This window comes from Dama dama, chromosome 9, assembly GCF_033118175.1.
Source record: "Dama dama isolate Ldn47 chromosome 9, ASM3311817v1, whole genome shotgun sequence".
Classification (NCBI taxonomy): domain Eukaryota; kingdom Metazoa; phylum Chordata; class Mammalia; order Artiodactyla; family Cervidae; genus Dama; species Dama dama.
The window spans coordinates 15,058,383-15,180,278 of NC_083689.1; the positions used below are offsets into that span (position 1 = coordinate 15,058,383).

At 52.8% G+C, this 121,896-nt stretch overlaps 2 protein-coding genes, 3 long non-coding RNA genes and 2 other non-coding genes across 13 annotated transcripts in view; 5 read left to right on the forward strand and 2 right to left on the reverse strand.

Moving 5' to 3' along the window:
* The window catches only part of LOC133061220 (uncharacterized), an 11,616-nt gene extending 3,448 nt beyond the window's left edge, over positions 1-8,168 (forward strand). The window contains exon 3 of the long non-coding RNA XR_009693966.1: positions 6,840-8,168. This is a non-coding gene — a long non-coding RNA (uncharacterized LOC133061220). The remainder of the gene's footprint in view (positions 1-6,839) is intronic.
* Positions 8,169-19,244: 11,076 nt separating this feature from the next.
* LOC133061840 (uncharacterized) lies at positions 19,245-22,332 on the forward strand. 3 transcript variants are annotated; one of them, XR_009694051.1, is made up of 3 exons: positions 19,245-19,534; positions 20,261-20,502; positions 21,031-22,332. It is a non-coding gene; the product is annotated as an uncharacterized LOC133061840 (long non-coding RNA). The 3 variants fall into 3 exon arrangements; XR_009694050.1 differs by lacking the exon at positions 19,245-19,534 and adding an exon at positions 19,854-19,951 and having other exon boundaries at positions 20,407-20,502; XR_009694049.1 differs by lacking the exon at positions 19,245-19,534 and adding an exon at positions 19,863-19,951.
* A 19,521-nt stretch (positions 22,333-41,853) lies between these two features.
* Positions 41,854-95,211, forward strand: ADGRL1 (adhesion G protein-coupled receptor L1). 3 transcript variants are annotated; one of them, XM_061150101.1, is made up of 23 exons: positions 41,854-41,865; positions 45,985-46,118; positions 63,441-63,605; positions 68,033-68,246; positions 73,208-73,317; positions 80,610-81,410; positions 82,432-82,746; positions 83,478-83,581; positions 83,847-84,032; positions 84,352-84,390; positions 84,541-84,724; positions 84,893-85,015; positions 85,518-85,732; positions 86,032-86,202; positions 86,625-86,834; positions 86,955-87,175; positions 87,416-87,482; positions 87,971-88,062; positions 88,695-88,863; positions 90,128-90,497; positions 90,578-90,706; positions 90,866-90,883; positions 91,331-95,211. In XM_061150101.1, exons 3-23 carry the CDS (start codon positions 63,536-63,538, stop codon positions 92,071-92,073), a joined length of 4,551 nt encoding a protein of 1,516 aa, XP_061006084.1. In that variant the 5' UTR covers positions 41,854-41,865; positions 45,985-46,118; positions 63,441-63,535; the 3' UTR covers positions 92,074-95,211. The 3 variants fall into 3 exon arrangements, with proteins under 3 accessions (XP_061006084.1, XP_061006085.1, XP_061006086.1); XM_061150102.1 differs by lacking the exon at positions 41,854-41,865 and having other exon boundaries at positions 45,964-46,118; positions 90,128-90,256; positions 90,401-90,497; XM_061150103.1 differs by lacking the exons at positions 41,854-41,865; positions 90,866-90,883 and having other exon boundaries at positions 45,964-46,118; positions 90,128-90,256; positions 90,401-90,497.
* Positions 88,295-108,905, reverse strand: LOC133061843 (uncharacterized). 3 transcript variants are annotated; one of them, XR_009694053.1, is made up of 5 exons: positions 108,624-108,905; positions 107,588-108,274; positions 96,487-96,574; positions 88,743-88,920; positions 88,295-88,431 (listed from the first exon to the last, which is right to left on the reverse strand). It is a non-coding gene; the product is annotated as an uncharacterized LOC133061843 (long non-coding RNA). The 3 variants fall into 3 exon arrangements; XR_009694054.1 differs by lacking the exons at positions 88,295-88,431; positions 88,743-88,920 and adding an exon at positions 96,071-96,342; XR_009694052.1 differs by lacking the exons at positions 88,295-88,431; positions 88,743-88,920 and having other exon boundaries at positions 96,070-96,574.
* Positions 97,467-97,570, reverse strand: LOC133062978 (U6 spliceosomal RNA). Its single transcript, XR_009694297.1, has one exon. It is a non-coding gene; the product is annotated as a U6 spliceosomal RNA (small nuclear RNA).
* Positions 108,906-109,046: 141 nt separating the features above from the next.
* Positions 109,047-120,986, forward strand: ASF1B (anti-silencing function 1B histone chaperone). The gene is made up of 4 exons (XM_061150105.1): positions 109,047-109,484; positions 116,289-116,404; positions 118,715-118,891; positions 119,791-120,986. The coding sequence occupies exons 1-4, from the start codon at positions 109,376-109,378 to the stop codon at positions 119,995-119,997; spliced, it is 609 nt and encodes a 202-aa protein (XP_061006088.1). The 5' UTR covers positions 109,047-109,375; the 3' UTR covers positions 119,998-120,986.
* On the forward strand, positions 119,093-119,165 carry TRNAG-UCC (transfer RNA glycine (anticodon UCC)). Its single transcript has one exon. It is a non-coding gene; the product is annotated as a tRNA-Gly (tRNA).
* Positions 120,987-121,896: the final 910 nt, after the last annotated feature.

The window sequence follows — 121,896 nt, forward strand, 5'->3', positions numbered from 1 at the left end:
ACCTTGAGATACAGCCAAAGATGTTTACTCATTGTTTGCCTTGTCTCTTGTCTGTCTCCCCCCTCCCCAGTCAGAGGATTGGGGGTCAGGTCACCAGGGGAAGTACTGGTCCATGGCCCAGGGGTTGAGGAACACTGCTTTAACATACGAATGGTGGAGGAAGCACATTCAGTCTGTAACACAGGATTACAGAGCTCCTGAGTGCTGGAGCTGAGATTCAAGCCCAAGCTCCTACCCACTGATCCTTATAGAGGATGGAGAAGCAGAAAGCTTACAGAGGGGAAGAGAGAACAGATCAGAGAGCCAAGAGAATGCCCTGATTTCTACCCAGGAAGCCTGGAATTGGGGAAACCCGAGCCCACTTGGGGCCAAGAACACCCTAAGGTTTTGCAGCGTGAGTTGTTGCTTTAAGCCCTAAATTGGACCTGGTCATTCTTTTGCACAAAACCCTCCATTGGTTTCTCATTACTCTTAGAAAAAATTATGGGCTCCTCCCCATGACCAATAAGCCCCTGTCACATCCCTGCTCTCATCTCTTGCCACTATCCTCCCTGACTTCACTCCAGCCCCCTTGATGTTTCGCAAACACACCCAGTGAGTGCGAGCCTCAGGGCCTTTGCACATGCTTTTGCTGGCATTTGCAGGGCTTGCTCTCTCTTCATTCAGGTTTCAGCTTGAGGCACAGACTGTTGCCTAATATTCCTTTTTCCTTGTTTTTCTGGTAAGAAATTATTTTTCATTGTGATAAAATACCCATAGGCAAATTTTAGTACATGACGTATATTCACAATGTTGTATACAACCATCACTATTGTCTAGTTCCAGAACTTTTTCATCACTCTCAATGGAAACTCCACACTCATTGTTCAGTCACTCCCCATCCCCCCTCCACTTTCCTGTCTTTTTTTTTTTAATTATTATTTATTTATTTGGCTGCACTACATCTTGATTGTGAGATCTTTAGCTGCAGCACGCAAACTCTTAGCTGCAGCCTGTGGGGTCTAGTTCCCTGACCAGGGATCAAACCCAACCCCTGCACTGGAAGCGTGGTTTCTCAGGCGCTGGACCACCAGGAAAGTCCCTGCACTGGGTCTGTGTTGCTGCCCTCAGGCTTTCTCTGGTTGCAGTGAGCAGGGGCTACTCTTCGTTGCGGTGCACGGATTTCTCATTGAGGTGGCTTCTCTTGTTGCAGAGCGTGGGCTTTAGGCCCTTGGGCTTCAGTAGCTGTGATGCTCGGGCATGTGGACTCTTCCCAGACCAGGGATTGAACCTGTGTCCCCTGCATTGGCAGGTGGGTTCTTAGCCACTGGACCATCAAGGAAGACCCTGTCTTTGTATAATAGAACAATCCCAATTTTTAAGCTAGGTGCACAGCCATCCAAGAAAAAGATGACATTTCCCAGCCTTCCTTGAAGCCATGGCAATGTGACTTCATTCTGACCAATGGCATGTGAGCACCTGGCAATGAGTGCACCTTCTGGGCCGTGCCCTTGAAGGGGAGCAGTGGAGCCTCCTCCTGACCTTTCCCTGTCCCATTGGCTGGAGGGTGGATGTGATGAGGGATCATCTTGTCCCACTTTAGAGGTAGTAGAATAGAAAACAGAAAGAGCCTGGGCGGCTCCCACAATGTTACCAACTCTTCCAGTCCTGGACCATTTATACCTAGGTTAATAAGTGAATGCTCAATAGACCTATCTCTTTGAGCCACTGTAATGTTGGGTTTCTAACGGCCAAAATATATTTTTTTAATATATTTTATTTATTTGACTGCACCCAGTCTTAGTTTTGGCACATGGAATCTTCAATCTTTGTTGCAGCATGGGGGATCTTTTAACTGTGGCATGTGGAGTCTAGTTCCCTGACCAGGGATCAAACCCAGGCCCCCTGCATTGGGAGTAGGGGATGGTCTTAGCCACCAGACCATCAAGGAAGTATCCAAAATGATATTGTAACTAATACAGAATTTGGTAATAGAATCTAAACTATGTGGAATTTCCTTGGCAAGTGGGCAACTGGTGATGATTGAGATATGAGAGGTGGGGAAATGCATGGCCTTTGTTATGCACGGACAAAACATTTAGGAAACCTAATGCTATAGACAGAATATAGGAAGCCTACTGCTATAGCCCCTCCAATTGAGAGGTTGAAACCAAATCACCAGTGTGATGGTATTAGGAATTGGGGGCTTTGGGGAGGTGATTAAGTCATGAGGGTGGAGCCCTCATGAATGGGATTAGTGCCCTTATGAAGAAGACCCCGGAGAGCTCCTGGCCTCTTCCACCAAGTGAGGACATGGGGAGAAAACAGCCATCTATGAAGCAGGCCTTCACCAGACACCAAGTCTGCCGGGACCTTGATCTTGAACTTTCAACTGGGGTAAATAAATGTCTGTTGTTTATAAGCCACCCAGTCTGTAGGATTCTGTCATAGTTGCCCAAACAGACTAAGGCACCTGCCATCTCTGCTATCCTTGAAGACAGCCTATAGCTCTAGGGAGAGTGGTTGTCTTTCTGATACAAACCATGCACCAGTTATGACTATTATGTGAGTCAGAAATAAACTTGTGTGTCCTTTAAGCCATGATAATGTTGCCCTCAGGCTTCCCTGGTTGCTCAGCAGTAAAGAATTCACCTGCCAATGCAGGAGACATTGGTTTGATCTCTGGATTGAGAAGATCCCCTGGAGAAGAAAATGGCAACCCACTCTAGCATTCTTGCCTGGGAAACCCCATGGACAGAGGAGACTGCCAGACTACAGTCCATGGGGTCGCAAAGAGTCAGATTGGACTTAGCGACTAAACAACAACAACATTGCCCTGGCTCTCCTTGTCCATTCAGCTCCTGAGTTCGGATGGCAAGAGTCTGGATGGACAGTTCAGATAGTGATAGAGATTTGCATTTTGCAAATAGTAGACTTTTGGGCCGTGAAGGGTACCTGTGTTTGGGGGCCTTGTTGTTACAGCAGCCTAACATTTGCCTTAACTAATACTTACTCACAAAATGGATTGTTTCCTTTATTGAGTATTACAAGGATTCAATGAGGGAATACACATACAGCACCTAGCGTGTGCCAGGCACATAGTAGGTGCTCAGTAAATGGTCATGGATTTCCCCCCACCATCATCACCTCTGTTTTAGGGAAAGAGAAGTTCCTTCTCAAACTTCTGGGGAAGATGCTTTGGTATCTCTTGTTTTGAGACAAGAAGATTAGTCCCCAGACTGGCTTCCTCTCCAGCCAGAGCTCCCATCTGGCAGACCCCCTCCCCACAGCTTATTCACTCTCCTATCTCTTCTTCTGATAATGCTTTTTCCTCCCTGTACTCCTTCTTGCCTGATTATTTCCTTTCACCCTGCCCTTATTCCTTCCTTGAATTCCCCTCCACCAATGCTGTAAGCTCACAGCCAGCAGCCAGCTGCACAGATCAGGGCCAGTTTCTCACAAAACTTTTTATGAACCTCCCCTGACTACTAAGTGGTTAAAAATATCCACTCCGCCCAGGCAATTTTGCTAAGCTGGTGTCAGGGGGAGAAAGGGAGACGCGGGAGAGCTCACAAATGAAGCAAATTGCTGAAAATCGGATTTTTACTGTCTTATCTAGGAGCCACATGAGAGGAGAGGAGATTGCAATTTCTGCCGGAACTTTCTCACATCCCCGTGTCTGAGGCGAGAAAGTGGCAGAGAGGAGGGGAGAGGCAAGGGAGAGAAGAGAGAACAGAAGGAAAGATAGAGGCTAGGGATTTCCCTGGCAGCCCAGTGGTTAATACTCTGCGCTCCCACTGTAGGGGATATGGGCTTGATCCCTAGTCAGAGAACTAAGATCCCACATGTTGTGTAGAGCAGTGGAGGGAAAAAAAATATTTAGAGGCTCAAGAGGGAGAAAGCCAGAAGGTTTGGATGCCACAACCCCAGCCTGGGGCACCTACTCTGGCTATATCTCTCTCAATGGCTCAGCAGGTAGGGAATCCACCTGCAATGCAGGAGACACAGGAGACACAGGAGACACAGGAGGCTGAATCCCTGGGTCAGGAAGATCCCTGGAGAAGAAAATGGCTTCCCACGTCCTTCTTGCCTGGAAAATTCTTAAGTATTTTCAGTAAAAAAAAAAAAAAAAAAAAAAATCAGTATTTTTTCAGTAAAAAAAATTCAATATTCTTGCCTGGAAAATTCCATGGATAGAGGAGCCTGGTGGGCTACAGTCTGTGGGGTCACAGGAGTCGGACACAAGTGAGCACACACACACAGATCTCTCTCAAAGCCCATTTGGTCGCAGCATCCAGTTTTTTTAAACTTTATTATGATTATTATGGCTGCCTGGCATGTGGGATCTCAGTTCCTCGATCAGGGATCAGACCTGTCCCCCTGCATTGGAAGTACAAAGTATTAACCACTGGACCACGGGAAGTCCAGCATCCAGTTTTAACTGCTCATCAAGTTGGTGTAATAGGTAGGAACCACGCACCCACTTTAATGATGAGAAAACTGAGGCTCAGAGAAGGAAGCCTTTGCTCAATCATAGAGCTGACTCACTCGATGAGAGTGAGAGTCTAGAACAGGGGTGGGGAAATTTTTTCTGTAAAGGATCAGCGAGTAAATATTTTCAGCTTTGGAGGCTACACGATCTCTATAGCAGTGACTCAACTCTGCCCTTTTATGGTGCCATAGACAACAAGTAAAGGAATGGGCATCTCTGTGTGTCAATAAAGCTTTATTTACAAAGCCAAGTGGGGAGCTTCCCTGGAAATTCAGTGGTTAGGACACCATGCTTCCACTGTGAGAAACACAGGTTCAATTCCTTGTCAGGGAGCTAAAATCCCACGTGCCACTGGATGTGGCCAAAAAAAATAAAAAAACAAAACCACTGGATTTGGCCTGGGGCCTTAACTTGCAAACCTCTGGTCAAGTGCTGTACTGTCCAAGATGGTAGTCTCTAGCCACCTAGGGCTATTTATACTTAAATTCATTTGAAGTAAACAAAATTAAACATTCAATCCCTCAGTCATGCTAACCATGATTCACATGCTCAATGGCTGGACTTCCCTTGTGGCTCAGTGGTAAAGAACCTGCCTGCCAATGCAGGAGACGCAGGAGGTGCGGTTTCGATCCCTGGGTCGCGAAGATTCCCTGGAGGAGGAAATGGCAACCCACTCCAGTATGCTTGCCTGGGAAACCCCATGGACAGAGGAGCCTGGCGGGCTACAGTCCATGGGATCACGAAAGAGTCGGAGACGACTGAATATACACACAATGGGCTTTTTACTTTGCTTCCTCACCTCCCCACCACATCTCTATTCTATAAAATAGACATGACTGAGCATGCTTGCACGTTTTCTATTAATAGTAGTTAAAGAAATGATATTCGAGTCTGTGGAAAGGCCTTTATACTTTTATTTATTCAAACAACAAACATTTTGCCCACAGCTCTCTGAGTGCCAGACCCTGCTGTTGGTGCTGGGGACACAGAGGAGATGGAGACAGGCCCATTCTGGGTTCCTTCATTGCTTTTTTGTCTCTCTGAATCACCTTCCACCCACATATCTGTGTGGCATCCTCTGATGCTTCGTTCAGGTTTTCTCTCTTGCCACCTCCTCCAGGAAGGCTTTCCTGACCACAGAAGCTCAAAAGAGAGCCTCTTTTTCATGCTCTTTACTCTGCCTGATTTCTCTTCACGGCTCTCCCTGACGCTGTGTTATATATCCACTTATCTGCTTATTTGTTTTCACCTTCTCCACCAGAACTGAAAATCCGTTAAAGCAGGAGTTTAGTTCTGCTTTCTCTTTGACAGGAATGGTGGTTGTGAGTCCAGGTTTTGGAACTGACTGCCTGAGTTTGCGTACTCCCTCCCTTCTTGCAGGCTGTATGAGGTTCAGCCAGATGCTTGGGCTCTGTCCATCTCCGTTTTCTCACCTGTAAAATGGAGATAATAATAGTATGTTGAATGGTGGCCCCCAAAAGATACACCCATGTGCTAATGCCTAGACTCTATGAAGTGATCATATTTTGAAAAAGGATCTTTGCAGAGAATTCCATGGTGGTCCAGTAGCTAGGACTCGGTGCTTCCACTGCAGGGTGCATGGGATCGATCCCTGCGGGGAACTAAGATCCAACATGCTTCATGGCACAGCCAAAAATAAGAAAAGAAAAGGGATCTCTGCAGATGTATTAAGTTAAGGATTCGAGATGAAGTCATTATCTTGGATTATCTGGGCAGGCTCTAAATCCAATGACAAATATTCTTATACAAGAAGAGACAGGCTCCTCTGTCCTCCACTATCTCCCAGAGTTTGCTCAAATTCATGTCCATTGAGTTGGTGATGCTAAACATCTCATCTCTAAACATCTCATTCTCTGTTGCCTCCTTCTCCTCCTGTCTTCAATCTTTCCCAGCATCAGGGTCTTTTCCAATGGGTTGTCTCTTCACATCAGGCGGCCAAAATATTGGAGCTTCAGCTTCAGGAACAGCCATTCCAGTGAATATTCAGGGTTGTTTTCCTTGAGGGTTGACTGGTTTGATCTCCTAGCAGTCCAAGCGACTCTCAAGAGTCTTCTCCAGCACCACAATTCAAAAGCGTCTGTTCTTCAGCACTCAGCCTACTTTATGGTCCAGCTCTCACATCCATGCATGACTACTGGAAGAACCATAGCTTTGATTATACGGATCTTTGTCGACAAAGTGATAGCTCTGCTTTTTCATATGCTGTCTAGGATTGTCATAGCTTTTCTTCCAAAGAGCAAGCGTCTTTTAATTTCATGACTGCAGTTACTGTCAGTAGTGTTTTTGGAACCCAAGAAAATGAATTCTGTCACTGTTTCCACTTTTTCCCCTTCTATTTGCCATGAAGTGATGGGACCGGATGCCATGATCTTAGTTTTTTGAATGTCGAGTTTCAAGCCAACTTTTTCAACTCCCAGACTGAACATCAAAGCGGGTATTTGCAGGATGATGCCCAGAAGAAACCTCACAACTGTCATTTGCAAGCCCTGAGTTGCTGCTTGCCATGGACCAGAGCAGGAATGGCTCCTGTTTCTCTCCTGTCTCACCAATCTTGCAGGAATGCCTCTTAATTGTACACTGCATTCTATAGCCCTGCTGACAGTGGAGTTTTAGATGTGTAGTTCCCAGAGGTGCAGAGTTGCTAGCAGACACCCCAGTTCAGTTCAGTTCAGTTCAGTTGCTCAGTCGTGTCTGACTCTTTGCAACCCCATGAATCGCAGCATGCCAGGCCTCCCTGTCCATCACCAACTCCTGGAGTTTACTCAAACTCATGTCCATCGAGTCGGTGATGCCATCCAGCCATCTCATCCTCTGTCGTCCCCTTCTCCTCCTGCCCCCAATCTCTCCCAGCATCAGGGTCTTTTCCAATGAGTCAACTCTTCGTATGAGGTGGCCAAAGGATTGGAGTTTCAGCTTCAGCATCAGTCCTTCCAGTGAACACCCAGGACTGATCTCCTTTAGGATGGACTGGTTGGATCTCCTTGCAGTCCAAGGGACTCTCAAGAGTCTTCTCCAACACCACAGTTCAAAAGCATCAATTTTTCGGCGCTCAGCTTTCTTTACAGTCTAACTCTCAGCACACCTCAAAAGGGTGAAACATGGAGGTGGTGATGAGAATGATTCAGAGCAAGAAGTTGGAAGTGATCCTGAGCCATGGTGGGGATCGGACCCCACTCCAGATGTCCAAGACAGCCTCCTTACTCCATGAGGTTTTCCCTCCCCAGGTGTCCCTTAAATTGGGGTCTTCCCTACAAAAGCAACAAACACTGGACAACAAAGTACAGCCCTGGGGATGAAGGAGACGTTTAAAAGTAAAGAATGGAGCCATATTCATTGGTCAAAAGAAATGAGCTACCAGAGCACATGGAGGAAACTTAAATGTATTGATGAGTGAAAGAAGCCAGTCTAAAAAGGCTGCAGACTCTGATTCCAACTATATGACATTATGGAAAAGGCAAAACTATAAAGGCAGTCCAAAGAAACTTGTTGCCAGGAGTTCTGGTGGAGTTGGGAGGAATGAGTAGGTGGAGCACAGGAGGGTTTTCAGGGCAGTGAAACTATTCTGCATGAAGCTTTCATGGTGGATCTGTGACATCTTGCATGAAATGTGTAACCCCAAGAGTGAACCCTAATGTAAACTGTGGACTTTAGTTAGTAATCAATATTGGTTCATCAATTGCAACAAGTGTACCACAGCAATGCAAGATGTTAATAATAGAAATTGGCAGGAGAGATATGTAAACTGTCTGCACTATTCGTCCAGTTGTCCTACAAATGTAAAACTGCTCTAAAAAATAAAATCTCCTAATTACAAAAAAAAAGTAGAGTGACTTCTTGGGGCTGAATCATGCTCCACTGTGCAGGTGTTCTCTGATGATCAGAAGGAGCTGATTGCTTGAGCTGCCATGAGTGTACTAGATAGTGAGCTTCCAACCCACTAGCAGTCATGAACTACTCACCTTGAGCAGAACTGAGGACTAGCCTGGCCTGCTTCTCTTATCCACCTCAGAAGTCTGTCTCCAGGATCTGGGCTCCCTTGGCAAGAACTATCTTGGTCTCTCCTATATTAGCAAGCAAACTGGACCTTAGTTTCACTATCTATAAGTGGAGATATAATATGTAGTAGTCAGGACAGCCTAGGTTATGCTACATAACAAACAAGCCCAGATTGCTGAGCTATAAGGGGCTGTGTTTACAGGTTCCAGACACACTGTTTGCCAGCAGTCAAGAAAATGTGATTTTCAAAAAAGGATCAGTTATATACAGCAGGCCCAGGTTCACAGCAGATAAGGGGGACAGGGCAGATGTTTTCAAGTTTCCACTGTGGAAACCGAAAACCCAGAGATGCAGACACTTTCATAACATGGCTGCCTGCCCCCTGCCTGGGGCCTAACAAGGAGACTGAACAGTTTCAAACTCAGCCTCTCCCAGCATCCACTCTCCCAGTCCTAGAGCAAGCCCCATTCTGTTTTTCTCTGCCCCACATTCCTTCAGAGCTGGACGTTAATAAACTCATCACTGATGAGCAGGGAACACATCTGCTGAGGTTTTAATTACAGCAGAAAATTGGCCCAATTGGTATTTAATGTAGAGTAAGTATTGAGTTAACTGGTCAGGGCAGGAGTTGCTAAGGTTTGCATGGAGGTGTCCTGAGCCCTGCCTGGCTAGGTATCCCTGGGAATCTCTGAGGGCAGGTGGGGGCATGGTTCTGCTTCTCTGGGGGCTTCAGGAGGACTCCGCAGGTCTTGGGAGAGAAAGGGAAGCAGGCTGGATGAAGAGGTGAAAGGACATTTCTAAAACCTCAGCTCAGAGCTCTGCTCTCTGGCCTTGGAAATTTTCTCCCCATAATACTTGATCACCAGCTCATACAGGTAGCAGGAGGAAGGGTTGGGGCCCCCACAGTGAGGGTGTAGGAGGTGGGGAATGAAGTGGAAGTCTGCTAGGGCTGGAAGAATTGGGCTCCCAGAAGGTCAAGTTTACGCCAAGTGAATTAAACTTTCTGAGTGAGGACTGGGGAGGGGAAAGTTCCCTGTCCTTTTACACAGCCTCCTGTGTCTCCCCCAGAGGATGTGATAGAGGCAGTGCTCATGAGAGTGAGAAATGAAAATCCCCAAACAATCAGAGGATAGGAGGAAACAACTCCACCCAGAATCCACTGTGGTTTATGAACTTTCCATACATTCCTGGTCCCCAGGATGACTGCATCTCATCCAGAGAGACAGTTTAGAAATCAGAGCAGAGGTCCTGGAGGCAGGTTGCCAAGACGCTGTCAGACTTACCAGCTGCATGACTGAGGGCAAGTGACTTAAACTTTGCCTCAGTTTTCTTACCTGTAAAATGGGGGTGTAATTTCAACCCATTAGGCAAGACTAGGCTTGGCTGCAGAAACAAAAAAAACCAATGTCTCAGTGGCTGAAAATCACAGTTTATTTCTCACTCATGTTTCACGTCTGTTTTGGATCATTGAGGGGAGGCTTTGCACATCATAGTCATTAGTGGAGCATTCACATTCTGGAACATTCTGGAACATTTCTGGCTGTCACACCAGAAGGAAATAAGAGCTTTGAAAGTTCCTGCACTGGCAGTTAGATGCTGGAGCTTAGGAATAATGTGTCAGTTCTACTCGCAGCTCATTGGTTAGAACTAGTCACATGACCTCACCCACAAGATGGGCAGGAAGCACCATTCTTGGCCAGCAGCACTGGTTGTTGTGAGTCCATAATGAGTGTGAAGCGCCTGGCCCGTAGTGAGCACCCTGTGCGTGTCCCCAGTTTTGTGTTTCAGCAGGAAAAGTGATTCCATTCAGATGCCTGTTGTCCTTCTGACACTGGTTGAGCAGGATCAAGATGGACTAGTGGCCGGAAGCCTGGAAGGTACGCTCCAGGTGTGTCCCAGGGATGTCCAATCTCTGAGGTCCAGGTCAGGGCATACTTGTGCCTGGTCCTGAGCCTGGACAAGACCACAGAGTTCCATCATGTATTCTGGGGTGGGAAAGGTGAGCTGGAGCCTGCCCTGGGCCAACAGGCACCCCCCAACCCTACAGAGATGCACCCCACCCCCACACCATCCATGCTACCTGGGCAAGGGCAAGTGCTCCTGTCAGGTCCAGCCTGCAGCCCTGAACCTCCCGGAGATAGGAGTCTGCCATACCCCCGCACTCTCCCTCATGTATCTGCCGACTGACATCCTTTTCTCTTGATTCACTTGGAACTGAGTCCTTTCACTCAGTTCTCAACCCAAAGAGAGCAAGTGACAGATCACAGGTGATGAAACAAGCTCTCAGAGGCAAAGTCACCCAGTGTCTGCCCCCAGAAAGGGATGGAGGCAGAATTCAAGCCCAGGCTGCTCTATCTACAGAGCTTGTAAAAATGTCACCAGAGACTTCCCTAGTGGTCCGTGGTTAAGAATCCACATGCCAACGTAGGGGACGCGAGTACAATCCCTGGTCCGGGAAGATTCCACGTCCCGAGGAGCAACTAAGCCCTTGAGCCCCAATTACGGGAGCCCACGCGCCCTAGAGCCCAAGCTCTCTAACAAGCCACAGCAATGAGAAAGCCGAGCGCTACAGCTAGAGAGTAGCCCCCACTCACCCTAACTAGAGAAAGTCTGTGTAAGGAAGACCCAGCGCAGCCAAACAATAACATTAATTAATTAACATTCTAAAAATGTCACCAGCCTGCCTCTCTGAGGCTAACCCTGTGTCCCCCACTAGCCCCCCACGTGTCCCACCAGCCTCTCACAGACTTCCCCCTCAACCCAGCCCCTGAAAGCAGCAATCCTGCAACAGGTACTGGTTTTCCCATCATCCAACCGGAGCTCCCTTTCAAAGTGGAAACTGAGGCCTCCTAAGCATCCAGGTAGCCCCCAAAAGGTCAACATCACCCAAGGTCCCAAGCAGCCTGGGCCAGGAGGCTTCCTCCGGCAGCTTTGGCTTCAAGGAGGCACCAGAGTGATGCAGCTTGCCAACTCTGAAATCCTCATCCAGCTCCTGTGGGGACAGTGGGAGGCCTTGGCCAGCCTGACCAGGAAGGGCCCTTCACCTGGGCTTTGTAGCCACATCGGTGGATTCCCAGATGGGGAGAGAAACGGGCAGTGTCTTGGCATGCTGGCAGGCAGAGAGGAAGAAATGCCTGCCTGCCCTTCCCAGGGGGATTCATATATATATATATATATATATATATATATATATATATGTACATACACACACACACACACCACACTGCCCCTCCTCTGTTACAGGGGGACGAGAAGGCCCCCTGCCCCCACCTCAAAGCTTCCCAGGCTTCATTCCTGCAAGCTAAACCCTGCCTGGGGCCTCCCAGCCCAGAAAGGGCAGGAAAGGAGAGTTAAGGAGGATTTAGAGACCCGCCCACCTGCTGAGAGATTAGATGAGATCAATATACTGAGAGCTGGGCCAAGATCCCCTGGAGGGGCTCGTTAAGACCCGTGACCCTGAGAGGTAATTAACAGGCTTGCAGGGGTTGGGCCAGAGTATCACCCCACCCCCAGCCAAGTACTCAAGCAGCCTGGAAAGAGAGGGCTGGAGTCCCAGCTCCCTCCTCACTCCTCACTAGCCCTCTGGTTCCAAATCTGGGTCTTCTATCCAGGTATGCTCCTGGGGTAGTCTGGAGGGAATCACTGGAATAGTCACTATTGTTTATTGGGTGCTTGCTGTGTGCCGCTACCTGTCGAAAGCTTTAGTTAGCTTCTCAGTTCTGACCACAATCTGGGAGCAGTCGCTAACACAATTTCTACTTCTCAGACGGGGCACAGAAAAGTGAAGGAGCTTGTACAAGGTCACATCACCAGTAAATGATGAAGACTTCCCTGGTCAGAGGATGAGATGGTTGGATGGCATCACCGACTCGATGGACACGAGTTTGAGTAAGCTCCGGGAGTTGGTGACGGACAGGCAAGCCTGGCGTGCTGCAGCCCATGGGGTCGCAAAGAGTCGGACACGACTGAGCAACTGAACTGAACTCCCTGGTGGTCCGGTGATTAAGAATCCATCTGTCACTGCAGGGGACACGGGTTCTATCCTTGGTCCGGGAAGACCCCATGCTCCGCAGGGCAACTACGCCGGCGCGCCACAATTTCTGAGCCCCGGCTCGAGCCCTTGAGCCACAACTCCTGAGCCTGTGAGCTGCAGCTACTGAAGTCCATGCGCCTAGAGCTGTGCTCCACAACAAGGGAAACTGCCGCAACGAGAAGCCAGAGCACCATAACAGAGAGTGGCCCCCACTTGAGGCAACTAGAGAAAGCCCACAAAGCAGCAAACACCTAGTGCAACCAAAAATAAAAATAATTAATTTAAAAAAAAAAAGTAAATGATGAATCTGGGATTCAAATCCAGGCCCTTGGGAACCAAAGCTTGGGCCCCCCACCCTTGTGAACTACAGTTTCTTTTACTTTCTCCCTATCCCCTGACCTGCTCAGACTGCTAGACAAGATAACACCAGTAACACCACCATATTGTCCCCAGTCATTTCTATGGCACCTGTAACCACTTAGAAGTCAACTGAGCATCCAGATGAAAGGGAAAAGTAACTAGGCACGTACTACCAGCCAAAGCACATAACCCAGAAGGTCTATAAGCTCCAGCAAGATGGGGATCCCATTAATCTTATCTTGAGAAGCATAAGGACCAGCATGGGGTGAGTGGTCAGTATCTTTGTGTGGAGTTGAATTGGACTCATAGTTGTGGCCCTGACTTATAGCCTATTTACTCATAGTTTAGACACAATAATAACTACCATAATAGTTGGTTATGTTAAATGAGCAAAGGGAACTAATCGAGGTGGACAAACCAACAGTGATGAAGGCAAGAGATGGGCGGAAATCTTGCCTGTGCCTGGATTCCTTCTTTTGTAAAATGGGTTATCATAAGGGTTACTGAAAGGTGTATCTTTCAAGTGTCTAGCATGATGCTTGTCACTTAAATATTAACTTGAATTTTTGAGGAGGCCAGTGTGAAAACTATAAATACAGACACAAAATCTCAAAAAGCATGGCAGCCTAGGAACAACCTCGTGAGGTTTGAGGACGGCTATTGAACAAGATCAGAACTTGTTTCCACCAGCAGAAAGGAGGACTAAGATCCTGTTATTGACTGAAAGCCTAATAGGGATTTGAAAAACTACCTATAACATTGATATAAGTAACAAGAGCTGACATCGATCAGCTCCGGGGCATTTGTACCTCCCTGCAATTGAATGAAACGGGTACTATAATAATGCCATTTATACAGAAGGAAATGGAAGCTCAGAAAAGTGAAGAAACTTCCCCAAAGTTACCCAGCATATAGTGAGTGGTCCGGCTGGGACAAGTCCCAGCTCTGTCTGACCCAAAATCCTGCCCTGAGAGATTAGAAGGATAAACACCTAAAGATCAACAGTGATTTCCTCAAGGCCAGAAGTACGGGCAGAATTTATTGTCTTCTGGTATACACTGAGTGTGTTTCCTGCCTATTATTAGAAAAAAGCCAAATATTTTAAAATTCTCCCTAAATATAGGTAAGAGGAAAGTTCAAGAGGAAGAAGCCTCTTTGGTTAGGGTCCCCATGGGAAGGACAGGAAAGCCTGGCATGCTACAGTCCATGGGGTCGAAAAGAGTGGGACATGACTTAGCGACTGAACAACTGCACGGAAAGCAGACTCTGAAATTTAGGGATGTGACTTGAGGTCTGTTATAAAGATTGGGGAAAGGCCCTCCCTGGCGGTCCAGTGGTTAGGGCTCCAAGCTTCCACTGCAGGGGGCACGGGTTCAATCGCTGCTTGGGAAACTAAGATCCTGTAGGCCTCATGGTGTAGCTGAAAAAAAAAGGTAAGAAAGCTGTAGGAAAATTTCCTTCATGCAACCTGTGAGGTTGGGGAACCATTATCACCCCTGGGAGCAGTGGTTTCTGGTCAGGGGAGTGACCAGTTTGCAGGACAGGCTTAGAACTGTCCCCTCGCTTCTCCCATCCACCATCACCTACTGGGTACCTCCTGAATCCACTGGAAGCCAGAGGACCAGGGAGGCTTTGATCCACTTCAGCATCCCAAGCTGGATGGAGGGGAATCAAAGTGCGTCTGTTTTTTTTTTTTTAATTTGGCTGTGCCGGGTCTTAGTTGCAGCACATGGCATCTTTAGTTGAGGCATGCAGGATCTTTTAGCTGTGTCATATGAATTAGTTGAGCCACGTGGGATATAGTTCCCTGGCCAGGGATCGAACCCAGGCCCTCTGCATTGTGAACCTGGAGTCTTAGCCACTGGACCACCAGGGGAGTCCTGAAAGTGGGTCTTGATGGCCACATGGGAACTAATTTATCCTACCTCATATCCCCTCTGGAATGTAAAAGAGGAAGGGACAGGATCAGGAAGCCATCCAGACACACGTCCTGAAGCAGCTGTGACTCTTAACATACAGAAAGTGAGAAGGAGGCGGAGGGCAAGCGGCCCTTCTCTGAACCCTCAGTGGGGGGCCATGGGTCCATTTTAGGGCTGTCAGCTTGGGTGGTTCAAGGGTCCAGGATTACTGAGGGACTGGGGAATGCACTCATTTCCAAGAGTGCTCAAACCTTAGTTCCCTAATCCATGAAATGGGTATAATCATGGCTCTGCCACAAAGTCACTGTGAGAGTTACCTACATCATTACACATAAAAGGACCGGGAACATAAAAACAGTAATAGACACATTGAGTGACTGTTGTGTGCTACAAGTTGTTTAATCGCTTTTCCCGTGTTAATCCACTTAAGTCTCACAATAACACTATAAAGTAGGATTTAGAGATTCAGTTTTGTGAAAGTGGAAATAGGAAGGTTAAAGAATGAGCTGAGGCCCCACAGTGAGGCTGCTGGACCCTTGACCTTCTTTTACCAAACACAGTGCTATTTCTACCCACCACCCCATAACTCCCATGGAAAAGAACAAATAAACAAACAGAAGAATGTCAGAACTGGAGAAAGACTATATTTTCTTGAGCTTTTCTTGGAGCTGGTGGCAGGTGGGGGTGGGTGGCTAGTATAACCCAGGGAGCATGTGTACCCGTCCCTCTCCTTAAAAAAAAAAAAAAATGTGTTTATTTATTGGGCTGCACTGGGTCTTAGTTGCAGCACTTGGGACCTTTGATCTTCATTGCAACATGCGGGATATTTGGTTGAGTCACATGGGACCTAGCTCCCTGACCAGGAATCAAACCCAGGCTCCTTGCATTGGGAGCTTGGAATCTTAGCCCTTGGACCAACAGGGAAGTCCCCTCCATCTCCCTTCTTGACCACTGAGTTCCACTCAGACCTTTCTCTCCAAATCAGGGAGGGGTTTGGGGCAAAACTGGTAGGGGGAAGCATCTTTTTCAAGATCAGAGGAAGGGGGCTTCCCCTCTCCTGATTCTCATTTCACTTTTATGGGGGAAAAGTGCCCCCCCACCCCAATGCAATGAGATGAAGCAATGGTTCCTGGGGGCCTTGTGGCCCCATTGCCATAGCAACCAGAATCACTAGCAGTTTCTGGTACAGCAACATTGCTTGGACCCACAGCTTGGGCTGGAGAAGTTGAGGGGTAGAAAACAAACTTTAAGAGCTTTCTTTTGCTCTGAGACTGGACCACTTACTCTCCAGGGCCAGTGGAAACTAGAAGTCCAAGTCCCAGGATGTGGCGGGGAGAGGCATGCCCACCCTTGGACCTCCCTCCTGAATCTGGGGCAGCTGCTTAAAATTTCCAACTTTTGTAGTGTCAGGATTCACTCAGCATATAGGTCACTTATAGCTCTAGGGGACTTTTTCTTTTGTTTCCCTCTTTTCCTTTTCTTCCCTTTGAATGAGGTATAATTTGCATAAGGTAAAGTGATCAGATTTTGTTTCAGCTTGATTAATTTTTGTGTGTATATACCACCCAGGTCAAGAGAGGTCAGGTCCACTCTTCCAGAAAGTTCCCTCACGCCCTTTCCTGGAAGTCAGTATTCCCCAATCTGACTCTATCATCACAGGTTAGTTTTACTTGTGCTTGAACTCCATGTAAGTGGAACCATAGCGTATGTCCTCTTCCATGTCTTGCGTCTTTCATGTTATGTTCAACCTCTGGTGTTATTAGCCTGTTCTGTTGTTGTTGTGTAGTCTTTTGTTGTAAGGATTACTCTGTTTACTTGCTCTACTGTTGATGAATATTTGAATTGTTTGCAATAATTGGTTACTGTGAATAAAGCTGCTATGAACGTTCTTGTATGTGTCTTTTGGGAAACACAAGTTCACATGTCTGTTGGGTAAATACCCAGGAGTAGAACTGCTGGGTGGCAAGGCAGGTATGTTATGTGTAGTTTTAGGAGATAGTGCTAGTTTTGCAAAGTGGTTAGAGCGTTTCACATTCCCACCAAGAATGCATCAAGGTTCCAGCTTCTCCACATTCTGTCAACAACACTTAGCATTAGCAGTTTTTCATTTTTAGCCATTCTGGTGAGTGTGATATTTCATTATGGTTTTATTTACATTTCTGTGATGACCAATGACACTAAGCATTTCCCCCAAAAGCTCTTTGGCCATTTTAATAACTGTCATTTCAACTTTTCCATCAGTTTGGTTTTCTTGATTTGTAGGTACTCTTTATATATTCTGAATATGAGTCCTTGGTCAGATATCAGTTCAGTTCAGTTCAGTCTCTCAGCGTCCGACTCTTTGTGACCCCATGGACTGCAGCACACCAGGCTTCCCTGTCCAACACCAACTCCCAGAGCTTGCTCAAACTCATGTCCATCAAGTCGGTGATGCCATGCAACTATCTCATCCTCTGTCATCACCTCCTCTTCCTGCAAATTTCTTCCTTCTGGGAGAACATGTCCTACTCCGAATTTTCTCCCCAGGTTTTGGGCTGGGAGTGACCACAAGAACAAGATTATCCTTTCCCAGTTCCATCATCCTGAAGAAAGCAGGTGCCCTGGTTTACTGGATACCTGTGATATGTCAAGGACTTTACATCAGTGAAGTGAAAAGTGAAAGTGTTCGTTGCTCCGTTGTGTCCCACTCTTTGGGACCCCATGGACTGTAACCCGCCAGGCTCCCCTGTTTGTGGAATTCTCCAGGCAAGAACACTAGAGTAGGTTGCTATTTCCTTCCTCAGGGGATCTTCCTTACCCAGGAATAGAACCTGGGTCCCCTGCATTGCAGGCAGATTCTTTACCATCTGAGCCACCAGGGAAGTCCAAAATCAACAGGCCCCACTGGGACAAGAACCCAGGATTTCCTGTTTACATCAGTCATACCCTTAAATAGTCACAACATTCTTATTTATTTAACTCACTTATTCAATACATATCCAAAAATCAAACAGGCGTCAGAAATTGTTGGAAACAATGAGAATAAGAGTCAGGGTCTAAAAAGAGACTGGGGCAAGTGGTGAGGCATACCGTACACATGAACATACAAAAGCAAGGCCGTATCAGAGGTGGAGGGTGCTGGAAAAGTCGGGGGTGGAGAGCAACTGGGGGTGGTGGGGAAGATTCCATGGAGGTGAGATGGAGCTGGTGGTTGAGGATGAAAGTGGAACCAGCCATGTAAAATCTAGGGGGAACAGTGCTTCCAGAGGTGGGGGGACAGCTAGCACAAAGGCTCAGCGCAGCTGAAGTGGAGTAAGAAATGGGAGAGGGATCCAAAAGAGGTTGAGTGAAGGATTTGGATTGAATCTAAGCGCTGTGGGGATGGACTGCAGCGTCCTGAATATTCAGTCCTGACAGGAGAGAGGGTTGAAGCAGGGAGTTCAAGGCAGAGGCAACTGTGATAAGCCAAGTAATCCTGACAGGGACAGGACAAGGGTGTGTGCCACAGAAATGGGAAGAAGTAAGTGAATTCAGGTTCTATTTGAAGATGGTTATTATGGACAGAGGAGCCTGGCAGGCTACGGTCCATAGGGTCGCAAAGAGTCAGACACTACTGAAGCGAGTCAGCACGTATGCATATTATCATCTACAACTTGGAGGGAACAGAACCTCAGAGAGGTCAAGTGACTTGCCCAAGGTCACAAAGCTCAGAAATGGGGAACATGGAAGAAAATTCAAGCCTGACTTGTCAATTATATGAAAGATGTCAGGTTGTGGGTGGAGGGACCTCAGGAGACCCAGAGGTGGGGATCCAGGGTGCTGGTGGGGTCGAGGAGGGGGCCTCGGGGAGGGGGCCTCAGACCCAGAAAATCTACCTGTCCTTAAGTTGGACCCTACTTGTTCCTGGACTGCAGGGCTGGTAAGCGGCAAGCTGCAAATTGAACGGAGACCCAGTGACCAGACGTATCAGAGGTGATTCAAACTAGTCTGGACCCGGTACACCCAGTGTAGCCCATTCAGAGCTGACAGGGGCCACGGGTCCTCAGAGACCCTGCAAGTCCCGCCTGATCCTTGTGGGGAGGGGGAGGTTGGGCGCTGCGGCTGCCAGCCCATTAGCACCAACGTCATTATCCTAGATTTATGTGTATAATTCTTCTCCCCCCACTCCAACCCCCAATAGCTCCAGCATCTCCTCTGGCTGCATATTCGACTCCCCCGGAAACAGCCGGGGAGCTGCCGGCTTCGCGGTCATTAGCACGCAGGGAAGGGGGTGTGGGGGGAGGGGGCAGTCAGCACGGAGGGGGGTGGTACGGGGAGAGGATGAGAGAGGCTGAGGGAGGCAGCAAACAGAAAGGATGGGAGTGAAGTAGCAAGATGGACGAGAAGAGGGGAAGGAAACTGGGCCGGGAGGGGAGGAGGAGCCACGGCGGGTTCTGGGAGCGGGGCACGTGCCCCAGACGGCGTGGCAGCAGAAAGCGGGTCCCAGGCGCAACCCAGGGTCTCCAGAGCCCTTTCCGGCCAATGCCAATGCCGACGAGGGACTGCTTCAGTTCAGGAGTTACTAGAAAGCCAGAAGCCCCAAACCCCTTCTTCTAGGAACCAACGCCCAAGGCTGGCTGCCGGGTCCCCGGCGCCCCCCACGGCCGAGCGAGCCCACCTGCGGGGGCTGCCCCTTAAGAGCCCAAGCCTCCGGGTGGTGGGGGGGGGGGCGTGCCGAGGCCCCTCCATTCCGAGGGAAATCAATGCCGCGTTAATGTAAGATTTCCAGGCCGGGGGCAGGAGGCGCTTCATAAAAGATGCATTGTTTCGATTGCACGCGCTCCTCCCCGGCATCCTGCAAGATGGCGGCGGCCCCGGCGGAGGGGAGGGCGCGGAGCCGAGCCCGCCGGCCCGGGGAGGGGGCGGCAGGAGCGGGGAGTGCGGCCCCCTCTCCTGCTGGGGAAAGTGGGAAGAGATGCAGGAAGGGAGGAGAGAGGGGGAGAAAGCGGGAGGGATGGGGCTGGGAGAGCGCAGGGGAGGCGGGGGCGGGGACGGGTGCGGGGAGGGCGGTGCTGCGCGGGGTGAGGACGGCTGGGAACCGGAAGGAGGGGAAAGAAAGGCAGCCCGAGGAGGTGGCCCCAGAGTGACGGGAGAGCGAGCCGCAGACGGGGGTGGGAGAGAGGCTGGGGAGAGGTGAGCAGCGGGGAGGGCAGGGGGCCGGGAAGGGAGGTGAGCTGGAGTGGGAGGGGCGAGGGAAGGAGGGAGCGAAAGAAAACGGGAGAAGGAGGCAGTGAGGGGCGCCTGGACCGCAGGCGAGGGCCACCCCCACCCCAAGCTGTCGCGGGGCTCCTCCCCGCCCTCCAGCCCAGGCCCCCCGCTGGCTCATTGCTGGTTCCTATGCACTGCCCCCCCAAGACTCGAGCCTAGGAGCCCCCCCTCCTTCATGGAGGTGGCTGCACCCCATTGGCCTGTCTCCTAACCCTCTTCTTGTCCTGGCACCAGGGCTGGCAAACTAAGAGGGAGCAACCTCCTCCATCCGTCTCTCTCTGGACATCCTGCCCTGCCCAGGGACTGGCATGGGGCAATACCCGCAGTGTCCCCCAACTCAAGGCCTCCAGGGTTCACCCCAAAGAGCCCCCTTTCCTTAGCAGGAAGGAGGTTTGGGTACATCCATCCTGCCTTCTGGAGAGGCATGCCGAGGTGCCAGAGACGGGAAACTGCGGCAGAAGAGAGCCAAAGTCACAGTATGGATTGCCTCACCCCTCCCAAGGGTCCCACCCTTAGTGCCCTCCCCCAGCCCCGCCATCCCCCGGCTCCCGGCCTACTCCCCATCCTCCGTGGCGACCGCGGTGAGAGTTTCAAGCCCCCCTCCCCCTCTTCCAACCTTCCTGCTTCACCATAGGGGAGCTCCCAAACGCCTGAAAATATCTTTAAATTAGGAAAAAGAGCTAAGCCGCCAGGGTCCTTTGGTCTGTTAAAGGAGGAGCAAAGGCCACGGGCGCCCCCTCCCACCCCCCCTTACTCTGGTTTTGCATTTGAAGCCCAGACAGCGGATCCAGCTGGAACAATGACGGGGGCCTGCCCAGCCAACCCCAGCTGCTTCCTTTTCAGTGGCCCTGTGCCCCCTGCGAGGTGTGCCAAAATTAGAATGGCTCCCTTCTCCGGCCCTTTTCATCCCCCTCTCCCCCTCTATCCCCCTCCCCTCCTCCCGGGGGCTCCTGGGGTTTCTGAGGCACTAATGAAGCTCACATCTCTGCCTTTTCTTTAAGCAGATCCTGCCTGGGGGGAACTGGAGTCTGGGTCCATGATGGAAATCTGCCCTCGAAGAACTGCCCCCAGGGATGGATTCCATTGCTATGCTCCATGCAGCACCTTCCCTACCCTACTCCCTACTCCTCAAATCCCTCTAGGTCCTGGTGACATCCACTTCCTCCAGGCAGCCCTCCCAGCCTGCTGGTACTTGCTCCCTACTGTTTCCCATAGGGTCAGGCAGTGGGATCTGACTGCCTAGGTTCAGATCCAGGCTTCACTTCTTTCTGCCTCTATTTCCCCCCTGGCAGCTTGGTTAACCATTCAGAGCCTCAGTGTCCCCATCTGTCAAATGAGGGTAGCTTTGAAAACCTATGTCATGAGACTTTTATGATGCTGAAAGGTCATCCGTGCAAACTGGGTAGAAGAATCCCTAGGCCTGTTGCTAGAGCCACACTGGCCCCTCGTGTGTGCTAAGTCGCTTCAGTGGTGTCCGATTCTTTGTGAACCTATGGACTGTAGCCCAACCAGGCTTCTCTGTCCGTGAGGATTCCCCAGGCAAGAATACAGGGGTGGGTTGCCATGTCCTCCTCCAGGGGATCTTCCTGACCCAGGGATCAAACTCAAGTCTCTTACATCTCCTGCATTGGCAGGCAGGTCCTTTACCACTAGAGTCACTTGGGAAGCCCTTATACTGGCCCCTCACTAAACCCCAAACACACCCAGCATGCTCCTACCTCTAGGCTTCCCACCGGGTGTTCCTTCTAGACGTCCCCACAGCCCCCTCCTGCCTTTATTCACATCTGTACTAGTCTGCCACCTCCTCAGAAGGACCTTCCCAAGCCAACACCAGGTTGTTTGCCATCATCGTTTTATCACCACCTGACATTATATTACTTACCCAAGCTTAGGCTCTGCAACCCAAGGGCCCTGGCTTCACAGTTATTGGCTGTGTGACCTTGGGCATGTTACTTAACTTCTCTGAGCTTCAATGCCCTCATTTTTAAAATGGAGATAGTAATAAAACCGGTCTCGTACAACTGTTGGGTGAATAAGGGACTTAGCATATGGAAAACCTTCAGAACAGTGCGTGGCTCACAGTAGGTGGTATTCCCAAAACTAATTTTGTTTCTATTATTTTTGAGTACCCTGTCTCCTTCCCTCCCTGCCCTGCCCCCAACTAGACTGTATGCCCTCCTGAGGAATACTTCTTCAGGGGGCAGTCTTTGTATTATTCACTGCTCTAGTCTCAGTACCCAAATGACCTGGTATCTAATAGATGCTCAATACTTGTTTGTTAAATGAATAAAAGAGGTTCTACTGGACCTGTCTGAGACTCAGTTTTCTCATCTGTAAAATGGGATAATAGCATGTACTTCACAGATGTTGAGGATTCCATGAAATAAGCGCTATTACTATGTTTTGCAGTAATTCAGTGAGTCTACAAACATAATACCTAGTATTAATACTTAGTGCACAATGTAATTGTGTATTATATATGTAATGGTATATCATATATATGTAGTTGTACATCATATAATATTATACATAATATATAATTCTAGATCTAGAAGCAGGGAGAATTATGAGAGATACCTTTTATTTCCTCCAACATCTTGGTTTCTTCCTTTGCTAACAGAGTATTTGCTTTGATTGGTTGGCAGATTCCCTGTTCTATGCTTCCCACCCAGCCTCCCTTGCTTCTCATTGGCCATAAGTGTGGCTGAGTGACACATTTTTAGCCAATGAAACCCAAGCCAAAGTTGGCAGAGGGGTTCAGGGAAGAATGAGCATATTTTATGAGCCTCCATTGCCTTATATATAAAATGGGAATTAACAACAGCAACGAGCTGGGGTGACAATCACACAACTGATCTAGAGGGATATCTAGGTGACCATGGGAACCTAAGTGGTGCTAGCCGTTGGCTTCCAGCAGCACCAAACTCCAGATTGTCTGGTGAGAAAAAAGCAACTTTTTGTTTAAGCCACTGCTGTTCAGGTATTTTTATATTTGCAGCCCAATGTATTCCCATATAATGACACTAAATTTTTCTGGATCTCCAAAAATACTCAGGGTAGGGTTTTGTTGTTTAGTCACTAAGTCATATCTGACTCTTTGCAACCCCATGGACTGTAGCCTGCCAGGCTCCTCTGTCCATGGGGTTTTCCAGGCAAGAATACTGGAATGGGTTGCCATTTCCTCCTCCAGGGGATCTTCCCGACCTAAGGATTGAACCTGGTCTCCTGCATTGGCAGGCAGATTCTTTACCACTGAGCCACCAGGGATAGGGTCGCTATTTATTAACATTTTTATGTTAACAAAATATAGATTGAGGCACAGGCACTGCAACATTTAAAAAAAAAAAAAAAAATGGGAAAGTGTATGCATTTAACTGGGCCCCTTGCAGCCCAGAAAGAGGTGACAAAAAACAGCCTATAAGGGAGGGAGAGTGTTACAAGGTAAATTGTGTCCTCCCTCCAAAAAAAAAACATGTTAAAGTCCTAACTCCCAGTACCTCTGAATGTAACCTGATTTGGAAAGAAGGTTGTTGCAGATGTGTTTAGTTAAAATGATGTCATACTGGAGTAGGGTGGGACCTTAATTCAATATGATTGGATTATGTTATACATTTCTTCTAAGGAAAAAGACACAGCCCACACAACAGGAGAATGCTATATGGTGATGGAGACGGACTGGAGTGATGTGTCTACAAGCCAAGGAACGCCAAGGATGGCTGACAACCACTAGAAGCTGGGAGAAACATGGAGAGATCCTCCCCTAGAGACCTCAGAGAGAGCAGGGCCCTGCTGACACCTTATTTCAGAGTTCTGACCTCCAGAACTGTGAGATGATATATTTCTTTTTAAACATTTTTTGCTATTTATTTATTTATGGCTGTACTGGGCCTTCGTTGCTGCACATGAGTTTTCTCTAGTTGTGGCGAGTGGGAGCTACTCTTTGTTGCAGTGCGCAAGCTTCTCGTGGTGGCTTCAGCTCCGTGAAAGTGTTAGTGGCTCTGTCATGTCTGACTCTTTGTGACCCTGTGAACTGTAGCCCTCCAGGCTCCTATGTCCATGGAATTCTCCAGGCAAGAATACTGGAGTGGGTAGCAATGCCCTTCTCTAAGGGATCTCCTGACCCAGGAATCAAACCAGGGTCTCCTGCATTTTGGGCGGATTCTTGACTGTCTGAGCCTCCAGGGAAGCCTTTCAGCTCAATTACTTGGAGCAAATCTTTTGCCCACTCCTGGCTTTTGTATGCTTAGCACTCTCTGCAGTCCCAAGGCATAAAGGTGGACAACAGGGGTCCTCTGTCCATGGACATGGCATCACTTCACATACTGTGAAGCCCTTCCAGCCTTCCAGAATCTCCCCAGGTAGAATTAATGCATTCCAAGTGCCCTCAGAGCAGGGTTAGGTGGCAGCTGTCATTACTGAGAATTTAAGGCTATTGATGTCCTTGTTTCTCCAGCAAGTCAAGAACCTCCCTGAGAGCAAGAAATGGCCTTTCATTGATGCAGCCCAGCATGACAGAACTATCTTCTGGTAAAACAAAGGGGTGTAACTCCCTTTAGGTGCACAGGCACTCAGTAATGTCCATCTGGTCAAAAGTAAGAGAATTTACATGTGCGACACAAGCTGAATCTCAGTGAAGACCCCAGTGCTGCTTTTAAAATTGCCTGGGTTCATATCCCAGTCCAGCCTAGGACTGGCTGAATCAATTGTAAGTGAGTGACTTTGTTGCTCTGTGCCTCAGTTTCTCTGACTGTAAAATGGGGAATAGTGGCAATCCTACCTGGTCGGACCATTTCAAGGATTATGTCTTTTTTAAAAATTGAAGTATAATGGCTTTAGGGCTTCCCTGGTGGCTCAGTGACAAGGAATCCACCAGCAGTGCAAGAGATGTGGGTTCAGTTCCTGGGTCGGGAAGATCCCCTGGAGGAGAACATGACAACCCACTCCAGTATTCTTGCCTAGAAAATCCCATGGACAAGAGGAACCTGGTGGGCTATAGTTCATAGGGTTGCAAAAAGTGAACATAACTGAGCAATTGAGCACAGCCCACACACACATAACTATTTTACAATTCTGTGTTAGTTTCAGGTATATAGCAAAGTGAATCAGTTATACATACACATATATCCCCTCTATTTTAGATTCTTTTCCCATATAGGTTATTACAGAGTATCAAGTAGTTCCCTGTACTATACAGTAGGTCCTTATTGTTTATTTATTTTATATACAGTACTGTGTATATGATGGATTAAACCTTTAATCCATTTGAGTTCATTTTACCAGTGATGTAAGAAAGCGATCTGGTTTCATTCTTTCACATGTGAATATCCAGTTTTCCCAGAACCATTGATTGAAGGGACTACCTTTTCTCTATTGAGTCTTCTTGGCTCCTTTGTCAAATATTAGTTGACCAGATATGTATGGGTTTACTTCTAGGCCTCTTGATTCCATCCTACTGGTCTATGTGTCTTTTTTTATGCCAATACTATACTGTTTTGATTACTGTTGCTTTGTAATATAGTCTGAAAACAAGACGTTTAATGCCTCCGGCTTTGTTCTCACTCACTTCAAGGATTAAATGAGATCATACTTGTCAGATACTCAGAAGTTAGATGCACAGTAAGTGCATAGTGAGTGTTGGTCCCACACATGAGTGGGCAGCACTGGCAGAGTGTGTGCGTGGAGAAAGATGTAAGGCCAGCAAGCTGCCCCCCAGGGGCCACACGGTCAGCACCAGTGGACTAAGAACTCCTCCCTTATATCATTTTCTTCCTTATGCAGGTACAGGAAGGGAAAGGGGCTGACCGGGGGTGATGCAAGATCCAGTCTGGCCTGACTTGACACTTTACTCCATCATTACCGAGCACCTGCTGTATGCCAGGGTCTGATTTATGATACAAAAGCCTCTTAGCAGTAGAGAATCAGCTGGATGGAGACTGATAGGGAGGAGGGACTGCTGCTGTGATGAAAGTAAAAGACAAGGCTAGCTTGACATGAGCTAGTGGCAGTGCAAGTGGGGAAATGTCTATGCATTCAAGATAGATTTTGGAGTTTGAATTGACAGGGCTTGCGAAGGGACTGGATGTAAGATGTGAGAGAAGGGGAAGACTAGAGTGATCAAGTGGATGGCTTACCAGTCACTGTTTTGTTTTTTAAGTATTTATTTGTTTTTTACTCTGCTGGGTCTTTGTTGTTGCATGGGCTTTTTCTCTAGTTACAGTGTGTGGGCTTCTCATTGCGGTGGCTTCTCTTGGTGTAAAGTACAGGCTCTAGGGCACATGGGCTTCAGTAGTTGTGGCTCCAAGGCTCTAGAGCATAGCCTCAATAGTTGTGGTGCACAGGCTTAATTGCTCTGCAGCATGTGGGATCTTCCCAGATCAGGGATCAAACCCATGTCTCCTGCATTGGCAGGCAGGTTCTTTACTACTGAGTCACCCAGGGAGCCCTGTTTTTTTTTTTTTTTTTTTTAATGATGCTTTTTCTATCTTAGAAAAAAAATTTATTTGGCTGTGCTGGGTCTTAGTTGCAACATACAGGATCTTTGTTGCCGCCTGCGGGCTCTTTAGTTGGAGCATGTGGGATCTAGTTCCCCAGCTAGGGGTTGCTTTGGGAATGCCAAGCCTTAACCACTGGACCACCAGGCAAGTCTCGCCAGTCACTGTTTATGTGCCTTCCCCCATGTCCCTGTGGCATTCAGCATTACCACATGACAAATTATCCCAAAACCTAGTGGCCTAAAACAGCATGCACTTATTATTTGACAGTTTATGCGGCTCAGGAATCCAGGTGTGGCTCAGTTGGGTCGCTCTGAGTCTCTCACACAGATGCAACTAAGATGGCAGCTGTGGCCATGGTCTCGTCCGAAGGACTGACTGGGGAGGATCCACGTCCAAGCTCACTCTTTGTTGGCAGGAGTCAGTCCCTCACTGGCTGTTGGTCGGAGGCCTCCTTCAGCTCCTCGCAGTGTGGGCCTCTCCACAGAGCAGCTCACAACATGATAGCTGGCTTTCCTCAGAATGAGCAAGAGAGAGTGAGAAGATACCCCAAACGGAAGTCACTGAGTTTTTGTAACCTAGTCTTGGAAGGGCTATCCTATCACCTTTGCCACATTCTTTTTTTTTTTTTAAGATTTTTTTTTTAATGTGTACCATTTTTCAAGTCTTTATTGAATTGGTTACAATATTCCTCCTCTTTCATGTTTTGATTTTGGCCACAAGGGATGTGGGATCTTAGGTCCCCAATCAGGGATCTAACCTGCACTCCCTACATTGGAAGACAAAGTCTTAACCACTGGACCACCACAGAATTCCCGCCTTTGCCACCTTCTGTTGGTTAAAAACAAGTCATAGAGCCCCATCCATACTCAAGGAGAAGAAGTCACACAAGAGTGCGGGTTGATGGGAGGCATTTACATACAGATCGCACTGTGCACGTCGGTCCAGTGGCTCCGTATCACCAGCACCTGCAACTTGGCCTGGTGGCTCTCTCTGGCTGCAGAGGCAGCGCAGACCTGCCTGGGAACAACCAGACATTCCAGAGAATCCGTTCCCCTGCGAGCATCCTTCAACCCCAGAACACACCCCGGCTCCCTCAACCCTCAATGAGATGACTCTGAGGTGCAGGCGCCTCCAAGGAGGGGAGGGAGAATTAAGGTCTCTGGGGACGGGGGCAGAATTAAGTCCTAGGTGTTCCGGTATGACCTGCTCATGAATATGCTCTTTTTAAAAATTTATTTATTTTTAGGGGTGGGATGGGGAGGGAGATGGGAGGGAGCTTCAAAAGGGAGGGGATATATGTATACCTATGGCTGATTCATGTTGAGGTTTGACAGAAACAGCAAAATTCTGTAAAGCAATTATTCTTCAATAGAAAAGAAATTAATTAATTTTAAAAATTTATTTATTTTTGGCTGCGCTGGGTCTTCGTTGCAGCTCACAGGCTCTTCGTTGCTGCTTGAGGGCTTTCTCTAGTTGCAGCTGGCAAGGGTAGTCTCTGGTTGCAACGCGTGGGCTTCTCATTGTGGTGGCTTGTCTCAACGAGCTCAGGCTCTAGGGCACACAGCCTTCAGTACTTGCTCACGTGGGCTCAGGAGTTGTGGCACACAGTCATAGTTGCCCCTCAGCATGTGGGGTCTTCCCAGACCAGGAAGGAACCTGGTGTCCGCTGCATTACAGGGCAGATTCTTAACCACTGGGCCACCTGGGAAGCCCTACACTCTTTAAAACAAACAAACAAACACACATTTATTTATTTAAAATGATTGGGTGGGATTTTAGTTGCAGCATGCAAGCATAGTTGCCCTTTGGTAAGTGGGATCTTAATCCCCCAACCAGGGATCAAACCCACATGCCCTGCATTGGAAGGCTGATTCTTAACCACTGGACCACCAGGGAAGTCCCCATCCATCCACTGTTAGCTGGATGCCCTCCTTCCCCTGTCTCCCCCCCACCTCTCCGCCAGTGCTTCCTGTGGTCACCTTCCAGGTAAATCACTTGTGCTCAAATCAAGGGGTCTCAGAGCTCATCGTGGAGAACACAGCTATGCTTGCTTCCTAGGGCTGCTGTAATAAAGGACCACAAACTTGTTGGCTTAAGATAACAGGATTGTGATGTCTTACAGTTCTGGAGGCTAGAAATATGAGTTCAAGGTGTGAGCAGGACTGTTATCCCTCTGAAGGCTCTAGGGGAGAATCCTTCCTTGCCTATCTCCTGGCTTTTGGTGGCTGCCAGCCATCCTTGGCTTTCCTGGGCTTGCAGCTGCATCACCCCAATCTCTACCTCCATCTTTTTCCTTGTGTGTCTTTGCCTCCTCTTAGAATGATGCCTCATCATTGGATTTAGAGCCCACCCTAGGTGACTCAGACAGTAGAGAATCTGCCCGCAATGCAGGAGACCTGGGTTCGATCCCTGGATTGGGAAGATCCCCTGGAGGAGGGAATGGTTACCCACTCCAATATTCTAGCCTGGAGAATTCCATGGACAGAGGAACCTGATGGGCTACAGTCTATGGGGATGAAAAGAGTCAGACACAACAGCGTCTAACACTTTCACTAGGTCCGATACATACCATCTCAAGATCTTTGGCTAACGACATATGCAAAGACCTTATTTCCAAATAAGGTCACATGCTGAGGTTCCAGCTGAACATGAATTGGGAGGCATTGTCGTTCAGTCCCTAAATTGTGTCCGACTCTTTGTGACCCCATGGACTGCAACACATCAGACTTTCCTGTCCTTCACCATCTCCCGGAGTTTGCTCAAATTCATGTCCATTGAGTCGGTGATACCATCCAACCATGGCATCCTCTCTTAGCCCCTTCTCCCCCTGCCCTCAATCTTTCCCAGCATCAGGGCCTTTTCCAGTGAGTCAGCTCTTCACGTCAGGTGGCCAAAGTATTGGAGCTTCAGCATCAGTCCTTCCAGTGAATATCCAGGGTTGATTTCCTTTAGGATTGACTGGTTTGATCTCCTTGCTGTCCAAGGGACCCTCAAGAGTTTTCTCCAGCACCACAATTCAAAAGCATCAATTCTTCAGCACATTATTGGGGGGCATTATTCTACCCATTACATAATGGAGAACAATGGTGCTGCCATTAACTGAGATGGGGAAGATAGGAGAGGTGCAGGTTTGGGGCGAGTGGAGGGATCAAGAGTACTGTTTCAGGACTTCGCTGGTGGTCCAGTGGTTAAGAATCCACCTTCAAATGCAGGGGACATGGGTTCGATTACTGGTCCGGGAAGATTCCACATGCTGTGGAGCAACTAAGCCCATGCCCCACAACTGCTGAGCCCTTGCTCTAGAGCTGGGGAGCCACAACTACTGAAGCCCATGAACCACAACTAGAGATTAGCCCCCACTTGCTACAACTAGAGAAAGCCCATGTGCAGCAACAGAGGCCCAGAGTGGCCCAAGACACACAAATAAATAATAATTTTTCTAAAATGAGCTCAGTTTCAGACATTACCTGTGCATCATCAGACACCCAGGGAGGCAGCTGAAGGTCAGTGGAGAGGCTCAAGCTGGAGGTGTCATTGGAAGATACCATTGTTAGATATAAGCGGCATTTAACTCCTCAAGGCTGGTCAAGATCCCCAGGGAGCTGACTGGAAGTAGACACAGGAAGCCAGACGGCAAGCCCCATGGCTCTCTCTCCAACGTTAAGGACAAGGGATGAGGAGGAATCGTAGAAGGCAATGAGCAGGGGCAGCCAGGGAAGTGGAAGCAGGACTCGGGGAGCATAGCATCTTGGAGGCTGAGAAAACACCCTTGAATTCAGCAGGATGGAGCCCTTTCCTCAGCTGGGCAGGGACAAAAAGCCAACTGGAGCAGGAAGGAGAGGGGATTAGAGGGGGAGGACCCGGAGCTGGGGAGGAGAGACAGCTCTTGGAATGGTTTGCTGGGGACAGTGAATGTATTTGGGCTTCCCAGGTGGCATTAGTGTTAAAGCATCCACCTGCCAATGCAGGAGATGTAAGAGATGCAGGGTTGATCCCGGGGTCTGGAAGATCCCTTGGAGGAGGGCATGGCAGCCCGCTCCTGTATTCTTGCCTGCAGAATCCCGTGGACAGAGAAGTGCTCGTTTCTGGTGGCTGCTGTAACAAATAGTCACGATCTGGGAGGCTTAAACGCCACAGAAAACAAAAACAAAGCAAACCCAGGACTTCCTGGTGGCCCAGTGGTTAAGAATCTGCCTTGCAGTGTAGGGGATGGATGGGAGTTCAATCCCTAGTTGGGGTACTAAAATCCCACATGCTACGGGGCAACTAAACCTGCGTGCTGCAACTACTGAAGCCCAAACGCTTTAACTGCTGAGCCCAATGCCACAACGTGCCCCACAACAAAAGATCCTGCATGACACAGTGAAGGTCCTGTGACCCACAGCTGAGACCTGATGCAGCTAAATAAATAAATAAAATAGAGCAAAACCAAACCAGAAAACCTATAGAAATTTGTTTTCTCACAGTTCTGGAGCAGTAATCATCAGGCCAAAATTCATAAGCCGTATCATCAGGCCAAAGTCAAGGTAGCCTTTTGGGGAGAGTCCATTCTTGGCCTCACCCAGCGTCTGGTGTTTCCAGATGTCCCTTGCTTGTGACTGCATCACTCCAGCTTCTGCCTCCGTCTTCATGTGGCCTCTTCCACTGTGTTTGTGAGAATCCCTTCCTCTTCTAAGGATGTTGGTCAGGAATTCCCTGGTGTTCTGGTGGCTCCATGTTTCCGATGCAGGGGACATGGGTTCAGGGAAGTTCTGCACGCTGTGAGGTGCCGTCAAAAAAGGAAACAAACAAAATGTAAGGACTCTGGTCAATAGATTTAGAGCTCATTCTAATCCAGTTTGATCTCATCTTAAGATTCTTTTTTTTTTTTTTTGCCATACAGTCAGTCCTTGTTGGTTATCTATTTTAAATATAGCAGTGTGTACATGTCAATCCCAAACTCCCAATCTATTCCCTATCTCCCTGCCCTCTTCTCCTCTGATAGCCATAGTTTGTTCTCTAAGTGTGTGAGTCTATTTTGTAAATAAGTTCATTTGTATAATTTTTTTGATTCTGCATATAAGTGATATCATATGATATTTGTCTTTCTCTTCACTTAGTGTAGGCGTCCCTGGTGGCTCAGATGGCAGAGAATCCACCTGCAATTCAGGAGACCCAAGTCCAATCCCTGGGTTGGGAAGATCCCCTAGAGAAGTCAAGATTCTTAATTTAGTGATATCCACAGTGAGTCTCTTTCCAAATAAGGTCACATCTACAGGTTCTGGCAGTAGGAATGTGGACATATCTTTAGGAGAGGGGCCACCCTTCAACCCACTACAGGATTGGGGATGGGGAAGATGAGGCAGTGACCTTGACAATCCACATGGCCTCCCAGAGCTGCTCTTCCCAAATAGGCAAAGCAAGGACTGGCCTTGAGACTAAAGGTTGAATATGCACAAGAGTGTCATGGCTATATCTCATGGAGAAACCCTCTCTACCCAGAAACAGGGAGAAAGTCCCCAAGTCTCTGCCCACTGATACACACTGCTCCCCGTCACCCACTCAGCCCTCGCCTACACTGGACCCGTGACTTTTCTCCTGGATCTGAGCCCGCACCATACTCTATCAAGCCTTAAGATGCTTGCCCAGGAAGTCTCCCCCGACCTGAATGGCATTTCCTCTTGCAACTCTATCCTCCAAGTTTCAGCTTGAGGGTCTCTTCCTTCATGGATGGGGTGGTAGTGATGCCCAAAGTCCCTATAGTGGGTGCTATCCACTCCATCACACCACCAACTCTCTCCTGAAGAGTTTCCATGGTTGTAATCACACAGTTTTACACAATTATTATCTTTTATTTATCTTTGGCTGTGCTGGGTCTTCACTGCTATGCTCGGGCTTTTCCTCGTTGCGCCAAGCCAGGGCTACCCTCCAGCTGTGGTACGCAGGCTTCTCGCTGCCGTGGCTTCTCTTGTCGCAGAGCACGAGCTCTGGGGTGTGCCAACTTCAGTGGTTGCGGCTCCCAGGGTCTAGTATGTGTGTGTGTGTTAGTTGCTCAGTCATGTCCGACTCTGCAACACCATAGACTGTAGCCCGCCAGGCTCCTCTGGCCATGGGATTCTCCGGGCAAGAATACTGGAGTGGGTTGCCATTCCCTTCTCCAGGGGATCTTCCCACCCAGGGATCAAACCTGGGTCTCCTGCATTGCAGGCAGATTCTTTACTGTCTGAGCACCAGGGAAGCACAGGCTCAATAGCTGCTGCATTTGGGCTTAGTTGCTCTGCAGCATGTGGGATCTTCCTGGACCAGGGATCAAACCCAGTCCCCTGCATTGGCAGGCAGATTCTTATCCACTGTCCCGCCAGGGAAGTCCAATTATTTTAAATTATTACAATTTTTTAATAATAATTTACAATTATTTTTAAATGTCAATCTCCCCACTTCCAGAATGCTGGCCTAAGGAGGCCAGGCCTGGGAGACCACTGTGACCCTTGCATCTAGCTCAGATATAGCGCACACATAGCAGGTGAACATGCCCAGGTTTCTGAAGGAATTCCTTTGTCCAGGTGAGGGGGATGTGCTGGGCATCACTCAATTAGACAGGTAACTTGGTGTCCCAGTGATATTCTGGAATCTTCTCTAAGGGAACGCTAGGCACAAGTGTGTGCATGTGCACACACACATACACACACACAGACAAAATGAGCCCCCAGCTCCCAATTTCTCCACGGAATATTTTTTCCCCAGGGCAGAAAATGAACCATTATTAAAACAACACAGCAACCGGCTGGGAAAACCCATTTTCAGCGATTTATATCATGTCACGTGGCTGCCGAGAGGAAATGGGAGAAGCGCGGGGTTTTAAGCACTGGGTGAAGAATCGCGTTCCATCAGAGGAGGAACAGATGGGTGTTTTTTCTCCCCTCTCTCCCCCTGCTCGGGCTCCAAGTCAGGAATCCATGTCAGCCCTGGGTTTGTTCTCAGGTGTGACAGGAGCGAGGAGGCGGCCAGGCTGCTGGGCCCCAGGGGACCCACCCAGGACGTCCTGTCTCCCTGCCCACTGCCTGCCCTGCCACCTGGGCTGGTGGGCTGCCTTCCCTGATCACCTTCTGCTGTTTTACATTTTCTTATCACCACCTGAAATTTTCCTTTCCCTTTATTTCCTCCCCCATCCACTGCCCCTTTCTTTGAAGGCAGTACCACATCCTGTCCCTTCATCCCCAGCGCGGAACACACAGCAGTTGATCAAATATCCACAGACGTGGGCTAACTCATTACCCCCACGCATCATGTTCTGAGGTTATTATTTACGCATCTGCCCTCCTCGCCAAGCTGTAAGCACACTCAAAGGAGGGGACTCCTTCATTTCTTTCTCTCATCTATGGAGCCACGGTCCTTCTACCCCCAAAGAAAGCCTGATCCACAGCCAGCCTCGGGGTGAAGAGACCCGAGGATGACTGAGTCATTCGGCTGTTTAAAAGCCACCCGTGGCTTCTCTCCTTCAAAGCTGAAACCTGTTAGTGTGACTCCAGTGGCCCCTCCCAATCTAGACCCCCAAAACACCTATTCAGTTTCACCCTAACATCCTGCACCTGAGCACCTGCCCTGAGCCCCAGGCCCTTTCTAGTCAAACCAGCTGGCTGATCCGTGGTCCCCATCTCACCCATGATGCTTGGCGCGGCTGCCTCTCTGAAGCTCCCAGTTTCCACAGTTGGGTATGCTGCACGATCTGCTTTCACCTTCTGAACCAGGGGCTTGACACCCAGAGCCCAGTCCAGCCCACACCTGCAATTTGTCTTGCCCATGCAGGGTTTGTAAAATGGTAATAAGTTACCAGCTCTTAAATACCTGGTGATTGTTGCATAAAAATCTGTATTCCTGGCTTTCCATCAAAAGACACAGCCTCTGTGAAACTCGGAGGCAGTGCTCAGTAAGGCCAGCCCCCACCCCCCAGGAGACAGCACAGGTCTGCCAGTTCTCACATGGTGAGGAGTTTAAGGGAACTCCGGACCCAGAGTCACTCGGCTGACTGCTAGGGAATCTTTCGCTTTCCTCTCTTAGAACAATTCTCCTGGCTTCTCCACCTAACTTAGTGTCTTGGGAGTCTGGGCTGTGTGGACCACACCAACGGGCTCCTGGGTCCTCTGGCTCAGGTTGGATTCAGCCAGTGAGGGGAGGGGAAGTGAGGGAGATATTTGTTCCCCAGTTCAGCCCCTGTGGCTTCTGAGGGCTGCTCGCATCCCTGTTGGAGGTCACAGGTCTCCCTCATCCACACAGCCTGTAATGTCTCCAGTTCATAGCAACTGCTCACTCCCCTGGCCCCTCAGACCTAGGGGTGCTAATAGTTCCCACTTGTCCTAGTCCAAGGTGTGGCATTATTCCTTGTGGTTCCTGTGGTACATTGTCCATGCTGTGTAATGCTGTCCCATCATTTAACTCTGCTCAAATTACCCAGTTTGAATATACCACCGGTTTCTAGCCCTATAGCCTCTATGCCTCAAATAAGCCCTCTGGTAAATGGGGATAACACCTGACTCTGGAGTTGATGAGAAAATAAATGAGTTAATACTGTGTAAGGAAAGAACTTAGTGCTAATAAACATTAGCAGTTATTACTATTCTGTGTCACAGTCCTCACCACTCCTGAATGCCCCTTGACTCTGAAGTGAAGGTCACCTGTGCCATTGCTCATGCAGACGCCTTCTTGACTGCTCAGCCTGTTTGTATTACCTGCTGTCCCCTATAGGTAGTGGCGTGTGTTATCACCAGCTGTGTGATGTCACCCCTGCTATAGAGTTCCTAGACAGTCCTCTGCCCCACAGGATGTCCATCCCTCCACACTGACTCCAGGAATTTGCTTGTGGTCCAGTGGTTAGGATTTAGCATGCTCACTGCCACAGCCCAGGTTCAATCCTTGGTTGGGGAAGTAAGATCCCGAAAGCCTCATGGCATGGCCCTGTATCTATCTATCTATCTATCTATGCATGTGTGCTCAGTCAGTCATGTCCAACTCTTTGCGACTCCGTGGACTACAGCCCACCAGGCTCCTCTTATCCACGGAATTTTCTAGGTAAGAACACTGGTCTGAGTTGCCATTTCCTTCTCCAGGGGATCTTCCCGACCCAGGGATAGAACCAGCATCTCCTGCATTGGCAGGCGGATCCTTTACCACTGCGCCATCTGGGAAGCCCTGTTGTCGTCTCTGACTCTTTGTGACCCCATGGACTGCAGCACGCCAGTCTTCCCTGTCCTTCAGCATCTCCCGGAATTTGCTCAAACTTATGTCCATTGAGTTGGGGAAACCCTTGTATATATGCATATATAGGAGTAATTTATTCCTGTGTTTGCTTTCTCCACTGTACCACGATCCCTTCAGGGGCTTTGTAAATGTTCAGAGAATTGACTATCAGGACCTCTATTATTATAGTTCCCTAGGGCTGCTATAACAAAGGACCATAAACAGAGTGACTTAAAACAAGGGATTTATGCCCTCACCATTCTGAAGTCCAAAGTTGACCTCAAGGTGTCAGCTGGGTGGTGCTCCCTCTAAAGGTTCTAAGGGAGGATCCTTCCTGGCCTCTTCCAGCTTCTGGTGGCTCTGGGCTTGTGGCCGCATCACTCCAATCTCTGCCTCTGTCTTCACCCCTTCTCCTCTTCTAAGGACACTTGTCATTAGATTTAGGACTCACCCTAATCCAGGATGATCTCATCCATCGAAAGAGTCTTAATTACATCTGCAAGGGCACTGTTTCCAAATAAGGTGACAGTCCCAGGTTCCAGGTGTTCATATTTTGTGGGAGTCACCATTGGCCCCTACCAGCCAGGACCCCCAGCTTCCTGGAGCCCTTAGCTTGCTTTCTCTCTTCACTCATTCAATTTGTTTTTAATATTTATTTTTATTTATTTGGCTGCTTTGGGTCTTAGTTGAGGCATACAAACTCTTTTTAGTTGTGGCATTTGGGATCTAGTTCCCTGAGCAGGGTGTGAACCCGGGTCCCCTGCACTGGGAGCATGGAGTCTTAGCCACTGGACCATCAGGGAAGTCCCTCATTCAATTTTTTGAAGCCAGTGGAGACTCAAGATCCTGGAAGCCCATCCCCTGGCCCCTGGTCTCTGGCTGCTCACGGTGGGTGGTTCTCCCCTTCCCATCCCCCAACAGGGCAGGGGGGCGGGTGGGAGGGAATCATATAGGTCCGGTGTCCCCCATGGATTTCTGTTTCCAGAGCAGGCCAAGCTCTCAGGAAGCCTGCTCCTCTGTGAGCCCCCATCGCCCCCTTTCAGCTCTCAGAGAACATCCCCACGGCCCCCCTGCAAGCACTGTGGGGGTGTTTATCATCCCTCGGTGGCGTCAGGCTGGGCTGGGCGGTTGTCATTTCTCTTCCACCCGTCAGAACTCTGTATTCCCTTCAACAGCTCGCAGGCTGGCCTCTGACCTGCCTGCGATTTCTTTCCAGGGCTGACAGGTTGGGTTAAGAGAGAGCGCTCCCCTGAGCCAAGACATACTTTTTGCTTCAGCCCTCCCTTTTCCAAGAAGGCCCACAGTTCCTGCTTTGCTTCACACTTTCTCTGGACAGAGGCTGTCTATCACCTCACTTTCCCGCTATCCCCTCCCTCCATCGCAAAGTGGCCAAGCTGGTCCAGGCACCAGTCCTGTTCACCTTGTTTGAGTTAACTCTATTAAAAAAAAAAAAAAATTCTGGGACTTCTTTGGCAGTCCAGTGGTTATGACTTCGCCTTCCAATGCAGGGGGTGTGGGTTCACACCCTGGTTGGGAAGTTAAGATCCCACATGCCTTGGGGCCAAAAAACCAAAACATGAAACAGAAACAATGTTGTAACCAATTCAATAAAGACTTTAAAAATGGTCCACATCAAAAATCTTTTAAAAAAATTTGTTTTTAAGGTAAAATTGACACAAGATAAACCATTTTCAAGTGAACAATTAAGTGTATTTTTGTAGTGCTGAGCCACTATCTAATTCCAGAACATTCCCATCACTCCAAAGGAAACCCCAGACCCATTAGCAGCCACTCTTCATTACCCACTCCCTTCACCCCTGCCCCCAGCAACCACTCATCTGCTTTCTGTCTCTCTGGATTTGCTTCTTCTGGACTTTTTATATAAATGGAGTCACATAATCTGTGGCCTTTCGTGTCTGGCTTCTCTCTCTCAGCATCATGTTTTGGAGCGTCATCCATGTCGTAGGGTTCACTCTGTTATCCTGAAGCACATGCTTCCTAAAATACAGCACTGTGTATTTTAAAAATATGTTCCACCTTTATCATCACCATAGCTCAAGATAGAGAATATTCCAGTCCCTTGGGAGCTCTCCAAGGCCAATTTCTAATCATTGTCTTACCTCAAAAGATCACTGTCCCAGGCTTCCCTGGTGGTCCAGTGGTTAAGAACATGCCTTGCAATGCAAAGGACACTGGTTTGATCTCTGGGCCGGGAAGATCCCACATGCTGAGTGTGCCACAACTAGTGAGCCCACTCGCTGTGGCTACTGAAGCCTGCATGCCTAGAGCTCGTGCTCCACCACAGGGGAAGCCACCGCAATGAGAAGCCCGCACACGGCAATGAAGAGTAGCTGCTGCTCCCGCCACAACTAGAGAAAGCCCGTGAGCAGCAGCAAAGACCCACCACAGCCAAAACATAAAATAAATAAATCTTTAAAAAATCACTTTCCCAGTGATCCTCACCTAAAGCTGACTGTGCCCCGCCCCCCCCGGCCCCGCAACAAGGGAGGGTACAACTAGGCAAATGCTATTGGCATCTGGTGGGGGAGAAGACGCGGACACTTTTCAACATCTTCCAATGCACAGGATAGGCCATATGCAGCAAAGAATCAGCCAGCCCTAATGTCAGTGGTCCATGGTTAGGAAGCCCAGGGCTCCCCAGCTCCACAGATTACTTCTATCTGTCCTTGAGTGATAGGAATGTCGTCATGCATTGCATCCTATTTGTGTCCTGTGGGCAACATGCACAGGGCTGTGTGTGTGTTCATACATTCTTCTTTTTCATCACTGTATTGTATTCCATTGAATATACTCCAAATATATATTCCAAACGAATATACTCCAATTAATTTCCCATTTGCCAGTCAGTGGTCACATGGCCAGTGGCCAGTATCTGGCGATGGTGAAGGAAGCTGCTATGAACATTCATGTATGTATGTATGTCTTTCGGTGGCAGAAGCTCCCATTTCCATTGGGAATAAACCCAGGAGTGGAATTGCTGGGTCACAGCAATTGATAGCAATTAGTAGATCGGTCTGAGAGAATTAAAGCTCAAGGAATTTTACACAAAACACCTGACTTCTAGCTTCTCTTGAAGAATCCGTACCAGCAATTCCAAGAGCCTGGCTTCCCATGTGGTAGCTCTCAGCTGAAGTTGAGGAGTAGCAAGCGGCTGCTGGCTTAAAAGGGGGGTGCATCTCCAGCTCCCCACAGCTGTCACCCTCCCTCCTCACTGCCTCACACCTGCCCCATTTCTGTTTTTTGTTCCCGTGTCAGCATCTGGCATTGAGGGCCCTGTCCCTGGCCCGTGCAAGGTCAGGCGTCACTTTTTTCCCCTTTCTATGGCTCTACTGCAGCCTAGCTCTGCTGGCATTTTTCTTGGCAATGTCCTCAGAATCTCCTCTCTGCCTAGACCATCAGGGTCTTCTATGTTCAGCTGATGGATTCTTGCTCTCTGCTTACAAGTCACTTCCCCAGGGCAACCTTCTCTGAGCCCCCTGGCTAGGGAGGGCCTCTGGCCTGAACTCTCCCACAGCCCCTGTCTTCCACCCCACACATCCGTGGACAGCTTGCTGGTTTCCAATCAACCAGGACTGCCTCTGCCTCATTCATCTGCTTACCACCCAGCTCAATGCACCATGAATCCTGGCCATGGGGGTACAGGGTATGAAGCAGAGCCCTAGTGCCAGACTGCAGAAGCAAACTGTGCTCCTGCGTGGAGCCTGGCCTGCACACCTCACTCCTTAGAAGCTTCTCCCCATCTCTGACCCATGGGGTCAAGATCTGAGAAACTATCCTCCTCCCGGCTCCCCCACAGTCCGTACCACCCACGACCGGCGAAGTGCCAGGCACCTTCTCTGGGGTCCTTCATCTCCCACAGACCATGCCCACCCCTCAGCCATCCCAGCGGTCCCCACGCACTTTCCAAATGTCCCCCAGTCGCGTCCACCTCACCTCCAGGACCATCGCTGACTCCTCACCTGCTCACCTGTCTTCCCTCCCTCAACTTTGCTCTATGCCCTCAGTTTCCCCCCCTCCCCAACTCCTCTCCCCGCCCCTCCTTTCTCCCAAGCACCGTCAACCATCTCCGGTTCCTCACCTGACTCCTCCAACCTCGCCGTGGCAGTTTTTCCCTCCCCTCTTTCAGCATCCTCCACGTGGGCCTCGCTCAGCTCTCTCCCTTCACCCCCATTTCGTCCCTTCGCACCCCCCCCCCAACCAGTTCCTCCCCCAGCCCCGCGCTGTTTACCCTGGTCCCCTGCCCTCTCGCCCAAGCCTCCAGAGCACCTGCTGGGGAAGAGGCGGGGCCTCCTCACCTGGCGGCCGCAGAGCAGCGGGGCAGCGGCCCCTAGCGGTCGGGGTGGGAAGTGCACCCCAACTGTCCTCCCCTCCCAGTTGGTGCCTTACTGGGAATGGACCACCATTGCTGCCTGCCCTCTGTTGCTCAGACTGGACTTGGGTGGCTTCCTGGACTCTTGCTTCTTGGGAGTGGGGAAGGTGACGCGTTCGCAGTGTGATCCAGAGATGACATTTGAGAAGTTCTGCTGGGGGAGGGGGATGCAAAGACTAAGGTGTCCTATTGGCTCTGTCCCCAGGCTGTGCCTTAAATCCGACCCTTTCTCCCCAGCACTCTGTTCCAGGCCTCCATCACCTCTCACCTGGATTGACTGTGGAATCCATCTCCCCAGTCTCCTGGCTCCCTCTCAAATCTTCCCACAGCCAGAGGGTTCTTGAGACCATATAAGTCAGGGGGAAACCCTCCTCTGCCTAGAACCTTCCATTGCTCCCAGTTGACTCCAATTAAAAACCAATTCTCCCTGAAGCACACCAGGCCAGCACAATCTAGCCCATTACCTCCCTACCCTCACCTCTCTCTCCTTTTGCCCTCACTCCCTCCCTCCAGCCACACAGGCCCTCTCATTGATCCTTTGAACACCCAGCATGTTTCCACCTCAGGACCTTTACACGGGCTGTTCTCTCTGCCTGGAACCCCCTTCCCCACCACCCCCAATCTCCCCAGGACTCCTTTTAAGTCTTTATCCAAATACCACCTTCTTAGTGAGCTCTCCCCTGACCTCCTCTATCTAAAACTGCAGCCATCACCATGTTCTGTGTCTTCCTTAACTTTCTTCCATAGCACTGATCATCCTCTAACATCCTATACCTTTTAATTGTCTGATTTCTCATCTGTCTTTCTGATTGGAATGTCAGCCCCAAGAACAGAGAAGCTTGTCTGCCTTATTCACTGCTGTGTTCCCAGCAGCTAGCAAAATGCAGGGTGCACAGTAGGTGCTCGACACATGCTTGTTGACTGAATGCATTGCCTTGCCCCCACAATGACAGCAGTTGGAATTAATCCCCACCCACACAATATCCTCCCCGTTCAATTCTGAGACCTCTTTACCTGCCTTTTCACTTGAGCGGAGGTACATGGGACAGGATGGGGCTCTGGCAGTGCCCCAGGTGGGGATACGGGAAGCCTCCAGGAGAGCCAGGGGCACACAGAACTCCATCCCACTCACCCCTCAAGGCTTGGACAGTTGACCATCCATTCCCCTAGCACCCTGCTCACTTTCCAGGGCTATTTCCATTATGCTTTCTGTGCCTGCCTTACCCACTGAACAGGGATGCCCCTGAGAGGAACTCCAGTCTTACTGGCAAGACGCTAGGGCATTCTCAACATCTAGCCCCCAGCCACTAAAGACTTTAAGGGATCCTCTGTGTTTGAGGAGTAAATGGAAGGAATGAATACACTAACTGCATGAGAAGCCCCTCAGGGTCGTACATGCTGGCCGAGTGGGCTCTAGGTAAATCTAGGCTGGGGGTACCTGGTGGGCAGTGGAGGTCTGAGCATTTTTCCTGAAACCAGGAATGTGTTTCATTACCAACCCCAACCCCTGCGCCGCCCTCACATGGGTTCTAAGGGTCTGCTCCCCTCCACCCCATTCCCGCACCTCCAGCACACGGACCTAAGGAACACGAAGAAACAGGACACCCACGACTGAGGGCGCCAGCTCTGAGGTAGAGGACTCAGAGGATCGGGGACAGAGGAAGGTGGAGGAACGCAGCACCCAAGTTGGTCAGCACTGGAGCTCTACACACGTGGACACAGGAGGAGGGTAGAGGGCACAGGTGAGCAGAGCTATCCACGTCTGAGGTCAGGGTGCCCCAAGTGCTAGATGAGCAGAATGTAGGGTCGCCAAGACGCCGGGGGATCCGTACGTGGGGTGTCCTAGGCGCGGGCCACCTGGGTGTGAGGTTTTCTGGCACAGGCTACAGAGAAAAGTGGATGTCCTGGCGCCGGATGCACAGGACGTTGGGTATCCAAGACTCGGGTCACGCTGAGCGTGAGAATCCCGAGGCACAGGTAGGATGCGCAAAGAGAGAAGCGCCTTGGGAGTAGGGCGTCCTGGGCGCGGGTACGGACACGCGCGGTGCTGGGCGCCGGGAGCTGGGGCGAGACTGCGCGCGCGCGGACGCGTTAGTTTCTGGAGCCCGGCTGCTGGCGCGGCCTCCACTGCGGCTGCGCAGCCGAGGGTCTTCGGGGAGAAGCGCTGGGGTTCTTTCGCGCCCCCAGCCTCTACTCATCCTTCGCCTCTTGAGCCCCTCACCGCGAGGCCTAAAAACCGCGATAGAATGGAAGCTAGTGAAACCGATCCCGGCCACAACACGGGGCGCTCTGCTGACCACGGGCTTTGGGGGAAAAGAGGAGGGTTTGGGGGAGGGGGGTCCTGGCCAGGATTTTTCCAAACTGAGTCGGGGGTTCCTTAAAGCATGGCACTCCTCTCCCTCGTATAAATTAAAAACACCGCTTCTCATAGCGACTGAAGAACGCAAGTTAGTACCGTCCCCCAGGCACATTCATTGGTTCCGAGGGTCCCTCCATAGAGCAGGTGGGTGGGCTACTCAGGGCTGGACGGCGGGGTGATGGGAGGACTAGGAGCCACGGGGCTCTGGAGATGCTCAGCCTTCCCTGAGCTGCACGTTTTTCCCCCTTTCAATCCTGCCAGGTTTATAGAAAGCTGGCTGTGTGGATGTGGGAGGAGGGTTCCTGGTTGCCCCCTGTGGTACCTCCCCCTCTCCCCAGCACCCCTAAAGCCTTTCATGGATCCTACCAGGTGCTGCGGAGATATTTCAAAGTGGGGAACTGACGCGTGGAGAAGCCGAACCTCCCCCATTCTCCCATCCTGGTACTGCACCAACCATAGATGGATGGGACCCCCTCCGCAGCCACCAACCTCCACTTCATACATATTTGGTCCCTTGGATCCAGCCGATAGCCCTGGCCGTCCATATTTAAGGCCCAAGGTCTACAGCCACGGAACCCTGGGTGTGAAGGCAGAATGAAGTTAGCCCACCTACTGTCTCCACCCCTGAAGTCTGCCGGCTGGATCTGGCCCCAGTTCCAGGCTATGAGAATCCCTGCCCAGTCCTGAAATGATGGTCGCCCACAGAAGCAGGTGGAGGGTGGTGGCCATAGAGGTAGCCCCTGGTTACCCGGTCAGCATGGAAGTCTGGCTTCTCTGCGTGCTCAGTGACTCAGTCCTGTTCGGCTCTGCGACCCCATGGACTGTAGACTGTGTCCATGGAATTCTCCAGGCCAGAATACTGGAGTGGGTTGTCATTCCCTTCTCCAGGGTATCTTCCTGACCCAGGGATCCAGCCCGCATCTCTAGCATCTCCTGCACTGGCAGGTGGGTTCTTTACCACTGTACCACCTGGGGAGTCTCTGCTTTTCCCCAAATTCAGGCTTCTGGGAAGGGATTCTTAGAGGACGGGTTCATTCATTTGCAGATGTTCCTCTTAGGGTTTCTTAGATTTTTATAGTTCCCCTCTAAGCCTGCCCCAAGTTTTGTCTATTTATCACCCCAACCCTTTCCACTGCTACTTCCACGCTGTTTCCCAATTCCTCATCCATTCTGCAGAGCCAAGTTGGAATGGCAATGCATTCTCTTCCCTGGAGATGGAGACCAGGGTTTGCCATCTTCCTCATCCTCAGCACATCCCCTTCCTCTATAATCCAGGTCCGGACTTGTCTGCCCCACTCTCCCCACTATTGCCCGCTCTCTGTCTACCTGAGATTCAGCCTGGACTTTCTTTGCAGGCTCTGGCCGGTGTTCTAATTAGACCTCCACTGGATGATTCCCTTCCCTGAGGATCCAAACCAGGGATTTGCTCCTTCTCATCCATCAGTCTTCCCCTTGCACCCATCCTTCATAAAACGCCAGGCTTCCAGGTCCGCTCTCCGGAGATCCTCACCGGATCTTACCTCTCAGGACCTTCTAGTACCCGCCCCCCTCTAGTTTTTCCTCAGCCCCCACCCTGCACTGAGCTGTCTATTCTGCCAAAGTGCCTATTTTTGGCCTGGGGCCCGGTTTTATAGCCCCCACTGTGGGCCTTGGCAGTCACAGCTCTGGCTCCAGGGATTCATGCCAAGTCGGACTGCTTTCCCCAGCCAGGGAGATGGGGTGAGGGGCTCCCTTCTGCAGCTTCAGCATGAAGCCGGCCCCAGGCCTCACTCGGCCAGATGCCTAGGAACCCGCTGGTTCCTTGTCCTACTTCAAGTCCACCAGCTGCAGTATAGTTGCTCAGCTGCGGAAATCCATATCGAGTTTTTGCTCTTGCCAAAAGCCTAAAATTCAATTTTTTCTCTTGTCGCCTCCCCACCACCACCCAAAGCAAGACCTTTGAGGCGTTTATAGATACTAACCTCCCCCAAACACCCACCCTCTCCGGTGCGACCCGGTCGGTTGCCAGTCCTTGACCAGTTGCCACAGATCTTTAGCTAGGGTCTTGTCCCATCCCGTATACTCCGGTCCTGGCTTTGCGGTCCTCCCTTGCCTTATATTGTAGGTCTGGTCTCCCAAGGTAGCGGCCTCCTCATTGCATTCCCTTCGCATCGTCCCTGGATCCTGAAACCGCTTTTACCTGCCTGCTTCGTGCAGTCGGCGCTCCAGATCCTTTCGTGCCCGAGTCCAGCCCTCCTTTTGCCCCTCCTTCTTGCACGTCGCTGCCAGGAAGACGAGGGCAGTCCACGCCGCCTCAGCCACTGAATAGCCCCCTCCCGGAGCCCCCTGCGAGCCCAGGTCTGGGAACTCTAGGCCAGGTCTTACTTGTTCCCACTGCATTAGGCATGACGCATTACTCCATCTCCCGAGGAAGAATCCGGCCCGAAATTTGCGTGCCCGGGGTGCATTTGGCCCTGTCGCAGTTGCCTTCGTTCCTCCCATCTCTGTCTAATCCAACCCGGGTTTTGCAGACCCCTTCCAGATCGCTCCCATTTCTCCCCTCACCGGGCAAAGCGCCTTTACTCCACTACCTGCAAAATCCGCTCCAGGTCTTCCTCGAGCCTGTCTCCCCTCCCCCACTTCCCGTTCCAACGCGGGGATCCAGCATATCTCCTTCCCTCTCCCGGTTTTTCCATAAGGGCTAGAGGTGGGGGGTCGAAGGGGAGGAAAGTCCATCCCGGGTTTTCGGACCGGCCTCCGGTGCGCTTGGGCAGGTTGCAGCGGCCGGTCCCGGGCGGCGGCTCCGGGCCGGGTTTTGCGCGTGCCCGCCGCCCCCCTCCCGGAGCGGGTGCGCCGGGGAGAGGGGCGAGCAGGCGGCTTGTCATTGCTGGTGCCCGGCGCCCGCTCGGTCCGCGCGTCCTGCGGTGCCCACGGGCCCGGCCCGGCGCCCCCCCATCCGGCCACCCCGGGGGCGCGACGCCGCCGCGCCCGCCTACAACCGCGCCACCCCCCAACAAGCTCCGCGCCGCCCGCCCCCTACCCGAGCCCCCCGTGGCCACTGCGGGGAGCCCGAGCCGTCGGCGCGGGAGTTGTCGGCGCTGCGGCGCCCCCGCCCCGCCGTCTGCCGAGGAGGCCCCGGCGAATGGGGCCGCGTGGGCCCCGGAGCGGCGCCGCCGGGCGGCGGGGGGCTGCAGGGGCTTCCTAGCTGCCCCGTTAACCCCTCGGCTACCGCCGTCGGAGGGGGCTGGGAAGTCGCCTGGGCGCACACGTGCCGCCTCCGTCGGGGCCGCGGAGCTGCGGGGAAGATGCGGGCAGCTGTTGGCGCCGCCTCGGGGGGCTCCGCCTCGCCCCAGCCCCCGGAGCTCTGACACCGCCCCCGCCCCGCCGCCTCCGCCGCCTCCCTCTCCGGGAGGGGCGCGGACGCTCGCCCCCAGCCCCGAGTCTCTGCCGCCGCGAGGGGGCCGCCTTTGGAGCTGTGTAATCCGCTTTTTTTTTTTTTTTTCTAATTTTTGGTTGGTGACAGCGGTTCTTGGCCCCGCCACCCCTCGCCCGATTTCCCCCCTATCCCGGCTCCGGGAGATGTGCCGGGCGGGGGTCCTGGGTTCGCGGAGCAGCAGGAGAGACGCGCAAGGCCGACCCCGGAGCGGCGCTGGACAGGTGAGTGTCTGAGGACCCCGGGCGAGGGGGACGCCGTACCTGGGCCAGGTGTGGGGGCCGAGGTAGGGAGGATGGGAGCCCGGGCCGGGAAGGGGGAGGGGATGCTGGAGCCACGGGTCACAGCACCTGAGCGCGAGGGGGATGGAGGGCGGCCTGCACCTCACCCCACCGGTGAGGGGGCCGGGAGGGGCAGCCCCGGTGGACTGTCGGGGGTGCGGATGCGCGGCCGCGGGGTGCCCGCGGGGGGAGGGGACCGCAAGTGTGCCCGCGCGTGGCTGCGTGTGCCCGCGCGCGCGCCAGCCTTTGTGGGGAAGCGGCGCGGCAGTGCCTGCGTGTCCCCGGTGCGTGTGCGCGCGGGTGCTTGGCGCCCTGTTTGTGTAGGTGTCTGGGTGTGAGCGGAGAGGGTGCGTGTGCGCGCCGCGCGCCGGCCCCAGCTCCCGGAGGAGCCCTGTCGGGGGCTGGCACCCCACGAAGCCGGGCTGGGGGTTGTTTTTCTCTGGGAGGCAGAGGCGCGGGGGATGGGGAGGGGTCTGTCTGGGTGTCTGGCGAGCTGTAGCCGTCGACAGCATCTTCCATCCGCGGTACCCGGTTAAGCCTGGGAAGCTGTTGGGTTTCATCCACCCGGATTCGGGCTTTGAGGGCCAGCGCTCCCACTCTCCCAGGTGTTCGCCGAGTAGAGCTTGGGGTTTCAATTGTCATCTTTCCATCTGCCTGGGACGGGAGTCGGTGCCAGAAGAGCTTGGGCAGCGCTGTGTGTGTGCTCCCGCCGTGGCCAAAAAGTGGCCCCACAGGCACACCGCCCCCCGCCAGCACACAGCCCTCACACACACTCCCGGCCCTAACCTTCCAGTCTCGGTCAGCACCCAGCCCCATCCCTGCCCGGCCCCTCACTGTCCCTTCCTCGCGGTCCACTCCTCCCTCCCCCATCTCTCCACCCCCGCCCCCCGCGCACACACAGCCATGGCAGCTGAGTGGGTGTCCGTCCACGCAGCCTTGAGACGGGGCCCCCTTTCCTCCTGGTTCCTGCAGAACCCGGGGCCTGGGTTCCTCTGCCCACATCCCAACATGTGGGGAGCCGGGGGGGGGGGGGGGGGGGAGGGGTTCAAGATGGCTGCCAAGATGGCTGGTTGCCTTTCCGCCTCTCTCTTTTTCTCTGCCTCTCTCTCCCTCTCGGCTTGCCCTGTTCTCTTCGCTGCTACAGGAGTCATCGATGAGAGGGGTTTGGACAGTCTGGGGGACAGATATGGGGGACACTTGAGAGTAGATGTTTGCTTAGGGCTGGTGGATCTCAATCCTGCTTGGGCGACAGGCGGGTGATCCCTGCTCCCCACTCCAAGCACCCAAGGGCCGGGTGGGAACCTGTAACCTGACCCCAGACCCCAACTCCTTCACCCCCGGGCCTAACAGCCTGGGAGCTGCCCGCCCTCCACCTGGTCTCCTAGGCCTGGCACCCTGAATGGGTCATCAGGGTGTCCCACGGAGGGCCCCCCGCCTCTCATTCTCTCCATCTGCCTGGTGGCCAGGGACTGGACACTCTCCACGGGGCCTGGGTCAGGCCCCAGCTGTGGGGGCAGGTGACTTCTCCTTCCTCCCCATTCCCCCACCCCCAAATTCTAATGCCGATTTTATTACTTAAAAGTAGGATGAAAACAGGGAGAATAAGAGAAGGAATACAACCTTCATTATCATATCGAGAAAATTATCCGTGATTTTCCTAACTAGTAATTTGCCTGCCATGCCGTTCAGAACTGACTTGCCCATTAATTACAGAGATGAAAAATCATCTGGAAAGCGGAAAAGGGAACTAATTCGATCCCGGGCTGGCAGCAAGGGCCCCCATGCACCAAGCCACATACATGTGTGCTCACATGTGAGTGCCCGGCCTCCCCACTGGCCTTGCCACCTTCTTCCTCCTCTGCCTCAGGGAACTCCCTCAGGGCCTCAGCTCACCCCATGCTTGTCACTCCTGCTCTCCTTGGGGTGCCCGTCCCAAGCCCCTGATTGCTGCCCTTGGGCGTGGAGAGGATGCCCAGGCTTGGGGGAGGGCAGGGAGCTGGGGACCAGCCGCACCTGGGCCGTGGGGCCTGCAGGGAGGAGGTGGAAGGCTGGAGACTGGCAGCCTGGTTTCTATTCCCAGCCTGCCCTGGGGAGCCCCTTCTCCTGGGAGGCGGGCCATAGGGGGAGAGCTGGGGGGGGCATGGCCCCTCTGGAGTCTGTTTGCATCAAGCGGTCTGGTCCTGGCTCGGGCATCACCTGCATGTGGGGGGCTGACAGGAGAGAGCGTGGTGCTTCAGCCCCAGCCTGGGCATCAGGGTGGGGGTGCCAACCCCAGGAGGCTGTGCTGCCTGGCCCCAGAGGGGGTGCCCCTGATGGAGAACAGGAGGAGCGGTCTCCCCGCTGTCCCCGTCCCAGCCCCTGCTGGCCACAGGGAGCTGAAGTTGTCAGTCACTGCCCCCTCCTACCTCTCCAGCCAGACCCAGACGTGTGACCAAGGACACACAGAAGGCTCTGATTTCTGTGTGGGCTCCTCGCAAGGATTCAATTTCCAGACGCCAGACAGTTTCCCTCCTCCAGACCCTCCAGGGAGGTGAGGAGGGGGATGATGCTCCTGAGATGGGGGTTCCCTGGGTCCGGAACTGTACCTGACTGCACCAGCGCCCCTCCCAGCCCTGGGCTCAGCCACCCTGATGAAAGAGGAAGCGGGGTCCCAGGTGGGAGGGGGGGCTGCGGAACAGAAGCCTGGGAGTGGGTCCCACCGCCCTGAGAATCCAGGCTGCTGTGACCTGTGGTACCTGTGGTACCTGTGCTGTGATTAGGATGGTAACCTGGACGAGCCTGCATGTGGCCACGTGTCCGACAGGCTGGTCCCGTGTTCATAAGGGTCTCCTGGGTGCTAGTGTTTGTGAGTTTTGCAGAGGGGATGTGTGTGTGTGTTTCCATGTGTCAAGGGCTGTCTGCATCTTGTGTGCACCTGCAGGTGTGTGCATGTGTGGCTCCTGGGAGCAAAGCTGGGCAGACCTCTTCATGAAACCCGTGAATATTTGCCAAGTGTCTTTTTCACTCAGTGCTGTGCTGGGGACTCCAGGGGGACAGTACCCCAGTCCTGTCCTCAGGGAGCTCACAGTCTAGTGACGCGAGCAATTTCAGCCAAGGGGCTCCTGTCATAAGATTTGGGGAAAAGGCATATATCTGTCCATCCAGAACGCCCAGAGTCCCAGCTGGGGAGGGGCAGCCCCTTCATTTTGGCACCCCGAGCATGGGATGTCCCAGGGTCCAGACCTTTGTGATCTTCCCTGTCACCCCTTCCACCTCGCCCCCCTCTCCTCACTGCTCCTAGGCATGCAGTTCAACCATAGGCCCTTTGCACTGGCGTCCTTCGCCTGGGCCCCTCCCCTGACACATGCAAAGTTTTTGCTCCCTCACCCACATCGGATGTCCTCTCCTCAGTAACCTTTATTTACCCCATGCAACCTGTTTAAAATTTCAGCCTCCCACCCGCCTCCTGACTTTTCCCTAACAAGGATGACTTTTCACACATTCTGTAATTTACTGATTTATTGTGTTTATTGGTTTATTGTCTGTCTTCCCCGACTAGGACCCAAGCTCTTGGGGAATTTGTTCCTGGTTTGCTTTTGGACGCCAGGTGCCTAGACTCAGGCCGGGCTCACAGTAGGCGCTTGAGAACTCTTAGCTGAGTGAATGGAGGAGGGGGTCACCTCTCAAAGGACAGAGGCCCCAAAGGACTCCCCTTCCCTGGCTTTGCACATTGAGGGGTCCCTGTAGACCCTGGTCCTCTTGGGGAAGGCCAGCTCGGCACCTGTCCCATGCACCCACTTGTGAGGCAGCTCCCTGAGAGGGCTTCATGGGTGCCCAGTGTGTGAGGGTGTCCCTGTGGGCAGGCATGGGGCAGTGTGCATATAGGGTTTAGAGCCCAGAGGGTCATGTGGGGGCTCCAGCCCTTGCTGGGGGTAGGCTCATGGTCAAGGCCTGAGCAGCTTTGATCCAGGGGGACACTGACTCAGACTCTCATAGGATGATGGGACCCCCCCACACCCTTGTTTCAGATCCTAGGAAATCAGCCAAGCAAAAGCCCCATCCGCCGCCCACCTCAGCGCAGTGCTCAGTCGTTCAGTCATGTCCGGTCCTTTGCGACCTCATGGACTGTGGCCCGCCAGGCTCCTCTGTCCATGGGGTTTTCCAGGCAAGGATACTGGAATGGGTTGTCATGCCCTCCTCCAGGGGATCTTCCCGACCCGGGGATTGAACCCGCGTCTCTTGCGTCTCCTGCATAGGCAGCCGGGCTCTTTACTACTGTGCCACCCCCTCCCACACCATCCTCCCCCAAATCCAAAATTTGGGGAAGATAAAAGTTGCAATAATTAGATGCTCAGGCTAAAAATAGCCTTGTTCCCCCGCTTCCCAAAACTAAAAACAGCCAGGGCCTTTCCCTCCGAGGCTAAAAATACCAGGCAGACCAGGAAGCCAGGTGGGTGGTCCTGTCTGGGGTCAGGAAGGTTGAGACAGACAGGCTTGGGGCCCAGGGCAGGGTCTCCCAGCCATGGCGTTCCTGACATTGGGGCTGTGTCATTCATTCTTTGGGAGGAGGCCTGGACTTTTCAGCATCCTTCGCCTCCACCCTCTACGCCCTGGTATCCAGGAGCATCCCCCCACCCCGAGTTGTGACACCTAAAAAGGCCTCCAGATTTTGCCAAACAGCCTGGGGAGGGGGGCAAAATCATGGGCCCTCCCAGGTGAGTACCACTGCTCTAGATCAAGGGTCTGCAGACTCCCTCTGTGAAGACGCAGGCAGCCAATGTTGGAGACATTGGTGGGCTTACCAGCTCTGTTGCATAAACTTCTGCTGCTGCTTTTTCTTAATCCTTTGAAAGCAGCCAAGCTCATTGGCCAGGGGCAGTGCCCAGTCCATAGGTGGTCAACTCCCACCCTGGCAGACCCACCCACCCTTTTTTGCCCCTGGTGATGGAGGTCAGGGTGCCCTTGAATGCACCCTCATCAGCAGAGGGGCGAGTCTGGTGTTTGTCGCTTTCACCTCCCTGCCCACACCCCCTGCCATTCCCCTGTGCCCACTCTCACTGGTTGTCAAACACACTGGCCCCCCCCTGAACAGCCCCAGGGCCTTTGCACAAGCCGTGCTTGCTGCCTGGAATGCTCTTCTCCTCCCTGGGCACCTCTGTGGCGCCTTCCTCACCTTCCCAGAGCTTTACTGACATGTCTGACCTTTCTCCATCACTGAATTTAACGTTGCGGAACACACAGACACACACACACACTCCACTAGTCCATCATGGGACTGACTTTTTTTAGTGTTTTTTATGTCTGGCTCATTCACAGCTGTCTCTCCACACCTCGATCAGTGCCTCACGCATGGTAGGTGCCTCTTTTAAGAGACGTGTAGGGACTTCCGTTGTATTCCTGTGGTTAAGATTCAGGCTTTCACTGCCATGTTCCCAGATTGGATCCCTGGTCGGGGAAACTAAGGTCTCACAGGCTGTGCAGTGTGGCAAATAAATAAAATAAAAGAGTCATGTAGAATTGCTGAATATTATTTCTAAGCCCACAACCACCATTGTGAGACTTGCGTCCCGTTTCCCCAGGGAAGAGGCAGAATGCAGAGGGACCGTGGTGGGGGCGGGGGGAGTTGCTTCGTCACACAGCCTAAAGTGGGCACAGCTGAGACTTAAACCGAGGACCCTGAGACCTGGAGCCTCTTCCCTCTTGCCCCGCTGAGCACCATCTCCCCCGCCCACTGGTCTCTGCCCCTTCACTGCCAGCTTGGTGGTAGCAGAGGGCCCAGAGCCTTCTTCCATGTCTTCTGCCACAGGCTCTGGCTCCCGTGACCGTTTTCAGCACTGCTCTGCAGTACCTGGGGGCTTCCCCAGTGGCTCAGCAGGAAAGAATCCACCTGCCATGCAGGAGACCAGGGTTCGATCCCTGGGTTGGGAAGATGACCTGGAGGAGGGCATGGCAACCCACTCCAGTGTTCTTGCCTGGAGAATTCCAGGGACAGAGGATCCTGGCAGACGAGAGTCCATGCGGTCGCAAAGACTTAGGCACAGCTGAGTGACTAGATAGCTACAGGACCTGGAATGTACGTGAGGCTTGTGACCAGTCAGGGAGCACCTGGGGGTGAAAATGGGTCTCAGGTCGCCGTGGTACCAACGCGCTGTGGAGAGGAGCATCCAAGAGGTGGCCGGACGGCCTATAAGGAAGAGCTTCCTGGTGGAGCGGGCTTCCCAGCCGAGGCCTGGAAGGGAAGGAGGGATAAAGTGGAGGGGAGTCAGGGAGAGTTTGTGAAAGGAGGGGACCCGCCCTGAGGCCAGAAAGAAGGCAGGCAGCTCAGAGGGGAGAAGGAAAGACATTCCCTGGCCGGGCAGGGAGACAGGACACAGGTCCTGGGGGCCAAAGGACTGTTTTGGATTTATGTTTCTACTTGTGCACAGGGCTGAGGAGGCCTGGGAAGGGGTCAAGGCCCACGAAACAGGGTTAGAATGTTTAGCATGCGCTCCTTCTGGCCGCTTCGTAGGTGAGAACTGTGGAGGGCAGGCAGGAAGGGAGCCCAGGCCGGGGGGAGGTGGGGGCGACGCCAGTGTGGGTCGGAGGCCCCCAGAGCTGTCAACATGAAGGCTTGGGATGGGGCCTTGAGACCTTAGAGAGGAACCCGTGCAGGGCTTTCGAGACAGAGTTGACATGACTTAGTGGATGACCAATTGGAAGGCAGAAGGAAAGGAGGGGGAGGGGAAACTGCAGGTTTCCGGTTCAGACAGCAGGGTGGACCTAGCCAAAAGAAGAGGGCAGAGCGGGAAGCACCTTCTGCTCTCATCCTCACCCCCACACACATACAGAGTCTCATCGCCCCTCGCCCGAGTCTGGGCATGGCTTGTCCCCACTCGGGTCTCAGGGTGGGCCTTTCCTGGTGGTCCAGTGGCTGGGACTCCACACTCCCAATGCTGGAGGCCTGGGTTCGATCCCTGGTCAGGGAACTAGACCCCATATGCCACAACTCAGCGTTCATATCCTCAACTAAAGATCCCACATGCCGCAACTAAGACCTGGCCTAGCCAAATAAGCTAAATATTAAAAAAAAAAGAAGCTCCACCGCTCCCACCTCACTCCCGCAGGCCCTGCTCGCTCTGCCCCCTACACCTGCCCTCACCCCTTCCCACTGTCCCCTTTCTCTCTGGACCAGAGCCGCTCTCTAGCACATTCCTGCCTCAGGGCTTTTACGTGTGCTCTTCCCATGGCCTGGATATTCTTTCTTCAGTACCTGGGTGGTTCACCTCCTCATGACCTTTGCTAAATTGTTACCTACATGGCCAGGTGTTCCCTGACCACCCCATCTATGTTTGCATTGACATATATTCCCCCCCGCCCAGTCTTTCTCTGCTACAAGTCTATTTTCCTCCAAAGCACTTGTGACCAGTTGGGAACGAGGTAACTACCCCCTGAATGGATGACCTCTTCCAAGGGTCTGTTTCATCTTTGTTCATTAAACGAATTAAGGAGAACGCTCTCCTCACCAGAACTGGGCATGCAGCAGAGAACCCTGCCAACCCATGATGGAATGTTCCTTGATGGGATAAATGGACTTTCAACTGCAGAGCCCAAGTCCAATTAGGGGAGCAAAATGTGAAGGCCCAGTGTACTGCCAGTGTGGGTACCAACACAGTCCTGGGGGGGCAGAGCCTCTTGGAGAAAGAGGGCACAGCATGCAGGAGTCCTCTGGGTATGTGGGTGAGAGATGTAGGGGGTGAGGAAAGAACAGGCCAGAGCAGAGAAGGTGGTGAAAAGGTAGCAGGAAATCCAGGCCTGAAATGCCATGTCACAGCCTCTGAGGCAATAGGGAGCCATGGAGGGTTGTAGGCAGAGAGTGATGGTGGAGTTTTCATTTTGCCAAGAGCACTCTGGGCACAGGATGGAGATCAGAAGGGGCGGGAGTGGCAGATAAATGTGGAGACCAGGGAGGAGGCATCCACGGAGAAGGGGAGGCTTTGAATGGTCCCACCCCTGCCACTTGGCTGCCAGAGTGACCTTTTAAAATTTATAGGCAGACGAACCCCACCCTGTGGCGCCGACGTCTAGTGGGAGAGAGATAATAAGCAAATAAGTAAAACGCATGGCGGGCATGATAGGGTTGAGTGCTGGGGAGAGCAGGATGCAGGAGTGCTGGGGCTGGCAGGACCTCCCAGGGCTGGCAGCCTCTGTGTAAAGACCTGAAGAAGGCAAGGGAGGAGCTTCGCACGTCCCTGGGGAGGAGGGACCAGCCCGAGCAAAGGCCCTGAGAGGGTACTGCCCCTGGTGCTAGTGAAGGAGGAGGAAAGGTGGACGGAGGTGAGGGTAGGGATGATGGGCAGAGCGCACAGGGCCCTGTGGGCCAGAGAAGGACTTTGCCGTTTGCTCTGAGTGTGGTGGGAGCCACGGAGGGTTCTGAGCCGAGAGGGACCCTGTGGGGATTCAGGTGCTCACAGGCGCCCTCTGGCAGCTGTAGGGGGAATAGGCTGGGCTGCGAGGGTGGAGTGCCGGAGAGAAGGGGGGAGGCGGTCGGGCTGGACCAGGGAGGGGACCAAGGCGTGAGGACAGAGTGAGCAGATGCTGAAGGAGGAGATGCAGGAGCCGCTGTGGGGATGGGAGGAGGAGAGGTTCTTAAGCACCTCGGAGGACTCAGGCTGCTCTCTGCTGAGATGTTGGAAGATGAGGGGGTGGAGCTGAGGGTTCAGTGGGGACGCTGGCCTGACCCCCAACCCCGGAGCCCACAGGCCCCTTCCCGAAGGAGGTTATGTGCCGGACGCTCTCTGGCGCTGGCTCCATCTCTGTGACGGCAGTCTGTTAGTCCCAGAGTTGGGATGGGGAAATGGGCTCACAGAGGCCAGGAGGCTGGCCTGAGAGCGCATAGCACACAGCAGGTTCAGACCCAGGAGCCAAGTCCCTGGCCTTATCCCAGAGCCTGCCGCTTACGCACTCTGCCATGCCCGAGGGTTCCCTGGAGGAGGCGGGCCCGTGGAGCTGGGCTCTCCGGCTGGTGGGTTTGGGGAGGACTCAAGGCTGTTGAGGAGGGAGCAAGAGGAAGGAGACTTGTTCTCAGGGGGCCGGAATCCTGCTGGTGGTACCCCCCCCCCTCTCCAGGCATTCAGACTCCCACCCACTCAAGCACAGCGGGTTGCCATGGCAACCGCACTCTAGGGCAGGCTCGCGGCGCCCCCTCTCCGCCAGCAGCCGGTTCTCCTCCTGTCGCCCTCCCCTGCCCCATCCCAGGGCACCTGAGGACAGAGCCTGGGCCGCATCACCCGCCCCCAGGACGCCCCTGCTTTTGCCCCTTGACTTGAGACTGACGTGGGGCTCAGGCAAAATCAGAGGCAGGTGTGGGGTCAGTGGGCAGCCCGCACGACCTGGGGGTCTAACACACCTGGGGCCCAGTCCCCCCCTCAATGTGAGGGTGGCGAGCCCTGTTTCCAATGGGTTAAATTGGGAAACTCAAGTTTCCCAAACACTAAAGTTCCCTGAGGCTCAAAGTGGGGACAGACGCAGGTGTGGGCTCACCTGACCCCTATGGGCATGCCCACTTCTGAGGCTGCTCAGGCCGCAGCGGGGGCCCGGACGAGGGGCCTCCTGAGGGCCCCTCGGTCTCCCCAGCTCCCCGTGATCAGCCTGGGGTTCCATGCCCCCTTGCCACTTGGGTGCCCTTGGGATCTCACTTTCCTCTCCTATAAAATGTGGGTATGCACCCCCCATCCTTACTAAGTTCTTATGAGGATTAAATGAGATACAAGCGAGAAGTACTCGGAATGGGACATGGAGCTGTCAGCCGCTGCCCCTGGCCATCGTGAGTGGTTCTGGCAAACAGGAGGTCCCAGCCGACCCCCCACACCCTATAGCAGAAAGGTTTTCCTGAAGGTGTGAGGCTCAGGGCCCATCTCCCATCTCTGCTTGCATACCACCACCCCTCCTGCCCTGACGCCCTGTGTGAGTTCGCTGGGGCTGCTGTGACAAATACCCCAGGCTGGGTGGCTTTAACAGAAATGGATTGTCTCCCAGTTAAAGACACCAGAAGTCCAAGATTGAAGCATTGGGTTGGTTCCTTCCAGGGGCACAGAGAAAGAACCTCTCCCCCAGCTTCTGGTGATTTGCCAGCAGTCCCTCACTGGAAGGCGCATCACACTGATCTCTGCCTCTGTCTTCACGTGGTGGTCTCCTTGGGTGCCTGTGGGTCTGCGTCCACGTCCTTTTTATGAGGACAGCAGTCTGATTGGATCAGAGTCCCCCCTACTGGGGCTTCCCAGGTGATTCAGTGGTAAAGAATCCACCTGCCAAAGCGGGAGAAGCAAGAGACGAGGGTTTGAGCCCTGGTCTGGGAAGATCCCCTGGAGAAGGAAATGGCAACCCACTCTAGTACTCTTGCCTGGGAAATTCCATGGACAGAGAAATCTGGTGTGCTGCAGCCCATGGGGTCACAAAGAGTCGGAAATGGCTGAGCGCGTGCGCGTGCACGCGCGCGCGCGCACACACACACACACACACACACACACACACCCCCTAATGACCTCACTCATTTTAACTTGATTACATCTTTATCTCCAAATAAGGTCCCATTCTGAGGTGCTGGGGGATAGGGCGCCAGTGTATCTTTTCTGGGGGGAATACAATTCCATCTACCCCAAGGCCTCAGGGCTGGTCAGGCCTGGATCTCCCAGGCGGTTCCCACCTCACCACGTCTAACCTCAGTTCCTCACTTAGGTGAGCACCAGGTGGCAGGAGAAACTCCCCAGGGCCGAGTGGGTGTGCAGTCAGGCCAGAAAGAGAGGGAACAGAACCGCAGTGCCCAGCTCCCCCCGCTCCAACCCTGAGGTGGGGACAGCCCTGGGGATGCCTGGGGCTTCGTGGGGGAGCTGCTCCAGGGGTGGGGCTTCCGGGAGCAGCAGCAGCCCATGGGGAACACTTAATGTGCCCCTGAGGCAAGGATGCCCAGTCCGTGTGGGTCAGGCTTGGCCCCTAGGTCACAGGGCAGATGCCCTGTCTAGCTGTCCCCACCACCATTCCTGTGTTCATTGGTAAATATTTGTTTGTGGACCTATTATACATCTGGGCTTCCCTGATAGCTCAGTGGTAGAGTCCACCTAGCAATGCAGGAGATGCGGGTTTGATCCCTGGTCCAGGAAGAGCCCCTGGAGAAGGAAATGGCAACCCACTCCAGTATTCTTGCCTGGAGAGTCCCATGGACAGAGGAGCCTGGCGGGCTGCAGTCCATGGGGTCGCAAAGAATTGTACACAACTGAGCAACTGAACAACTAGTACTGCACATCTAAGTGCCAGGAGACAGCCTTGGGAGCTTCCCGTCTTGGGAGCTTCCCGTCTTGGGGGCGGGGGGAGGAGTACAAAGGAAATCCACCAGTGGACAGGTCAAGTCACGGGCAGTGGCGTGATCGGTGGGTGTGGGGGCGACAGCGCAGCGGGGACGCCTTGTACTCACTGCACACCAGGCGTAGCCCTGCGTGTTCCCTGGGTGTGAATTCATCATGCTCTGCCGCTCCCCTAAGCAGCAGCCCCGTTTTACTGAGAGAAAAACGGAGCCGTGGGAGGTTTCGGGACGGTGGGGATGGGACAGGCGGGCGCTGACTCCCAGAGGCCATGGTGCAGGGTGGTGGGGGCCCTGCTGCACCTCTGAGGAGGGGACGTGAGCTGAGATCTGAGGGACACAGGCCAGGACTGCGTGGTGGGAACCAGCGTGGCCAGAGGAGCAGGGAAGGGGCAGGAGTGTGGTCTCACAGGACGTGGAGGGGGAGCCCTGGCAAGGATTTAAGCGGGGGAGCAGTGTGTTAAGATTCTTTTTTTTTCTTTTGGGCTGCGCCACGTATCTTGTGAGATCCTGGTTCCCCAACCAGGGATTGAACCCGGGCCACGGCAGTGAAATTACCAAGTCCTAACCCCTGGACCGCCAGGGAGGCCCCAAGATTGTCTTTAAAAAGTCCCCTCTGTGGAAGAGACTTATGCACATGGGGTGGGAGGGGTGGAAGGACAGGGCGGGGTGAGTGAAGACAGTAGCATAGACACATACGCACTACTGTATGTAAGATAGGTAGCCAGTGGGAATTAGCTATGTGACTCAGGGCGCTCAGGTCGGCGCTCTGTGACAACCTAGAGGGTTAGGATGGCGTGAGAGGTGGGAGGTAAGCCGGAGAGGGAGGGGATGTATGTATCCCTATGGCTGATCCGTGTTGATGTATGGCAGAAACCAACACAATATTACAAAGCAATTATCTTTCCATTAGAAATAAATAAATTGAAAGAAAATGTCCTCTCTGTGAAAACAGCCTAAGTATCCATCAGTGATGAATGGATAGGAAATTCCCTGGTCATCCAATGGTTAGGATTTCAGACTTTCACTGCCTAGGTGTTAGCTGCTCTGTCTTGTCCAACTGTTTGCGATCCTATGGACTGTAACCCCCCAGGGTCCTCTGTTGATTGGATTTCCCAGGCAAAAATACTGGAGTGGGTTGCCGTTGCCTTCTGCATTCACTGCCTAGGGAGCGGGTTCAATCCCTGGTCAGAGAACTAAGATGCTGCAAGGCACATGGCACGGCCAAAAACAAAAAAAAATTTGACACATCCAGGCTATTAAAATAGGTAACTAATAAGGACCTACTGTATAGCACAGGAAACTATCAATACTCTGTAGCGGTGTATACAAGAAAAGAATCTTTTCAAAAAGTGGATATATGTATATGTAATAGATTCACTTTGCTGTATACCCAAAACTAACATAACCCTGTAAATAACTATATTCCAATTAAAAAATAAATTTTTTATCCAAATGGATGAAGAAATGTGGTCCATTCGTACAATGGAATATTACTCAGCCAGAAGTAGGAACTCAACTGACACACTCTTCCACATGGGTGGACCTCAAAAACATTTTGCTGAGTGAAAGAAACCAGACACAAAAGGCCACTGATTATCTGATTCCACGTGTATGCGATGCTCAAAACAGGCAGATCCATAGACACAGAAAGCAGATGAGTGGTTGCCATGACCTGAGGGGAGCGGGAAGACAGAATTCTCGACTAGCAGGTACCAAGCTTCTGGTGGCTCAGATGGGAAAGAATCTACCTGCAGTGCAGGAGACCCAGGTTCGATCCCTGAGTCAGGAAGATCCCCTGGAGAAGGGAATGGCAACCCACTCCAGTATTCTTGCCTGGAGAATCCCATGGACAGAGGAGCCTGGTGGGCTACAGTCCATGCGGTCGCAAAGAGTCAGACACAACTTAGCAACTAGACAATGGGGTGTATGTGTGTGAGATACTACAGTCTTTTAAAAAGCCCCTCTGGCTGTCAGAGGGAGCCAGGGATGTGGGAGTGGAGGTGCTAGAGGGCAGCAGGGAAGGGATCAGGGCTCTTTGGTGAAAATAGGAATGCCCAGATCTGGAGGACAGATGCCGAGAATGGACAGACAGACGCTGGGCTGTTCTGGAGATGCAGACCCCGGACTTACTCCTGAACTGGCTGTGGGGGTGAGGGAAGGGGAAAGCCCAGATTTTGACTCCTGGGATTCTGACCCAAGGCCCTGGGAGGATGGTGCCAGGGGGCACCATGCCCTGAAATGGAGAGTTTGGTCGGGCCTGGTCAGGCTCAAGGTGCGTTGGAGATTCAGATAGAAGTGTAGATGTGAGGAGAGAAATGGGGCTGGGATTCAGAGGCGGCAGTCGTCACGGGTCCGGATGGTGTCTAAAGGCATGATGCCGGTGGAATCCCTGAGCGGGGTGTGGAAAGGGAAGAGGGCTGAGGTCCTGGGGTTCCGGGGAGCGGGGACAGCCTGGAGGAGGAGAAGAGCCAGCTCCTTCATGGATGCTTCCTGAGTCCTGACCCTCTTCACTCTGGGACAGCATCCTCTGATGGGCCTATGCTGGCTTACTGTGTGTGCAGGCTGTGGTCCTTACAAGAACCCTGCAGAAACACGGTGCCAAGGGAACTGGGGGGTGGGGGGGGGTGGGGAGGGCCCACTCAGGGCCTGGGGGCGTGAAATGACAGAGTCGGACCCCAGACCCATGTTGGCCGGCCGTACCCAGAGCCTGGCATCCGGCAGCCTCTTCAGTGTTAACCAGACGCTAACCGGTTTAACTCCCTAAGGGAGCCAGAGGGAGAATGCTGACCAGTTAAACTCCCTAGGGGAGAGTCAGGGAGGGGAGCATCCATCAGCTTAGCATCAGTTCCCCACTCCACCCCGAGTCTGGAAGGTAGAAGATGGGGGTGGGAATGAGGTGATTCCCCCCTCCGCCGCCCCGGACCATGTAAAATTGTAGAATGCTGCAAAATGAAACCATCCAGGGCCACATCTGGACAGGGTTGTGGGATGAGAGAGATGGTTGTGGGCTGAGGAAGTAGAGGGGAGAGTTTGCTGAAGGCTGGGAGCTGGGGAGGGTCCTGGGGGTTGGGGTAGGGGAGTTGCGCTGGGAAATTACTTTCCATTTTTCATGAGAGGAGACAGGCCTGGAGGGACATCCTGCCCCATAAGTCAGCTGCCCAAATCTTTATTTCTTGAGAAGCTGTGCTGAGTCCCTGCCCTCAACTGGCTCATGTTCTAGTGGGGAAGGCTGACAATAGACCTGCTTATACAAAAACGTGATTTCAGGGCCTTCCCTGGTGGTCCAGTGGTTAAGACTCTGCGCTTCCACTGCAGGAGTCAAGGGTTTGATCCCTGGCCAGGGAACTAAGATCCCACAAGCTGCACAGTGTGACCAAAATAAATAAAAATAAAAACAGGGCCAAAGGATGGTGAGCGAGGTTAGCGGGAGTGGTGGGGGCGGTCAGGGTAGGTTGCTCTGCTGGGGTGACCTTGAGGTTGAGCCCTGAACGATGAGAAGCTGCAGCAGGCGATGGGGGTGCTGGGAGAGTGTTCCAGGCAGAGGAGCAGCCCAGGCAAGCGCTCAGGCCGGAAGGAAGCTGGAGCTCCTAGGACCGGGAGGAGGGTTGGATTGGAGAACGTGGTGGCACCAGGTCACCTGCAGCCCCTAGGTCCTGGTGAGGAACAGAGACCCTGGGGAGAGCAGAGGGGAGGTTAATACTCAGGTTTACATCATTAAATGATGGCCTTAGCGCCGAGTGGAGGCAGCGAGGCTGGGAAGAGGAGGAGGCCAGGACAAGCCTCTGGGGGCAGCAGGATGGTGGCTTGGGCCTGGTGGTGGCCCTGGGAAGTGGGCAGATTGGCAAGGTACTTTGGAGGGAGGCAGAGCCCATGGAACTTGGTGGAGGAGCTTATGAAGGGGAGGGGAGCAGAGGAGTTGTAATTGAGGAGGATTCCTAGGTTCAGGTTCTGAGACTGATTCAACGTGGAGAAGGGAATGGCAACCTACTCCAGTATTCTTGCCTGGGAAATCCCATGGACAGAGGAGCCTAGCAGGCTGTAGTCCATGGGGTCACAAAAGAGTTGGACATGACTGAGCAACTGAACAACAACTGTTCAACATTCAGGCCTGTTGTGGAAGCAGGACCAAAACAATGCAATGATCTCTGCCTGTGGAGGGGCACATCCATTAAAAAAGAGAAATAGTTACATTTGAACCAAGGTCTAAAGGAGGCCAGGGAGCAGAGGAAGAAGCGGTGTGAATAACTCCAGGCAGAAGATTCCCCCGGAGGAAGTGACTAGTGCCAAGGCCCTGGGGCGGGGTCTGGGCTCCTTGAGGAAGAGCAGGAGGCGGGAGTGGGGTCAGGGAGCTTACTGGGCTGGTCGATAGGGGGTGGGGGGTGGGGAGGAACCAGTCGTCAGGGCTCTCTTGTGAGATTCCTATCTATAAATAAGAGGCTTGGAAAGTATGAGCTTGTCCCTGGTATTGAGCCCATAGGACAGACTGGGGGGACGGGAGAGAGGACAGACCAAGGGTTTGCGCACTAGAAGTGAAGTGAAAGGTGCTCAGTCATGTCCAACTCTTTGCGACCCCATGGACTGCAGAATTCTCCAGGCCAGAATACTGCAGCGGGTAGCCTTTCCCTTCTCCAGCGGATCTTCCCGCCCCAGGGATCGAACCCAGGTCTCCCGCATTGCAGGTGGATTCTTTACCAACTGAGCTATCAGGGAATGAGAGCCGGTTAAAACATGGGGTGCTGGAACCTGCCTGGTGGTCTAGTGATTAATAATCAGCCTTGCAATGCAGGGGGTGCAGATTCGATCCCTGGTTGGGGAACTAAGATCACACATGCCACAAAGCAACTACACCCATGCCCTGCAACTACTGAGCTGGTGAACCACAACTAAGAATGCAGCCAAATAAATAAAAGAGAAACTATTTTAAAAAAAAGAAACATGGGTGCTGACCCTCCTCAGAGAAGGAACATTTCTAGCAAGTTTGTGTCCAGGCTGGTGCCCCTGGACCAGGGTCATGCTTGGAGAACCAGGGTGTAGATGAAGCAAAGGACCAGGCGTGGAGATCTGGGTGTCCCATCTTGGGAGTGTCCCAGGGGAGACAGAAGCAGTGAGAAGAGGAGAGGCTGGAAGGGAGAAGAAGTGGTCAGAACCCGGCTCTGTGCCCTCAAAGCCGCTGTGCCCGGGGAAGGCAGACTGGGGAAGGGGAGGGCTAGCATGGGAGGACACACAGCTCCCACCCCTCCTCCAGCTTCCCCAGCTCCCCCAGGGGCTGCACCCGCCCCTCACCCCGCCTGCCTGTCTCCAGCTCACCCTGAGGGTCCCCCCGAGAGGAAAGAGGGGACTTAGTTGTCCCTGGTCCCTGATCTATGGCGCCAGCCAGCTGGATTCTAATTAGCTTCCAGAGCCAGAGAGACAGGAAGCCAAGGGGCTGGGGGTGGGGCCCTGGACTCCTGCCCAAGACCGGGAGGCTGCAGGCCCGGGCCAAGACGCCTGGGTCCCCCACCCTGGATGCCATGCTGGATGAGGAAGCTGGGCTAGGGGAGACAAACTGGCAGGGTCTCGATTTCAAGAGGCTTCCAGAGGGTTCTCCTCTGGGATGGAGGGTCTGGGGCCTGCCTGGGTGCAGGTGGGCTCTTCTTAGCTGGCACTGCCCGAAGAATTACCCCAGCCACCTGGGGAAGGGGGGCTGGCAGACCCCAGGAGGCGTTTCTGGGAGATCCAAGGTGCCCAAATGGGTGGGTCCACCTGTTGGGGTGGGGGGTGTGCAACATGAGCCAGAGGCCTTGGAGGGGTCAGCCTCTGGCCCAGGGGTGCCGGCTTGAGGGAGGTTCATTGACCCAGCCCTCTTGGGGGGGGCGGGCTAGAGGCCCTCGGGCACCTGCAGAAAGAGAGGGGACCTGCCCTCCTCCTTGGCCCGCCCCTGCCCACCGCCTCACTCTCCCTGTCCTCCACAGGCTGGTGGACCAGGCCGCGGTGCCCACCCGGTGATGCGGGGCGGGGCCCCCTGCACAGCCCACTGAGAGCCGAGCCTGCACCCCCGGCCGCCACCATGGCCCGCCTGGCCGCTGCGCTCTGGAGTCTCTGTGTCACAGCCATCCTCGTCACCTCAGCCACCCAAGGTAGGTGTTGAGGGGGCCGAGGCAGGGGAGGGGGGAGGAAACCCCGAAATACCCCCGACCAGGGCTCCCTTGGTGGCTCAGCGGTAAATAACCTGCCTGCCAATGCAGGAGACCTGGGTTCGACCCCTGGGTTGGGAAGATTCCCCTGGAGGAGGGCATGGGAACCCACTTTTTGCCTGGAGAATCCCATGGACAGAGGAGCCTGGTAGGCTTCGGTCCGTAGGGTGGTAAAAGAGTGGGACATGACTTAGTGACTCAACAACCACAACCTCCTGATCCCTTGTTAGAGAATCAGGCCCCCACCCAGCCTCAGTCTGGCAGAATTGGAGCAGATGAAGGCTTGGTGATCACACACCCTGATTCAAGGGGTCCCCGAATCAGCCCCTCATCCCCCAGCCCAGAGCTCCAGGGCTCGTCCCACCCGCGGTCCTAGAGCCTGGGATTTGGGCTGTGGCCTCCAGGACCGGGACCGGCCTTTCTGGTGAGGCGATGCCCTTCTGTCTCTTGTGTGTGTGCGCGTCTCTCTGTGATTACATCTCCGAGGCTCTCGCTGGGAAGAAGGCTTAATTAAAGCATGCCCACTGACGTTTATTTAAAAACAACTAATTATCCAGCTCGGCCCTATGCCGGCCCCGGGATCCCGCACACGCCACAATTAGTGCCCGGAGCCTGCCCGCCCACCCTCGCCCAATTACTCAATTACTGTCCCCACAGTGGGCCCAGGCGGGGGCAAGGGCAGCGCGGGATGAGAGGCAGAGAGAGGAGGCCCGCCGGCCTCGCCCTCGCCCCGGGGGTGCCCCCTGCCCCACCCTTCCCAGCCCTGTCTGGAGGCCGCTGGTGGTGGGCCCTGCTCCCCAGCGCTCCCTCACACAGAGAGCCTCAAAGGTAGAGGGGGCGTCGTTCAGCCGTGCCACCGGGCCTTGGCACTGCTCCGGCCAGCTGGCGCCCTCCGCTCCCGCAGCACCCGCGTTCTCTACCCGTCCAGGTCCTGCCCCACAGCCCCAGCTGGGCCGGGTGGGGCTGCTTCCACCCCCAGACCCATCTGAGCCATCTGAGCCAGCCCTCCACCCCCAGCCTCCTTCCCAGGCCCAGGAAGGACTAAAATTAGACGTGGGAGCAGATGGCGCTGGAGGAACACATGTAAAACTTTTCCCCAAGTGGGACTCAACTCACCCCAAAAAACCCTGAGGGCCTGGCTGCCAACCCCGTTGGGCCCCCAGCTGGCATCAGAGGGACTAGCTCGCAGCAAAGGGGGCCCGTCTGTCTCTGCTGCCAACGTGCAGTGGGACTTTCTCTTTATCCTCCAGTGACAGTCTCCACGTTGGCGGCCTGGGACCACTCTGTGCATCCCTGCTTCCCTCGGACCCCCGGCATAGGCTTGGCTGGGACCGGTGTGCAAGAAGGTGGCTGCCCCGGCAGGCATGGATGGTGCTGAGCCCACTCTGTCCCACAGAGACGAGCTGCCTTAATCATCCTCCTGACAGTAGTAATCAGGGGCCTGTCTGCTCACTGCAGACCAGTTCCACTGCACCCCCTCAGCAGAGGCCCGTGGGGTAGGCATTGTCGACTCCCTAGAGAAGGAAGTAAGGGCCCAGGGGTGGTCAGTGACTACATGAACCCACCAGCCAGGGAGTGGCTGCGCTGGGATGTAAACCCCAGACCTGGCTCCTGAGTCCCAGCTTGCAGTCCCTGAAAGGCATAGGAAGGGAGCTGACATGTAACAATGCAACGCCTCCCAGAGCCAGGCACGCCTGTGGCAGTTTCTTCCATTGTCATGGCAACCCTAGGAAGTTTCCCAAGTGAAAGCCAGGGGCCCCTTCCCTGGGATGCCCTCACTGTCCACAGCACCTGCTTCAAGAACATCTTCTAGCACAGAAGCCTCCCAGTACAGCCCTGGGCTGTGGTTTGCCCATTTTACAGATCTGAAAACTTGAGGCCTGGTGAGGCGCCAGAAGCAGCTGACCACACGAGAGTGTGCATGAGAATCACGGGTGGGTGTACCCATTCACCCCCGAGATTCGGGATCAGCAGGCCGGGGTCTGGGGGCACTCAGAATCTGCATTCCGAACACAATGCAGATATGCCCGGGGCCACACCCGGAGATACCCTGGCCCAAAGGACCCACCTGGCCTGTCAGCTGGGAAGTAGCAAAGCCAGCCTCTGTGGTTTCTTCCAGAACATTGAGGACATTCCCTTCTACAGCCTCCCTGCTCTCTGCATGGGGGTGGTGCGAAGTTAGAGAAGTGCCCCAGGCCACTCTCAGCTTTGATGATTTGCCTGAAGGATTCATGAAATTCACAAACACCATTATTGTTGTTCACTCACTCAGTCGTGTCTGTCTCTTTGGGGACCCCATAGACTGTAGCCCGCCAGACTTTGCCACTGAGCCACAAGGGAAGACCGTCCCTTGCGGTTATAGTTGATCACTGCTGGCTCAGATGGTAAAGATTCCTCCTGCCAATGCAGGAGACCCAGGTTCGATTCCTTGGTTGGGAAGATCCCCTGGAGAAGGAAATGGCAGCCCACTCCAGTATTCTTGCCTGGGAAATCCCACGAACAGAGGAGTTTGGCAGGCTACAGTCCATTGGGTCACAAAAGATTCGGACATGACGTAGTAACTAAACAACAACATAGCTGACTACAGTGAACTGACATAGATGAAAATCAGCCAAGAGAAGAGGGGCATGGGGCAACATCAGGGAAAGTTCTGTGCATGGGGGTTTCTGGTGGTTCCCTCCCAGGGCAGTCGCAGACAGCAGGAACTCTCTCGGCAACGATGAGCCACACTACGCATGTTATACTGCTAACTGGGGAAGGTCTTCTGAGCCTTGGTGTCCAGAGTCTTTACTGAGGCTCAGTCACATAGACATGGCTGGCCTCAATCTCCAGCCCTTCCAGAGGACAACTGATGCATGACCCAAAAGGCCTACCTGAAACCTCATTGCTAGTGAACTAACTATTAATAGTTTGCTAGGACCGTCCTGACCAAGTACCACAGACTGAGGGGTATTCCCTCCCAGTTCTAGAGTCTAGATGTCCAAGATCAAGGTGTCAGCAAGGTTGGTTCCTTGTGAACGCCACCGGGCTCTATTCGAGGCCCTTCTCCTTGGCTCATAGATGGTCATCATTTTCCTCCCTGCATCTCCACGTCATCTCTCCCTCTTTGTGTGCCTCTGGACCCAAATTTCCTCTTTTTATAAGAATACTCTATTGGATTTGTTGTTGTTCAGTAGCTCAGTCACATCCGACTCTTTGCGACCCTATGGACTGAAGCATACCAGGCTTCCCTGTCCTTCACTATCTCCCAGAGTTTGCTCACACTCATGTCCATCGAGTTGGTGATACCATCCAACCATGGCATCCTCTGTCAACCCCTTCTCCTCCTGCCTTCAATCTTTCCTAGCATCAGGGTCTCTTCCAGTGAGTCAGCTCTTCGCATCAGGTGGCCAAAGTATTGGAGCTTCAGCTTCAACCTCAGTCCTTCCAATGAGTATTCAGGATTTATTTCCTTTAGGATTGACTGGTTTGATCTCCTTGGTGTCCAAGGAACTCGCAAGAGTCTTCTCCAACACCAGTCTGAAAGCTTCAATTCTTCAGCATTCATATTGGATTCGGGCCCACCTTAGTGGCCTCATTTTAACTTGAGTACCTCTGTAAAGATGCTATCTCTAAATCTGCTCGTATTCTAAGGCAGGGGTCCCTAGCTTCTGGGCCGCAGACCAGTAGTTGTCCATGATCTATTTGGAATCAGGCTGCAGAGCAGGAGGTGAGAGGTGGACCAGCAAGTGAAGCTTTATCTGTATTTACAGCTGCTCCCCATCACTTGCATTACCACCTGAGCTCCGCCTCCTGTCAGATCAGCAGTGGCATCAATATTCTCATAGGAGCATGAACCCTACTGTGCATTCAAGAGGTCTAGGTTGCACGCTCCTTATGAGAAACATCCCCAAACAATCCTCCCCATACCCCTGTCCGTGGAAAAAATTGTCTTCCATGAAACCAGTCCCTGGTGCCAAAAAGGTTGGGGACTGCTGTTCTATTTGGGGGACCCCAAAGATATTTGGGGTTAGGGCCTGATTTCAGCATATGAATTGGTGGAGAGGGGGAAGACCTGATTTAATCCATTAACAGTTCACACAGGCTACCCTGGCATGGCTCCAGGCCCCCAAGTAAAGACACTCTTCTCACAAAGGACGCTACAGGGGCTCACAGGGCACCTCCCAGGAGCCAGACTCTTCTTGGGCTGGGCTAATGGCCTTACTACACAAGTGGGCACGCCGAGCAGCCCATTTCACAGATGAGTAAACTGAGGTTCATGTAGCCCGCAGCCCGATACAGTCAAGCTGGAGGTGGAGCCTCTTCAGAGGGGTGCGTCCCACCCCTCCTGGGCCTGGTGGTGACCGACTGCCTCCCCCGTCTCCCTGCAGGCCTGAGCCGGGCTGGGCTCCCGTTTGGGCTGATGCGTCGGGAGCTGGCATGTGAAGGCTACCCCATCGAGCTGCGGTGCCCAGGCAGCGACGTCATCATGGTGGAGAACGCCAACTATGGGCGCACAGACGACAAGATCTGCGACGCCGACCCTTTCCAGATGGAGAACGTGCAGTGTTACCTGCCGGACGCCTTCAAGATCATGTCCCAGAGGTGAGGGGCTCCAGGAGAAAGGGGGGGCAGCAGTCCCAAGGGTCCCCAAATCAGGTGCCTGTCTTCTGCGCGCCCCGTGGCCAGCGCACCCTTTCCCCTTCACCCTTCCTTGTAGGCATTCGCCACGTTTCCTGAGCAACTACTAGGGCCCGGGTGCCACGCAAACAGCCAGTAGGACCCAGCCCACCCCCTGCCAGCCTATCACCTCCCCAGGCTCTACCCTTCGCCAAGAGCCCGTGGCCTGCAGATGCTCACCCCAAGATTAGCGGGGGCTTGCAGGACAGGGGGAGGTGTCAGAGGAGCTGAGGGGTAGCCCAGAGGGCTTCCCTGAGGAGGTGACATCTGAACATGGACGGCAGAAGGTTATGTGCTTGTGTCAGAGAGGTGTGTGAGAATGTGAGGGAGGGAGTGTGTATGAAGACTGTTCCTTTCTGTAAGTGTGTGTTTGAGTGGGGGGCGGGGAGGTGTACAAAGCTACACACTCAAGCCAGACCACCTGGAGCTAGTCAGCTCTTCCTTCAGATTTTACGCAGATTTAGGACTTCCCTGGTGGTCCAGTGGTTAAGAATCCGCCTGCCAATGCAGGGGACACGGGTTCGATCCCTGGTCCGGGAAGATCCTGCATGCCATGGGGCAATTAATGCCATGTGCCACAACTACTGAAGCCCGTGCGCCTAGAGCCTGTGCTCTGTAACAAGAGAAGCCACCGCAATGAGAAGCCTGAGCCCCACAACTAGAGAGTAGCACCCATCTCCGCAGCTACAGAAAGCTAGCACACAGCAATGAAGACCCAGTGCAGCCAAATTAAAAAAAAAAATTTTTTTAACCCAAATTGATTGCTGCTTCCACACAACCGCCCCCCACGGCTGCTTAGAGCATCCTCTGCCCCCTCTCCTTGCCTTCTCTTGCCTGCCTGCTATAGTCTGTTCCCGCCATAGCAGCCAGAGAGCACTTATGAGCACTTGAGTCAGGTCCTGCCCTCCTATCAGATCCCTCCTTGGTGCCCACCTCACTCAGAGCAAAAGCCTAAGTCCCCCTCAGGTCCACAAGGCCCTGGACACTCCGCAGCGTCCTCTCTAGTCCTCACCTTCTCCATGCTCCTCCTCACTGGGTTTCAGTTACCTGGCCACTCCTTACACTCATCACCCATCTTCTGCTTGGGCCTCGGGACCTTTTGTGCTGGCTGTTCCCCCTATCTGGAATGCTCTTCCCCAAAACCCACGTGACTCCTCCCTGCCCTTACTCAGGTTCTTTCATTTGAATTATGTTTTTTGCTGCACCCCGCTACTAGCACGTGGGATCTTATTTACTCGACTAGGAATTGAACCCACGCCCCTCTGCATTAAAAGCACAGAGTCTTAACCACTGGACCTCCAGAGAAGTCCCCCATTCAGGGATTTTTTTTTTTTTTTTTTGGCCTGACTAGCCTCTTAATGAGGTCTACCTGGCCACACTCTAAAATCACAGTGCCCCCGCCCCACTTGCCAGCCCCTTCCCTGTTTCTCTCTCCTAGTCCTGACTTCTGCCCACAGTTCCATTGGCTACATTGCCTCTTCACCATGTCTCCCTTGTGTCTGCCCTCCCCGGGCTGTCAGCCCCACAGGGAAAAGGTGTGCTGTCTGTCATCACCGTGTCCACAGCCAGCTACACCACAGGCGCTCACTGAGTTTTTGCCAAATGCCTGAGAGAGAATAGGGTTCACTCCAGGACCCTGAGCAGAAAGCTAGAAAAGGGAAGGAGGCCTGGGGGCCAGCTCCACAGCTCCTCGGGGATTCTAGAATACCTCACTGGATGGGGTCATCAGAAGCCCTCTGAGAGCTTGGGGCAGGGAATGGGCGTGGTCAGGTGGCTCAGGTAGGTGGGCCGGACCGGAATCACTTCATTCTCTCCCTTCCACCATTTCTTTCTCAAACATCTACTCTCGAGATTTCCCTGGTGGTCCAGTGGTTAAGGCTCTGAGCTTCCACTGCACGGGGCATGGGTTTGATCCCTGGTCAGGGGCTTCCCAGGTGGTGCTAGTGGTAAAGAACCCACCAGCCAATGCAGGAGACATAAGAGACACTGGTTCGATCCCTGGGTTGGGAAGACCCCCTGGAAGAGGACACAGCAACCCACTCCAGTATTCTTTGGGGACTTCCCTGGTAGCTCAGACGGTAAAGAATCTGCCTGCAATGCAGGAGACCTGGGTTCAGTCTCTGGGTCGGGAAGATCCCTGGAGAGGGGAATGGCTGCCCACTCCAGTATTCTTGCCTGGAGAATCCCCATGGACAGAGGAGCCTGGTGGACTATCGTACCTAGGGTCACATAGAATAAGACACAACTTAGCACAGAGAAATAAGATCCACATGCCATGCGCTCATGGCAAAAAAAAAAAAACTATTTCCCTGCAGCGATCTTCTCCCTCTTCCCTAATTTCCGTCTCCCAACACCCCTGCATGGACCATCCCAGTCCAGCCTCCCTTTTCTCCTACCCACTGCCTCTCCAGATTCTCCCTGCCCGCTTCACTCAGACCAGCCTCAGGGTCTGTAGTTTTTTCTGCCATCTCCCCAAGTTGCTTTCACAGAAACTCACCTACTTTCCAACACTCATGGGGTCTCAGTTCTGGGGCAGGGGAGTGGGGTACACAGTAGTGCAGTCACTGGGGCCGAGGGAATGTGATGAGGCCACTGCCCCACCATCTTCACACATGGAGACTACGTTAGTTCAGGTTCCAGCTCTGTGACTCTGACAGAGACACCCCAGAGTAAGTACAGTGACCTAAACAGGATCGGCTTCCCAGGTGAGGCTAGAGGTAAAGAACCTGCCTGCCAATGCAGGAGATGTAAGAGACGCAATTTCTATCCCTGGGTTGGGAAAATCCCCTTGAGGAGGGCATGGTGACCCACCCCAGTAGTCTTGCCTGGAGAGTCCTATGGACCGGGGAGCCTGGTGGGTTACAGTCCACAGGATTGTAAAGAGTTCGACATGACTGAAGTGACTTAGCTCACAAACAGAATCAGAATTGAAAAGACCCTCAGCACCTGCTTCTATCTTAGTACTGAAACCCTGCCCCCCACTTCCACCCTGGGGCCAATCCCTTAAAGGCTACATCATACCTACTCTCACCTCCCAGGTTAGAACTCAGTCACAGGCACTTCCCAGCAGGGGAGGCTGGACATGCGGTTTTTCCAGGAAGGCCAGCATTTCTCCCATCCAAGTACTAACCAGGCCTGACCCTGCTTAGCTTCTGAGATCAGACGATCGGGCGCGTTCAGGGTGGTATGGCCGTAGACAAGGCCAGCATTTCTATGTTTCTCTTTTTGTTTTCATGGAGGCGAAATCCACATAACAAAAGATTCACCATTTTATTAAAGTGAACAGTTCAGTGGCGTTAATTACATTCACGATATTGTGCAATCTCTGCCTCTGTCAAGTTCCAGAACATTTTCATCACCTCAAAAGGAAACTCCGTCACCCTGAACAGTCACTCCCCATCCCTCTCCCCTCCCCTGAGTCCCTGGCAACCACTCATCTACTTTCTGTCTCTGGATTTGCCTGTTTTGGACATTTCATATAAATAGAACTGTGAAACACGTGGCCTCTGGGGCTGGCTTCTTTCACTAAGCATGATGTTTTCAAGGCTCATCCATGGTGTAGTATTAGAGCTTCCTTCCTTTTTTATGGCTGAATAATACTCCATTGTGTGGATAAGCTGTGTTCCGTTTATCCACTCATTCGTCAGTGGGTTGTCTCTACCTTTTGGTGATTGTGTGAATGATGCTGCTGTGAACATTCATATACAAGCATTTGTACACAAGTATACCTTCAGGGTTGCAGTAGATGAATGCACCTGCTTTCAGTTCTTTGGGGAACAGAACTAGTTCTTTGGTTCCTAGGTAACGAAGTCTCTGTTTAACCATCTGAGCTCAGTGTTATATTTTTTGATTTATTTATTTTTAATTGAAGGATAATTGCTTTACAATATTGTGTTGGTTTCTGCCATACATCAACATGCATCAGCCATAAGTATACATAGGTCCCCTCCCTCTTGAACCTCCCTCCCACCTCCCATCAGTGTTATATATATATATTTTTTTTTTTTTTTTTTCAGTGTTATATTTTTGAAAAAAGGAGTTGAGGGGTGGGGGTATGAGGAGATGCTCATGAGTTAAGCACTCATTGATTAAGAGCAGGACTGAAGTGAAGACACAGGAGCCCCCTCTGCCCCATACCTGTCAGGAAGCCCCCACACCAAACCACTTCTTACACACCCACAGTCAAGTTGCTGTCCTGCTCAGCCAAGACTCGGCCTGCTCCAGGAAATGGAGACCTTAACCATGGGTAAAGACAGCAGAGAAGAAACATCTTTTTGTTGTTGCTAAGTAGACTTCCCATTACATGGTAGCCAGACTCCTGAGAAGTTGACAGGGACTTCGGGGAGTTCCACATGGGGAACTGAGGATGGTTTCAGCATGAAGGGACAACTCTGCCCCTCTCTGGCTGCAGAGCCTCATGGCAGCTCTGTCCAAAAGGTGGGACATATCAAGACCTGGTATGAGGTGGCAAACACTGAGCATTCCATCAATAGCATGTTCACAAAGATACCACCTTATATGTATGGCTTCACATCTTATTAAACAAACGACAAGTTTTATGGTCAATTTATGGGGGGAAAAAAGACATAATGGCACAGGTGACACTCAGGATGAAAGTGATGAAGGGTGACTAGAAAAACAGTTTATGGAGTGACCCCTCTGGCATAGCCCTGAGCTTCCTGCTGTGCCAGGCCTGAAAATAGAAGAATCCTATCTGGAAGGAGAGAGCAGACAGGAAACAGAAAACAACACCCACATAAGGCCCTTGGCATGGTCTCCATGGTTTCTTCCCAATGTGGAGATGTCCATTCCTCTCCTGACCCTGGGCCTCCCCTGCCTAGTTCCAGGCTTGTCTTTTCCTAACCCCCCCCATCTCTCCTCCACAGGTGTAACAACCGCACCCAGTGTGTGGTGGTCGCTGGCTCCGACGCCTTTCCGGACCCCTGCCCTGGGACCTACAAGTACCTGGAGGTGCAGTACGACTGTGTCCCCTACAGTGAGTCATCTTGTTCCTCATGCGACACGGGCCCTTCCCTCTCCCAGAAGCGAGTGAGGAGGAGACACCTTGCACACACACACACACACACACACACACACACACACACACACACACAAGGCCCATTTGGGGCCAGGAACACAAGGGATGGCTGGACCCACTCCCTCCCTCACAGACACCCTTGTCCACACTGCTGTCTGACCCACCCCACCCCTACCCTTGACTCTGTCCCCATCCACTGGGCGCCTTCTCCAACTCTTTTTACTCTGGCCTGCTCACCTTGCTTCTTCACCTGCCCTTGGCTTATTTATACACTTCAAGGCCACACTTCAAGGCACACTTATCTCTCCTCTCCCCGGGCATTGACCTCACTGCCATCTAATTCCTCTTCCCCTGCTCTTCCCACATCCCTTCCCTTCCTGACCACCTCTTAGACACATGCTCTTCCCTCTAACCCCACTTCCTCTCAGCTCCCTCTCCTTTCTCTCATCCTTCTCACTCCTCACAGGCCCCCACTCCTGCCCCTTCCCAATCCTGGAAGCTGGACATTATACCCATAGAGAGGCAGGTCACCCTCTGAGGCCCGGCAACAGATCTCATGTGAAGGGCTAGGGATGTCTTCCACAGATTCCTAACTCTTGGTTGGTTTGCTTATTAGCATGCTAGTACTTCCTGTCTGCACAGGAAGTGCTGCCATGTTGGACTGAGGGTGGCACCCAAGCATCCTGAGGAAGGTGATCTGGGGAGCCAGGGGCCTGCCATTCTTGCACCCGACCAAAGGAAGCAAACCATGGACAGGGTCTCTCCTCCTCAGCACCCCACCCTTAACATGGCCCTTCTTTCCAGCCCTCATGCTTCCCCCCCCTTCCCCATCATCCATTCCCTCCTCTCCACCCCCAGCTTCACGTAGTCAACCTGGAGGTAGGGCCCTCTGGGCAGAGGGGGGAGGAGGCAGGGCCGCCAGGGTGTCTTGAGTGTGGGGGGCAGGGGCGGGGGAGCAGGAGGCCCTGTGACTCTCCCTCCTCTCCCCTCCCACCCCAGCCTTCCCCCCCAACCCCCAACCTTTGATTTCTCCTCGCAGGTGACCACAGACGTGCTGGGGGAGATAGGAGCCTCATGTGCTTCCATAGCTTTCTTCTTTTACTCCTTACCCTTTCCTTTCAGCGACCGAGGCCTCCAGTCATCGCCTGAGGGGGACGCCCATCTGATCCTTGAAGCCTCCCCACAGCACTGGGGACACTGCCCACCCCCTGTGGGCTGGGCCAGCAGGGGAAGGGGGACAGGAGTTGGGGGGCACAGCACAGTGGAAAAGTCTAGAATGGGTTCGAGGTTCAGCCCCGGCCCTTGGGTTTTCTGGCTTGGAAACTGGAGCAAAAGACTTAAATTCCTCTGGGCTGCTGCAGAAGGAGGCGAGAGTCCAGGAGGTCATGTGTGCAAGGCACCCAGCCCAGGGCCCAGCACAGAGCCCACTTGTGGTGGCAAAGTGCTGGATGTAAACTCCCCCCACAGGGCAGAGACCTCATCTTCAAACCCCTCCCCAGCGCCCAGACCCAAGCCTGGTTCAGGATGTGCTCAGTAATGGTTTGGGTGCCCTTTCAATCCAGTTGAGCCTTTACCTTCCTCTGTGATGGTGGGAGGGGATCAAACACCTCTGAGATGCTGCTAGGACTGTGGAGAACATGGGTAAAAGCTCTTTGTGCACCCCCAGCCGTAGATGTGAAGGAGACTGCACCCATTTTGTCAGTCGTGTTGCCTCACTTCATTAAACCTGTTTGCTCATCTGTAGACAGGATTCTTGAAACGCTGCCAGAGGGGTGCTTAGCACAGTTCCTGTCACCTAATAAGCGCTGAGCACTTAGTAGTCGTTGCTTTTCTTCTGACCACTCACCATGACTTTTACCAATTATTATTGCTATGGGTAATCAAAAATAAAACTAACACCAGATGACAAACCCAGTTTCTCCTGAGACCAGGAAGATAAAAAGAAGGGGGGAAAAAAAATCTCCTGGTCCAAGTGGTGTCCAAAAGCAAGTGGGGAAAAAAAAAAAAAAACCAAATGAGTGGATACCATGCAGGTAAAGAAGCAGGGAAGAGGTGTAGAGACTTCCTGGAGCTGAACCTCTCAGTGTGGGTGGGAGGGCATGACCCACAGAGACCAGGAGGACTCAGGGAACGGGCAGCCCCCAGTCTGATGGGAGAGAGCTACCTTGAGCCCTGGGAGAAGCAGAGGCACACACGCTTGGGTGCGCGTGCACACACACACACACACACACTCTCACACTCACAGTCACTGATACGGAGGCTGTATCTGGGGGGCTGGGCTAACTCCTGGTCCCAGAAGAAGGCTGGCATTCCAAGGGTGATGGAAGCCAGGCCACCGAACAGGGAGGCCTGGCACTCACTCATCCCCAGACCTTTCTTTCTCTGAGCACCTCCTGTGTACCAGGCCCTGGGAGAGGCGCTGGGAAGGGAGTCAGACACTGCTCCTCCCGACAGACAGGTGGCAGGAGAGTGAGGCCCTGGTCAGAGGTTCCTAAGGGGCCGGGGGGGCCCAAAGCCTGGAGGGGGCACAGCCTGGGCAGCCCCTCTTGCCATGGGCTTCAGAGGCTGGGGTGACCCCAGTGCTGGTCGGGGGTGGGAGCCGTGGGTGTGTGGGGCACCCCCTCCCCTGGCACACGAACCTGACAGGCCCGACTAACGCTGGATTTGCCTTGCAGCTGAGCACAGTCTAACCCGTGCCCCCTTCCTCCCCAGGTGCTGCCCGCCTGCCCATCCCAGCCGCAGGCTGGGGAGCTCCCAGCTCCTGGGCCCCCAGGGGGGAGCTGGGCAGAGAAACTGAGCCTCGGGCTTGCCCCCGGGGGAGCGGGGGAGCGTGTCTGTGCCCCCACCTGCTGTCCTGCCCCGTCTGTGATGTCCCCCCACCCCAGCCTCTTCCCTCTCTGCCTGCGTCTCCCCCACGGGGCTCTTGGAGGCCTCTCCATCATTCTGTGTCCGACGCTGCCACCCTCTCTCTGTGTTGGCTTCTGGGGTGGGGGTGGGGTTCCGAGGGTTTTGGGGAAACTCAGCTGGACTCTTTTTAAGGCCAGCACAGAAGGGGAGGGCATTCTGCGTGTTTTCTCTGTGGTGCTCCCAGGCTGAGGGAGGCACTGAATGCCCTCCTGGGCCCCCGGTTCTAGCAGGAGGGCAGCAGACAGGGCTGGAGGGGACCAAGGGGATCCTCCACCCCCCCACCATCCTTTCCTGGTGCCCCCCCCAGGGGAGCTGCCTCCCAACTGGGGCTCCCCCTCCCCAGCCTTGCTGCACTGAGGGTGCCCCTTCCCGTCTGAGGGCTCTGTCCGTCTGCCTACCTGTATACCCCCTCTCCCCACCCCACCCTGTGTCTCTCTTGGTCTCTGTCCTCCCATGTGTCTCCCTCCTCCCTGTGACTGTCTCCCCGACATCCTCCCTAGGAGGAAAGGACGTGGGGGCGGGGGCTGACGCTACCTTCGGGGTTGGGGAACCAGGAGTGAGGAAAAGAAAGGAAAAGGGGGCGTGTTGCCAGAAAAGAAACGAAAGCAATTTAATCTTTTTTTTTTTTCTCTTTTTTTCTTGCACATTTTTTTTTTCAATTTGTTTTCTCTCTCTCTTCCGATGCTTAAAGTAGAAGTGGAGCAGAAAGGTAAACGCACTGTTACCAATGCTAACCCCTAACTCAGACTTTGTTTTACCTGTACCACACTTATGTGACCTGCCCTCCCCTCCAGCCCCTTCTTCTGCCCCCCACCCCCCAACTTGGTCCAGTCGCTCCCCCCCCACCCCAGTGTCCCCACCCCTGGTGGGGCCAGCCCTGGTGCGACTGGGCAACCCCAACCTCCAGACACCCAAGGGAGCTTCTCTGAGCTCGGGCAGGACCTTCTGCTCTCTCTGCCTGTCTCTCTCTCTCTCTCCTCTCACTCTGTCTCTCTCTCCCTGTCCCTCCTTTCTAGTCCCTGGCCCTTGCAGGGGTGGGGGGAACCTGACCTTCTCTCATACTTCTTTTGCCTCCTTCAGGAGAAGTCTATAAGCATCCAGGGTGGGTGGGGAGGGAGGGACCCTCTTCCCTGGCTCCCGACGGGGGGCAGAGGGCATGGGGGAGCCGTCTGTCTTCTTTTTTCTTCCTGCCCCAACTTTTGTGTCTGGTTCAGGGGAGGAGGGAGGGAGGGGACACCTTTGTTTTCCTTTTGGGGAGCAGATTACCTCCTTCTCCTCCTCCTCTCTCTCTTTCTCTCTCTCTCTCTCTTCTTTCTTTCTCTCTCTGGCTCCTGGTGGTTTAAGTTCCTTCTGGTTTGGCGTTTCCAAGGCCCAGAGCTGTTTCGGAGCACGGAGCACCAGTTTTCCCCACCCCCACCCCCATCCTCCACCAGCGGGGGGTGGTGGGGGGCAGCCCCTGGGGAGAGGGGTGTGAGTTGCCCCCAGCCCGGGGAGGGCGCCTGCCAGATCACTGGGGGGCCGAGAGGGTGGAGGGGCGGGCCTCACGGTTGGGGGAGCGAGGGGCGGGGGAGCGTTTTTTGTTTTTTTTTTTTTCCTTTGGTTCTGAAATACTTGCGAAGCTGCAGTCAGGGTTTCTTCTGGGCTGTTGTGGTTAGAGGACCAGAGAGAGGGGGGCGGGGGAGGCACAGGCTGGGTCTGGGGGCTTCCGTGAGCACCGTAATTTCTTCCTTCAGCAGTGGAGGAGAGGACTCCATGGCGGGCAGGGAGGGTGGCTGGGCCGGGCTTGGCTATCGGGGAGGGTCACTGCCTCCCCTGAAAGTCGTGGGAAATGGACAGCTCTGAGGCGAGGAGGGGAGGGATGACCTTTCAGGATCACATTGGCCTTGAAATTACGGTGGTCAGTGGAGCTTCCCCTTTGAGGGAGGCAGGGCGGGGTCCTTCCGAGCTGCTCCCCTCCCCCTTGTCCCTTCCCCCATCTCATAGAGGCCTGGGCCACCAGCCCACCGCCCTGCCCCTCACTGCACCCCACCACTCTCTCCCTCTCTCTTTCCTGGAGTCTCTCCGCCCAGCACCAGACACTCTTCTTGCAGGCCCGGTGGTGGTCGGACACGCAGCCTGGGATGTTTTCTCTTCAAGGGATGGGTGGGAGGAGGCTGGAGGGCAGAGAAGGCTTTGGGAGCTTGGTGCTGGGTCAGGGTCCTTGCTGGCAAAGGCCCTAAGCAGGCCCTTCCTCATCTTCTCCCCCTTCCCCCAGGGTAACCTCTAACCACGTTTTCCTTCTCCATGCCCTGCCCACCAGGCCGGGCTCTGAGACCTCCCACTGCCCACCCCCACCCGCCCCCCACACACAAACACATCTGCTCAGACATCACAGAGCTGGCTGGGGGGCCCGGCTTGGGGAGAGGGAAGACCCAGGCCCAGGAGAAAAGGGCAGAGGCCAGTGGGCTGGACAGAAGGTGCAGGCTAACCCCTCAGGGCACTGGGAACACAGCACTGGAGCCCCAGGCTTCCCTCCCCCCACTAAAGCAAGGCATGCGCCTGGCTGCTTTGTGACCCAAGACCCCTGGATCAAAATGTCCCTGATACTGTGGAGGGAGGGCTGGAATCCCCAGCCACCCACCTAAGCCTGCTGAAGAATGAGGCTGGAATTGGGGGAATGAGGAATGGTTCCTGGTCGAGCCCCTCTAACCACTGGGGCCACTCCCCTCCCCAAGCCAGCACCAAGTCCCAGCCCTCTCTTGTCCCCTCGGGCCGGCTGCTTTGGTGACAGGCCAAGCAGGAGCAGAGAATTCACTACAAACTCTCACCCTGGCCGGTCCTCGGGTTCTGCTAGTAGGGAGACGAGAGGGAGGCCCCCAGCCATCCTGGTTGGAGGGGTCTTACCACTATGGGAGGAGAAGGAAGGGAGCCTGGCCACACTGTTTGTGCCAGTCCAGACTCCCACCGGGTCAGTAAGGGGAGCCCAGGAGTAGGTGGCGCTGGGTCGTGACTGGGCAAGGGTGGGCAGGCCGTTGGTGGCCAACGAGATGCAGTTGAGGTTTTCCTCCTTTTCAGGGAATGGGGGGGTGGGGCGGGGGCCCCCCACCTTTCTGACATCAGCGCTGCCTTGGTCCCTCCTCCCGAGCCGGGGATGGTTGCAGGTAAATCGGGTCCGGGAAGGGGAGGTGGGGGGCCTGTTGGGGGCGGGCTGGGTCTTTATCCTAGCACCTGGTTCCCTCCCTGGCCCCCTCTGAGCTGGACCTGGGACTGCCCCCCCAAGGGACCCTCAGTCGGGCCTGGGCCTTGGAGTGAATTCTCTGCTCACCCCCTCTCTCCTCGCCAGCGCTAACTCTTTCTTCCCAGGTGCTCTCCGGCGTGCCTCCCTTGGAGCCAGGACCTCGCCGAGCGCCCCCACACCACCACTTGTCTCTCTTCCCTCCACACAGCTCTCCTCCCCCCTCCCCAACTCTCCCGGGAGTCCCCTCCCTCTCTGCCCTCGCCCCACCACCCCTGTGCACCAGTATCAGTGTCTGCTGCTCAATAAACCCCAAGAGAGACCCTGCCGGCTGGGGGCAGGGCGGGGCACCCCTCAGGAGGGGCTGGACTTTTCCGAAAACCCTTCCTCAGCTCCTGATTTCCTGGGTGTTGGGTGGGGGGTTGTCACAGGCTGCGTCAGGAACCTTGGGTGCCTCTTTCACCCTGGAAAAGGAGTGCGCTCCTGACACCCACCCACAGTGGGTACGGAAACATCACTCTACCTTGCAGTTTTTGCAGGAGGAAGAAAATGGAGTTAAAAAAAAAAGGAAAAAAAAAAAAAATATATATATATATATATCTGTGTCCTGGTGTGGTTGGTGAAAGATGGGACCCTTGACCCTAGCTCTTCCATAGGAGTGCAAATGATGGCGAAGGGACAGGGCCCTGAGTCCCTGGAACCTCAAAGCTGCCAGTGGCTGCAATGAGGAAATCTCTCCATCCCCCACTAAAGGCACAGGAGACTGACTCTGGGATGGCTCTTGCCGAACCCCATATCCCCAGCCTGTGGGGTCTCTAGCAGCCAGGGAAGGAAAGAGGGGCACCTCCTCCCCCCCAAACCCCACTAACCCTGCTCTTAATGGCCTCCAGGGTTGACATCTCCAGGGAGAGGGGCAGCTGGGCGGGGCAGGGGTCCCAGCCCAGAAACCCCCTTCCCATCACCAGCCCTACCAAGCAACCGTGACTGCAGCAGCAGGAGGGGACAGCCTGGCTCCCCCCGCTGGCCGCGTGACCAACTCGCCTCTCTCTCTCCCCTTCCCTCGCCACCCCCCGCCCCCCCCTGCTCCTCCTCTCCCCGTGTCCTCCCTGCCCCTCCCCGCCCGACCCAGTCTTCGTGTGCCCAGGGACCCTGCAGAAGGTTCTGGAGCCCACCTCAACCCACGAGTCGGAGCACCAGTCTGGCGCATGGTGCAAGGACCCACTGCAGGCGGGTGACCGCATCTATGTCATGCCGTGGATCCCTTACCGCACGGACACGCTGACGGAGTACGCCTCGTGGGAGGACTACGTGGCGGCGCGCCACACCACCACCTATCGCCTGCCCAACCGCGTAGACGGCACAGGCTTCGTGGTCTACGACGGCGCCGTCTTCTACAACAAGGAGCGCACGCGCAACATCGTCAAGTACGACCTGCGCACGCGCATCAAGAGCGGGGAGACGGTCATCAACACGGCCAATTACCACGACACCTCGCCCTACCGCTGGGGGGGCAAGACCGACATCGACCTCGCAGTGGACGAGAACGGGCTGTGGGTCATCTACGCCACTGAGGGCAACAACGGGCGGCTGGTGGTGAGCCAGCTCAACCCCTACACGCTGCGCTTCGAGGGCACGTGGGAGACGGGCTACGACAAGCGCTCCGCGTCCAACGCCTTCATGGTGTGCGGCGTCCTGTACGTGCTGCGCTCGGTGTACGTGGACGACGACAGCGAGGCGGCCGGCAACCGCGTGGACTACGCCTTCAACACCAACGCCAACCGTGAGGAGCCCGTGAGCCTGGCCTTTCCCAACCCCTACCAGTTCGTCTCCTCTGTCGACTATAACCCTCGCGACAACCAGCTCTATGTCTGGAACAACTACTTTGTGGTGCGCTATAGCCTGGAGTTTGGGCCGCCTGACCCTAGTGCGGGTGAGGACAGCTTGAGTTCACGCCTCAACACCCCCTGCCCCTGGGTCTCACAGCGGAGGGGGGTGCACCCTGAGCTCCTAGAGGACCTGGAGGTGCGTTCAGGGGAACCCTGGAGGTCACAGACGTAGCAACGTGACAGGCTGTTTTCAGCACTTTGCAGTTAGCTCCTCTGATCCTGCAGTCTGAGAGCCAGGGCTTACTGTTGCCTCATTTACAGATGAGGAAACCCAAGCACTGGGTGGGCTTCCCCGGTGGCTCAGATGGTAAAGAATGCGCCTGCAGTGTGGGAGACCTAGGTTCCATCCCCGGGTCAGGAAGGCCCCCTGGAGAAGGGAATGGCTACCCACTCCAATATCATGGCCTGGAGAATTCCATGGACAGAGGAGCCTGGCAGGCTGCAGTCTGTGGAGGTGTCAAAGAGTTGGACACAACTGAGCGACTTTCACATACAGAAGCCCTTGGTGGATGTGAGATTAGCTAGCTTGCTTATTTGAGAAGCTAGACCAAGGAATCTGGGCTTGGCTAAAAGCCAAGCTGCACTGAGTCTCCTAAGGGCGTTTTGAGCCCTGGAGCCCTTTCAACCCCAGTCTTGGGTGGGAGTACCAGTAAAACAGCAAAGCTGAACTGCTGATATTGACTAGGGTTGGGGACCCCTCCGCAGTCTCACTCTAACCCTTCGGCTACCCTGAACCAGCTCTGCGCAGCCCCACAGCTCCAGAAGAGTCCCCATGAATCAAAAAGGGGGAGTTGAGGTCCCCAGAGGGAAGGGACGTGGCCAGGTCAGAGCCCAGAGTAAGAGGAGCATGAGGATGGGAGCCTTCAATACCTTCCTGGGTTGTCCTCCGCCGTTGCTGTCAGACCTCAGAGTACAAATGAGTGGATTTCTGCCACCTTCTGATGCTTTATAGTCCCAGGGGTATGCGGGACCTCTGGGCAGAGAGGGGCTAGGGGAGATCTCCTAGAGCTAGTTGGGAGATCAACCCTGGGGGTAACCCTATCTCGTATCCCCTCTCCCTTCCAGGCCCAGCCACTTCCCCACCCCTCAGCACAACCACCACAGCCCGGCCCACACCCCTGACCAGCACGGCCTCGCCCGCAGCCACCACCCCACTCCGCCGGGCACCCCTCACCACACACCCCGTGGGTGCCATCAACCAGCTGGGACCTGACCTACCTCCAGCCACCGCCCCGGCCCCCAGCACCCGGCGGCCCCCCGCCCCCAATCTGCACGTGTCCCCAGAACTCTTTTGTGAACCTCGAGAGGTGCGGCGGGTCCAGTGGCCAGCTACCCAGCAGGGCATGCTGGTGGAGAGGCCCTGCCCCAAGGGGACTCGAGGTGAGTGCCGAGCCCAGGTGACCTCTGCTGCAGCTGGCTTGGGGAATGACCACTGCTGGCCTGGCCAGAGAGGGGACAGGGGACATGCCCCAGCTCAGCTTGGATGCGCTTACCCGTCTACCTTTCCTGCCAGAGTGGGCCGTACGCAGGGGTCGTGCTTCATGTCTGCAGCTGTGTCCCCAGGGCACAGTCACAGCTCAGTTAGTGCCCCCGGCCCCACCCCTGTTCCCTCCTGCAAGTCTAAGCAGCTGCCATGCAAAGCCCTGGATGGACCCTGCAGGGAGCCCCTGGGAGGTAACCTGAGTCCTGGCCTCAGACCGAAAGGGACACAGGCCCAGGAGGGGCTGGGGGCAGGACACAGCAGCTGATGCACCAGAGAAGGCAGGGCCGGGACCAGGCTCCAGGGATCCGAGCGAAGGGTCAGAGAGACTTTGCGGGAGGCATGGTGGGGCTTCCAAGGCAGGCTTGACCGGAAGGCTCCAGCTTTGTGGTAGGCCAAGCTGGAAGAGGAGCCGGGCGGGTTTAGGGGAAGTGGGTGGCTCATGTCACCTCAGAGTGACACCTCTCTTTGACTGTCTGGCCTGTTTCATGTCCGGTCTTCCGTGTCCCCTCACCTCTCCCCTCACCTGCTCGCCCCCGTCTCTCTGCCATCTCCTTTCTCCCTGCTCTGGCCCGTCTTCCTCTCCCTCCCCATGGTTCCCTTCTCTGTTCCTGTGTGTCTGTCCCTACAGGAATTGCCTCCTTCCAGTGTCTACCAGCCCTGGGGCTCTGGAATCCCCGGGGCCCTGACCTCAGCAACTGCACCTCCCCCTGGGTCAACCAGGTGGCCCAGAAGGTACCAGCAGCCACCCCGCCCCCAGATGGGCACACGTGCTTACCCTGCTGGCCCCGGGTGCCCGGGCACAGCGGGGGCGGTGGAACTCCTGGGGAGACAGGCCAGGGTCCATCCCTAGCCTCCAGAGGGAACAGACAGAGGGGGCGGACCAGGGCAGGCAGAGAGAAGGGGCTGCAGAGAGGGATGAGCGGGGCTGAGCAGGCCTGCTGTGTGGAGAGAGAAGCCCCCTGACGAGGCTGGGGGCCCCCCCTCCTGCCTCCCGCAGATCAAGAGCGGGGAGAACGCGGCCAACATTGCCAGCGAGCTGGCCCGCCACACCCGGGGCTCCATCTACGCGGGTGATGTGTCCTCCTCTGTGAAGCTGATGGAGCAACTGCTGGACATTCTGGATGCCCAGCTGCAGGCACTGCGGCCCATTGAGCGCGAGTCAGCCGGCAAGAACTATAACAAGGTGGGCCCAGTGGCAGGGGCTGTGGGGCAGGGGCACCGCCCTGGGAACTTGGGAGGCACCCAGCCTGGCACTGCAGAGCCGGGCGGCCACCCACGGCCAGGAGAGGAGAAGGCAGGACAGAGCCCAGGCCAGCCAGGACTCCTTCCTGGATGGTCCTGGGGGCATGGGGGCTCCCTTAGGAATGGCTCTTGCTCATGGGCTAGCCCCAGGTCAGTGGCAGAGACAGAAGAGGAATCTCTCTGGTGCCCAGACGTGAGTGTCAGGGTTCGGGGAGAGGGGCTGGGAGACCCGCCCTCACACCACCTCCCTTTTCCCCCAGATGCACAAGCGGGAGAGAACTTGCAAGGACTACATCAAGGTGAGGCCTGGGGGCTTCTGTCTCCTGAATGAGTGGGGCGGGCCCCAGGTGGCACCGGGGGAGATAGAGGTTTGGAGAAGGGGGTGCAGAACCCAGCTGGAGGGACTGAGGGACAGGGGGAGTTGCAACGTTGCCCCGCCACACTTGCAGGCTGTGGTGGAGACGGTGGACAACCTCCTGCGGCCAGAGGCCCTCGAGTCCTGGAAGGACATGAACGCCACCGAGCAGGTGCACACGGCCACCATGCTGCTGGACGTCCTGGAGGAGGGCGCCTTCCTGCTGGCGGACAACGTCAGGGAGCCGGCCCGCTTCCTGGCCGCCAAGCAGAACGTGGGTGAGTGCTGCTGTCATGCTGGGGCAAGTTGGGGTGCAGAACTTGAACGGGGTGGGTCCCTGTTCCTCCTGGACACCCCTGGGCTACCCTGGCCCTCAACCTTGCCCAGGCCTCTGGACTGTGGACAGACCCCAACCTTGTGTGCCCTGCCACCCCCTGTCTCCACAGTCCTCGAGGTCACAGTCCTGAACACTGAGGGCCAAGTGCAGGAGCTGGTGTTCCCCCAGGAGTACCCGAGCGAGAACTCAATCCAGCTGTCTGCCAACACCATCAAGCAGAACAGCCGCAACGGTCAGTGTCCGAACCCTGAGACGGCACCCCAGCTCCTCTCATGGGGAAGTTCTTAACCCTGATCAGGCTGAAGACTCTGATGAGAGGTTGGAGCCCATAGCAACACACAGAGGTGTCCTTCGTTCAAGCTAGTGTAACATTTCGAGGGATTTAGGGGGACCCCACAAAGCCTCACAGAACCTCAGATTGGAGAGGTCACTCTTGTGTGACAGCAGTTGATCCTCAGAGCTTAGGGCAGGTTGTGCCATTTGAGATTAAGGCCTGGAGAGGTTAGGGATTTGCTTAGGGTCCCACAGAAAGTGAGAGGTGGGTGAGGTGTGTCCTGGACCACTACCTTGCCATTGGGAACTGCCTGCAACTGAGCAGCAGTCCCGCGGAAGGGCTCCCAGAGCCCTGCTTGCCTGGGCGGCAGCCTGACTTCAGAGGTCCCAGCGGCCAGTGTACCTGGAGGGCGGCACCGGCCAGGAGCTGACAACACACCTGCTGGGCCTGTCCTACCTAGGAGTGGTCAAGGTTGTCTTCATTCTCTACAACAACCTGGGCCTCTTCCTGTCCACCGAGAACGCCACGGTGAAGCTGGCGGGCGAAGCAGGCTCGGGGGGCCCAGGGGGCGCCTCCCTGGTGGTGAACTCGCAGGTCATCGCGGCGTCCATCAACAAGGAGTCCAGCCGAGTCTTCCTCATGGACCCTGTCATCTTCACTGTGGCCCACCTGGAGGTGAGCTGAGATGCCCCGTCCTTCCGTGAGTGTCCCAGCACCCTCCGCTTTCCCAGGTTGCAGCTCCATACCCCCTACAGTGTGTTCGCTCACCCCGAGAGCAAGTTACAACCCCTCCCTGGAGAAGCAGCCCCCCGGCCCCCACCTTAGCAGCTCGGGCCATCTGTCCCCAGAGATCTCAGGCTGTGACCTGGAGCTGGAAGCCCCAGGCGTGTCTCTCCTGCTTGTCCCCATGGTGGGGTGTGAGGGCTAGGGCTGGACTCCCAGCTCTGACCCCCCCGGCCCCCACCCCACAACAGGCCAAGAACCACTTCAACGCTAACTGCTCCTTCTGGAACTACTCAGAGCGCTCCATGCTGGGCTACTGGTCAACCCAGGGCTGCCGCTTGGTGGAGTCCAACAAGACCCATACCACATGTGCCTGCAGCCACCTCACCAACTTTGCCGTGCTCATGGCGCACCGCGAGATCGTAAGCTGGCCGGCGCCCCGCTCCTCCTGGCGGGCCTGCTTGCTGGCCCAGCCTTGCATGGCCTCAGAGAGCACTGCTTGGGTGGTGCCAGGGGAGGCCACCTTCATGGGCATGGGGGGCCCGAGTCTTGCCCAGGGCAGGAGGCCACATGTCTGGCTCTCCCTAGTCCAAGTTCCACCTTCTCCCAAGGCCTGCTGGAGAGGCAAGTTGGTGTCAACCTTTGTCATTTCGCCACAAGCCTGCCAGAGAATGGGAAGTGAGCGTGCCACCTGTAGAGGGTTGGGGGCCTGGCTGGTTGACCGGGGTGGGGAGGAAGGCCAGGTAGGTGGCAGAAGGCTCAGTGGGCTGCAGCTCGTGGCCCCCGGCCTGGTCCGTGTGTGCAAGGCCAGAGGTGCTCAGCATGCACCCTGCTCCTCCCCCAGTACCAGGGCCGCATCAATGAGCTGCTGCTGTCGGTCATCACTTGGGTGGGCATCGTCATCTCCCTGGTCTGCCTGGCCATCTGCATCTCCACCTTCTGCTTCCTGCGGGGACTGCAGACCGACCGGAACACCATCCACAAGAACCTCTGCATCAACCTCTTCCTGGCGGAGCTGCTGTTCCTCGTTGGGATAGACAAGACTCAGTATGAGGTGGGCGGGACTCTGGGGCAGGAGCGGAAGGGGCGGCGGGGAGGAGAGGTGATGCTCACTGGCCGGTCGGTGGCCAGGGCAGCCCCTCACCTGTGTTGCCTCTCCCACCCCTGCCCCCAGATCGCCTGCCCCATCTTCGCAGGCCTGCTGCACTACTTCTTCCTGGCCGCCTTCTCCTGGTTGTGCCTGGAGGGTGTGCACCTCTACCTGCTGCTGGTGGAGGTGTTTGAGAGCGAGTACTCCCGCACCAAGTACTACTACCTGGGCGGGTACTGCTTCCCTGCCCTGGTGGTGGGCATCGCGGCCGCCATCGACTACCGCAGCTACGGCACCGAGAAGGCGTGAGTGTCCCCTCCACCCAGTCCCTCCTCCTCGCTGGTTCCCTGCTCAGCAGCCTCCCTGGGGCCAGCACCCTCAGGGCACTGGCCTCCCTTCTCCTGAGCTCTGGGGCCCCAGCCATTAGAGTCCCTGGGCCCTGGGAGCCAGAGGGAGGGAAGGGCACACCGCCCCCCACTCCCCGCCCTCCTCACTTCTCCCCCCCCACCCCCACCCCTCCCTTCCCGGCTCTGCTTCCGTCACAGCTGTTGGCTCCGAGTGGACAATTACTTCATCTGGAGCTTCATTGGGCCCGTCTCCTTTGTCATTGTGGTGAGTTGGAAGGCAGTATCCCCAGCGTTGAGTCTGTCCTTCATCCAGACCAGCTCTGACCCCCAGACCCCCATTCTCCCCAAGCCCTTGAAAACTGAGCAGCCAACTGAGGCTAAAAGAGCAGCTTGCATCTGTAAAGTTCCAGCACTGAGGCCTATCTGTCTAGGAGCTGTGGTGTGAGCTCCCGCTGTGTCAGGCCCTGGGCCCTGTCCCCACCAGCCCCGAGAGCCACATTAACAGTTGCCCCAGTTGTCAGGCACCGAGGGGCAGGAAATGGCAACCCACTGCAGGATTCTTTCTTGGGAAATCCCATGGACAGAGGAGCCTGGGGGGTGTAGTCCATGGGGTCGCAAAAAAGTTGGACACCGCGGAGCACACACAGCAGCAGAGGGGACCCTGAAGCAGGGGGTGGGAGCTGAGGTGTGGTCAGGAGCCGCTGCTCGGAGGCAGAGGGACTGCAGGCCAGCCCTCCCCTTGCCCGCCTCCAGGTGAACCTGGTGTTCCTCATGGTGACTCTGCACAAGATGGTCCGGAGCTCGTCCGTGCTCAAGCCTGACTCCAGTCGCCTCGACAACATTAAGTGAGCACCCCTCCCCGCGCCCCTGCCCTGGCACCTCTGAGCTGGGCCCAGCCTCTCTTAGGCTTTCCTGAAAGGTGGTGTTCTCACCTCTGGTGTTGCTTTTTAAGGACAAAGGTGGTGTTTTACTATGTTCTTTATGTATCTGTTTAATGAGTGTTAGAAAACATGGCGTTAGTACAACCGGCACATCATTGCATAGGGTGAGACTGAGCTCACAAAGCAAGTCCAGGGAGTCCCCTGGAGGTCCAGTGGTCAGGATTCGGTGCTTTCACTGCCAAGGGTGTGGGTTCAGTCCCTGGCTGGGGAACTAAAGATCCCACAAGTCGTTCAAGGTGGCCGAAAAAAATACTCGAGTCCGTTTCAGGGTAACTTAAAGACAAATAGGCAACAGAAGATAGATTAAAGGTTTGGAAGTGTGGCCAAGAGGCTGAAGGATGCAGGAGAATGACCGGCTCTTCAGAGAACCCTGACCCTCCCCCCAACCTCCACGTGCCCCCCAGGCCTAGCTGGGCTGATGAGGGTCGCTGGGCAGGCCCGCTTACGCCAGGGCAGTGTCCAGGCTTGCTGGAATAGGAACACGCAGCAGGGCATGGCGGGGACTCTGACGTCCTGTCTCCTCCCCACCCCCCCAGATCTTGGGCCCTGGGGGCCATTGCGCTGCTCTTCCTGCTGGGCCTCACGTGGGCTTTCGGCCTCCTCTTCATCAACAAGGAATCGGTGGTCATGGCCTATCTCTTCACCACCTTCAATGCCTTCCAGGGGGTCTTCATCTTCGTCTTTCACTGCGCCTTACAGAAGAAGGTGAGTTCCAGGGAAGGGGGCCAGGGGCCTGCCTTCTGCAGCGGGACCTGTGTCTGCCTGGAGGGAAGCACAGGCTCAGGCAGGTTCTAGCCGGGGGTGAGGAGGGTTCTGGAAGAGAGCAAGATACAGGAGCCCAGAGGAATGAGAAAGCAAGACAGATGTGGAGAGTCAGGAGAGCTCAGGGCAGGGACTTAGCTTGGGGTGTGTATCAAGCGTGTGGAGGTGTGTCTGGGTGCCACCCAGACAGAACATTTCCTACTTTAATAGTCGCAGGGTAAACCGTGAGTTTTGTGGTGACAGGAAGTTTCCTTTTTAAATAAAGGGTGTTAAAGTCTGAATCTTTAAAGAGGTAACAGAAGCAGAGGAATGTGGAGAAGAGCATACAGGCTGTAGACTCAAGACGGAAGCCAGGGGAACAGGGCCAAGGAGTGTTAGACTTCATCTTGAAGGAGTGGGGAGCCCCAGTAAGGCCGTGGTTGATCTCGGAGGACAGTGAGGTGGGTGAGGCTACACGGGGAGTGAAGAAGGCAGGGATCACTGGTCTTGGCTGCAAGGTCAGCTGTGTTCCCGCTCTGATGAAAGGTCCTCACTGGACACACAGCGACAGTGACAAGCTTACAGAGCTCCCCTGCCGGCCCACAGGGTCCAGCCTGGGCTCCCCCTTTCCTTCCCTTTGCTCCAGCCATGCTGTCTTCTGTTCCCTCAGACACTCAGACGTGGACCTTCCTCAGGGCTTGTCCCCTGCCCCTCCCCAGATATCTGCGGGGCCCACTGCCTTGTTTCTTTCAGGTCTTTGCCAAAATGTCTCCTTAGTGAGTCCCCCTGCTCCCCCATCTGTTGGACATCACCACCCCCACCCCTGCCGCCAGCACCTGCCTAACCCCCGGCCATGGTTCTCTGGGCAGACATCTACATAATGCACTGATGTTGTAGATGTGTTCAGTCTCTATCTGCTGGAAGATACCAGCTCTGAGAAGTAGGGCTTTGTTTCTGATTTGCATCTGTCCTCGGGGCCTAAACCACACTTGGCATATAGAAGACGCTCCTTGAAGATGTGCTGAGTGAATGAACAGAGGAGGACTTAATGGTGAAGGTGGAGAAGGGAGGATGGGCCTGAGTGAGAAGAGAGCCTGCTAGGCTGCCCGCTGGGGGCAGGAGGAGACGGCGGGGTCTCTGATGCCCACCCGGAGCCTGGTCTCGGGACTGCCAAGGCTGGGGCACCTACTGCCAACTGCCTGTCGTCCTCGCCCCCCCGCCCCCGCAGGTGCATAAGGAGTACAGCAAGTGCCTGCGTCACTCCTACTGCTGCATCCGCTCCCCGCCCGGGGGCGCGCACGGCTCACTCAAGACCTCAGCGATGCGGAGCAACACCCGCTACTACACAGGGACCCAGGTGCGCAGGCAGGGCCGGCGCCCCGGGGCTGAGGGCCGGCCCGAGGGGGCAGGGCAGTTCTTCGCCCGAGTCCCTGGTGGTGCCCATCAGGCCCAGGGAGGGCGGGCGGCCCAAGGGCCCCTCACGTCTGGGTTACGTCCTCAGAGCCGAATCCGGAGGATGTGGAACGACACCGTGAGGAAGCAGACAGAATCCTCCTTCATGGCAGGCGACATCAACAGCACCCCTACCCTGAACCGAGGTGAGGGGGCACTCCTGAGCCCCACCTGCGCTCGCTCTGAGGCTCTCCCAGCTGCCTCGTGACCTCTCCCCTCCTGGCAGGTGCCATGGGGAACCACCTGCTGACCAACCCTGTTCTGCAGCCCCGTGGGGGCACCAGCCCCTACAACACCCTCATCGCCGAGTCGGTGGGCTTCAACCCCTCCTCGCCCCCAGTCTTCAACTCCCCAGGTGAGCGCACGCTGGTGCCGGGAGAGGGCGTCAGGCCTGGGGGTGGGGAGGGTCTCTACGGGGGTCACCCTCATGCCTCCTGCACTGGACAGAGCCTAGACCCAGCATTCTGAGCCTGCTCTCATCTCCTCTCTCTTCCCTCCTGGCTGGCACCTGCAGGGAGCTACCGGGAACCCAGTAAGTGTGACCGTTTCCTGGTGACATTTCCAAGGGTGGGAGGGGAATGCGACAGTGGCCCCCTCTGGTGACCCCATCTTAGAACTGGGGTGCCCCCCTACACACAGACAGGAGTCTCTGGCTTGGCAGCTGGCTGGATGATGTTGCATTAGGTGGGGAGTGAAGGTGATGGAGATCATGGGAAAGGGGCCTGGCCACCCAGGCTCATACTGCTGAGTCTCCAAGCCCCCAGGTGGGAGGGGACCCTGGGGAAGTCAGTCCCCACATCCACCCCCACTCACCTTCTGCTTAGCTGGTATCTCCACTGCCAGTGAGGGAGAGGGAATAGAAGACCCCAGACCCCAGGGATGGGGTGAGCCCAGGGGAAGGCAGACACCCACCTCCCACGTGGCCCACATCCCGTCCACTGCCCAGGTCCCCTCCTGAGCTGCTCCCTCCTGCCTGCAGAGCACCCCTTGGGAGGCCGGGAAGCCTGCGGCATGGACACGCTGCCCCTCAACGGCAATTTCAACAACAGCTACTCCTTGCGAAGCGGGGATTTCCCTCCGGGGGACGGGGCCCCTGAGCCCCCTCGAGGCCGGAACCTGGCCGACGCCGCTGCCTTCGAGAAAATGATCATCTCAGAGCTGGTGCACAACAACCTGCGGGGGGGCAGCGGCGGGGCCAAGGGCCCCCCACCACCGGAGCCGCCTGTGCCGCCAGTGCCGGGGGGCGGCGGGGAGGAAGAGGCCGGCGGGCCCGGGGGCGCTGACCGGGCCGAGATCGAACTTCTCTACAAGGCCCTGGAGGAGCCACTGCTGCTGCCCCGGGCCCAGTCGGTGCTGTACCAGAGCGATCTGGACGAGTCAGAGAGCTGCACGGCGGAGGACGGAGCCACCAGCCGGCCCCTCTCCTCGCCTCCAGGCCGGGACTCCCTCTACGCCAGCGGGGCCAACCTGCGGGACTCGCCCTCCTACCCGGACAGCAGCCCCGAGGGGCCCAGCGAGGCCCTGCCCCCACCCCCACCTGCACCCCCCGGCCCCCCCGAAATCTACTACACCTCGCGCCCGCCGGCCCTGGTGGCCCGGAATCCCCTGCAGGGCTACTACCAGGTGCGGCGGCCCAGCCACGAGGGCTACCTGGCGGCCCCGGGCCTTGAGGGGCCAGGGCCCGATGGGGACGGGCAGATGCAACTGGTTACCAGTCTCTGAGGGACCTCACGGACCGGGGGCTGGTGGCCCGGGCCAGGGAGGGGCCCCTGGGTGGGGCTCTGGTGGGAGCGGGAGACAGATGGGGACAGTGGCCGATTGGCCACTCTCTCCAGGCGCCCCTTGGCCGTGGGCCCTCCAGGCCCCGTGGGGGCTCCGCTGTGGGGCCCGAGGTGCAGGGTTCACAGACAGGGTTTCCCACCAGCCATGTGCACCAGCTCAATTCGGGGGAAGTGCAGTGAGGAGCCAAGAGGTCCCCAGGGGAGTGAGGAAGGAGACATTGGAAGGGTGCAGCCCACCCTTGACTCCCCCCCCCCCCCCACCCTTCCTGCTCCCTGGAGGGAAATGAGGGTTCTGCTTGCCCTGGGCCAAAGGCCCTGCTGGATGAAGCCTGGCAGCTGCTCCTCTCTTTGCAGCCGGAAGTGCTGCCGGCTGCACCCAGATGGAGCAGTGGGCGCAGGACAGATGGACAGGTTCCTCTGCACTCCAGTTCCCTGCTCCTCCTCAGAGACTGGGGCCTCTGGCCTGGGAGAGAGCCCTCAGGGGGAGAAAGCCCCAGGGCGAGAGGAACGGGGCGGTTGTGGCTGGTGGTTTACAGGTGGAACTTTCTCTGAAGCTCCTTCTCTCTGCTCTTCGTCCCCGCCTTCCCGGCAAGCCTGCCCCCTCAGCCCTCCCTGAGTGCACCCAATGACCCCCTCCCTTGGGGCGACTCCTGATGAAGCACAACTCCCCGCAGGGCCCCCAGCCCACAGGGGTGGCCATATTTGAGCAGTTCCCAGTCCTGTGGGCTCGGCTATCTGGGGAGCAGATTTTGGGTCTGGAGCTCCCTGGGGAGTGGGTCCTGGGCTTGGATCTTTCCCTAGGGGGCCCTCTTACCCCCCCCCAACCCACCCTTCCTCCTCCTCCTCTTCCCCCATTGCTGTAAATATTTCAATGAAATGGAAAAGAAAAAAAAAAGACAAAAAAAGAAAGAAAGAAAGAAAATCTCATCACTTGAAGCCACCGGGAGCCTGCGGCCCGGCCAGCCCGGGATTTCTCCGGAGCAGAGCTGCGCCGCTGGGCCCTGGCAGCCAGGACTTCTCCATGTACGTGTGCATCCCCCAGCCGGGGTGGGCGGGCCACCAGAGCAGCTTTTTACAATCCAGAGACAAACAATCTAGAAGCAACATCGAAACAAAGAACCCGTTCCCTTCCCCTGGCACCTGGTTCTGTCGCCTCTCCCCCTTCCGCCTCTCCCTGGCATCAGTCAGCCCTCCTGGGGCGTGTACCTCACTGCCTGCCCCAGGGCTCGGCCTGTCTCCCCCGCCCATCCCCGTGGCCCGGGGAGGCACCCTCACGCCCAAAGATGCTTCTGCCGAGATGGCTGCGCTGTCCCTTTTGAGTTCCTGCTTCTTGTATATTGCTTCTGGGACTCTGGGCCTGGGAAGAAGGGGCTGATTTCCTGCCTAGAGAAGTTGACAGGGGAAGGAAAATGAGGGCAGCAGTGTTTGCTAGGGGCCGGTAGGACTGAGAAGGAAGGACTGGGAGTGGTGAGGTGGTCGTCTCTCACGGGGTGGGGAAGCCGAAGCTGAGAGATCGCCTTGCCTGCCCCCACCCTCCCGCAGGAGAGGCAAGCCAGGTACTGGGGCCCGGCTGGGGTGTCTCCTGAGGACCTCTCCCTGCCCCCTCTCCAGTCTGTCTCCCTGGCCTTCCCAGCAAACCTCCCCCCACCTCTTTGGGGGTAGCATAGTCCCATTGCCATAGCCCAGCCCTGTCATTGCCATTTCCCCAGGGGTAGCCCTCCACCTTTGCTCTGACCCCTCATCTCTTTTGTCCCTCTTTTCTCACAAGTGCCATGAGTTTTCAAACATCTTTGGGTCTCAGCCTGCTGCTGCCATGAACTTCTTTGGGTTCAGGGGGAGGGACTCTAGGGAGGAACTGGGGAAAAGGGGTGGAGGGGTGGCTGGAGGGACCCTTTTTGCTGCTAGAAAGCCCCTCCCTTCTCCTGAGGAGCTGGGGCTGGCTGGCCCCCATCAGTTAGGGGAGAAGGGGCCAGACCAAAGAAGGTGGTCTGTCCCATGCCGGGGCACAGGTGTGGGGAGAAGGTAAGGCTGGGTTCCATCTGTTTGCTGGGAGGGTTGACCCCTTTCACCAGACTATGGGCAGGTCTGAACGGGGAGGGGAAGAATGGGAACAGTCTTGCCCCGGTGGCTCCGTGAGGAAGGTATGGGGCCGCTTCACGGCTTTCCTTGACTTCATTAGGCCAGAACTCCTCTCTGGGGACTAGAGAACTGCTGGGAGACAAGGGTAGGTGGAAGGGTGGGCCTGGCCCAAGCATCGGCCAGGTTAGAGAGTCAGACTGCCTCTGGCACCAGCAGAGAGGTCTGGAAGAAGTGGGGGGGGGGGGGGGGGGGTTGGGGGGAGAGGTCCCAGGGGACTGGAGGCAAGCAAGGCGTCCCGCTTCCTCTCCCCTGCCCAGTCCTCCGTTTATCTCTCCAGACTCTGACAATCAAGGGGAGAGAGGGTGCAGCGGGTCCCGGGGTTCCCATTCCAGCCAGAATCCCCAAGGTGGGTTCCCAGGCCTCAGAGCTGTGTGGCAGGGCCCTCTGGTCGGTAGGTCCGGACACACTGCAGCCCAGCACGAGGCTACCCTGAGCGCCCAGGTGTCCCCCCACCCCTGCCAGACCTGGTGCCTTGATGCCCCCACCCCAGCTGGGACAGTATAGAGGAGGAAGGGTCTTGGTTTCCTCTCCTACTCCCTTCCTTGGGCTCCTAAATTCATTTGCTTTGAAATCTTGTTAATTATTTTTCTCCGGGTTTGGTGTTTGGGTTTTTTTTTGGGGGGGGGGGCGGGTTTGGTTTTCTTTGCCTTCCTTTCTCTCAGTGTCTCCACCTCTTCCCCTGTGTCTTTCTCACTGTCTCCGTGTTCCTCTTCTCTCACCCTCAGTTTCTCTCTGTTCATTCGGGCCCCCTCCCCTCTTCTCCTATGACCCCAGTCCCTCCTGGTCTCCTTTTCGATATGCCAAACCAATTTTGGGTCGAGTGCATTTAACGAGAACAAAACAAAAGGCTCATAACAACAAGAACGTTTCAGAAAAAAACAAAAAGTTAAAAAAAAATTGTTGAGTCAAAAATCAATAAAGAAATTAAGATTTCTTGGAATGACAAGAGTGGCATGATTCATTGCGGTGGGGGGGGGGGGGCGGGTTGGGGGTGTGGTGAGAGGCGCTGGAGCGGCTCTTCACAGCATCCCTGAGGCTGTGACAGAGAGGAGCCTGCACTGCTGTTCAGAACCCGTGGCAGAGGCCCGGGGAGTCAGAGCCGTCCGCGTTCCCAGCACTTGGTAGGCTCAAGGGCCTAGGTGGGCAATTCAGGTGCAATTTCTTTCTCAAGCCTCGTAAGTGCTCTGGGTGGAGGGTACCAGCGCTCCATCTTACAGGTAGGGAAACAGGCTTCTAGCACCTGGGTGCACATCCCAGTCTCTGAGCTAGGCCACTGTGCCACGCTGTGTCTCAGCCAAGCCCTTCTTGGCCCGGACCTCTGTCCACAGGCCATGTTAAGAGCCAAGCCCAGGAACCATACACTGTGCCATGTGTGATTCCAGCTGCCATTCCTAGACTCCCACACATTACTGGAGTGGTGCATTTTTTATCGTGACAGCACAGTGCAATGGCATCATGTGTATTTCACTTTCTCAAATATAGCAGCCAGTGTTCAGAGATGGAAATGACCAAACAGCGCAAGAACCTCTCTCCATGCCCATCTGTCCTCAACACAGGCATCTGGGGTGCCACCCTCCGCCATTCCTCTCCCCAGCTACTCCTTCCCAGTCTCCGCACTGGTTCCCTCTCATCTCCTGACTTCTTAATGTTGACAGGCCCAAGGGTTCAGCCTTGGACCTTTACCTACACTCACTCCCTGGAAGATCTCATCCCATTTCATGGTTTTAAATACAGTTGACCGTTGAGTAACACACCACCACACAGGTCCACTCAGATGAGGATTTTTTTTTTTAAATAAGTACATTGGAAACATTTTTGGAGATTTGCAACAATTGGTTAAAGGTATAGCTTAGAAATATTAAAAAAAATTAAGAAAGGTATGTCATAAATGCATAAAATATATATAGATACTATTTTATCATTTATTACTATAAAATGCAGGCTTTCCAGGTGACTCAGTAGTAAAGAAACCATCAGCCAATGCAGAAGACCCTGGGTCAATCCTTGGGTTGGAAGATCCCTTGGAGAAGGAAATGGTAACCTACTCCAGTATTCTTGCCTGGGAAATCACCTGGACAGAGGAGCATAGCAGTCTACAGTCCATGCAGTCATAAAAGAGCTGGATGTGATTTAGTGACTAAACAACAATCATAAAATATATACATATTGATTATAAAAAGTTGAAGTTAAAACTTATCAAAACTTCCAGACTTACAGACCATACATGGGCGCCACAGACCACACAAGGCTCCCATAAAGCAATCATTGCTGCTTCTTCATTACCAGTGTGTGAAGCATTATACCTGTAAATAAAAATGAATTTCTTTTTCACAGTTACCTAATTTCATTTTTGATGTCCAGTGTTAGGAATATGCATAACATCTACAGTGTTTTTTGTATTATATAAGAAAACACTGATGTAGGTACTGAGAGACAATTCATCTTGTAGACAGATGAGGTAAACTTATGGTATTGATAAATATAGTACAGTATTATAAATGCATTTTCTCTTCCTTATGATTGTAATAGTTTCTTTTCTATAGCTTACTTTACTGTAAGAATACAGGATATAATACATATAACACACAAAATATGTATTAATTTACTATTTATGTTATTGGTAAGGCTTGCAGTCAACAGTAGGCTATTAGTAGTGAAGTTCTGGGGGAAACAAAAGTTATACATGGAGGGACTTCCCTGGCAGTCCAGTGGTTAAGACTCTGTGTTTCCACTGCAAGGGACAAGGGTTCAATCCCTGGTTGGGGAACATGCTGTGTAGTGCAGCCAGAAAAAAAAAAAGTTACCATGGATTTTTGATTGCACAATCCCAAACTCCTGCATTGCTCAAGGTCAGATGTACCATCTATTATACTGATGACTTCCAAATGTAGAGCTCCAACCTGAACTTCTATCTCGAGCTCTAGATTCATTTACATCCAATGAACCACTCCACATCTTCCCCTGGGTGTCTGGTAAGATCTCAAATGTAATGTGTCCTGAACCCAACTACACACACACTCACACACACACACCTGCTCCAGTTCCTCCTACCAGCTTCACCTTGATTAATAGCAAGTCCATCCTGAGACTCAAGATAAGACCCTTGGAGCCTCCCTTGAACTCACTCGCTGTTTCGTACCCCACGTCTAATCTGAAGCAGATGCAATAGTGGCTTTAACTTTTATTTATTTATTTTTAAATATGGAACGCTTCATGAATTTGCGTGTCATCCTTGTGCAGGGGCCAGGCTAATCTCTGTATCGTTCCAATTTTAGTATATGTGCTGCTGAAGCGAGCACTGGCTTTAACTTTTAAAATACCCAGAATTAACTAGTTCTCACTACCTTGGTCCAAGCTCCCACCTTCTCACCAGAACCACGGTTACAGTCCACGAACTAGCTCCCTTGTCCCTCTTCAGGCTTTTCTCAACACAGAAACCAGAGTGATCTCAATAAGCTTATTTTTGTCCCTCCTCTGCTTAAAACTCTAAAGGCTTCCTCCTCGCCCAGAAAAAGGGGCCAGGACAATAAAATGGTCCACAAGGCTCTCCAGTATCAGATCTCATCCCCATGGCTCTCCTCCTTCCCTCCACTCCAGTCACACTGGGGTCCTCACCATCCACAAACATGCAGACAATCTCCTGTCTGCCTCAGGACCTTTGTACCGGCTGTTCCTAGGGTTCACCTATTCTCCTGGCAGGGCATATAAAAATCAGAGCTTCCCAGCAGGCCTTACCAGGCTACTCCATTTAAATGGCAATTGTTGCTTCAGAATTTCCTAACCCCTGTCTTGCTTTGTCTCCCATCTCACAAACTATCTTTTTTGCTTGTTTATTGTCTGCCTCCCCACCTCCCACACTAGAATATAATGCACAAGTCACTTTCGATTCTTTGCGACCCCATGGACTATACAGTCCATGGAATTCTCCAGGCCAGAATACTGGAGTGGGTAGCCTTTCCCTTCTCTAGGGATCTTCCCAACCCAGGGAAGATTGCAGGCAGATGCTTTACCAACTGAGCCACAAGATAAGCCCAAGAATATAATGCATAAGGGTCTTTTTCTTTTCACTGCTGTTTCCTACTGTTCAGCACAGTGTCTGACACACTGGAGGTGCTCAATGAATCTTTGTTAAAAGACATAAAGCTGAATTGAGCATCAGACCCAGAGTAGGCCTGAGATAAGTTAAAACCCCTCCCTCAGCAGCTCTCAGCTCCCACACACTGTTCTGTGTGATGCTGATGTTAGCTCAGCCTGGCCCTGAAACCTAAGTTCAACAGTTTAGCTGGTGCCCAACGATATCTTATGCTGACGAAGAACTAGTTCTACTGGACTTACTGAGAGATGCTCTGTAAGCAAATTCGGGAGATTTAAGCATAGTTAAACTTAATTATATATGATTCTGACCTCATGCTCTTTGAAATGTAATCCTGGCATAAGATGAGATTCTACCACAAGGCCAGTTCTTCTCCCTTTTTGCCCTTTACTCTCCCAGCACGGCACACACGACTCCTTCCTCCGCACATGCAGTGAAACCTGCTGTGCCTGACAACCTGTGACCCCCAGGGCTTGTTACTGGCACCCTTCCGTACTGGGGGCAACCATATGCACGTGCCCAGGAACAATAACACTGATGTTGAGACTTTCAAAGGTCTTTGCTACATTTCATCTTAATGATCATAAGATATATATTACTATCCTCATATATCAGATGAGGAAACTGAAGTTAAGAATGATTAAATGACTTACTCAAGTAAGATTACAAAGCAGTTCAGAGTGCCCACACCCTGTAGACACCTTACGCATACTGTCCAATTTAATCCTTCCAACCACCCAATGAGACAGGTTTTACTTCGCTCCATTTTACACCTGCAGAAGCTGAAGCCCAGAAAGGTTTAAGAACACACCGATGTTCACCTGGCTAATAAAAGAAAGTTCGACCAGGCCTCCATCTCGGTCTTCTGACCCCAGGGGCTGCATCTAGGGTTGTCTGCACTCAGCTGCAGTTGCCCAGCCGCCCCCCGCCACACACACTTCCTGCCAAGCCCACTAGGCACACACTACGGGGCCGGACTATATGGGCTCCCCACATCAGAGGAGACGCCCACAAACTGTGCCACACCCTGATGGTCCCGACGTAGCCAGTATGTTAGAAGACTATCCAGAGTGGACTCATGTGAGTTAAGCTAGAGGGAAGGCCCTGATGCAGAGCAATGGAGGATTCTCTCAGATTCCCAAAGGACTGAAAGCACTGGAGCCTCTGCCGTTGAGAAAACCTCCTCTCCCCCATGAACTCTTGGGAAGGTCTAGAGGTGCTAGGCTGAGGCTACCCCTTTATCCCCACAATATCGTCAGGTTTATTCTTTTTCTTTTATTTTTTAATTGAAGGATAGATGCTTTACAGAATTTTGTTGTTTTCTGTCAAACCTCAACATGAATCAGCCATGTGTTGTGTGTTAGTCGCTCAGTCGTGTCTGACTCTGCGATCCCACAGACTGTAGCCCGCAGGCTTCTCTGTCCATGGGGTTCTCTAGGCAAGAACACTGGAGTGGATTGCCATTCCCTTTTCCAGAGGATCTTCCCGACCCAGGGGTCGAACCCTGGTCTCCTGCATTGCAGTCATTCTTTACCGTTTGAACTACAGGGAATCAGCCACCGGTAGACATATGTCCCCTCCCTCTTGCACCTCCCTCCCATCTGCCCCCTCTAGGTTGATACAGAGCCCCTGTTTGAGTTCCCTGAGATACATTATTCTTTCTTCTTTATTTTTGGCTGCACTGGGTCTTCGTTATTGCACATGGGCCTTCTCTAGTTGCAGTGAGCGGGGGCTACGCTCTAGTTGTGGTACACAGGATTTCTCGTGGCTTCTTCTATTGCAGAGCATGGGCTCTAGAGCACATAGGCTTCAGTAGTTGCAGTGCCTGGGCTTAGCTGCCCTGTGGCATATGGAATCTTCCTGGACCAGACACCAAACCTGTGTCCTGCGCATTGGCAGATGGGTTCTGAACCGCAGGGTCCCCAGGGAAGTCACTCCTCAGGCTTATTCTGCTCCTCGCTCACCTTTTCAAACATCTGAGTCACGGCAACAAGCTGCGATGACAGGACCTGCTCCCACTTATATCCCTTCCTACGTCACTGGGCCTCTCCTTGATGAAAACTCTTGTAATCACGACTCTTCTATCTGTCCTGCCCCACTGTTTTCTACCACCCTCTGCCTCTGTCCAAGTGATCCCAGCTTCTCACAACTGAAGCCCTCACTTTAAGCCAACCAGTCCTCTCCTGGGAACTGATCCTAAGGAAACGCCCAAGTGCATGAAGACTGCGACAAGAAGCTTCGCTGCAACAAGGCTTCTAAGAGTGAAACACTAGATAATCTAAAATTTCAGCACAGAGAACTGTTATGTGAATAATGCATATCCATAAACAGAACACCATGTGGCCATTCAAAATGATAATGTAGAAGAACACTAAATGATGTGAAAATATATTCATAATAATCCTAAGGGTAAAAACCTATATGTAAAAACAAGATAAAGTATGACTTTACTTTTGTTGTGATGGCATGAATATACAAAAAGTGTGTATATACAAATATGAAACTGTATGTGTGTGTATAAATGTAAAATATATGCAGAATATAAAGCTAAACATCAGAATATTAACAGAGGTAACTTTAACTTTCTTGCAACTCTGTATTTTAAAAACTGTTTGCATTACACATATATTACTTTTGCAACAGGAAAAAGTATTTGTGTGTCCTACTTTCTATGTAGGAAGAAAGGCCAAGGATAACCAACACAAATGAATTAGGTGGGGAACTAGCCTTCCCAAGACTGGTTATAGTGTGTTAATATTTTGCACAATGGGGTGCTGGCAGGAGAAGAGACAAAAAATCTGAGGGAAGAGACCTGTGGCTAGACGGAAACATGCTCTAGGCAGAGATTACAAATCACTAGAAAAAGGATGGATTGATCCAGAGGATCTGGTATTTTCTGGTCTTGAGCTCCCTTCACTCTTTTAAAAACTTATTTTAAAAATAATGGTAGGGAGGGGGATGTCTGGGAGGAGCACAGAGGATTTTTAGGGCAGTAAAGATACTCTGTATGATTTATAATGATGAATATATGTCACACATTTGTTGAAGTCCATAGAATGTACACCAACAGTGAACCTTTCTGTAAGTTGTACATTTAGGTGATAATGATGTGTCAGTATAGGTTCATCAATTGTAACAAATTTACCACTTCGGTGGTGGATGTTAATGGTGGGGGATGCTATGCATGTGTGAGGCGGAAGGGGATGTGAAAAATCGGTCATGAACGTAAAACTGCTCTAAAAAATTAATTTAAAAAAAATGAATGAGGACCCTAATGAGCTGTTCTTTATGGGATTAGAGATTATATCTATTTATATTTACTAAATTGGAAATTAAAACTTAGAAAAATTTAAAATATTTAAATTAGCTAATGAATCTTTTAAATGTTAAAATAACCTATTTTAATAAAAATTAACTGTATGTTTTTAAAACACAGGTAGTGAAAAGAATGGCACTGCTTTTCATTTCTGTAACGCTCCTACCCTCTAGTGTAATGAAAGAACTGGATTCTCACCTAGGTCTCCACAATCAATCTGTTGCAGTATGCTGTTTTGGCTGAAGTATATGAAGAAAAGCCAGCCTAACAAAGACATACAGTTGGAAAAGGGAAGAGTGTTATAGCCTCTTCAACTAATTTGGGATATTTTACTTGGTTACTATAGCGAAACTCAACAAGTGGTGGTGTATTAAAGTCAGTTACAATGTAGAGTATGAAACTGTATCAAAAAACTTTTCATACTGTTACACTGGAACTCATTGCTCTATTTTACAAATTTTGATCTTTTATGACTGATTTTGTAACATCATGCATTGGTCTTTAGGAAAACATTAATATGCTGAGTTGTTATATTTCACTATATTTTAAAATATATGTTAATTGTATCACCACTGATTTCATCAGGAAAGCCTTCAAATATTGAAAAGTTGGGGACTTCCCTGATGGTCCCCATGCTCCAAATAGAGCCTGGGTTCAATCTCTGGTCAGGGAACTAGGTCCCACATGCCACAACTAAAGATCCTACATGCCACAATGACGACTGAATATCCCATGTGCCCCAACTAACTAAGACCCAGAGCAGCCATATATATATATATATGTTATCAGGCTCACGGTGATGAATAAAAGCTTCCCAAATGTCTGTTTTGCTTAAAAGCGCAAATATTATCACTGACAGCACACTATCAATCTTCCTCCTAGTGACAACTCACTTCATTCATTTCTGAGAAGATACATGGCCAATATCCTAATCTGAATAATAATTAGTGATTATTCAGTAAAAATGGTGTTCATGAAAAAAGAAGGCAGTTCCACCTCCACTCAAACTGGACAAGTGCATTTACCTCCTTACCGTCCTTCCCCAGCATGCAACAGAAGTACTCTATGCAAATGCTCCATTTCACCACCCAGAATATTAGGCAGACCTGCTGTAGGGCTAAGCTTTAACACAATTACTACTTTCACTGCTCCTTCAAGGACATTCTTCAGTAAAATTGTTTCAACACTGAGTGTGTGTGAGGTGGTGAGGAGTACAATAACGACCACTACACAATACTGATTCCTGGAAGCGGCCCGCAGGTTTACTAACTGCTGCTTTTGTACCAACAGTGCACAGACAACACAGCACAAATGAAAAAGGCAAATAATGCTTTAGAATATTATGAAAACAGTTTATCTCATGGATTCCCTAAAAGGTTCTTAGGGATCCCCAAGGGATTATATTTTGAGAACCACTGGACTACTCAATAAATGGAGCTGAAGCTGGAACAACTGGTTATCCATCTGAAAATTAAACCTACCTCACATCATAAACAAAAATAAATTCCAGTTTTTTTAACCTAAATATGAAATAGGAAAATATTTCATGAAAAGTAGAATATGAAAAGTAGAACTTCCAGAAGAAATACAGTAAGATATCTTATTGACCTCAGAGTAAGATTTCTTAAGCAAGACACAAAAAACACAAACTGTAAGTAGATTTATAATTCTGATAACATTAAAATAATGATGATGATGACATTAATAATAATAAATTCTGAACATCAGTAGACACCATAGAGCAACTTCTCTGGCAGTCCAGGGGTTAAGAATCTGCCTTGCAACGCAGGGGATTTGGGTTTGATCCCTAGCTGGGGACCCAATATCCCACATTCCTCAGAGCAACTAAGCCTGCGAGCCACAACTAGAGAGAACTAAGACCCAGTGCAGCCAAATAAATTGTTTAAAATAGCAAAAGACACCATACCAACAAAAAGGCACACCTCACTTATAAGAAGTCCTGCACTCAGTAAAATGAAGACAACCCAGCAAGAAAATGGACAAAGATATGAGCAGACAATTCATGGAAAGCAAATGGTCAACAAATTTGAAAAAATTTCAATTTCTTTTGTTAATCAGGGTAATGCAAACTGAAACCAGTAATTCACACCCATCATAAGGACAAGTATGTAAAAGTCTGACAACAGCAAGTGTGATAAGGACACAGCAACACCAACTTTGTTGGCAGGAGTTGAGAACTGGATCCATCATTTTGAAGAACACACTGGCAATATCTAGTCAAGGTGAATAGTCCCCAAACTCAGCAAATCATCTCCTAGGTATGCATCCTAGGGGAACTCCTGCATGTGTACACCAAGAGCCATGCACAACAATGAACACTACAGTGCTGTTTGTAAGAGTAGAAGACTGGAAACTGAGCTTCCCTGGTGGCTCTGTGGTAAAGAATCCACCTGCCAATGTAGGAGACATGGGTTAGGATCCCTGGTCCGGGAAGATCCCACATGACGAGGAGCAACGAAGTCCATGTGCCACAAATATCGAGCCTGTCCTCTAGAGCCCAGGAGCCGAAACTACTGAAGCCTGTGAACCCTAGAGCCTGTGCTCTGCAACAAGAGATGCCATCGCGGTAAGAAGCCCATGCATCGCTAGAGGGTAGCCCCTGCTTGTCACAGCTAGAGAAAAGCAAGCACAGCAACGTGACCCAGCACAGCCAAACATAAGTAAATTTTTTAAATTTAAGAAAAAAACAGAAAAGTGGAAACAGCTTAAATAACAAGAGGTGGATGGATAAGTAAATTCTGTCTAACAAAACTTTCTGTGATCACGCAGGCATTCTTTATTGGAGTTGTCTAATGTGGCAGCCACAAGCCATGGTGTCTATTAAACACACGAAGTGTGGCGAAGTAACCAGGGAGTTAAATTTTTCATTTAATTTGGATTAACTGGAAAAAAAAAAGCCACACATGGCTAATGGCTACCACATCACACAGCACAGCGATACAGCAGGGAAAATAAATGACTGGAGCTATACATGTGCCACAAATACATCTTAAAAGTATTATGATTGACCAAAAAAAAGCAAGCTTCAGAAGGCAGGGCTGGCACCAGAGGGAAGCTAGGTGTCTAGAGTGAAAAATTTAGGAGGCACTCGCCTTCAGTCATGCAAGTACAGTTTGGCACTTGTGTGACTTGGAGGGTATGTGTCTCTTTAAATGTTGTGCCCTTGCTCTTCCTCCCCTTAATTCCAGCCGTGATGGGGTAAGTCTGGTATGACACTGCATTGGGGGTGCCTAAGATAACCCCTAGCTTCTATGATTCATGAGGAGGATTCATAGAATTTAGCATCTAGCCTACTCAAGGTATGATTTTGTTTGAGTTTTTGTTTTTGGCTGCACCATGCAGCATGTGGGATCTTTGTTCCCTGACCAGGGACTGAAACCATGCCCTCTGCCACGGAACCACGGAGTCCTAATGACTGGACTGCCAGGGAATTTCCCAGGCGATGATTTCTTACTGTAAAAGGACACAAAGCAAAATCGGCCAAGAGCAAAGGTGCATGGGGCAAAGTCTGGAGAAAACCAGGTACAAGTCCTTTCCTGGTGAAGTCACAAGGGACTCCCCGAGTTCCTACAGCAGAGTTGTGACAACACGTGTGAAATGTCTACCAGGAAAGCCCAGTACCCGGGGTACCTGGGGCAGGAGGGAGCTGATCAAGTTTCAAACTTCAAGCCTCCAGAAGGAAAGCAGGTGTTGGACACAAACCACATTGTTCGTACAGTTTAGGCACCACAAGCCACTTGTATCATTTAGGGAGTGGTGGGAACACTCCTGAAATCCAAATTCCTATACACCAGGCAGGACCAACCTTGCAAATAGGCCTTTCTAAGGACAGCGGTCTCAGGTCTGATACAATTAACTCTTTTGTGTACAGCTATCCCTTCTGTAGGGCTTCCCAGGTGGTGCTAGTAGTAAAGAACTCTGCCTGCCAATGCAGGAGACGCAGTTTTGATCTCTGGGCCAGAAGATCCCTTGGAGGAGGGCATGGCAACCCACTCTAATATTCTTGCCTGGGGAATCCTGTGGACAGAGGAGCCTGGTGGGCTACAGTCTACAGGATCGCAAAGAGTCAGACACGATTGAAGTGACTGAAGTGAATGGAGAGTGCCCACCACTCCCTAAATGATACAAGTGGCTCATTGTGCCTAAACTGTACAAACAATGTGGTTTGTGTCCACAACTGCTTTCCTTCTGGAGTCTGAAGTTTGAAACTTGATCAGCCCCCTCCTGCCCCAAGTACCCTGGGTACTGAGCATTCCTGGTAGACATTTCACACGTTGTCACAACTCTGCTGTAGGAACTCAGGGAGTCCCTTGTGACTTCACCAGGAAAGGCCTTGTGGAAGCTTGTGCCTGGTTTTCCCCAGACTTTGCAGCAGCATCATTTCTATAAAGTTGCAGAACGTGACATACAATACTATATACAGTTTAAAGACACCTATTAAAGATGTACAAGCATGTACAGAAAAATAAACACTCAATCCAAGATTATAGTTACATGTGAAAAAAGGGGAGGAACAGGTTTGAGGCAGGGATATATAAGGCCTTTCAATTGCATCCCTAATGTTTTACTTCTTAAGCTGGGTAAGGAGTAAAAATGTACTTTGTTATAGCATTTTTTATTCTGAGTGAGTACACCTGAAATATTAAGAAAAATGATGACTATGCACTGCTAATGTTTCTTGTTTATGAAGTACTTTTCACACTCCAGGTATCATGTAAGCCCTTTATATGGATTTATTCTTTTTTAAAAATAATCTACTGGAAACTTCCCACATGTGAGGTCCTATGCTAAGCTCTGGAAATACATTGAGAGGTCTGTATGAGACAGGTGGGATCACTGTCCACAACCAGCTTTCAATCTACTGAGGGATGATAAGAGTTCCCTGGTGGTCTAGTGGTTAGGATTTGGGGCTTTCACTGCTGTGGCCCAGGTTCAATCCCCAGTCAAGGAACTGAGATCCCACAATCCATGCAGCAGAGCCAAAAAAAAATTCAACATATCTACAGATTCTGATAAGTGCTCCTAATAAGCAGGCTTTTGTGATTAATGAAAGTCTAGTTTAACTAGGGTGGTCCAAGAAGGCTTCTTCTGGAGAGACACCTGAGGTGAACCATAAATGATGAGAATGAGACAGCCAATTATCTAAAGGAAACACATTCCAGGCAGAGGGAACAGCAAGTGCAAAGCCATGCAGCAGGAATAAAGTTTGGTGTGTTGAAAGACAGGAAATAAAGCCGGCAGGGCTTGGGAGTAGTGACAAGAGGGAGGCTGGCAGATGAGGTCAGTTGAGGCCACTGTGCAGGGCCTCCTAAGCCACAGTGAAGATCTTAAGTTTCATCCTAAGTATGATAAGCCTTTGAAGGTTTTAAGCAGAGTAATGACATGATCTGGTTTACAATTGAAGATTATTCAGCCAGCTGTAGGGAGAAGACATTATAGACAGAGACATAATGCTTGTGACTGATGAACTTTTCAGGGGCTATGAAAAGGTTGGGGCTGAGGATAAAGGAAAAAAACTTCCACAATGCAGAAAGAAAACTACAAAGTTGTAATGAATAACTGTTTAATATCTAGAAAACAAAACAACTTCATCAAATTTCATATTTATAAGCAACTGAATTACATTTGGAAATAATTTGAAAATTTGATCTTCTCGTCACAAAAATTCCTAAGGATGCCCAATGACTGCCAAGAACCCAGAGCCAATCATAATGGGAATTTTCCTGCAGCCAAATTGTTTCAATGGGGGAAAAAAATCTTTTTAATCCTACTTAATTTGAGATGGAGATACAAAAAAAAAAGAGAGAGAAAATATTCTGAGCATCATGAGGCTACAAAGGATGGATAAGAAATGCTAGTGGCTTGAAATGTACCGTTCAGGCTTACGTTCTACGAATTTGAATGCTGTTCAGGGGGCTCTTGGATTCTCCCAGAAGACATCTGAGGAGAGACCTGAAGAACAAGGAGGCACCAGAAAAGAAGTGGGGGGTGTCATGGCAGATTTTATGAAACAAAAAGGTCAGTTTGGCTGAAGTTGGTATTGGCTATCCAATATCGGAAGCCACAGGGGATCACAAGCACCTGAATGTGGCTAGTGCCACTGTGAAACAGAACATTCCACGTCGCTTAACTTTCATCAATTAATATCTCAATTTATCACCGACATGAGACTGGGTTCATGGGAAATTTTAACATGCTGGGAAACATTTGGGCATGTGAATCTCCCTTTCAACTCTAAGTTTTATGAAACCTCAACTATTTCCGGTGAAAACGGAGCGTCCAGATCACTGATGTGGTGTAACGTGTAAAACACACAGGTCTTCAAACCGTTAGTACTAAGTAACAAAATAAAAGATACCTCAGGTTCGTGTTTATTTTAATACCGATCACATGTTGAAATGATATTGTGGCTATACATTAAGTTTAACATATTAAAATATATATTTATTTTTTAACGTGGTTACTAAAGAAAAGTATAAGATTAGGTTTGTTGCCGTCGGTGGAAGCGGAGCGAGGGAGTGCGGGGGCCCCTCGAGTCTTCCAGACAGGGGGCGACGGTGGTCCCGCCTACGCCTGGGAGTGGAGAGAAGTTTCTAGATGTATTATGTAGTCATAAGTCAGGCCAGTAAATTTTCATGACCCCGTTCAATGAGCAAGGAAACGAGGCCTCGGGTGGTGCGTGGCAGAGGCCGGATTCGAAATCCCATTTAGGGCCGTCCACCTGAAACCTCCCCAGAGGCTCTCGAGTAAGACCCTGATTCGAACCAGGCCCGACCGGGTCCCGGGCCCCAGAGCGCCGCGTTACCGCGGCACCGTCTCCCCTCAAGGGTGAGTTAAACGTTCACAACGTTCACAACGGACTCCCAGGCTGCTGGGCCTGCGGGGCCAGGAGCCCCTTAGAGAAACTTCCGGCAACGCTCACCTGCTGACAGACGCCGATGCCGCAAACGCTGCTCCTTTCTCTTCACACTCTTCTCAACAGCTTTAGCGATCGACTTCCGCTCCACTTCCACGAATCCCCGGCCGAGTCTTCTCTTCTCCCGCCCCCGCAGCCAATTCAGCCAATAATCTCTCAGAAAACCTGCCTTATCTCCGCCCCATTTCTGCCTGCCAATCACTGCAAGTCCAGCGCCTCCCTTCCTTCCCGCTTAAGCGAGCGCTGTGCGCCACCACTCGGCGGTTGACTGCGCTGCCCCCAGCTGGAAGGGTCTCCCGGAAAGGCGGGGCTAATCGCGGACCACGCTAGTGCGGGGACCCTCGGGATTGGCCAAGAAGAGCCAGGCGCTCTGACCCCGCCCATCCCGCCCTTGACTTCCGAGTCGGAGACTCTGGGGATTGGTTCCCCGCGGACACCAAAGAAGCCTAGAGACGGTCCCGCCTCCCTCTCTTATCCCTGAGATGGAGCTCCACGGATTGGTCCCGGGAGTCTCGGCGCGCGCCGACCGGTGCTCCAGGATTGGCTGAGGAAGCGCTCGCGCATTCCTGGAGCGTTGACGGTGATTGGCCGTAGGGTGAGAGCCGGCTATTTGAAGGAGGCGCGCGGACTAGATACGCACTTCAGATCGCGGTCAGAGGAGGCGGGAGCGGATTTGGGCTAAGCTTCTCCGCTGACCCAACAGGACCCAGCCGCGGGCTCGGCCCCAGCTCTGGCCTCAGCCGCGACCCGACGAGGCGATGGCTAAAGTGTCAGTATTGAACGTGGCGGTGCTGGAGAATCCGAGCCCTTTCCACAGCCCTTTCCGGTTCGAGATCAGCTTTGAGTGCAATGAGGCCCTGGCAGACGGTGAGATTGGGCCCTTGTGGAGACCCCACTCCCCTGAGCTAACCCCGACCTCCCTTTGCAGACAACCCTGAGGCCAACCCTGCCAAACACACCCCCCTTCTCCCCCTCCCCCAACCGCGATCTCCCTTGAACCAAAGCCCGCCCACCAGCCCCAACCCCCGCTTGGAGACTACCCCCATCCCACCCCACCCCCATGGTTACTCCTCTTTTCCCCTAGTGGAGACCATTTCATCCCCTTCTTTCGCCTGGGACGTTCCTCCTGAGCACCTGTTTTCTATGTAGAGACCTCAGCCTCCCCATTTTCTATTTCTGTATGGGCAGACTACCATTCCAGCCACCCAGCCTCCCCCACCAATCCCCTCTCCCCTGTGGTGAGACACTCCCACCTCACTCTTTTCCTGTGGAGATCTTAAGCTCTAGCCCCCTCCCATGTCCCATATGAAAACCGCAGCCTCCTCCCCCATTTTACCTGTGAATATCCTCCCTCTCTGGCAAGACCTCACGCATCCTTATAGCCCCATTTGTCTCCCCATAATATCTCCTACCTGCTGATACTTAACCCCAACCCCCCACACACACACCTTGTTTTCTACCTCAAAACATATACCCTAGAACCTGGCTTCCCTCCTTAGTCTGGCCCCAACCCTCTACTCCCTCAAGAGAGGCATGACCTGGCTTCCTGCTCCAGTGTTCGAGGATAAATCTGGTCTCCCCAGCTCCTCTTCCTTCCTCCTCCCTGACTGTGGGCTTCAATGAACACACTCAGATCTGAGGAGTGGCATGGCCAGGCAGACGTTAGCTGGTTCCTACTGTTGGCCTGCTGGATTCCTGCTGACCCACTGCAGCGAAGCTTGCAACACTTTTGATGGCCTGCCCTCGACTTGCACGGTGTGGGGTGGGTGTGCCAGGCCGAGCCATGGTGATGTTTGGCTTCAATCTGGGAGGTCACAGCCTTTTGTGCATCTTTTCCAAGGCGCTTTCACAGATGTGCTTATTCATCCCTGTGACAAAAGGCGGACATGGCTCTCATCTCACAGATGAGAAGGCGGGAGCCACAGAGAGTAAAAGACCTTTCAAGTAAAGGTCTATAAAAACCGGAAGATCTAAGGTCGTTCAGCGAGTCTTGGCACCACTTTCAGGAGGAAGTACTTCCATTAGATCTCTTCTCCACTTGGTGGTTAAAAGAGAAGAGACGGCCTGGAAGGCCAGGCTGTTCTAACTGGCACCTCTCGGTTGTCGGTGGGTGGTTTGCCTGCAAATGGGCTTCTCCAACTAGCTTGGGGTTGAAGAGTTTCGATGTTGGTGTGCTTGGGTGGGGCCATTGGATCAGTCCCTGCTTTCTCTCCTTTTTAAATCAAGGAGTCATTCTACTTATGACTAACTATAGAATATGCCCAGTTAAATCCTTTCTGGAACAAGGCGGGGTGTAAATAAATAAATAAAGTGTAGAATGACCCTGTGGAATAAGATTTAATTTTAAAGCCAGGAGATGTAAGGAGCTAATAGTTGAAGGGATTCATAGTTCCCAGATGGCAGGAGATCAGGTTTCAATCAGTCTGTTTGTGCTCTTGGCATTTAAAAATGGTTGCATGGTCATTATCTAGTACTTTCATTCCTGCAAAGCCCCTGCCCTGTTACTTTACTAATCTGTTTATAGAATCAGGAGAGTCTAAAGTCAACCTGCTGGTCATTGTTTTTTATTTGTGTTGTATTTTATTTAAGATTTATTTATTATTGGCTGAGCTGGATCTTCGGTGCTTTGCTCAGGCTTTCTCTAGTTGGGGTGAGCAGTGACTGCTCTTCATTGTGGTGCATTGGACTTCCTGCTGCGGTGGCTTCTCTTGTTGAGGGGCACAGGCTCTAGGTGAGCAGGCTTCAGTAGTTGTAGCGCTCAGGAGTAGTTGCTCCACAGCATGTAAGATCTTCCCGGACCAGGGATCAAACCCATGTCCCCTGTTTTGGCAGGTGGATTCTTAACCACTGGACCACCAGGGAAATCCCTAAAGACAGTTCTTTCTGTCCCCAAGGTCATTATTTTTTAATGGAAACAAAATGACTTTTCCAAGGTCACACAGCTGGTGTGTAGAATTATTAACACTAGGTCTTGTCTCTGAGTTCTGAGTCCACGGTTCTTTATCTTTGCTATATACTGGAAAAGAATGCACCCACTATTTTAGAAGTGGGACATAAACAGGACAGAAGAGGGCAATGGGGTCCTATTATTAATTATACCTGGACAGTAAAGCTTTTGCTCAGAGGAATTCCAGTTGGAAAGCCAACTATGGACTGGAAGTCTAGACACTCTGGTTGTACCTGTAGGGCTGTGCTTCACTCTGACCTGTCAGCTTGCTTTCTGCCTCTTCCCACAAAGCAAAGAGGATTTCTCTCCTGCCTCCCAAACAGATGGAGTAGGCCTGGCTTAGAAGTCTCTTAGATTCTAGAGAAAGTCTCAGTCAGCCTTATTACCTGGCAACTGAAGGTCTGAACACCCAGCCCCCAGTCTGAGCCATTGCTCAAGGGCTCTGAACCCCTTTGACTCTCTCTGTCTCTCCTCCTCAGCAGCATCTGGAAATAAATGCATCCAAAGCCTGGGTCTATATTCAATACATTGGGTGTGTTTTCCCCCAGTTTAGTTGAGAGATTCATGAGATACTGCCTGAACAAGTCTTAGAGCCAGATTTTCTGACCCACACGTAACACGCTGTAGTCAGGCCAAGGTTCATCTATATTATGAACAAAAGGAAAGTGATAAACAGAAAAAGGCCTACTAGATAAGTTGTTGGGGTTGGGGTTGTTTTGTTGTTTTTTGATTGTTTGGGGGGTTGTGTGTGTGTGTGTGTGTTTGGCTACGATGGGTCTTCATTGCTGCACTTGGGCTTTCTCTAGTTGTGGTGAGCAGGGGCTTACTCTTCGTTGTGGTACTTGGGTGTCTTATTGCAGGAGGCTTCTCTTGTTGTGGAGCATGGGCTCTAAGATGAGCAAACTTCAGTCGCTGTGGCACATGGGCTCAGTAGTTGTGGCGCAGGGAGCTAGTAACTCTGAGACATGTTGGGATCATCCTGGACCAGGGATGGAACCCGTGTCTCCTGCACTGCAGGTGGATTCTTATCTACTGTGCCACCAGGGTAGTCCTGTTTGTGTTTTTTGGGGGGCAGGAAACAGATTCTCCAGCTGGTTCAACTACCATAATTTTTTTTACGTTTTTCATCATATCATTGGTCTGGATTTTGTTTTCATACATAGTGGAGGAGCATTTTGTGCAGTGGTTAGATGATAAAGTTAAGGCATAAAGACAAAACAATGGAATCCATTTGCCCTTGGAATTACTTGAAAGGCTAGGCATGTGTTATACGTGTGCAACCTTATCTCATATTCAGTAGGAATGAATTTGTGCTGTTTGTGATTGATATCCCCACCTCCTATTCAAAAAAGTGAAGTCACTTCAGGATTCCTCTGCTTAAGAGGCAATTCCAATTTGTAGGTCCTTGTTTCAATCATCTGTCTTCCATAGGTGATTTTATCAACTCCTTAACTCTTATTACTTTTTAATATTTATTTATTTATTTGACTGCCCTGGGTCTTAGTCACAGCATGCAGAATCTCTTTAGTTGTGACATGTGAACTCTTATTAGCAGCATGTGGGATCTAGTTCCCTGACCAGGGATTGAACCTGGGCCTGCTGCATTGGGAGCTTGGAGTGTTAGCCACTGGACCACTAGGGAGGTCCCTCAGCTCCTTAATTCCTGAGTGAGTATTGTCGTCCTTGGTTAATTCTCTGGTTTCTTTCTGACCTGAGTACTGGGAACCATTTCAACCCATTCGCCTGACCACCTGCGTTTCTCTCTTCCAGTCTGCACCCACACAGTCTTGTTTAGGTTTTGCTGACAGGTGTTTTGGGGTTTTTGCCATTCCATGCCAAATTTGGGATCTCATTTCGCTGACAACCGGGCCACAGCAGTGGAAGACAGGAATCCTAACCACTAGGCAACCAGGGAACTCCGTTGCCAACAATTTTGAAAGCTGAGTGCCTGTCGCATACACCAGGGCCTACTCTGTGAAAGTCTCCCTTTTGTATCCACCCTCAGCACATTAGTTAGGCTTCCCAGGTGGCTCAGTGGTAAAGAATCTGCCTGCCAATGCAGGAGACTCAGGTTTGATCCTTGGTTGGGAAGATCTCCCGGAGGAGGAAATGGCAGCCCACTGCAATTTTCTTGCCTGGAGAATCCCATGGACAGAGGAGCCTGGAGGGTGACAGTCCATGGGGTCACAACGGTTGGACACAGCTTAGCCACTGAGCACATATGCAACACATTAGTTAAGTACACACGTATGTGACTCCACTGATGATGGGGAAGGTGCCCAGAAGGAAAGATACCAAATGATAGAACCGTGTCAGAAAGGTGAGAACAGGGCTAGCTTGTTTTCTGTTCATCCAAAAACATGTTATTTCCGGTTGTGTCACTACTTGTAGCAAAAATAAATCAGTAAGCTTAACTAACTCCTTCCTGCAAATAAGAAACTGGAGTTTGGCTGAAGCCCAGTTCAGTCAAATGGCACCCACATCCTGTAGGCCTGCCAGGGTCCTTGAGTAGAAGGCTGGGTGTCAGCTGTGAAAGGACAGGAAACCAGTGTATCGGGGAAGGGCATGGAGCTCAGGTGACCGACCTCCATAGTCGTGGCCCGGCATTGCTGTGCCTCCAAAGTTGGGTGCTCTGGGGCTTCCCTGGTGGTCCAGTGGCTGAGATGCTGAGCTTCCAATACCGGGTGCTCAGAGTTCAATCCTTGGTTGGGGAACTAAGATCCCACATGCTGTGTGGCAAAGCCAAAAATAAAATAAAAGTTAAAAAAGAGACTGCCACGGGTTTAAATTAGATTTAGGACATGATCAGATTACTAAGGAACAGGGGTCTAAGGATTATGAGAGGCCATTCCCCCTCCTCCTCACAAACATGTCAGGGAAAATGGAAATAATAGTCGGAGGGGAGACTTCTCAGGCCCTTGTAGACATGTGCGCAATTGCTCAGTCATGTCCAGCTCTTTGCGGCCTCATGGACTGCGCCCCTCCAGGCTTTTCTGCCCATGGAATTTTCAGGCAAAAATCCTGGAGTGGGGTGTCATTTCCTTCTCCAGGGGATCTTCCCGACCCAGGGATCAGATCCCGGTCTCTTTCGTCTCCTGCATTGACAGACAGATTCTTTACCAGTAGCACCACTTATAGACATGGGGGTGACCTTATCCGTTCTCAGCCCTACCCTCATTCAGCTGCCCTCTCCCTCAGAGTAAACAGTCAATTCAAATGACAGGTGTTTCTAATTTACCTATGTGCGTTTTAAAAGCAGAAACAAGAACGTTTCAGCTAGGAACTGTCTCAGGAAGACATGTGTTCCTTTGGCAAAATGCACTCCAATTCATTTCCTAGGATGAGCCCTCTTAAAGGCATGTGATGTCCACACTGCCTGAAGGGCCAAGTCATTTTAGAAGGACTTCCCTAGTGGTCCAGTAGCCAAGACTCTGAGCTCCCAGTGCAGGGGGCCCAAGTTCGATCCCTGGTCAGGGAACTAGATCCCACATGCCACAACGAAGAGTTTGCAGGCCACAACTAAGAGCCGGTGCAGGCAAATAAATAAATATTCTCTTTAAAAGGCATCAAAGTTGGGTGCTCTGGTGGGACACTAGACCAAGGAACAGGGCAGTTTCTAAGACAGTGTGCTTCCTGTGAAAATCACAGCTTGTGAAATTTCTGCCCCGGCTGCTGGAGCCCGTAGGTTGTGTAATTTCAAAGAACCTAAAATAAGTTTCAGGTCCCCGGCCAGATTTCCCTGTACTAGCGTGACCTTGCCCCTGATATACTTGGCCCTCCTGCCAGAGCCCTCAGTCACTGGGAATTTCCCGTGTTTGACGGGTGGGGTCTCATGGAGCGCTTTTTCTTTTATCTGGCCAGAAGAGAGCCAGGAATGGGGGTCCCCCAACTGGAAGGGGATGCCAGACAGTTGGGGTTCAGGATGGCCTTAGGGTGCCACGTTTGTGGACTGAGTCACTTTCACCCGAAGGTCCGAGAGCAGGTGTGACTTGGTGTTGGATCTGGAGGACCCGGGGACTGGCCGGCTCCCCCAGCAACCTCATCTCCCCCTCCTGCTGGCTGGCTCTCTGACCAGATTGCAACCCGCCGCCCTGCCCCAGTTGTCGAGGGATCTACTCAGTTCGGTGGCACCAGGCCCTGTGTGTGAAAGAGGATGCTGCCTCCTGTCCCAGCTCCCTGCTCTTCCCTCCTCAGTATGTCTCCGAGCCTCCGTCACGTGCCCCTTAATTCAGCCTCTGCCATATGGTTCACCCTCAGGCTCTGAGAGGCCTGCGTTGCCCTGGAGGTGCAGAGTCAAGGTCACCTGGCCAAGCTAGGCCCACAGGAGAAATTTCCCCACTGGAAATAGAGCTTCGTGCCTGCCCTGGTGACCAGCAATGCAGTGCCTGGCACTGGGTGCCCAGTGGATGTCAGGTGTTGTTTATTAAAATTTAAAAAAAAATTTTTTTTTAATAGATTTTATTACTCACAGCAACCCTCCCAGGTTTTACCCATTTTACAGATGCAGAAACTGAGGTATGGAGAGGTTAAAGAATTTCTCAAGGTCACAAGACAGAATGGGGATTCAAACCTTGGCAGGTTACCTCCAGTGGATGTCAGGTGTCCTTTAAGAATTAAGATCTACCAATGTATTAAGGACCGATGCAAAACTACCACAAGAAGGCCCTTCCCCAGCTTTCTTGCTGTTAAATGATTTTCATTCCTAACACCCCATATCCTTGCAGACCTGGAGTGGAAGATCATTTATGTTGGCTCAGCCGAGAGCGAGGAGTTTGATCAAATCCTAGACTCAGTACTGGTTGGCCCCGTCCCGGCAGGGAGACACATGTTTGTCTTTCAGGTAAGAAAGACTTGGCCTTGGGCCCTGACACCTAGAAACTCCTCTCTGACACTCAAGCACACAGATGGTTCATTGGTCCAAGTTCAGGTTCAGATCCTGGCTCAGCTCTCAAGCACTGTCTGACCTCTCAAAGGTAGTTCAGACATCTCCCATCTCTATTACGTCATAGCTGTTACAATGAGCCACCAATTTACAGCTGATTCTTGTTACTCACGGGAGTTCTGTTCTGTAAAGTTACTGTGGACACAGAATTAATGAATCCCAAACCACTGCCCCTGGAGCAGCTGTCCCCAGCCTTTTTGGCACCAGGCACTGATTTCTGGGAAGACGACTTTTCCATGGACCCAGAGAGGTGGGGGGATGGTTTCAGGATGATTCAAGCACATTACATTTATTGTGCCCTTTATTTCTATTATCAGCTCCACCTCAGATATTATCAGGCATTAGATCCGGGAGGTTGGGAATTCCTGCCCTAGAGGAAATACAGTGTTAAGTTTATGCAAGTCAACATTTTTGTCAACTAGTCAATACATAATCTTGTTTTATGTGTTTTTCTGTTTAAAGACACCTTATTTTGGATTTATTCACAGTGAACGCATGGCCCACAGGACTCTAACTCATGCCTGAGCAAAGCTTACTTAACACATGTGTTTTCTCTATAAGGTACATCCCTTCTTGCTGTTAGGAACACGGCAGCCCTCACTCAGCACCATGTTTAGGGCCTTTTTAAACAGCAAAATTACCAACAAAAATGCAAAAACTGTGGCCTAGAAATGGCAAAAAAAATAGGTTTAGTCTGAGATTGCCTCGCTCTGTCTCAACTAGGAACAGGCACACTGAGCTACTCAGATCCCACCTGTTCGCTGTCTGTGTCCTTCAATGACTGTAAAAGCCCCCAAATGTTGATTTGGGGGTTACAAATAAATTTGAGCGAACAGTCGAATTTTCAAATATGGAATGATTGAATAATGAGGATCCAGTGTAGCTTGTAAGTGGCTCCAATCCAGCATCACGGGCTTCCCCGGTGGCTCAGGGGTAAAGAACCCACTTGCAGTACAGGAGACGCAGGTTCGATCCCTGGGTGGGAAAGATCCCCTGGAGCAGAAAACAGCAGCCCACTCAGTAATCTTGCCTGGGAAATCCCATGGACAGAGCAGCCTGGCAGACCACAGTCCTTAGAGTCACAGAAGAATTAGATACAACTTAGAAACTAAACAACAATCCAGCATCACAGGGGTTGTCAGAAATGGAGATTCTTATGATTCTTAGGCACAGTAAAGTTTAAGAGCCAGGGCTCAAATCCATTTACCTAATCCTGGCCATTCCTGCCCCAATCTCAGCAACCTCGTCCCATCACCTAACTCATTGCCCACCTCTACTCCACCCACTGGCCAGCCCCATCTACTCTACCCTGCAGCAGGGCCAGCTTCCCGGGCATGTGACCATGCAGTCACACGGGCCCCACACTTGCTGTAATGTTCTGCCATCACTGGCTGAAACAACTAATTCTTGAGCCTGAGGCCCTACGGTTTGATGTTGTGTTAGTCTCCTTTTGCACCAGTTGTATAGCCGGTCCTGTCCTTAGCAACACCCCCGGAAATCTGTCCACTTCTGTCCTTCTCTACGGCCTGGTCTAAGCCACTGTCCTCTCTTCAGGATGACTTCTATAGCCCCCTGCCTGGTCTCCCGACTCCCACTTAGCTCTTTTCCTATTGCAGCTGCACTTCCCTCCAGAGTCAGATTTTCAGATGGAATGAGCAATGCCACACCTATCTTCTGCTAAACATCCTCAGCCTTTCCCAAGCCTTTAATTCACTGATACCTACCTGCTTACCCCTTCAGCCTCATTTTATACCACTCTCCACCTTGCTTCTCAGGTGGCTCAGTGGTAAAGAATCCCTCTACCAATGCAGGAGACGCGAGTTCAATCCCTGGGTTGGGAAGATCCCCTGGAGAAGGAAACAGCATCCCACTCCAGCATTCTTGCCTGGGAAATCCCATGGACAGAGGAGCCAGGCGGGCTAACAGTCCAGGGGGTGGCAAAAGAGTCAGACACAACTAAGCAACTACACAACAACAGCCCCCTCGCTTATTACATTCCTCCTGGACGCCGTATACCTCTCCTTGATGGCATCTGCCCCATTCGGCACTTTACAGGCATTGGTATGATGGTTCTGTCTTCCCCCCTCAACTGAAAACTCTTCAGAGCAGAGACCACCCTTTTGGCCGTGTAAATACACATTGCTTGAGAATCATATTACCAGATAAGACGAGACCGTCAGTACTCAAGCCCAGCATGTGTTTCCCCAGGCGGATGCCCCCAACCCATCCCTCATCCCGGAGACCGATGCCGTGGGAGTGACCGTGGTCCTCATCACCTGCACCTACCATGGACAGGAGTTCATCCGAGTCGGCTACTATGTCAACAATGAGTACCTCAGCCCCGAGCTGCGCGAGAACCCGCCCCTGAAACCAGACTTCTCTCAGGTAGGGCTCTTCTCCACACTTCCTGCTTCAGACAGGTGGTCCTTTGCACTTGGGGGTAGTTGAGTCCTTGGAATTGGGAGCCAAGGTCACTTATTAAGTGGTGCTCGGCTCTCACAGCATCAGGCTGGAACAAGAGAGAGAAAGATCTTTGTTTCTCAGAACTTTGCCTCACAGAATCAAGATTAGATAGGCCCTAGGACTTCCCTGACAGTCCAGTGGTTAAGACTCTGCACTTCCAATGCAGGGGCCATGGGTTCGATCCCTAGTTGGGGAACTAAGATCCTGCATGCCACGGCAGTATGGCCAAAATAAAAACAATAATATATTCTTTCTCAAGCCTTTATCAAATGTAGTAGGAAAGCTTTTGTGTGTGTGTATAGTATATGTAATGTATATATTTTTAGAAAACTTAAGAATTTTTGCCTAACTAAAAAATTTATGACATTTTAATTCCACTTGTTTGACTTAGTATGAATAGAATACTAGATTTCCAATTAAAAAAAAATAGATATGCTACAAGCAACAAAGGTTTACTGTATATGGCACAGGGAACTATAGTCAATACCTTATAATAACCTATAATGGAAAATAGTCTGAAAAATAATATATGTGTATAACTGAATCCCCTTGCTGTGCACCTGAAACATTGTAAGTCAACTATACGTCAATAAAATATATATATTAAGAAAAAAATAATGATAAAATTAAGATTAGATAGGCCCCAGCCCTAAGTCATGGTATACAGGCATTCCCTGGAGTTGTACACATATTGTTGATGGTAATGGAATAAGCAAAGTCAGCTCTTCCTGGGCTTTGGGAGGGGGTCTGAGAGCGCACTGTTTTGTGGGAGGAATACGAGGGCATGCTAACAAGGGTTGGTGTTCCTTTTCCTGCCCCAGCTCCAGCGGAACATCTTGGCCTCAAACCCCCGGGTGACCCGCTTCCACATCAACTGGGACAACAACATGGATAGGCTGGAGGCCATAGAGAACCAGGACTCCGCCCTGGGCTGCAGTCTCCCCCTCGGCTGCACCCCCATCAAGGGCTTGGGTCTCCCCGGCTGCATCCCGGGCCTCCTCCCTGAGAACTCCATGGACTGCATCTAACTGTGGGACTCCAAGGCCCTACTTGGGCCCAGCTGGGACCACGGCCAGTCTCTCCTGGCACATCTGGAAGGGGCAGCCAGGCCTCCCGGAGAGCATCGGGAAGGGCATATGGAGGACTTTGGGGCCATCAGCTATATCCAGGCCAGTCATACTTGGCCCTCAGGAAGGAACAGGCTTCTGGTCTCTCCTAGCCCTGGCCTAGAGGGTCATCTCCCCTCTACTGCCCAGACCTGAAAGAACCTGGTACTTCAGTTCTTAATTCTTTCAGAGTGTCCTTTCTCTCTTCTACACACACTATAAACTCCACCTGCGGGTCATTGTGCCACCGTCGTCCCAGGAGTGCCACTGACCCAAAACTTTTCCCACAGACCTCCCTGGCCTGCCTTGAGGCTTTCTGGTCAATGCCTGGCAAGGCTCCGACCCTGTTGGGCCAAAGGCTCTGCCATTCATTTCCCTTCCCAACCATCTGCACAGATCCACCCAGCTGCCTGGAGTCCCCAAACTCGGACACAATTTCTGTCCTTTTGCCAGAATGATTTTTTAAGTCTTTTCAATTCAGTAGCCCTCTGGAAAACTCTGTTCCCAAAAAGGTGATCAGCAGGATGCTAAGATGGTTGACTCTCCTTTGGGTCACAGCCACCTTCCTCTTGCCTCCCAACTGGATCTGGCTTTCCCTGGAGGCTGCCCCTTGGAGACAATGGCGTGTTGGAGGGGCCTGCTCTTCTCAGTCTGTCTCAGTATTGGTGTCAGGACCCCTCTGCTTCTGGCTGCCTTGATCTGCACTCTGCCAAGACCCCGTGTTCTCAGGCCACAGTGCAGACCAGGGAAGCAGTAGGGACCCTGAAAACCTTCCTTCCCCTGCCATGCTCCTCACCCTCACCCCTATTCCCTCGCTGCTACGTGGATGCTGTTGTGATTGCAGTTTGTGTATTAAAGGTTTTTATAGTAAATGTTTGGTTGGTCTGAAAATAAAAAGCACTTCATCTAGACTCTTTCTGCTTTTGTCTCCAGTAGGTGGAGGCAGTTGTGTCTGTCTCTCCTCATAATGGGAGCATTGTTGGGGGGGTGGGGGGCGGCTGCCTCTTGCCTCAACCAGTAGGTTGACTGCCCCTTTCTCCCTTACTCAGCTTCTTTTTATAGTCTTGTCATAGTTGTACTCCAGACTGAGGTCCAGGAAGGGGCTTTCAAAATTTAAGCAACCCAGCTGTTCTGCAGATAGAGCATAACCAGTGATTTTTCAGATTTGTCATGACCTTGACCCACCAGAAGAAATTAACATTGCTCTCTGAGGGCCCACATACTTGTATTAAATTTTACTTAAACTTACTTTGTAACTCCACATCGCCAGGTGAAGTGGTGAGCCATTTCCCCATAATTCACAGGAAAACCCAGACTTCTCTCCCTGAAACTATGGTGGACTTAGGAGCATGGATTTAGATGGCTGCTGGGTGGGGTGTTCAGATCATACCAGTCCAGACTCAGAGCAGCCAGTTGGCTTGTAGACCTGAGACCAGTCAGTCTCCCCAAGCTGAGGGGGGGGCTAGCTCATCCAGTCCCCTGGCCCTGGTATCACCTCCTGTTGGGCTTTCCTCTACCTCAGTGGTTTCAACTGGGCAGCAGTTTTGCCCCCAACCAGGGCACATTTAACAATGCCTAGAGATGGTTTTGGTGGCAGGTGGCACTAGTGGTAAAAGAACCCGCCTGCCAATGCAGGAGACTTAAGAGATGAGGGTTCAATCTCTCCCTCAGGAAGATCCCCTAGAGAAGGAAATGGCAACCCACTCCAATATTCTTGCCTGGAGGATCCCATGGACAGAGGAGCCTGAAGGGTTCCAGTCGACAGGGTTGCACAGAGTTGGACACAACTGAAGCGACTTAGCATGGGAGAGATGGTTTTAG

Bases quoted from the DNA above. Each gene is read 5' to 3' on its own strand.
- ADGRL1 (XM_061150101.1), top strand. From the start codon at position 63,536: ATGGCCCGCCTGGCCGCTGCGCTCTGGAGTCTCTGTGTCACAGCCATC. The intron at 86,835-86,954 runs GTGGGCGGGACT...CCCTGCCCCCAG, and splicing joins TAGACAAGACTCAGTATGAG to ATCGCCTGCCCCATCTTCGC. The intron at 87,176-87,415 runs GTGAGTGTCCCC...CTTCCGTCACAG, and splicing joins AGCTACGGCACCGAGAAGGC to CTGTTGGCTCCGAGTGGACA.
- ASF1B (XM_061150105.1), top strand. From the start codon at position 109,376: ATGGCTAAAGTGTCAGTATTGAACGTGGCGGTGCTGGAGAATCCGAGC. The intron at 109,485-116,288 runs GTGAGATTGGGC...ATATCCTTGCAG, and splicing joins CAATGAGGCCCTGGCAGACG to ACCTGGAGTGGAAGATCATT. The intron at 118,892-119,790 runs GTAGGGCTCTTC...TTCCTGCCCCAG, and splicing joins TGAAACCAGACTTCTCTCAG to CTCCAGCGGAACATCTTGGC.